Source organism: Lissotriton helveticus, chromosome 2_1 (genome assembly GCF_964261635.1).
Source record: "Lissotriton helveticus chromosome 2_1, aLisHel1.1, whole genome shotgun sequence".
NCBI classification, from domain to species: domain Eukaryota; kingdom Metazoa; phylum Chordata; class Amphibia; order Caudata; family Salamandridae; genus Lissotriton; species Lissotriton helveticus.
This window is the reverse complement of record NC_136059.1, coordinates 529,921,312-530,065,490: the sequence shown is the minus strand read 5'-3', so window position 1 is coordinate 530,065,490 and position 144,179 is coordinate 529,921,312.

Here is a 144,179-nt window from a genome sequence, read left to right as displayed (position 1 = left end):
CTTCCTATCATTCCGACCAGTCTGGATTGACAGTGTCTTGCCTGTTCTCCGCTGCTTATTCTGCGGACAAGAATGCATGTTAGACCTCTGTCTAACACTTCCATCGGTTGCGCCTCTGAACGTGGATGCACTGCTGGACTCGTTAAAGGCCCACCTATTGCAGTGCCCTCCGTGAATTCCCATGTTGATGTTGGCATTCTTAGAGCGACCAGTTGGATTGGACACCGGCTCTACTGCAGGCACACATCCTTTCGATGTTTCAAGTGCTTCCTCAGTATCGGCAGTGGGAACTGGAGAAGATCACCTTTGCTCTATTGATGTGATCAATGTGGTGTCACAAGGAACACCGTCTGTGAAGGCAAGCAGCACTGATTCATACAAAAACAAAGTCCAGATTTGCACCACATGTAAATGAAAGAACAATGTTAGCACATGAATATTTTGCAACTGATAATAATCATTCTCGAATAGTCCAGTGATATTCTTTGTTTATTATTGCTTCATATAGGAGTTCATAAACGACCAGCCAACGCGTTTCGTACAATAAAAAATGTACTTCTTTAGGGCTGTAAATTAAATAAATACATATACCATATAAATAAACTGTGCACATAAAACGGTACAAATAATTACATGTATATACAAATACATATACATTGACATAATAAGCAACTTTACACACAGTTTAGAAAAGAAAATGTTACCAAAACATGAAAAATATGAAAAGTAGTACATAGTCTAGTTAAATATGGACTTAAAAGAAACCAGGAGAAAAAGGAAGAGTTCTGTGACAAATAATGACAAAAATGTGCTGTGCGAAAGAGAAGGGAAATAATGCAAAAAAATGTAATGATAAAGTGAAGAAAACCGAGGAAACACAGCACCACTTTGACATATCGGGTATTTCAGTACGGTTATAAGTGATCTCCCCTTTCTGTTCATGTGAGTTGGGAGCCTACCCGTGCAGTGGATATTCTGTCCAATGGTCCCATCCATTTACCCCATGCATGCTCATGCTTAACTGGTCACCCTCTTGCTTCGTAGACAGTTTTTTCTTGGATGGCCCACCTAACTACACCCTTGCACCATTTAGCTAAGGAAGGCGATGCTGATTCCTTGCAGATAGCTGCTATGTTTCTTTTGGCTAAGAGAAAGGCTATTCCTAGGAATAATTTATCAGCCCGGGAGCCATCTACTCCCTCCATCACCCCCAGGATAAGGGCACAGGGATTGAGAGGGACTTCCCACACCAGTATGTACTAAACTCAGACTCAATGGACGCCCAATATTTAGAGAGGATGGCACAGGACCAAACCATGTGATAGAAGTTGGCTGTTTCTGCTTTACAATGCAGACATTGTGGGGTTGGGAGGAAGCCTGCCTTGTGGAGCCGCACCGGGGTAAGATATGCGCAGTGATGGTAGTAGATCTGAATGAGGCGCAGCCTGGCAGATATAGTGAGTGTCGTAGGGGCCATCAGGGCATCTCTCCAATCAAGCCAATGAACCCAGCGGGCTCTAAGAGGTTCTATTGTCGATTTGGGATATCCCCCCTTTCCTAAGTTCCCCATAAGGAGTTTGGCCTCCAATGGGCTAAATTTGGGTATGACTGTGTGGTCAGGGATGTGGAGGGCCATGGTGTGTCAAAGTTGAAGATATTGAAAGAATTGGGTGGAGTGCAAGGAGAATGTCTGTTGGAGGCCCCAAAAGGAGGACTTTTATATGTCTCCCAGGCAAATTATGCCAATTAAATCCCATTCCTAGAATCCTGGTTGTGACGTGTCCTCCCGCAACCAAGTGCTGTGCCAGAGTGGTCTTTACAGTGAAAGTGTAGTGTCTCAGTGTATGTGCCGCAGCGTGGCCCACCATGTCAGAAGAACTGTGCGGGTAACTGCTGGTAGGATGTGTGGAATTGGGGTTCCATAGAGCATGACCTGGACTTGGGAGAATCCGAGGATCTCCAGCTCCAGTCGGTCGGTTGGATCTGACCATCCGCCATTCAACTAAACATGGATCACTAAAAGGCAGGTGGCTAAGTAGTACAGAAATGGTTTGGTCATCCCCATACCCCCGTCGTACGTGGGTCATTGACAAGTTGTGAGGGCCAGGCGCAATCTCAAGCCACCCCAGAGGAAGGTCGTGCTTACCCCGTCTAGGTCATGGAACCAACTGCAAGGGAGAGGAGCGGAAGGTTTTGAATGGTGTACAAGAGACGGGGGAGAACCATCATCTTAAAAAGTGCAACTCTACCAAGGGACTTAAGCGGTAGGGTCTGCCAATGGTGGAGGTCGTCTATTGAGCACTTGAGGAGTGGGGTGAGGTTAAGGGACCAGGTCAACTCGGGAGGAGCGCCACCTAGATCCCTAGGTATTTGAATGAGAGCCTTCGCAAGGGAATGGTTATTTGCCAATCCACGCACTCACTAGAGGCATGGAGGGGCACCACAGTGGACTTGGCCGGGTGAGACGTAATCCCGATGCTCTTCCGAATGAGTGGAGGATATGAAGAGATCTTGGGCGGGATTGGGTCGGGTCAGCCAAATAGATGAGGACGTCATCGGCATATAAAGTGATCTAGTCCACATGGGACTCCTGCCAGCTCCAACCCTCTATCTGGACATCCCTCGGGATGCGACACGCCAAAGGTTCAATTGCCCTTATATAGGTACAATTCACATTACCCTTATTTAGGCATAAAAAAACAGCCCTTATTTAGGCATTGCTCATGCTAACCAAATACATGCATGGCCACCTACATCCGTTCATCTATGTCACAACGAGTTCTTGGAAAACCAGACTCTTAAGCCTTTAGGACTTCCCCTTGCTTTCTCCAAGAACTCATTTATTATGCATGAACATCTACTTCTATTCATGACGTTCTTATGCCTGACTTTTACGTCAATACCGACATTCCAAAACACCTTCAAGGTATAAATATGCCTACACTTGCCATGGCAAACCACGGTTTGGTCCATGGTTCGACTGCCTACATGCATGACGCGGCTCGCCACAGCAAGTTCGGAAGGAAGTCAAATCCCAACTGACGCGCTGACCAGATGCTGCCATCCTCCTCGCACAGAGAATCCAGCTCCAGTGTTTCTGACTCCCCTTGTGGGGTGTTAGAGATCGAGACCCAGGAAAGAGATTCAAACCTCTCTCATTCTAAGGAATGGAGCAAACTAGAACCTAGAGGGACTCTTGGCAACTAAAGCTAAACTAAACTATAGCTGAACAGCACCTACTTCTTCCCTCGTACTGTACTTAGTTTAGGTACACCGGGGTAGGATTATTTTAGAAGCACCAGATGAGTATTTTAGCATGTGTTATATATGTATGTATTTTTATGAATATATGTCATAGCTACAAACCATGCTATTGCAGTTTTATTTAATCCTACTGCTAATGCTGTACGTATTATACTTCGCATTCTGTCTTACGATTGTAGCAGTTCATATCTCTTTCATGAGAAATAAGACTGTTCAATAAACCCTTTTTATTGAAACACCCGTCTATCTATTTCTGTGCAACTCTGTAGAAACGAAGCATGCACAATCAACTGAGTGAAACAGTTATCTATTGTTTCCACGATTCTGAGATTGTTCCAACTCCAAGGGAAACAAAGTTGTCATGTTTATGCAGTTATCAGAAACTAATTCCTTCTTGTTCATTCGAGAAGTTTCTAGTGACCTCTGAGTTAGCTGCCACACACAGGTAATTAAGTGTAATGTACTCAATAGAGACATACTGACCTCAGTCTTATGTCAAAACTATAGTGTATATTATTCGAATGAGCAGAGCTATAGGAACTACACTACATGGCGCCCAATGGTTTGGTAAGGCACTAATTTAACTCTAGATACTGAAGTAACTCAGTTGTGCTTTTCTCAGAGACCCCTACTCATAAAACTCCATAAGACGTCTGGACTGGGTAGGGAAAATATCTGCCATAGCTGAGTAGGACAGAAATCTTATGTATTAGCTTTTTGGTTTGTTCAACGTTGAAGGATACAGTGTTCCAAAATATTGTGCACCTTATCTTCGTTCCCTTGAAACTTGCTCTGCAACTTTCATTAAACAATGGCCACTGATGCTGTTAACATTGGAGCTGTACCCAATGATGTTGCGATAGCTTTTGACAATACAGGTTTTAATTAAACTGATGGGAATGCTATAATCATTCCTCCAAATTTAAGGAGAGCCATCACTCTAGAAACTAATAAAACATGGCCTAACACCAAGAGGTGGTAGAGCAGTTTTTGTGATAGAGGCACATGAATATCACCAGACAGAGGTAATCTATTCATGGATAGTATTCCCAGAATCAAATCCATTAATAAACGTGTTTCACTTCTACAAAGAAGGTGAACCACCTGAGGAATATATTCAGTTTGAGGATATTGAAATTCCACATATATACCAGGGGCATAATCTCTGGTTTAAAGGCGCCCTAAAACATTTTAATCACATTACCAGGCTTGGTCCTTTAGGTAGACCAGGAGCAGCATGGCCAGTTTTAGCCAGCTATACACCATATCCTGACATTGAAGAAATGACAGATGTAGAACTGTTGGCTCAACTCAAAGAGTTAATCACAATTTATAGACAATTGGTTCAATATGTCATGTGGACCCTCACGGTTCAACCACCATTAGTAATTCCACAACAAACCTCTCACCAGGGGAATACACTAAAAATCACTCCACAGACTTTACACGCAGTCATGGGTAAATTGCCATCAAAACGTGAACAAATTCCATTCTGGATAGCTTAAAAAATTACTCAAATCAAAGTGTTTTTTTATAATACCAGCCCTTATGAGAAACATAGAATTCTAACAATCTGTTTATCAATGGGGATAACACCACATCTGGAAGACTGCACCACTTGGGGCACAGTCTTTGCTGCTATCTACATTCAAACACATGGTGTTCCGTCTATGGTGGTAATACCTGACGTCATGAAACAGATTCAAAACAGAGCCTGCTCTGAATTTAGGTATGAAGTTACTGAAAAATGTCAACAAGGTCTCAAAAATAATAATATCTAACATTAAGGGAGGAGCAGCATCAGTGGCAATCCAGCAGAAATTAAGGGAATTTGATGTAACAGAACAACCACAAGAACTACCCAGAATAATTGAAAAATCCTATGAAGAATTAGGCAGAGACAGTTTGGGTGGGAAACCAGTTAAACCACAACTGTCTGAAAGTCCTGAAAAGGCCTTTACTAAAACCAACCCTACCTCTTCTAAAAAGAAGTGGGAAAATAATAAACAACATCTAAAAGAGAAAGATTCTCAATCCCGATGTAGGTCTCCTCAAAAGGAGCCCTCTGGAAGGAGGTATAACCTCAGGAATAGGGATAATTTGAGAAAACCTGACAGGTTTCAGATATCGTCACAGACATCCAAAAGAAAAGGATGGTCAGATCAAAAAGAAGGACGCGTGAAGTCCAAAGATGATCAAAATGTTCAGAAGAACAAAACAAAACCTCAATTCTCCAAGAAGAAAGTAGCAGGTCTAAAGATCAGACATGCAGAGGATTCTGAGAACACAGCTCAGGAACGGAGAATGGGCTCAGACAATGTTTGACAGTGCAGCAGAAGCATCAATAGCTTGCCAGAACCTGAAGGTACTTCTGGAGACATTCAAGTTGAAACTGCTGACACCAGGGTTAGTTCTACACATAGGTTATATGAAATAACACTCCGGATGGAAGGAGACATACCAAGAAATGTGAAAGCAGGGAGCGACTTTCAGAGGGTTATGATATACTTCTAGCAGAACAGGACTGGCCACCAGAATTTGTCAGGGAGTGCCCAAATGGTGAAGACATCATTATGCCAGCCTTCTCCAACCATGTTCCAGTACATTTAAAATATATTTGTGCCAGGAAATGGGCAGTCGCCCAAGCCCCAGCATTATACAAAAATCATGTAGGATTGGATGAGGACTCACCTCACCACACAATCCAGTTAAAAAATCAACAAACTGCACAAAGTCAGTTGCCAATTAGGCAAGAAGCTAAAAAAACAGGCCAGGGAGTTCTTAGATCAACTTGAATCCAACATGCACCTCATCAATGAACAATCCTTTGTTTCCTGTTTCCAAACCAGACAATACATATTGTCTAGTTTTGGATTACAGACACCTAAACTCTTGCTGTAAAACATTTGCAGTGCAAAATGCACACAGTACAGCATTAATGAATAACATTGTGCGTAAAAAATATATCACCACCTTAAATATTTCTAACGGATTCTTTTGTCAAAACATAGCACCTGAAAGTAGGTATTTGACCGCTTTCTCAATGATGGGGACCCAGCGTCACTTCTGTTGTCTCCCTCAAAGATTCAAGAATAGTCCGGAGTTATTCTCAGCAAGGGTAACAGAGTTACTACAAACTTATGATGACGAGGCATTGTCATATGTCGATGATATCTATCTGACAGACGATGACCGAAATAGGCACTTGAACAGGGTGAACACCATTATAATGGGCTTTGCCTCTGAGGGTTCAATAAAAAAAAATCAAGAAATGCTAATCTCAACGTCCTTTTTCTAGGATATGAACTATCAAGTGAAGGCAAAAGCCTGGCAGCACACTTTTTATAAAAGTGTGCCCTGCTCCAACCTCCAAAAATGCTGAAAAACATACAGTCGATTCTAGGTTTCCTGAGTTTTCGAAGAACTTACATTCTAAACTATGCAGAAAGGGTTAAACCTCTCTACGAATTAATCAAACCTGATTTTAAAATCACAAATTGGACAAAAGAACATACAGAAATGTTGTGTTCGCTTCAAACAGACATGTTAGCAACAAAACATTTACAAACGCGCGTAAACGTTCGCAACTTAGTGATCCAAATTATTCCGGGTCAATGCGGATTCACCTACTTAACTTTTAATGAAGGTGAAAAAGTACCAATTGCATACAAATCACATTTGTACACATAAGCAGAAATAAAATTTACATTGACAGAAACAATTCTGACAACAGTTCAAACCACTGTAGCAAAAGAAAGAGCCATAGCACAGTGGAAACGCATAATGGTCGTAACTCCTGTACCAGCCTTAGAGGCAGTTACAAAAGCTAGCATTGCGAATGCAAAAGCTTTACATCCTCGATGGATACAATTGGTTAATTCTCTTGTTGCAACTGATGTTGAATATATTTTAGACCCTTATTTGAAAACACAAGCATTCCTGCAATACGAACACGAATGTCCTATGCCTACTGAAATTCTACCTCTAGACCAGTATGAATGTATAATTGATACTGACGGATCAGCACAACCTGCTACGGGGGAGGGGTAAGCAAGCATATAGTGCTGCATGCACGATCGTTAAAGGTCATATGCGCGATGGCAAATTCAGACCTATGGTCACAAAAACGCAATCTCTAGGAGATTGTACAGCTCAGCGAGGTGAACTAAAGGCATTCAAAATGGCACTTGAAAATACGGAGCGCGAATTCCCCACACTCATAGTGTGCGATTCCTTTTACTGTGTTCAATCTTACAAATAATATTTAGAGAATTGGCTTCAAAATGGTTTCAAAAATGCAAAAGGTGGTACAATCAAGCACAAAACGCTTTGGGAACAAGTAGTTCAGTTGCAAAACGGATTACAAAGCACTCATGTGATACACACGCTGAGTCATCAACGTGATGGCGTTCACGTTGAAGGGAATTCATTGGCTGATGAAGCCAAGAAAGAGGCTGTGCAAACGGCTTCCGTAGTTGCAATCACTTGTTCAAAAACAAAAATAGACAGTGAAATAGTACTGGCTGTCAATGCTTCAATCAAAGGCAGCGGTGCAGCGTTACCTATAAAGTTTCCACTCAAATACTCATATATAATTGATGCGAACAGCGTTCCATTTGCTCGCATCCCTGGAGTGGGGGATAGGGTAATTCCAAACATGGAATGTAGGACAGCTTTGATTTACGAAGCGCACCTGGGAGAGGGTCTTATCCATCAGGGAATCTCTAAAACAATATTAGCATTAAAAGAGACGTACTGGTGGCGAGGGATGAATGCACATATTCACATCTTCGTCATTAACTGCATAAACTGCAATAGTGATCGCAGAACAGAATGCCACCAGATACCTGACTACAATGTAGCCAACCCAGTACAGACACCATTGTTAGACAGCATTAGACTATCTACGTGTAGGCCTCCTCATGGATGAATGCAGTCCCACAAACACTAAATCAAGGTTCCTTTGGATGTGGCCTCAGCGCTCGGCTGACCCTCAAACTGTTATAAAAGGTTTGCGAGTCTTTATCAGCACATACGCAATAAGCACAGTACACTTTGACCAAGGCCCTGCATTTAGAAAGAAGCCATGGCCCGTTTGGGCATTGAATTGCGGTGCTCTTCTCCATTCCATCTTGAGGGAAATTCTATTGTGGAAAGAAAAAACAGGGACATAAAGCAGTCTATAACAGCTAGGGTATTAGGTTCGGGTGATGGGTGGGTCAAACATCTTTATGGGGTCGAACGAGCTGTAAACAATTTGCCAAGAAGTTCTCTGGGGGTGGCACTCCATATGAGGTCCTATTTGGGACAAGAATGTTGGTTCCGGATCTTGAGTGTCATAGAACAGTGGTGCAAAATAAGAAATTTGATTTCAAAGATCATTTGGCTGTTTTACAGGACTTAAATGAACTAAGATCGAAACAAAGCAACGTGTTCCTGAAGCCAACCACCACTGGGGAAAACCCAACTGTCCCAGCAAGGCCTGTCTGGATCCTAAAGCTTGGTGATTTAGTCAGAGAAAAGATCGTGGACAAGAAGGAATTTGGCCCTTCTTACAGACAACCAGTACCTGTCCTAGCAATCCACGGATCAAGAACAGTATTACTGCCGCCCCTTGCTGGTAAAAAGGAGAAAAGATTTGTGTCCATCAACCTGATCAAACCACACTATGTGGCCGATACTAAGCAGTAGGCCAAGTGGACTCTGACAATGTAGCAGACGCACTCCGCTAGCTACAGTCCAGGAGGTTGAAACTGAGAGACTAATAACCTTTGAAGGTTCTACAGTGAGAAAAGAAGGACTATGCAACAAAGCTATGGAACTCGTACCTCTTGAAACCCAAATACCAGTTCGTCCTGATACACCTGTCTACAATGAAGTAACAAGTGATCAAGTGGTTCCAATGATTTCAACGAATCCGGATGCAATTCCAACCATTGACAGAACTGCCTCTGGCTATTTCATTAACTTTGATACGTTTTCTGAGGATCCCAGCAAACCTGAAACAACGTCAGCACAAAGAACTTTCAAAGAAAAGCAACAGACTTTTTCATCTCCTGAAAAAGGTTTATCTGGTTTCACCATGGATTGAACTATGGATTGTTCTGGGAATATTCTTCTTTCTAGTTTGCTTAGCTCTGGTAATAACTCTGGGTATGCTGCTAAATGGAAGATATATTCAAATGGACACAGCAAGTAGAAAAGTGAACTTACTTCTCCAGCGACACAAATCATCCCATCATGAACAAAGAGACTTGTCAGCAGTGAATATCGCAGCCGTTCCTATGCCAGATGATATAGTTTGGGACAGAACTGAATATGACATTTTTGGCCCGTCAGAGCTTTTGAAGATTCCACACTTATTCAAGATTTCATTAAGTGACTTTCTTACCTCTAGTACCTTTTCTGATGATTGGTACTTCGAGACTGTTAATAATATGATGTCTGATCAAGAAATGTCTGCAGTATTCACAAATCATGAATATTTAGAGGGTTCATCAGACTATGAACAAATGTATTGTTATAACCAATATGGTCATCATTTTTTGCACAAATCTGGAATACCTGGAAATGTATATATGTATAACCAATGGGAACATTGTCCTACACCTCCAAAGGGTTGCTCAAAAACTTTTGCAAGGAATTTTCCATATTTTTCAGGGTTCAATTTATCCAATGCTGAATCATTTTATTTTAGAAAAATGTGCACAAGACAGGAACGGAAAATATGTTAACCAATATAAAACAGATTTACTGCAGCCTTTATTGCCCAACTGTCTAGGCAGGGTTTCGACTTTTGGAAAGACAATATCTGGGGTACAAAAGATTGGCCAGTGTAGGGGTAGAAGCTTTGTTTAGAGCCTGTATCATCCCTGAGCAAATTATGTTTTTGAATAACCCTGTCCAACAACTAGGTTAGCCAAGATCAAAGACATGAACACACCGACCATACCTATACCTGCAAGTAATAGCACAACATGGGGGAGGTCGACATACATAATATTTTGCACCAAAACAGATCAGATCCAGAATGGTAAAAATGGTTGCTCTGGCCCACAGACACAAACAACTGTCACGATCGATTCTTGAACAAAACACAGGGTTTCACTATCGATAGGCCAGCCCCAAGATATGTTCAAAGACAGCATCCTGGGGTAGTAACAACCTACAGTGTAGGGAAACTATACCTTGATTGGCTAAAGAAATCGACACTTGAGGATGTAAAACAACACTTATCTTTACTTAAAGATGGCGCAGACCTTAGGGAGTTCTTGCTAAGACCAAGAAAAACCTCATCAAAAACGTTCCATATATGCCAGTGTATACGCTGATTATAATGAAATATGGAAGATTACCCAAGCAGAGACTGCAGAACAAATACGAGAAATTGATTGCATTAATTCAGAGAAATCTCTCTCTGTAGTAGACAATGGTTTAACAACTCTGTCGTCCAGGTTATATTCATTGGACAGCATTGTGTCTTCTGCCATAGACATCATGGAACAAGACTTGGTCATGTTGCAACATGGTCAGTCTCAATTACGTTCTATCATGCTATTAGGCTGGATGCTACAAAGCGTGCCTCCAGGCTATGTGCCTTGGCGTTTAATCAACACTACGTCACTGTCTTCAGAATTCAATCTCACTGATAAACAGATCAAACTGGCACAAAGGGGAGCAGACTATACAGTGCTGAGCATTGAAAAACTGAAAAATTACCATTCACAGTGGCAGAAAAACCAGCTACTGAGTGGATCATACATGGTAAAATTACTCTTTCTGTTACATTTTTCCATTTTCAGTATTGCCTAAAACATATACCAGCAGGCAAATATGTAAGGTTGGGTAAAGAATACATCAAGACATCAGGGGATTTACCATACACACTCAGATGTTGGAGTGGGGGCTTGAAGTGTTTCTTAGCGGTTCTAACTGTGAAAACGCACTAAGCGGTTCTCTCCTTTGTCACCGTATTAATTTACTCGGGGCCTGCGATGGTTCTACTACAAACTTATCCTGTCACCTGCAAGGCTCACCAGCTGCAGTGATTAATCCAATTTTTGGACTACTTTCTAATGGAAGTTACCTCATGTTGAATGATCACAGCTGCTGTGGCATGTTGCCAGGTATCCCATATCTAGTGACAGTTTCATCCAGGGTCACTTGCTGTATGCAAGTAATGTTTCCACAAACCAAGACAGCCAGGGAGTCGCCTTTATGGCCTTCACTGAACATCTCTTCTATACGAATTGATACTTTAAGCAGAATGAAAGCCCTTCTTTTGCAACAAACTGTGCCACTGACCTTGGCCAAAAAAACCTATGATCTACAAGTCACAAGGACTTCTGCCGAGATACATGCCCTTTTGAGTACAAACTGCCCTATACATTTCTCAGAAATGTTGGAACATATCTTAAACATGTCTGATACGAGCAATATTGTATATGTATTTAAGACCGTGTGTTAAGGACTGTTAGCACCTTTTCAAGCAGTCCTCGGCATACTTCCCAACTTCGTGCACTCTATGTTTGGCGGACTGCCAGTACTTTTTGGACTCGTTGCAGGGATTCTATTTTTGCTCCTACTGCTACGATATGGCAAGCCAAATCACCAACGCCACTCCAAGCACCATAGAGCGCATCGTCCAAATTCTAGGTTTACCTCGTCTACAAGAATTAAATACCATATGGTTTCTGTCATTCAGACCAATCTGGCAAGATTGCATTTTACCTGTTCTATGCTGCCTGCTTTGCGGTGAAGAATGTGTGCTAGACATCTGTCTAACACTCGCATCAGTCATGCCTACAGATATCGATACTCTGCTGGACCCAGTAACGGCCCATGCTCTGTGTTGCACCCAGCGGCTACCAATCCTGATGACGGCATTCATTGAGATTTCACAGACGCAAATTGCTACTGCTGTGGTACAACAAGCGCGCAGGGAACATCCGATAGGAACATTGCAAATGAGACCAATGCTGAAGGCGATGCTTCTCATCTATGTGAGGCTAGTCTTCTAAACTAGGTAATCCAACTCTCACCTACAATGGTAGACAAATTTTTGCCTACAGACATAGAAGATATCATGTTTTCTCCAAGCCCTAACACTGACTTTTGATTTTGGCACGCATTTTTCTGAGAGACTTTGAATTTGACCTTCATTTTTTAAAAACAAGGGACTAACTTTGGAACTTTTTCCTAAGATTATTTTTTTTTCACAATTTGTATTTTTCATTTTTTGGCGCAAGTAATCTGCTTATAGTAGAACTATTCATAGAGAACAAGAATTATTTGACTACTTCCAGAGACAATATATGACCTTGTCCACACCAAAATGATTATGTAATCTGAAATGAAATGGTTTCGGACCTTTTTCTTCTGTATTTACGAGCCATTTCATAAATGTATATATATGTATATTCATTCACTTAGCATTTATTGGCAACTTATGCTTAAGAATGAAACATTGCTTTAATATGTACAGCACCATTGCATTTTATGCATCGCAACAGTTTTAAATGCAATTTTTACAATGTATTTTTAAACATGTTCTTAGCCATCCATATGTAGCTATATTGTAGATATGTTTAACATTTTTAGAAATTAGTAATGTCGTTCATACGAAAGTGGAGTGGGTGTTGTGTGTTGAATTAGATTCCATATAGATTTCCCGATTTATGCCCTTATATAGGCACAATTCACATTGCCCTTATTTAGGCATAGAAACCCAGCCCTTATTTAGGCATTGCTCATGCTAACCAAATACAGGCATGGCCACCTACATCCGTTCATATACGTCACAACGAGTTCTTGGAAAACCAGACTCTTAAGCCTTTAGGACGTCCCCTTGCTTGGATATTGATTTCTTGACATGGCAAACCATGGCTTGGTCCACGAATCGACTGCCTACTTACACGACGCGGCTCGCCCTGGCAAGTTCGGAAGGAAGTCAAGTCCCCAACTGACGCACTGACCAGACACTGCCATCCTCCTTGCAGAGAAACCAGCTCCAGTGTTTATAACTCTCCTTGCGGGGTGTTAGAGATCGAGACCCGGGAAAGAGATTCCAACCTCTTTCCTTCTAAGGTATGGAGCAGACTAGAACCTAGAGGGACTCTTGGCAACTATAGCTAAACTAAACTATTGCTGAACAGTGCCTACTTCTTCCCTCGTACTGCACTTAGTTTAGGTACACTGGGGTAGGATTATATTAGAAGCACCAGATGAGTATTTTAGCCTGTGTTATTTAGGTATGTATTTTTATGAATATATGTCATAACTACAGACCATTGTATTGCAGTATTATTTAATCCTACTGCTAACACTGTACGTATTATTCTTCGCATTCTGTCTTACGATTGTAGCAGTTCCTATCTCTTGCATGAGAAATAAGACTGTTCAATAAACCCTTTTTATTGAACCGCCCATCTATCTATTTCTCTGCAACTCTGTAGAAACGAAGCATGCACGATTGACTGAGTGAAATGGTTATCTATTGTTTCCACGATTCTGAGATTGTTCAGACTCTAAGGGAAACAAAGTTGTCATGTTTATACGGTTGTCAGAAACTAATCCCTTCTTGTTTAATCGAGAAGTTTCTAGTGACCTCTGAGTTAGCTAGCACACATAAGTAATTAAGTTTAATGTCTTCAATAGAGACATACTGACCTCAGTCTTATGTCAAAACTATAGTGTATATTATTCCAATGCGCAGAGCCTATCAGGGATATAGGAACTACACTACAAGAGGGCATGGAGTCTTGGGATCACAATTTCACGGAACGGTGCCTAATATTCCGCAGGAAGCCCATCTGGACCTAGAGTCTTATGGGTGGCGAGTGAGGAAATAGCTGCCCTGATTTCTCTAAGGGAAACAAAGTTTTCATGTTTATACGGTTGTCAGAAACTAATCCCTTCTTGTTTAATCGAGAAGTTTCTAGTGACCTCTGAGTTAGCTAGCACACATAAGCAATTAAGTTTCATGTCCTCAATAGAGACATACTGACCTCAGTCTTATGTCAAAACTATAGTGTATATTATTCCAATGCGCAGAGCCTATCAGGGATATAGGAATTACACTACAAGAGGGCATGGAGTTTGGACCAAGAGTCTTATGGGTGGCGAGTGAGGAAATAGCTGCCCTGATTTCTTCGAGCATGATAGGTTCGTCTAGGATTGTACGTTCTACTTGTGAGAGCCATGGAAGGGGGATGTTCTGTAGGAAGAAAGAGCTGTTTGTGGCCTATGCGAGGGATCTGCTGAGTACAGCCCTTTGTAATAGCCCGCAAAGGCCTGTGTGCTTGCCGCAGGGGTGCAAGAGATTTGTCCCAGTGCATTGCAGATTTCAGGGACAATCCGGTTGGCCATGGGGTGGGTGGCGAGACAGTGGAGTAACTTGCCATTTTTGTCTCCCCATCCATGGATCCTGGCCGCTGAGGATCTCCAGACCAATTTGGCAGATTCAAGGGAGATATTTTTGATCTTGTCGCGAATGAGTTGCAGCTACTGGCATTCTGCTTCTCCTTTTAGCCGCAGCCATCATTTGCTCCAGGCGGAGGGCTTTGGCTTCGAGCTGGGAGAGCTGGGAGAGCTGGCGGTCTTGGACCTGCTGTTTATGTTTGAGGAACCCTTTGGCGTATCCCCGAATTGTGGCTTTGTCTGCCTCCCACAATGTGCCCTGCTGTTGCACTGTGCCCTCATTTGTATGAAAGTAGTTGCTTAGTTCTTCCCCAATTCTCTCTTTATACTCTGGGTCTTGGGGGAACCAGGCATTTAGTCGCCACATGGGTCGCAGAGCTACCATGGGGCTCCACCAGCAGGAGGAGCTGGGAGTGGTCAGACACTCCACTTGCCAGAACTTTTATTTCAGAAACAGCTCGAAGTCCGGGGCAAGCATAAAGATGTGGTCTATGCAAGAGAGGGTGTGTTGTGCAGCCGATGATTGTGTGTATTGCAGCGTCTGGGGATGCAAGGTGTGCCAGATGTCGCAGAGGCCAAGTGCGGAGGCCCAGTTTCTAAGGTGTTTGCCTCCCAGCTTCCTGTGCGAGGATGGGTCACCCGTGGCATCGGTGGTGGGATCAGGGACAGTGTTGAAGTTCCCCCAATTATGGTCAGGTCTTGAGGAAGGGTGGATAGCATCTCCATAGCAACTCGGAGGGTGGGTTCTAAATTCACCAGGGGGTCATATAGTGACATGAGATTAACAGTGAAATATCCAAGAGTACCTGTAAAGGCAATGAATTGGTCTTGTGGGTCAGTAAGCACTTGGGTCGGTGAGATGGGAAAGCAGCGTCACAGAGGGACTGCCATCCCGCGTGCACCTCTGGAGAACCCAGAGTGCCATCCTCTGTCAAATCCCTGACATGCTAAGAAGGGACAGTGGTTTCCTATCTGTTGTGTGTCTTGTAATAGTAGGACATTTGAGTTAAGCCTCCAGGTGTATTTTAAAACCTCAGTTTATTTAATTTTATCTAGATGGCAGTTGACGTTCCATGAAAGGACTCTCAGGGGTTCACCCCCAGTGTAGGGATTGGGCATTATGATGGTGTGGTGGAACAGGGATCCAGGAGGTGGAGTCACTAGGCTGGACTAAGTCCATAGGCCTTGGTGGAGGATGTGAGCGTTCGGGGTCATCACAGGGACCATCTTGGGGAAATTCTCGGATGTAGTGCATGGTGCCGTTATAACATAGAGTAACACAACTAAAGGCTGGGAAAACAGTTGTATACATAGTTTTAATGGCCTCACTGTACTCCCCACATATATCTTGTTACAATCACAGCCAATGACATTGACCAGATACTTTGGTTTGCAGCTTGTGTAGTGTCTAATCACATGGTCTCTCTCTGTATTGTAACTGAATCTTGTCTTCCTTATATCCCCTATTTCTGAACCTACTTTTCACGGCAGTGATGTTATCTCTGAATGTGTACCCTGAGCTACAATTACGTCTCACCCGTACCATTTCTCAAAATGGTATGTTCCTGATCACAGACTTGGGGTGTGCACTAGTCGCATGCTAAGTACTGTTGCCTGCAGTTGACATACGAAACATAGTGCTTTGTATGATGTTATTCTCCACATAAAACAGATCAAGGAACTAAATTTTTGTGTGACTATGCTGAATGGTGGGATTCACATTATATGGATTATCTTTCAGGAAGGAGTGAAATTCCATCAGCTGATCTGAGGGGCCTTTCCATAGTAAAATGATGTCATCTATATACCTCCCCCAAAAGACAATGAAGTCTACCCAGGTGGAGGCATATCTGCCCCAGGCATGCTCCCTCTCCCCCCAGACCATAAAAAGGCTGGCATAAGAAGGAGCAAACCTGGAACCCATGGTGGTGCCCAGTGTTTGATGGCACCAATCCCCATTGTGCAGAAAAAAGTTTTTTGACAGAATGATGTAAATCATCTCCATGAGCATTGCGTTGTGCTCCATGTGATCTGCACTGCGGGTTATTAAAAAAGATTGCACAGCCATCATCCCAAATTGTTTCTGTATATATGTATATAATCCTGTGACATCCATAGTGACAAACATTAAGTCATTTGACCAAGACACTCCTTCCAATCTATGCAGTATGTCCCTGTTATCCTGTATGTAAGCTGGTAAATTGACTACAAATGGCTGTAAAAATCTGTCTCCATACTGTGACATGCGTTCTGTGGGTGAGTCAATTCCAGAAACGATGGGGCTTCCTGGGGGAAAAGCCCCACCTTTATGGATTTTTGGAAGCATATAAATACATGGGTAGCAAGGATCCCTGACTGTTAGGTAAACATATTCCCCATCAGAGAGGAGGCCATTCTCATCCCAATCCCTTAGTCTAGAATGTATGTGAGTGACAAGGGCTATAGTGGGATTAGAGGATACACTCTCATAGCAACTGGTATCCACAAGCTCCCTATTAATTTCCCCAATGTAGTCATTCATATTCATGATGACTATATTTCCACCCTTGTCTAATTTCCAAATCACATTAGAAATGTCCTTGCTAAGATCATTCAAAGCAGACCTCTCACTTCTTGTGAGATTTTGATTGTGGTTGTTCTCTTGTTTGATGTTATCCATAAGGGCATATATATCCTTGGTCACTTTTTCCTTGAACTGATCAATTTTTCTATGTGTCCCTCTGGGTAGTAAATTTAGACTGAGGCTTAAGTCCACTATCTATCTGCAAGTTCTCTGTAATATTGAGTGCTTCCCTAAGTGTATGTATATTGACATGGTCATCCTCTGGAATTGACATAGCCATTTGTATATCATATAAGTCAGAAACTGTCTGTATCACCGATGGAACAGTGTGAACAGTGGAATACACAATTTCACAGGTTTTGCATTGAAAAAGTATTTTAATTTAAGAAAATGCATAAATTCATACAAATCAATCAGAAGGTTTACTGGGTCTCCTGATTGAGTAGGACAGAAACCCAAACCTTTGTGTAATTCATTAAATTTTGATAGAGACATAGATCGGCTTGATAAATTAACAATGGTAAGTAAATTCTGCAATTGGATCTCAGTGGTTTGTATCCCTAGTTCATTTTGGAGCGTATTGTTCTATTTCTCTCTCTTTCTTCCATCTCTTTCCCTCTTCTCAGTTTTTGTTCTCTTTTTGTTACTTTGTTGCCTAAGTGCAGTGGTTCCATTTCAACAAAAAAAGTGGTTGGTCCTGAAGGGATGGTCGAGTCTGAACCTTCCTCATATGAAAGACTGTACTGTCAACTGCTACTAATTGAAATTGAATCAGTTGTCTCTTCTCTAGTTCTTTTTACTTCACCAGTTGGTTTCACGTTATCATATTTTCTGGCAAATATGTAAATCCTTCCCTCTCTATAATCAATCCCATCGGGTTATAGGATATTATCCAATCTCTTCTTTGACCTTAAGTATACAACGGTGTGCGTGCTGTAGCTGTCTTTAGGTCCACTGCTCAGTTATAAGTCATATTTTTGCAAGCAGCAGTGATGTTTCATATCTCACACAGGTCACATAAACATTTGGTTCTCCGTGTGCCTGAGAAAAGTTCGGCCTCTTTTCCAAAACAACCGAAATTGGAATTTTATAAAAAATATTTTTTCCTCGCTCTCACTTAGCACCAGGGCTTTCAGGCATACTCAGTTGCTCAGTAACCATACATGGGCTTTTTTTAAAGGATTTACAAAGCTTTTTAATAACGTTTTTATAGCAGTTTTGGAAGAATTTTTTTACATATGACGTGCTTTTAGATATTTATACACTGACATTTAGCAATGTTTTTATACTTGATTATAAGGACATTCCTTATTTCATTTGGTGGTGTATAAACCTGTTGGATGAGGTGTGGATCTTATGATTCCCAATGTACCGCAATATAGGCCTGGGAAGTCACCTAACCTTTCACCTACATTTACCCTGCCATTGTATTACATAACGGTTCTGGTGCTGACCTTTTATCTAGTGGAGCTGCATAAATGTTGTGTGGTTTTCTCCAAAAACTAGCCTCATTTATTATGCATGAGGATTATCAGAATCACAGGAGGATTACCATCTTCTGCATAATAACTCTGTAGATGCGTCATCACTATTGTCATCCTCGGCTGACATAACACAGCAAGGTAGAACCCCTGAGGGTACCTTTTTGGTATGTAAGCACCACATCTTTGCTCGGCAAATCAGAGGAGAAGTCTTCCATGCTGATACGCTGACACAAGACGCTGAGTTCCCTGCACGCAGATACTCCAGCATGCAGCGGTCTGACATCCCTCGGGGGGGTCCAACCCGAGACCAAGATGGGGTCCTTTATTTTCTTACTTCAGGTAATGGGGTTGGCTCTGTCTTAGGGGTATTCTTGTCTATACACCTACACACATGCTAGATACACTTGGGTACATCTAGTTTAGGTTAGCATCGTAGGAGTACGCATTATTACTGTCACGTATCTATATACCTGCATATATTCATCATTCTATGGTAGAATTCTACCAACCATTTGCTTTGTTGGTGCTTATAACTGTATATATCTGTTTTTGTCTTATGGTTGTTACAGGACATGTTTTTTACACTAGAGTGACGCTGGTTCAATGCTTATTGAAATTGTCCCCTTCGTTTATTCTGTGTATCTCTCTGAGACAAAGGGAGCATGCGTGACTGAGGGAAAAGTATTGCACTGTTTCCATGATCCCTGAGGGGTCAGAGCTAACATGTTAGATAGTTGCCAGGTACTATTCACTCCTTGGTAAGAGGGACACATTGTGGCACTGTGAGCTAGCTGGTATATATGCGAACATATCCGGTGGGTGTGTCCGGAATCAGTCTGGACACCAATCCCATAGTTTATGTTGTCTAAACATGCAGTTCCCAAATAGATTTATAGGAACTACATGACACACTCTGACAGGGATTATGCTGTTGCTTGAACAGGGGTCACCCTCCCCCTTCAACCAGAAACCCAACTTCTCACATTCTCTATGAAGTGATTTGACTAAGGTACCAGCTTAGATTAGCTGATGAAGAAGTTTGGAAGTATGGATGCTCAAGTACTTGAAAGCCTAGCTCTTAGTTTTGAAGTCTGGCTCCCAAAGCATATCACACAGTGGTCAATGCACTGGGATGAGAGTGGAATTGGACCAATTGACACAGCACCCTGAATTGATTAACCCTGTTGAGGTAAGAAAGCATATAGTCAACATTAACCCTGGGCGTAGTGGGCGTAGTGGGGCTTCGTGGAGCTACGTGAAGTGGGCGAGAAACTACGCCCACCTCCGCACTCCGCGTAGCCCCACTACGCACCGCAGGCCTCCCTCCCGCCCTCCCTGAATACTTTAAATTAAAAGTGGAAAAGAATTAAAAGGCACTTACCTTGCCCGCCGCTGCCCGCCGCTGCCCGCCGCGTCCCCGGGGCTCGCTATCTTCATGGCTTCCGTCTTGTGTATCTAATGCGCATGCGCGGGCGACCGCGCATGCGCATTTCTCGTGAGAAATGCGCATGCGCGGCCGCTCGCGCATGCGCATTAGATACACAAGACGGAAGCCATGAAGATAGCGAGCCCCGGGGACGCGGCGGGCAGCGGCGGGCAAGGTAAGTGCCTTTTAATTCTTTTCCGCTTTTAATTTAAAGTATTTAGGGAGGGCGGGAGGGAGGCGGATGGCGGCCAGCTACGCTCCGTCTGCGGAGCGTGCATAGTGCCGGATTCTACGCCTGCTACGCAAAATGCGTAGAAGCCGGCACTACGCACACTCCGTGCACGGAACGTAGCCGCCCGCCCAGGGTTAGTCAACATACAGAAAAAACAGGTCCTCAATTACTTTATGCCACTGAGAAGCCAGAGATCTCATCATCTGATATAAGGACTTGGCTGAGTAGTTCTTTAGCAAGAGTAAAAATCAACAGGGATTTCAGACATCCTTGCCTGGTGCCTCACTCAATGGTAAAGGGACAAGGGAGAATACCTTTAAAGGGAACTCGCACTGTTGGATGACTATTGAGGAACTGGGCATAATTGTAGCTCTTACCCCATCAATTCTAGCATTGCGAATAAGAAACTCCAAAAGCTTTCTCAAAGTCAACTGCAATGAGTAGCAGTGGCTCTTCTAGACTCAAGTATAACGTAATGGCATTTTAAAGGCAACATGTATTATGACAGGTGGTCTGAGTAGGCATGAAATCATTTTGGTCTGAAGAATCAATCACCGTAGGCTGGTGGTTTGCACAGCTTCAACGAATGTATGTAAGTACAACGCGATCAAAATCATCGCGGTACTTGACAATGCAGTTTTTACAACGCAAGTGGTTACAAGGACTTGGGTTGGTGGGCGCGGATTGAGGATTAGTATAATTTTCTATTCCAACTCCAGCCCACGTAACAGTAGGGAAGGTGTTGGAATAAAAAATTACAATATTCCTTAACCAACAGCGCCATCCAACGCAAGTCGTAGTAATGACTTGCGTTGTAATGGCAGTGTGGTAAAGGTCGTGCGGTGTAAACACCGCGTTGTAAATGACGTTTACCGCTTCAACAGAACTATGATTACTGCTTATCTCAAATTGTGGGGTATGATTCAGCCTTTTAATGCAGCAGCAAATCTATCCTATAGATACAGTGCTGCTTTAGATTTAGACCTTTTGATACCCCTGGGATAAGGAATGTTGACTAGGCACCAATCATGAGTTGAGAACACTATGCTGCTCTGTAGTTATTTTGGAGTTTACCAGGTCTGTGTCTTTCGTGATCAGGGAAAGGAACTGCATTTTGTTTAGGAAGTAAGCTAGTATGATACGTTTCAGAGCCTCTTGTCTTGTGTGGAAGGAGGCAAACCTTTATAAAAAGTGCTTTCTCTAAATTATCTGGATCAATGTGCCTTAAAAATGCAGCAGGTTCCACTTGTGATAGTTTCCAAACTTCATTATAGGGAGCATAACTTAATCGTTTAGAAAGTGGAGACCAAGGATCTAATACACAATCTTGCAAATCCATTTCATTCAAAAGGAGAGAAAGATATTCTTTTATTGCAGATAAAGTGGAATGTGGCAACCATTTCTGGCATAACTTTTCCATGGAATATGTAGCAATCACCCCTGAGTATTGAGACTGAATGTATCAAAGGTCCAGTCCACTAGCTTTTAAACCCAGTTAGAGTTTACCAAGTGTTGCCAATTTTCAAAATTGCCAATTGATTGAAAGTTGAGCAAATTAATTTCTTTGATTTTGCCTAGACCCAAGCAAGTACTCTGCTGTACTTTCGTATTTAAGAAACTCATCTGTGTTCGAATCAAGAAGGCTCTAAATAAGGCGTGTGTTTCCTGCACTTGCCAGTTTCTAGTTCCCCAAACTGATTTTAAATCAATAATTTTTTTCCAATAGTCATAGCCTTTTATGGTCAGTTGGGAAATTAATGAATCAGAATAAGTCAATTTTGTGTGGGTCATCATACTTTTCTTTACTTCTGAGGGGGTAAGTTTAAAAGAGAAGAAAAGAGGATCTAAAACATCATACCCTGACAAATATGCAAATTTGTCCATATATGTTTTTGGACCTACCCACTGGAGGATTCTGGCAACGTTCCCATTATGTAAAATTGAAAACTGTATGCGGAACACTAGCTCTGTGTAAATAATGATGTGCATAGTGATGATAACAATTCTTCACTTTTTAACACAGTATAATATTCAAGCTCTGAGAGCATTGAGGTAACAGTTTTTATATTCCACTTGTCAAAAATAAATCCAGGGTAATTCTTTTCACCCATCGCAACTTTAAAAACATAAGGAATCTGCAGCGTCAGTAGGACCCAAAAAATCAAATGGGACGGTATCCCAAATAATTCCATCAAGCACTTGAAAGGCAGAAATGTTCACAGGGGACAGGTAACATCGCTGTTCCCGTGAAGACGAAGGTAACACCTCAACTACCAGTTCTGCAGTAGAACACTCTGGGAGATAATGTCCATTTATTAGCAAGAAAGAACAAAACAGTCACAAATTCAATCCACAGAAAGAGGAACAGTAGTGTCATTTAAATGATGTTTCAGCCAAAAAGGAAAATGTCATACATCATGTAGTGAAGTTTCAGAAGAGTCCGAAGAATATCCACAAAGTAACCAGAAGCAGTCTGTTAAAAATCAGGGGCCGTAGTTGTTAGGAGTAGAATAAGCAAGCTGTATACTCACATCCGATGTGTGGTTTGAATTTATAGCAGTTATTGGAATCAACAATAGTTCATTCTTTGCCCTCCGCAGCCGGGGGGAAACAACATTGGTTTTTCTCAAAACATATAGAGGAATTTCCCTGTAGGGTAGCAAGAGGAGTCAGGAAACTGCCCAGAAGTCCTCACAGCCTACTGTGTGAAATGTGTGAAATGCCAGAAACCGGTCCCCGGTAGCTTGTCTCCTTTCTGGTGAAGAATTGGCTTGGTAGTTTGGTCTGCCCTGTTCCCATGATGCACTGGGCCAGGGACAGACTAATTTGCATATAGCCAGGTTCTGAGCTGGGATGGGGCAGTGAGCTAAATAACGGTGATGGATCAAGCCCTGATCTTTGGACTGGGTAAGAGTGGTCTGCTTAATTCAGACACTCTGTTCATCACCACCCCCTTTTCTGAATCGTTTTTGGCCACTATAGGTGTGGCAGGGTATACTCAGACATGAGTCCCTTGCTCACTGCTCCATCAGGATTCAAGCAAGCCGGGCCGACGAGGCTGAAATGCCAGAAACCGGTCCCCGGTAGCTTGTCTCCTTTCTGGTGAAGAATTGGCTTGGTAGTTTGGTGTGCCCTGTTCCCATGATGCACTGGGCCAGGGACAGACTAATTTGCATATAGCCAGGTTCTGAGCTGGGATGGGGCAGTGAGCTAAATAACGGTGATGGATCAAGCCCTGATCTTTGGACTGGGTAAGAGTGGTCTGCTTAATTCAGACACTCTGTTCATCACCACCCCCTTTTCTGAATCGTACTGTGTAGTACTAGCCACATGATGCAAGTTTACTTGATCAATGGAGATTTGTTGTTTGTCTTTAAAGCCAGCAAGCAGTGGCAAAATCATAATTATTGTACCTTAAATGCTGGGGACTGGCATCGGTGCATGTTAAGATGGGCCAAACTCCTTCTTTACTGCTATGTTCTCTCAAACTAGATCTCCAACTTTTGGAAACCAGCCAGAAGGTGCTGGTTGCTCATTCACTCCATCTGTGACAGAAATTTTGCTCGTCCCGGAAGGCTTGGAGTTATGTCAAAAGGTGCATCTGCCACCACTGTGTCATGTATGTCAAGCTCTAAATGCACATCTGGATGCCAAACAGGACCTTGTATGGGGTTCAGCCACCCAAAGATTGTCTGGGCATGCTATTTAATGTTCTCTGGACTCCATACAAGTGAAGGATCCATATACAACCTGAACCTAATACTCTAGCTGTTAAGGATTGCTTGAAGTCAAGTTTTTTCCTCCGCACTATCGAATTTTTCTCAAGATGATAGGTGAGGTGTAATGCACAGCAACCCCCACTGTCCCCATAGTATCCCTGTAAGCCTTGGAGGCAAAGCAGTGCCCTGATCCGAGTGGAATGTAGCTACTGCATATGTCCTTATAAAGACTTAGAAATCTTTAATAACAGTGCAAGCATCAGCTGGTCATTGCAGCCATACCCACAGGGATCTGGAGCAAGAATCTACAGCAAGTGAAATGTATTTAAATGTACCATTCAAATTTAAGGGACCACAATGATCTAGGCAAATGCATTGGAGAGATTTGATAGAGATTAAGAAGGGTGTCTGTAGTGGGTGTGAGGTGGTGGAGTTTTTAATTTGTTCGCAGATGTCACAACTAAGGACATATTGCTTTGTCTGTTTGTAGAGGCTATGCCACCAATAGCGCTTCTGTAGTAAAGAATCTGTGGCTGCCACAACAGCATGGGCAAATGTTACACCCTCGTGGGCAGCTATGATTAATTCTAGCCTGCAGTCTTGGTTGGGAATCACATGATTTCTCCCCACCCTCCCTCCCCCGGGATGGTAGCAAAATAATTATTTTGGGTACTTAAGTGATAGAAATATTATGCTGGATAATTTTTAGGCAAATGTGTGCTAATGTGTGAAGCATTACATTAGCCATGATATCTTCCTTCACCCTTGAGAACGAATAATCGCAGCTACTGTAGCATTCTTAACTGCAGATTTTCCAGCTTCCTCTGCCAACTAATTCCCTACAAAGGGTATTTAAATATGTTGATGACTCAGTGTGTGTATCACATGAGCCTGTGTCAAGCTGTCTTTAAGATGTACCACCTTTCCCCGAAGCAGTTTGTGCTTTATAGAATTTCCCTTTGAGTCTCAAAAACCATTCAGTCGCCAGTAGTGTACATTTTCATTAAAAGACTGAACACAACAATAGAAAATGCATACTATCAGTGTGCAGAATTCAAGATCCCCATTTTCTTGTGGCATAATCAAGGATTTTAGTTTAGCCAGTTGTGCAGTGCAATTTCCTAGGGACTGCACAAAGGTTTTCCGAGGATGGAATTTCCCATCCAACATGATACCATATACTGTGTAGGATGCAGCTGAGTATCGGTGTTTGGTGCTTTTACCCGTCTGGGCTTAACTATCAGTATATATATAATGCGTTTATACTGTTGAAGAGGCAATATATTTCTGGGCATGGGGTATTCGTGCTCACTGCTCAAATGGGAAAACTTATTTAGCTTGTAAAGTAGGGTCAAAAACATAGTCTACATCAGAAGCCATCAGAGACGCGGCCTATTTGATTCATCTAGAATGTAAGGCTTTTGCTTTAGGAAGGCTGGTCTTTGTAACAGCCTCTAAGGCTGGGATGGGAGTAACTAAAATTATACATTTCCCTTGAGCCAATGGCCTTTCCTTAACGACAGCTATCTGTAATGAAGTCAGAATTTGTTCAGTGACTGCAAAAAGTATTTCAGCATTAGAATATAAATGTGATTTATATGCAATCTGTACTGTGTCATCTTCATTGAATGTGACATACGTGAAGCCAATGGCACCCGCAAATATATGGATGACCAAATTTGTTTTGTTGACACCTATGTAAGTTTCTTGATGCAAGCATATCAGTCTAAAGTGAGCTGAGTATTTGTTTATATTCTGATGTCCTATGTGCACTGGAGAAATCAGCGCAAATTAAATCATATATGTATTGTGCATAATCTGGTATGTATGTTATTCCAAAAATGATGAATCCAAACAAGGACTGCAATTTTTAATGGTGATTGGTGTTTGTAAAAGAGCACATTTCTCTAGGAAATGTGGCACCAGGCTCTTGCCCTCATTCCATAACTAGTATCCTAAAAATAGGACATTGAGAAAGGCAATTATTATTTTTTTTTAAATTGAATGTGTAGCCTTGTGCAGCAAATCCCAATGCAATGCAATCTACTCTGGCTAAGGGAGTGTTTAAGTCATCATTCGTTAGATATATATCATTAACATAGGACTATGCCTCTTGGTCAATATCATGTGAATTGATGCTACTTGGGTAACCATCAACACTGAACTGTTTTTATAACCCTGAGGGAGTCAGCAAAAGTGTTCTTGTGAGCCAAGCACAGAAAACACTGTCAGTTCACTACTTTCAGGTGCTATGTTTTGGCTGTTTATATTTCATACGGACAATTTTGTTCATTAAAACCATACTGTGTGAATTTTGAATTGCAAATGTGTGTGTATGACTGTTTAAATGTCTGTAGACTAAGACTATAGAATAGGAATGATCTGGTGTATCTAGCGGAAGTAATGGATGATTAATCGTGGAAACACAGGGTTTAATAACCCCATGGTACCCAAGTTGTGAGAGAATTTCTCTCAAAGGAACTTTTGCTTCATGTTTAATTGGGTATTGTGATTGCACTTGCAGAATGGATCTCATGGGTATATTATGATAAGGGGCTCCTTATCCCAATCTTAATGTCTGTGGTATAATGCCAGGGATTGTGCAAGAGCCCATTCTGCAGCATACGCATGTTTAACCTCTACGGGGACAAGCACTGAGATAGACGGTAAAATTACCTCTTCTACTTGTGGTGCTGTTCTTACAAACTCTGGTGGTCACTCGACTTCCGCTAAGGGAATCTCAAAACTAAGGGCTTAATTATGATGTTGTCGGATAGGCTCTGAATTGTATTCGGGTCTGCCGAATCAGATTCAGACGTCTTGTTTCCAACAGATTCATAAACCTTTCCGAACGAGGGATTACGATGTTCAGACTTTTCGACTCTGTTCCAAATCCGAACCAGAAGGCATTCGGAAAGGCTGAGTCGTTCGGAGCTGAATTGTGTGTGTCTACGGGCCGCGCATCCAAACGACTTGGAAGCTTTCTGACCGAGTGATTACAAAGTCAGATTCGGACAGCCTTTCCGAATCGGTTGTTCCAACTCGGATCGTCTGTTGGAATCTGAATTTGAAGGACCTTCACCTGCGGCCTTCTGGTTGGGGCCTATGGGGGTACCTATGGGTCCCCTCTTTTAAACTATGCACAGTGTGGAAGGCACCAAGGGGTGCCCGCCACAAGGAGCACGGTTTTCCCCAGCCACCCCTTTCTGCAATGGGAGACTGTGTATTGGGTCGGAACACAGGCTCCCATTGAATTTAATGGGTGTCTGACCGAATCGTATCCAAAGCATCCGTATGCATCGTAATCAGGCGGTCTTTTTTTTTTTTTTTTTTCAAAGCTTTATTCGACATTTGTCATAAAAGCATCCTTCCTAACCCTATTACAATAAATACTATATTTTAAAAATATTTCTAAAACACATATTAAACAATGACAGTCGAATATTATGCATTAAAAGTACAATAAATTTCCAATTACTTCTAAAAATGTTTCTTTTAAAAACAATTCATGCAATAGACTAATTAGATTAAGGCAACACTATTTCATTTACATTTGACTTTAAAGTGCGTGTGCGGATTGTCCATGCCCAGGCAAGAAATTTAGCTACGGCAACAACCAATGGTGTGGAACAATCAGATTCAAGTATTCTAAGGGCTACCGATTGTCTTCGTGTGCCCATGTTTAGACACACTGGCTTCAACCATTTATGTCTAGGGCTAGCATATAAAGGACAACAGAACAACAAATGCGAAATGTGCTCTATTTGGTCTTTACAGTGATAGCAATGATCATCCCACATCGGAGACCAGTGTTTTTTAAATGCATTCACTGGTAAAGTTCCTATGCGAAATTGAAAGTATAGTTTCCTATCATATGGTCGTTCTATTATGTCCCAATATGTTTCACAAGATGGATACATTTTAATATTACAAAAGCGATTTGTCAGTTTTGATTGGGAACCTTTACAGAACATTGTTACATAGACCATCTCCCAGTATAAATCTTTCAATTTCGCTTTCGAAGGGAAACTAGCCACATCATGGTTGCCCCAGAGGTATTCCAGTTTTAGCAGTACAAGGAGCCCCCGTAGTTCTTTCAGCCATTCAATACAATGAAAACGGTCGAACTCAACAACATCTTCTAGAGCTGCAACATAATGGCTCATCTCTGGAGTGACCATCAGACGCCTCCAATAAAGGAGTGGCCGTAGTCTGGCTATATCCTCGATGTTTTTTCTGCCCAGGTCCAATTTTAGCGGAATTACAGGTGTACTTTGGGGAACCCCAACAAGCCCTCTTAGAAATCTGTTTTACGCACGTCCCAACTCACCCAAGTTAGAAAACCCCCATAGTTCGGATCCATATAAGCAGGCACCTAGTACTTTCATATTATATATTTCTAAAGCACAGTTAACCGGCTTTGTTAGCGATTTACGATGTTTTAGAGCTACTACACCAGTAAGCTGGTTAAACTTCAATAATGTCTTGTTAATATGCGATTTCCACTTCATATTTTCCTGGAGGGTGATGCCTAAATAAGTAAAGGCATCCACTTTCTCTAAAGGGGTACCTTTATATTTGATTACGCCTTTGAAAGAGGACTGGTAGTTTAGGCACATGAATTTGGTTTTGGTGGTATTCAATTCAAGGCCCCTACTATCACAAAATTCGCCAAAGGCATCTACCACTTTTTGGAGACCGTTCGGTGTGCGTGAAAGTAAAAGCGTGTCGTCCGCAAACATTAGGACGGGGACGTGGGAACCTGCTATAATTGGAGCATCGCATGGGGATTTCATTAAATGGGCAACGATTCCGTTTATGTAAATTGAAAATAGTGTTGGTGCAAGGACGCACCCTTGCCTTACTCCTCGTTCTACTGGGAAAGAGTCTGTAACTTCTCCTTGCTTGCCCCATCTAATTTTAGCAAAGTTATTGTCATGAAGGCGAACCAGGAGAGTAAGGAGTTCTTGGCTTAAACCTACATCAGCCAGGGTCTGCCAGAGTTTTTCTCTAGGGACTAGGTCGAAAGCTGCTTTTAAGTCTACAAAGACTGCATACAACGTGCCCTTTTTAAGTGTGACATTTCTCCAATAAATGGTCATGAAATAGAGGACTTGGTCAACACTACTGATCAATGGCCGAAACCCTGCCTGATAAGGGGACAATATGTTCTTCTCATCAATCCATTGCTGCAGTTTATTCTGGACTAGGCGCCCCATCAGTTTTTGCGCTGTATCTATTAGACTGATGGGTCTATAGTTTTGGGCTAGTGTTTTATCTCCTTTTTTATATACGGGGATTATTTCTGCTCCCTTCCATGAAGGGGGGACTTCCCCTCCCATCGCCACAGCATTTGCCAACATTTTAAAATAGGAACACCAGGCAATCCGGTCCGATAAAAATACATCGGCTGGAATGCCGTCCATGCCTGGTGCTTTTCCCCCCGCTATGCAATCCAACGCTATACTCACATCCTTCTCGTTAAATATTTGAGATTGGAAAAAAGTGAATGAGGGGGGTTGCTCAAAAATGTGAGCAGGGTTACGAGCATACTGTGGTTTAAAAAACTCTATCCATTGGTTTATGGGGACATTATTATTTGGCTGAGCAGCTATTCCTCCCCTCTCCCATTTTACTATAGCCCAAAAACGCCTAGAGTCTTTGGCTGCACAGGCCTCCTTCAGATCTTGCCAACCTTCTTCATCCCAGCGTTTCCTGGCCAATTTTTGGGTTTGTCTATATACATCTCTCGCCCTCCTTACTGCTATTGCATTGCCTGTTTTCAATTCCAGGCTCAGATTGTGTCGTGCCACCCTGCAACTCTTATCATACCAGCCTTGCATTGGGCGATTATTTCCCGCTTTACAAGGAACTGCTCTTTTAATGAAAAAACTTTGTATTTTGGAGAAAAGATTTTCATGAGCCTCCATCACGTAATCTTGAAAGTTGGGCGTCCCTTGGTGCGACTCGATGATATTTACTTCATCGACTACCAGTTTTTTTAGTACCTCTAATTTTGCTACATCCTCTATGAGCTTTCTCCATTTAAGGTGGCGTAAATTATTCGAACATACTACATCCTGCGTCATCATTCCAATGTTATTAGTTCGCACTATAGACTCATAGTGGGAAAAGAATGTAAATCGCAGGGGATTATGATCGCTTTCTAGTCTGTCTTCTACAACCATATCTAGCATTTTACTCCAGATCCTTACGTCTAGAAGTATGTAATCAATTCTGCTAGTTGATCGGCCATTGTCAAACGTATTGTGTCCTTTTTGATCGGAAGGCGAGCGGCCATTTGTCGCTCTCAATCCTCTAGCTAGACAGAGACTTTTTAGCTGGATTGCCACACTACTCCATTTTTTAATTGTTGGCAATTCCAGCTGTGGTATTCCCCACTTATCATCCTCTTCCTCAGACAAAGCCCCGTCCTCTTCTCCCAGAGGCTCGAACGTGACATTGAAATCACCTCCCACTATTATTTGACTTTGTGCCGATAACATTTCGATATTCTGCTCTAAAATTGTTACAGTATTAGAAGAATTGCCGCTAGACACTCCTCTGGCGTAGACATTATACAAGATAAGCTCTTGGCCATTATCCCATCTGACGATAAGTGCCATAATATCATTAGTTGGTATGGAAAGTTGTTTTATGGTGCAATTCAGGGACTGCCTTATCCAAATTACCAAACCTCCAGAGGGGCGTCCCAGCCGATTTCTAGTTGCTGGGATATGAAAATTAAGAAACCCCTCTCTAAAGGTTGGAGTAAGTGACCATGTTTCTTGCAACATGATTATATCATGTTGGTCAATATAATCGACCCATTCCAATGTAGATATCTTACTTGCTATTCCTGCTATATTCCAAGATACAAGGGAAAGCAAGGTAGAATCTTGTTGGAGGAATAGCTGCCCATTTTCAGATTTCCGTGTTATTATTTGACTTTCTGATATTGCTATTTTGCCCTCCATTAATGTAACCTTGGGCTCTACCACCTCTGCAGTGCAAGCGGTACCCTCTGTGACTATTTTTTGTACTTCAGAGGCGAGGTTTTCGTGTACCATATGAAATGGTCTCTCTTTGTCACTATTCTGGTTTACCGGATCGGTGCATATCATGTTTCCTCTACTTGCATGCTTTTGCAACATCGGCCTATCATGGCTTGTGAGTCAATCACATTCATTTAAGTCAGATAAAGCCGAGTAGTGGTTTTCCAAATTTATCCCCCAATTACAATTTTGTTCACCCCTAGCCCTTCTAGTTCCCACTACTGACCACTTTGTCCTTAGGATGCTTGGCTTTGCCACTAGGCCTCTTCTGCTATAAAAAAAGTCCAACGTTAATGGAATTATCTCTGCCATTCTACGTTGTGGTGGAAAGATGTTAAGCAGAATATCTGGTAATACATCAGGGCCCTTAAGATTCAGTACCACACAATCCCCAGCAAATTTCTTTGGTTTTGTCCCTATCCACTTTACTCTTCTTGCTGTTAGGAGATCTTCAGACAACTTTTCCCTACCCCATGGGGATGTATGCATGTTGTTACCTAACCACTGCAAGGATTTATTTAAGAGGGAATCAGGGGTCTCAATCTGATCTTTTTCCAGTGGTGGGACATTAGCCAGTACTAAAACCAGTGGAGAGGCTTCCACAATCAGTTCCACAGGGTTTGATTCTAAATGGGGGTTGGGTGTTAAAGCATCCCTTTGGATTGTCAGGGGTACTGCAACTGTGGGATTACCAACATCACCTGTCAGAGTAGGGAGGGGTGTTGGCTGTGGGATAAAAGTCATATTCACCTGTTTTTCATCTATCTTGTTCATAATTAAATTTGGAATTTCGCCCATGTTATCATTTGCAGTTTTTAAGAGGGACTCCAATTTATGAACTTTATCAGACAAATGATCTATTTTGGATATGAGCGACTTGATTATACAAGATATCTTAGCTTCTAACATGGCCATAAACTTGTTTGATAACAGCTCTTCAAAATTTATTGTATTGCTCCTTTCCTCCCTTGTTTCATCAATAGCATTTTTGTGTTTAATTTTGGGAGGGGTTGCAGGTTTTTTGCTATTGGACCGTAGACCTAGCCTTTTCGGGGGGACCTTAGTGGATCTTTTGACCGCTCTTGGGGCCGGGACTGGCGTTGGCGGAGAAATACTCTCTTCAACTACCTCTAGGTCAATACAGGACCTATGTAGCTCCTCCCCCGTTAATAGATCAACATTTATATCGTGATGTAAAACATTTATAGGAGAATTTAATACAGAACAATCGTTATTTCCAGCAATTTGGGTTACTGTTGAATTCACTGCTTCTAGATCCAGTTCAATTAGATCTAAAGCTTCACTTTGAGAACAAGGAGAAGAGTCACTAAGCCCCAAAGAGGACCTCCGGTCACTATTTATTTTTGCCACCCTGTGCACTAGATAATTGTCCATGGTGTTGGCAGGGGTGATAGGTGTTTTTTGCTTTGACATGTTTCAGCACAATTATACGCGCTGTGAGTTTAACGGGCAAATGTTAACAGTTCAATGACCAAGAGAACAGGCGGAGGACTCACGGTACTGGAGATGTTAATATCCTGGACCAGTCCAGTCGTGGCCAGTCTTGGACTGTCTTAGACTGTCCCGCCCTTGTCCCGGGCTTCTCCCGGGCGCTTCCCGCGCGCGTCCCGCGATGCGCGGGTCCAGTGGTGATTTAAATCACCTGGTGATCAATGGTGGGCGTGGCGGGTGGTTGTCCCTGCTCCGCTATTCCTCCTGGGACCCGTAGTCCTTCCCACACGTTCTGGCCCTGATGTTTGCTCCTGCGAGCGTTTCCCGCGAAGCGGGAAACGCGAGAAGTAAGGCACAGTCACAGTGTGCAGACTCCTTAGGTCGGGTAACGATTTAGTCCCAGTCCTTTTCCTCCGTCTATGCCACAAACAGAGTCCGCGCTGCTACAAGGCGGTCAAATTCCCTGGATCTGATTAGGTGGAAACCATTCCGAGACCGATTTGATCCGAATTCTTTCCGATCGGTATCGTAATCGACCCCTATGTGTGACATTTTCCCAGAAAATGAGCCTAATGGCCAGCATTCTGTCACCCTCAATCTGTATGTTTAGTTTATAAAATCTGCCTACAGGGCAGACATGCAGAACTGGGGTTGGAACTTCGCATCCAGAAACTCTTGAAGATTCTGGCAAACTAAATGCGACCTCGGTTGAGCTGTCTAGCTTAGTCATTGCCCACGTCTTATTCTGAAGGAGAGCTCTCAATATATGTGGCTTATTTAGCCGATATTTCAGCAATTTTCTTCTTTTTGCATTGGGGTTTTTGTTGTGGTTGTTTCTTTTCCTTTTCATGCCCATGTCGGACAAGCATTGTTTTTGATTTTTCATGCTTTTCTTTTCTGTGCTCTGATTGCCCCCTCTCACAGATCATTTATCCGATGGGTCCTGAAAGGAACAAGAAAGATATGTATCAGTATCCAAATACATATCAGGTTGTTTTATTGTATCACTGGTACGTAAATTATAACTTCTATTGTAGGTCTCCAATGGTGGAAGTCCACCCTGTGATTTAGTTTTTTTCTTTATTTTGTCTCAGCATTTTTTAGAAGACTCTGATGATTGTATGGTATTGTGCTTTCGGAACTACCCTTAAGCTGTGCTTTATTTGGTTTAGACCCCAAATTATCTCAAACGATAGATGTGTAGGTGTCCACAATAATTTTTGGTAATTCGCGCTCAAGGTCTACTACCACAAGTTGTGATAAGCGTTGGCATGTTGCCATTGCTGCTGTGTCTCTTTTAATATTGCTTAATATGATTGAAGATACTGTAGAAAAATGTCATACAAATGTCATCTCCAAATCCAGGCCAGGGACAGCTAATTGTGGCTGTACAGCTTGAACACCCCTTGCTGTTGCAGTTGTTCTTGTGGGCATAACAAATTGTGTAAAACGTCTCTATAGCCTAACTAGACCAGTATAGAGAGTGCGCGATTCACCCACATTAAGTGGTGCTAAATTTGGGTATGGTGTACAGCTGGCTAATGCTGAACATGTAGTCCCATCATTGCTGATGGGGTCCAGCCCAATGTTGTGTAATACATGTGTTAGGGAGCCTCGGAACCAATTTGTGTGTTCCTGAAATGTTAATGGTATTTCTAAGTCTTTATAAGCTCTCTTTTTTTGGCCTTGTGAGGCAGCTTCAGTGTATGTATGAAATAATTACGTGGTAGCATCTATTGCTGGAAAAGTGACCTATGTTTAAAATACTTCAGTTCTATGAGCTTCATGAGCCTCAACCACCAAGGTAAAGTCTCCCCATGTAATGTTAAATGTGCTGTAACAGTGGGTCTGCAATTAACAGGAATATGAATTCCTTTCGCCATTGTAGTTGCTGGAATTCAGAGAGGGAATAACTCTAGTGGATATCCTTTTAATGGTTCAAACATGAACAACCTAATGGCAAAAATAGGTGCTTCCTATAATGCTGAGGAGGATTTTTCCCTAATACCATGGACACCTCCCTTTAAAGGTGAATAGGGTAGCTTGGGGGCACAAAAGAACTACTCAGAAAACCTATCAAATAGGTACCTGACAATAATAACGTTGGTGGTGCCATGTTTTACGGTTCCTTCTAGAAAAGGTAGGACTGTGTATTAGGACAACAGAACTTCAGAATGCAGGGACTGAGGCCATCAACGCCATCAGAGACTGTCGGTTCAATTCCTAGCTACCTCACAGTGCCTCACCTGAACCCCTAACCTTCATGGGGTGACAGGTGATTTTAGCTGCCTCGAACATGACACTCTGATCCCCAAAGGAATCATGGAAACTGATCATTTGACTTTTGTTGTTCATTGTTGCCCATGGTAAGCACAAGGAAAGATACAAATTCAATACATTTATTGAAACAATTGTATTCTTGCATAAAATGTATGAGCTGTGATTATTAGGCAGATAAAACAAAGCAAGATAACCAGTATGATGAACATAGTGAAAAAAATGAACAGTCATCTATGGCAGTCTGATTTCTATATATATCTACCTATCACTACCCCTACTCTGAGAGCATAAAGGGCATACCCTCTGCTCGATCTCTTAGGTTATGCTTAAAAAACCCATACCTGAATAATTGGACCAGGGAATCAGCCTGCAGTAGCTTGGCAATCCCTCTCTGCAGGATGGAAGAGCTGCATGTCTAACACAACGTTCATTTGAGGACAGTCATGACCAGAGTGCTCTTCTCTGACTTCTGATGGCCAGTATATGATTTCTATAATAAAAGCCACTGTGTTAGAGGTACAGCTCTGTTGCAATGATATGGCTAGATGTTTGAAGCTGTCTCCAAACAGGAAAAGCAAGCACTAGAATATATTTTTCTGTGTTCCTACCCTTGAACGGAGTGTATGGATTATGTAGCCGGAAAGGTTCCCTAAAAACAAGCAGCATGTACAGCATCTTCTCAGAATAATATTGTGCAAGCAAAACATGTAACAGCTAAAAAGTGTAAAATGAAAAAATAAAATGGAGAGCCAAAGTGGGCCTAAGAAGTCCTCAGTACAATATATGCAACTCAGAGATGCCATCTACCTTTTTTTGTCTACATCTGCTAGACATTGTTTCATAGAGGTCCTGTGCTCCTTCAATAGCATTTCCTGGTCCACTTACAAGCGAGCTCAAATTCAAGGAGGTTGAATCATTTGCTTCTCTCTTTTAATTTTTTAAGGGCGGAAATGAAGGCAGCTTCCCTGCCACCGATGACTGTGATAATGGCCAGTCATAGCAGGACTTGGTCTCAACCAAGCCTGCATTGTCTTGAAAATACAGGTCAGATTCCGAGAGGTAAACTCTCAGTAGCTCCTGATAGAGTCACTCTGGTGTTCCAACTACCAAGTGACAGCGCAACCTTGAATTGATCAAAGATTTCCCAGAGGAGGAAATCTACCTGAGTCATGAAGTTAGGAACCAGAGTAGAGCATGAGAACATATACTAATCTAGAGAATGATTTGTGTGTGTCTGAGAAGGTATATGTCCTGATTGGCACAAAGAGTTGGGAGTAAATTTGATGAGGTCCCAGTTCTTAACCCCATTAAAACTGCATGCCACTATTGCAGTTCCAGATGTTACCTCAAGCAACACTTGACTTGGTTGCTAGGACTGAGTTAGGGAGTAGGATATAATCATTACAGCATGTGATGTGATGTCCTTCAATGGAGCATCAAAACACAAGGTAAAGGAACTAAAATATTACACAAATGGACTATACTCACCAATAGCCCATATACCTTATTTATGTATAATAAGTCAGTCGGCAATGGAGAAGGTTCAATCGTTTATTCTGCAGCAAATACAAGCCCTGACAGGGGAGCCTCAGTCTACACGACCCTCGGAGGTGCTCAGAGGAGACTGACAACATGCAAAAGGTACAAAGCATATATACGTTACACACACACCACGATGTCACTTTACTAGGAAAGATACAACTTGTCAGTAGGAAGGCCCATATAAGGCACAATTGATTGCTAGTAGCTAGGCCTAAGCTATTCCGGGGGCAGGTCAGTAAGGTGCCTCCCTTTCTATCTGTAGCTGGAGGAGTGCAGGAACGGGATCTGCTAGAATGTGCGCATCCCACAAGAAGGGCAGGTGTGACCTTGGGTTTCCCTGAGCTACAAGCTAGCGAGTGGGGCAGACAGCTAAGTCGGTCATCATGGTTTCGTGCGGAAAACTTAATCACGTGATTTCAGGGAAACAGTACTTGAAACAGAGAAACGAAACAAAATGGCTCTGGTCACACCAATAGGTTTGAGCAGACAGAAAGTGAATCGCTCCCAACTACAATAATACAATGTGAATGATGCAATGCTAACGTGCGGTTATAAGGTTATATTGTATATATTAGGCCAATAACATGTATTTATCAAATTTATATCCCATCAGACGGCCCTTTTGGCCTACTATAGCCAATATAACTAGATTTATTCTACAAACACTCCCTCATCGATCTGCATAAGATCTGAAACCTCCTTCTGAATCATTTGTTGTTCGATTTTGGCCTGACGGGAGATGTTCAAGGCAGACGTTATTCTAGCCGCACAGAAAGAACAGCAAGCCGGGCCACAATGGAGACATAGACAGCAAGTAAATATGACTCCAAAGGCTCCAGCAAGAATCATAAATATTTTCCAACCCGTTAGATAAAAGACCAGAACCATCCACTAAGGGACCAAGTACCATTGTCGACATGTGCTTCACTAGCTAACCGGTGTAACTTCTGAATTGCAAGGTGTATGGTTGGGACCGAATCAGGGATGAAAACACAACAAGAGCTGCCAATCACGCGGCAGGCTCCACCCCTATCTGCGAGGATGACGTCAAGAACCACTCGGTTCTGAAGCGCAACACGCCTCGTAGCCTGAAGCTCAACAGTAATATTGGTCAGAATCCCAGTAGTGGTCTGAACCACATTTTCCACTTATTTATTTATTTATTTTAGACATTTGTAGAGCGCCTGGTTACGCGCACCGGCGTGTCCCCGCGCTATGGTAAGTGGAAATTACAGCCCCAACCGCCCTCAAAGACGTCTACCTGCTGTATAAGTAAGTTTTTAGCCTTTTTCTGAACGAGGTCTCGGACGGTTCCAGCCGTAGATCCAGAGGCAAGGCATTCCAATGCTTAGGCGCAAGGTACCTAAAGGACCTCCCTCCCATATGAGCTTTCCTTATTCTCGGAACCTTCAATAGCCCAGTGCGGGAGGAGCGAAGTCTGCGCGTAGGCTCATACCAGGCCACCAGAGTCTGCAGCGGAACAGGGGCTTTACCGCTCAGAATGCGGTGACAAGTAGAGAGAGCTTTGAACTCTACCCTTTTCCCAAACGGGAGCCAGTGTAATGCCTGAAGCGCCGCTTTAGAGGAAGATCTCTTGGGGAGCCTCAAAACTAAGCGTGCAGCTGCATTTTGCAGCACCTGGAGGCGGTTTATGACCTTTCCCGTCGCCCCCAGATACAGCAAATTACCGTAATCCAGGCGCGACGTGACAAGGGCATGCACCAGCGTCCTGCGAGCCGCCATAGGGAGGAGATCTAATACCTTCCTTAGAGTTCTCAGAACGCCGAAGCACACCCCTGCCACACGGCCAATCTGAGGGCCAAGGGCCAAATCCGCATCCAGCCACAAACCAAGATTCCTTGCCTCCTGACAGGGAACTGGCATTTCTCCCAGGCAGGGTGGCCACCACGCCGACGACCAGGCCGTCGGTCCTCCCCCCACCACGAGCACCTCGGTCTTGCTACCATTCAGTTTCAAACTGTTGGCGGACATCCAGGTAGCCAGTTCTTGCATGCAATCCCTGAAGATGTCCGCCGCAAGACCGGGCACGCGTGAGAGGGAGATGACCAACTGCGTGTCGTCGGCATAGGACACCAAGCGCAGCCCGAATTTTTCAACAATTGTCGCTAGAGGGGAGACATAGAGATTGAACAGGGTCGGGCTCAGGGATGAGCCCTGAGGCACGCCCTGTCCAAGCCCCATCTCCCTCGAGTAGCAGTCGCCCAGGCGGACCCGAAAGCACCTGTCTGACAGGAACGATCGAATCCAACCAAGCGCTGCACCTGTTACCCCTCCTTTAATCAGACACTGTAGCAAGATGGAATGTGCTACAGTGTCGAATGCAGCGCTCAGGTCCAGTAGGATCAGGGCCATAGTTTGGCCTTCATCCACCCCCTGTCGCAGGGCTTCTACCGCCATGAGGAGGGCTGACTCTGTCGAGTGGCGGGGGCGGAAGCCAAACTGAGAGTCGTGGAGCAGGGAGGCCTCCTCCACAAACTTCATAAGTTGGAGATTTACAATTTTTTCCGCAACCTTCGCCATGTAAGGCAGGAGAGAGATGGGGCGGAGATTTTCTAGTTTTTTAAAGCTTACATTGGCTTTTTTTGCAGAGGAAGTACAATTGCTTGTTTCCAAGCAATGGGAACAGTCTGCGTCTCAAAGGAAGCATCTAGTAGATGGCGAATATAAGGTTCCAATACCTTCAAACTACCCATCAGCCGTTTAGGTGTAGTGGGGTCCTTCGGAGAACCAGATTTTATGGACCCACAAATGCGGATCAGTTCCTCAGTTGACGGGGTAGAAAAGGTGGTCAGCCGCTGATCTCCTTTTACCTTAGTCGTATCCACAAGCTTAGGGCTGTCAGCAACCTGCTGAGGGAAGGTAGCGTATATCGTCGCCACCTTGTTTGCAAAAAACTCTGCTATGCGGTCACAGCCCTCCGCCGAGCAGAGCTCCTTGGGCACCACTGCAGGCTTTCCTACCGAAAGTGACTTGTAGATTGAGAATAATTCTTTTGTGGAGTGTTCTGCTCCTTCAATCCTCTTGCCAAAGTATGTGGTCTTGGCCTTCCTAATCAATTTGTGGTAGATGCGCCTGTTCGCTATATACCCTACACTATTCTTGACAGGCGTCTTATACTCCGGCTATTGAAAATCGGTCCCCAAAAAGGGGTGAGGCCTTTAGCAAAGTCTTCAAACTGTTGCAAGGAGGTGTCAGTCTGATCAGTACTATCAGTATCAAAACTCCTAATACTCCGGTTAGATTCTATCTCTCTTCTAACTAGTTGATGTGTCTTATGATAATCAGATGGGGCAATATAAACTGGGGGGTAGTGGAATGAAAGGTAACACCACCAAGCCCATCCCCGGGGAAGCCACGTATATGCGTTTTCACCGTACACGAAATATACATTCGGGGGAGTAATCACGGGAGGGGTGCTGTATGTCTGCAAGGTGTAAGTGTAATCACATCTACTACTTCCTACCTTAATGTGACCTCGTCCCTGTATACAAAAGGGAGAAGTACCATTTATAATGGGAATTGGCAAAGCTTTGTCATTAGTTACATTTCGTTCTTTAAAGTGCTGAAAATTCATGGTGGAATTGAAAAGTTCAAAATCCTGCATTTACTCTTGTAACCAGGTAGCATTTCTATATTCAGTGTATGGGATCCCTCTCCTCCATTTCCTTCGGCATCAAATCCTTGGTGCTACTCTATATACTTCAGAATGGCCTCATAGTCTTTTTCAGTATATATCTTAGGTTCAGCTACATAGTGAGAATACATCAGTGACAATAATTGGAACCAGGCTTCACAGCTAGCTAAGTGGGACATGGGTAGGGAAATTAATAGTTTATGCTGATGCATTACTGACGGGAGTAACCCACAGACCCAACAATTCGTCTTGTTGGATGTGCTATGGGTCTGATGTAACATTCCGATTAAAACATTTTTCGCATAAGTTTCTCTGTGTCTAGCCTTATATGAAGGTAAGGAATAAAAGAGGTGTTCCTCCGGGGCAGGGGTAGTTCCTAGCAGTTTCTGTACAGGGTGCTGGAATTCTAAATACACAAATACACAAATACACACATCAAAATTACTGTGATTATAACAATTAAAGCAACGAATGCCACCTTCACTCTGGTGGGCCATCCGGAAAATGATTGCATATTATCAATGTACCGTCGAGGGGCAAGTGGTCGTTCATCCTCCATAGCAAATCGGGCAAAAGGAAACATACTCTCTATAAGTCCAGAGTCTAACTCGGTTCCTCTCTAAAAGTCCAAATCTAATCTTTGTATCCACAAAGCACGCACACCACCAGAGGGTCTTTCTTTCCACTGAGGGATCTTCTCCCTGTGTCCGTTAGAGTCTCACAGGCAGACTCCTATCGCTCATCAAAAGAACCAATTTTTATATCTCAGTAGTACGACCGCGGCCCTTAACTCAGTCTTTCTTTCTGAACAGAGCTATTTAACACAATGTTCCAAGCTCTCAACGAGTTCAGTCCAGTGTCTCGCTCAGTACCCCAATAGTTCTATCCGATGTTTCTCAACTCAAGTCTTTGTCTAACTCCTACCATTGGAAGCTGGAGTACCGCGCTGTTTTTGGGGCCGCAGGTCGTATTTACAATGGCCAGGTTGCTCCTGGTCAGAAAACAGTTCTGCTGCATGGGCATCTGATGCATTCAAGAACTGTGGTGCCCTGGGAAAAACAGCTTCCGCTGATTAAGCTGTCGTACTTTCAACTGCGGGCAACACCTCACTCAGTTGCCCTATCTCCCGGACGTCTGAAAAGGCACAAAACTTTTAATCAACTCTCCTTCCTGGCTCGAAACTCCTTCTCGGTTCCGTAGATCAAATGGCAGAGGCAACGGCAGGCGTTTTAGATGAGTGACATGGATCCAGTGCTTTCTTCTATGCACTTTCACCGCCGTCTTCGTTGCCAAGAGGATCTGGTAGGGATCTGACCACCTCGGCTCCAAACTCGATTTCCGTTGATAATTCTTCACCAGTACCCACTGACCAGGTTCCAATCAATGTCCAGGACCCTCCGGTAGTGGCTGCAATGTGTCCGATACCTGTTGATGAATAGAACGCAAATCTTTAGTCAAAGCGTACAGGTAGTCTGCCATCAAAGGGTAATCAATATCCCTAAAGGATCGGGGTCTGGGGACTCCCCACACATTGGCGGGGCGGCCAAAGATCACTTCATATGGGGACAATCCAGTTCTAGTGTTAGGGGTTGTCCTTAGGGACAGCAGTGCCAATGGGAGTCCGTCGGGCCATTTTAGTCCAGTACTCTCACAGATTTTAGCCATTTTTAATTTCAAAGTGCTGTTATACTTTTCAACCAGACCAGCCGACTGGGGATGTCTAGCGGCATGGAACTTTTGTTTTATCTGCAGCCCTTCACAATCACTTTGTACTAGCTGGGCATTAAAATGAGGCCCGTTGTCGGACCAGATGACCCGGGGCAAGCAAAATCGGGGTAAGTACTCTTTAACCAGGGCTTTGGCAGTTGCAACTGCAGTGGCTTCTTTAGAGGGGTAGGCTTCAACCCATTTACTAAAAGTGCATACCACCACTAATACATACTTCAGATTATTCACTCTTTCCATCTGGATATAATCAATTTGTATTACCTCAAAAGGCAAAGACGGTGGGACAAAATTTCCACTCAAAACAGATTCTCTACCTCCAGGATTATGACGTAAACACACCGGGCAATATTTCACTATATGTGCTGCAGTTTTGGGAATGTTTGGGTTGTTCCATACTGGGTCTAACACAGCACAAATACCTTTCACGCCTATGTGGGCCGGACCATGGGCCATGGTCACTACAGCATATACTAATGCATTAGGTAGTAACCATCTCCGATTCTCAGATAGATCTACCCAACAATCATTCTTATCTAGTTTTCCTACTTCCTGTTCCCATCTCTGTACTTCATCTATTGTTGCTTCCTTCTGTAGTTCTCTCACACTTTCGATGGTGTTGTCAAAAAGGGATGTTTCTGCTACCCACCGGGCCCATGTGCTAGGGAACATGGTGTTCATTCTGGTATGGGCTGTCTCTTTCGCTACTGAATCAGCAAAAGCGTTTCCCTTTCCAGTAGAATCAATGACTTTCTTGTGGGCGCTACACTTGATAATGGCCACTTTCTCCGGTAATGTCAAAGCAAATAACAATCGGTCAATTAAAGGGCCGTGTTGAATTTTCTGGCCATGTGTGGTAAAGAAACCCCTCTCCCTCCACAGCCTCCCAAAGCTATGGGCCACGCCAAAGGCGTACTGGCTGTCCGTAAAAATGTTCACCCTCAGCCCTTCACTCAATTGCATTGCTCTTAACAGGGCTATTAGTTCAGCTGCCTGGCCTGAGTGATGAGAAATCCTTGCGGTCTCCACAACAGTCTTTAATGTCGTAACAGCATATGCAGCTGTCGCAGTACCATCTGGTAACTTAAAACAAGAGCCATCTACATACAACTCCCCTTGGGGTTCAGGAAGAGGAGCGTCAGTAAGATCTACACACCCCTTCGTTTCCTCTTCTGTTCTAAATATACAGTCATGGACATCGTCCTTTTCATCATCTGAAGGGAGGGGCAGTAATGTGGCTCAGTTCAGAGTGGCACATCTTTTAATTGTGATATGGGGTGCAAACAAAGTTAGCTCATACCCTGTCAATCGAGCACTCGTAAGGTGCTGGGTCTTGGTTCTATTCAAAAGGATATCCACAGCATGCGGTACCATGACTGTGAGATCTGTATTCAGAACTATTCCTTCTGATTTCCGGATGGCCACCGCTACTGCAGCAGTGGCCCTCAGGCAACTCGGGAGGGCTTGTGCAACAGTATCCAGGACTGATGAAAAGAATGCACATGGTCTTTGCTTTCCGCCAAAACCCTGTGTTAACACTGAAAGCGAACAACCATCCACCTCGTGCACATAAAGTGAAAAAGGCTTTCGGTGATCTGGAGTACCCAAGACAGGTGCAGAACAAAGAGCAGACTTTAAAGAATCAAACGCTTCTTGACACTCATCCGTCCAGGGTAGGGGTTCATGCACATCTTTGGTTGTCAAATACTACAAGGGTTTAGAGAGGAGTGAATAGTTAGGAATCCACTGGCAACAGTAAGAGGTTATGCCAAGAAAAGCACGAACATCACGTTGAGTACGAGATACAGACATGTTAGTTATCACAGAAATTCGCTCTGGAGTCAATCGTCTCCCCGCTTTCGACAATAAGTGGCCAAGATAGGTCACTTCCTGTCAACAATATTGGAATTTAGAAAGGGACACTTTATTACCCTTTTTCAGCCATATGTTTTAGCAATTTAACCGTGGCCTCCTTACAGCCTTACTCCATATCGGAGGCCACCAAGATGTCATCCACATACTGGATGATCGTATTCCCAGCGGGCAAAATCAATTCATCGAGGGCTGCTTTCAAGGCTTGGCTGTAAATGCTAGGACTCTCTGTACAGCCTTGAGGTGCACGTGTAAATCTAAAGCTTCGGCCAGCTAATGAAAATCCGAAGATATGTCTGCTATCAGGGTGAATTGGGATGCTAAAGAAAGCATTTTTTAGGTCGATTACTGAAAAATACTGAGCTCTAGGGGGAATAATTGTCAGAATTGCAGTAATATCGGGTATCACTGGGTATTGTGGGACCACAATTTTGTTGACCTCTCGGAGGTCAATTACAAAACGATATATATTTTTATAATCCGGGACACCATCAATTGGTGTTTTCCTCAAAATCGGTAAAATCGGGCTGTTACAAACATTAGCAGCTGTCTCCTCTACTACTCCCTTCCGAATGAGGTCACGAATAATGTGCAACAAGGCCTGTTCACCTTCTGGTGAAATTTTATACTGGGGAATGCGGGGCAGCTGCACATTAGGTTTCAAAGTTATTGGCACGGGGGCTATTCTTAACAAACCTACATCAGTGTCTCCTATAGCCCACAGTGTCCGAGGAACCGTAGAAAACTCAAGGGGAAGGCTTTCGTTCTTAGCAAAATATTGAGATGCATTCGAGGGTGGTTTCTGCATTGTTAAGTAGACACCATCGGGGGAACAATAAATCCGTGCATTTAACTTTTTCAAAATATCCAGACCCAAAAGATTTTCTCCACAATTCGAAGTTAAAAGAAAAGGCGAATGTATAGAAATGGGGCCTATAGTGAGAGGCTGAGGTTTAGAAACGGGGCTAACCACAGGTATTCCAGAGAATCCCACAGATACGTTATTTTGGCCAGACAGAGCAGCCCCTGGGACCAGTGTATGGGCAACTGAGCTATTCATTGCCCCAGTATCCACAACATTTTTTCCCGATGTTCCCAACAGTTCCCCTTGTACATAAGGTCCCTCCTGGTCAACTGGTACTATAAAGTGGCCCCCGCTCTGTCCTTGGCTGTCTCATGCATAATCCTGTCTGTCATACCCATCGTCCCTATAATTCTCGTTGTAGTACTGTCTTGTTTGGGGATTGTCAAAGTAATTTTTTCAGGAATCCTCATGTTGCATCTCTTCTCATCTCATGCTATTTCGGTCTATATTCCCTTGACCCCTTCCTCTTCCTCTATTTGGACCATTCCTTGCCAGCAACAGAGGGCAATCTGCCCTCCAGTGCCCTTCCTGTTTGCAATAGGAACATTTATTTATACCAATGTTCGGGGGACCCCCTCTACCTCTTCCCACCATCGCACCCCTCTCAAATGAGCACGCCCTCCCCGTCCTGTGTTCTGTCCTCTACTAACTTGCTGCAACAGAACTCTAGTCTTCAAGTCCTTTGTCTTCTTTTCTGACTTCTCTTTACTTTCATTCTCTTGATGTTCATAATATTGAGCCATACTGAGAATTACTGACGGGGCAGCCGTAGTCCACGTGCTCTCGGCTGCTTGGAGATGGGACATAACTTCAGGGAGCAAATTGGTAACAAACCTATTCACGAACAACCGTACCCCACCTTCAGTGGAGAGGTCCTGCCCACTAAAATCTATAAAGACTTTCTCAAGCTTAGTAAAGAAATCCGACACGCTTTCATCCTTCTTCTGTCTACAGGCTGTTAATTTGTCCCAATCAACTTTTCTAGGAGGGAGGAGAGTCTGCATATAAGTGATAATCTTAGCTGGTACTGCTAGTACTTCGTCTCTAGGTTTCTCTCCAGGCTTTGTTCCTTGTCCCATGTTTTTAGTTGCTCCCACGTCCCTCCTAATTCGAGAACATGGTCAGTGTCATGTATTTGTCTCCAAATGTCTACTGGGATCAAGAGACCAAAGAATAGCTCAATATCGGGTATTGTCATGATAGCAGAACTGGCGGCCTCAGTTAACTCCTTATAATAGGCAGTGGGATTTTTACTGTGGTCGTGAAGCTGAGCTTTTAGAGTGAGGACCTCGCTTCGTTTCCAAGGGGTATAAACCCATTGTTTCTGGAGCCTAGCATCCACACGAGCCCTAGTTATTTGTTTATAGGCATCCCTTAATTCAGGTAGTTCTGGATAAAAGAGGGGGTACACCTCTCTCATGGGGTGCTGTGCTCCCCAATCGGCACACTTTCGATGCATTCGTTCACGGTAATGTACAAGAGTAGCTACATTCTGATATACTTCATCAGCCTGTAATTGAAATTTAAAAGCTCGATCTCTTATATCACGCAGTATTTGAGGAGGTATTCCCTCTTCGAAACACTGCTCCCACAGTGAAATTATTCGGATCGGCATATTTTCTAAAGCCAGTTGCTGCGCAACTGGTTCAAAATCTTTCATAGTGCTCCAAATGTCTTCCAAGGTGTTTATGGCGTTCCGCATCCACTGGGGTGCCTGAACTACTATGGCCTTCCTTTCTTCCATACCCAACAGCGACCTAGTATAAACTCGCTGATCAGTCAGGTCTAAGGCGTTTGGGTGTGGTATCTAGGCAAGCCGTATATCAGGGATCTATGGCGGTCTGAGTTGGAGGTGAGAGAAATACAGGGTGCGAAGGGGAAGGGGCAGCCGCGTCCGACTGTAAGGATATCAAGGGTGAGGTAGTCGGTCGGAGAGTGGGAGGGGGGAGTAACGCACTCCGTACTGATCCGTCAGTAGGGGCCGTGGCAACCGTTCCTACTGGTGCTCCAGCGGCCGATGCTGCTCCAATGTGGTCAGCTCGTACCAAAGGCACGGCTGGGTATAACCCCTGCGGAGCATAAGGAGGGGGTGGTCCGGCTTCTAATAACTCCTCTATTTCATCTCCAGCATCGGGTCGAGCCAGATAACTTTTGTCCGTCGCTAAACGGAACTGCCTATCCATTTGCGCAATATTCTCTTCAACCTTCCCTTTATCATAAGCTATAGCTTTCTGGGTGACTGTCTGTCCTGATTTAAGCTTTCCCAATTTCTCTTCCCTTATCCGTCGTCGTTTTGCCTCCTTCAACCATAGGTTCAAGGAGTCAAACATCGACTGGCGGCTTTTCTTCATAAACAATTTATTTTGGATGTAATTAATCTTTTTCTCGTCAAACGGCCCCGTTAGAGGCCATTGCAAATCGGAATTATCTTTAGTGTATTTGTTCCAAATTGTATTAAACAAAATCGGTGTAAGACCGTGTTTCACATACATATCAAAACTGGGGCTGCCCTTGGGAGGAGCAGGCTGTCTTTCTTCCAGCCGTTTACTTTGCCGACAGCAGCACCCAAAACACATTTTACTAAGACAAGGCATTATTATAATATAGTCTCTACTCATATATGCCCGAAACCATTCACATTCGGACGCGTCCTTCTCACCACTCACACCCTCATATTCTTCTATTTTCTCACAATAAAGTGCTGTAAAGCGTCGTAAGGCAATAACTTTTCAGTACTGGTTACTTATTCTATGCAAAGGACGTCTTCAAAAAAGAACAGAGCCCGTCGACTCCTGTTTGGGAAATTGATTCAACAGAATTCCGGACTAACAAAATTCAACAACAAAAGAAACAGTCGCTAGACTGTTCTGAGATCACCTGGTAGGTGAACCACGAACCCTCTTACAGGCCATCCCATGGTCCTGTTCTGGTTGGGCCGGGCGTCTGGGCACGCAGCTCCAGAACCCTAGCTTACCCAGTTGCTCCCAGGGCTTTCCCGAACAGGATTCGGCTGAGCGAGTAACTCCGTACACCGCTAAGGCACCGGGTGTTGTCCCAAGTTTTCACCAAACAAGTCCGTGAGGTATCCGCCCGCACAGCCACTTCGCCGTAACGGCAGACCCCAGATTTCCTCGTGGTCCGGATTTCCCGGCCACCACCAAAAGCAGTTAACCGCTACCAAAGAGACACTTCTTCCAAGTGTTTCTCATCCAAATGCAATCAAAATTCACTCACCTGGTGCACTCAGGTCGATTGCGAATTCTCCCCTGCCGACTCCTAGACAGACCGGCACAGTCTGTTTTTCTCTCGGGTTAAGCCCGTAGGACTCCGGTGTAGGGTCTTCAGCAGCTGGGAGGGATACTGGGCTCGAGAGTGGAATTTCTTGTTTTTCGTACCACAAGCGGGTGTTTCAAATCAGGATTCATTTTCTGTCGACCCATTCGGCCAGAACTCCTCCCTGTCCCTTCTACTCCTGTTTACAGGAGGGGATGACCCTATCGCGGAGTCCCGGCAGAGTCGCCAACTGAAGCAACCAAAATATTACACTAATGGCTATACTCACCAATAGCCCATATACCTTATTTATGTATAATAAGTCAGTCGGCAATGGAGAAGGTTCAATCGTTTATTCTGCAAATACAAGCCCTGACAGGGGAGCCTCAGTCTACACGACCCTCGGAGGTGCGCAGAGGAGACTGACAACATGCAAAAGGTGCAAAGCATATATACGTTACACACACACCACAATGTCACCTTACTAGGAAAGATACAACTTGTCAGTGTGCCAGCAGGAAGCCCATATAAGGCACAATTGATTGCTAGTAGCTAGGCCTAAGCTATTCCGGGGGCAGGTCAGTAAGGTGCCTCCCTTTCTATCTGTAGCTGGAGGAATGCAGGAACGGGATCTGCTAGAATGTGCGCATCCCACAAGAAGGGCAGGTGTGACCTTGGGTTTCCCTGAGCTACAAGCTAGCGAGTGGGGCAGACAGCTTAGTCGGTCATCATGGTTTCGTGCGGAAAACTTAATCACGTGATTTCAGGGAAACAGTACTTGAAAAGAGAAACGAAACAAAATGGCTCTGGTCACACCAATAGGTTTGAGCAGACAGAAAGTAAATCGCTCCCAACTACAATAATACAATGTGAATGATGCAATGCTAACGTGCGGTTATAAGGTTATATCGTATATATTAGGCCAATAACATGTATTTATCGAATTTATATCCCATCAAAGGTGTCTTTCTTGCTTAGTATACAGAATATTATAAGAAGGAATGCTTTGCTCCGAACACCTCCTTGTGAAGTTTTAATGCACAACATTTGTGAAAACTATCTTTACAGAAGGGGGACCTTGGTAGCAGCCACATTTGCTTCTTGGAAAAACAGTATGTTAGGGGAATGGTGTTTTACATCTTCAAGAGCTACACTTCTTTTAATTTTATCATTCAGGCTGTTTCTGTTCCAAGAAAGGATAAAGAGGCCAGGCGCTCCCTCTGCACTAATTGTGTGAGCCATTTATGTGTTGGTATGTCATTAGACCTGGAGACAGCCAGTATCCATATTTGGGCCATTCCAGAAAACGTATTTGCCTGACAAAATGAAGAACTAAACTATTCATAGCATCCTCCATGACTGTCCCCTGGCCACAGTCATGGACTTTAAATCAGAAGCCTCTGCCGCCCTCCTTCAACTATTGCCACATATCTCCTATGAGAGGAATACAGCGTAAGTAAACTCAAGAACATCTATGTTTGGCTGTATTGCAGCGGGCTGCCACGCTAGTGCCCTGCTGCAAGGCCCCCAAACCCTTAGTCAGACTGCCCGCCTGATAACAAGTAAATCCTGTGCGTGCGGTCCTGCTTCAGCGGTCCCACGGCGGTGCCTTTCTAAGGCTTAAAGGAGAGCCAAAGAAAGGCAGCGCTGTGGGAGCGCCACAGCACATTCCTGCACAGGGAGAAATGCACCATGTTGTGCATTTATTTCTGTGCAGGAACTGAGGGTGCAAACATGCTGACATACACCGCCCTGCACAGAGGCAACAGGGAGCCCCCTGAGTTGCCTAACTACCACCATTTATATGGCAGGCTCACTGCATTGGCACTCCCAACATATTGTAGTCTCTGACCACTGCTCCACCACTGTGGGACAGCCGCGGGATCCAGGATCTCCGGCAGTTGCTATGGTCCTGAGGTTGTCTGACTGACAAACTCAAAATATGTGGTCAGACCGCCAGTGCTGTGGCGGCTGCACCACCACCATGGTTCGGCGCTCCAATGGACTTCTCAACTCGTAAGTTGGCCCAAAGTTTGGTGAACATGCTCGGCTCAAAAGTGCGCACTCTATTGGGAAGCTGAAGGACTGCTTTTGGGAGTGCATTCAACAGTTTGGGAACCAACAATCTAAATGTCTGGAGCCTTAAAACAGCAGACAAGAGCAAAATGAGGATAAGAGAGTCTTCTTCTTGCCCCAGCCAGATGACGAGCAGTTTGCCAACTGCCGACTGAGGCTCTGGGTAGGAATTCAGAGCTCAGAGACCCTTTATGCTGAGAAGGAGCCTTGGTGGCGGTAGACTCCAGTGCATATATTACATTTTATTTTGCCACGGCATAGGACAGACCCAGGCTGCGCCTAGGCCGAGAATGTGCCTGTCTGCATCCCTCTGCTTCCTTCAAAGCCCGAAGGACAGGCTACCCCTCTTTGTCTTGTAGTCCACAAATTCGTATTGACCAGTGTTAACGTTTCTGCTCAGCGGTCTAAGGGAAATCTACGAACCTTACTGGTAAGGAGCAGCCTTTATCTAATACTAGTGCTAATTGTTAACTGGTGCAATGGGAGCATTTATTCAAGAAATTGTCTCTGTGGAAAAAAGGATGGGTGTCTCCAGAAGAGCATCATTTGAGGCTTCTGGCAATAGTGTTAACTCGATAAGCACTTCCACATTATATCCTATTGTTGATGGATTGACAGCCAACAGGAGAAGGGCAATTACCTGTGTCGTAGAGGAACCTCTCTCCATTGCTTTAGTGGATAAAGCTGGGACCAAACTGAGTACTGATTGTCTTTGCCACCAGCAAAAAAGAAAAAGGATTTTGCACATGTACCCTGGGGTAAGGGGCAATCTGGACCCATGCCATCAAGAACCCTGCTAACTCAGGGGTGGGTAGGGACAAGTATCATACATCACCCTGATTTATGAGAAACTGGACAATATGGAGGGTCTAATATCAAATGTTATGGATTCTGTTGTCAGTAAACCTGGCCTATTGCCCCTAATGGTTTAACCTCCTATTATACCGCTGCAATTCCCATTAATTCAGACGGAGCCAAGCGAGGGTAGCTTACCCTAGTTTGGCTCTGCTTCCCAGGTAGTATTGTTTGGTCCTTTTTAGCCTCACCATATTTTCAACTACTCTGGCTCGAATGTAGGTCAAGGAAATGTTATGTTAATTCATTTTTATAATAATAATATTGATATTATTAACTCCTTGAGTACAGTATTACTCATAGTTGGAATGGCCCATTATCAACAGTTTGGATGGGTGATTTTAATATTCGTTATTGTCATCACTCGAGTAGTTAATCATGTAATGCCACAAGCAATAGGAATAGCGATTTCTGCCAATCGCATTCAGGTAATCGCTAATCCTAATGTATGAAACTTCAAGAGTTACATTTAGCATTTTCCAGGGAGTCACAAATCAACCTACCTCATTACTATTAATGAGGTAGGTCACAATTTGTGACCCCGTAGGAATCGCCAAAGTCACTGGGTTGGTGGCCTGCTAGGGTCAGCAGACCACAATGTCCGTGATTGCCTTTCAATAAACATTCTTTTTTTTTTTTAAATGCAGCCTATTTTCCTCAAAGGGAAACAGGTTGTGTTTAAAAGGATTTTTTTTTCTTTTAATTTTTTAAGAGCAGGCAGTGGTCTCTGGGACCACTACCTGCTCTTAAAAAACATTATCACCATCATTCCCAAAGGGAAAGTGGTCCCTTGGGGACACTTTCCAATTTGCGAACAGGTCGCGACCAACTCGAAGTTGGTGGTAAAATGCAAATGTTTTGCAACCGCATTCACGGTCACAAAACATTCATACAACGCTCTGCGATTCGGTATTTGGAAGAGACCCCCTAAATACTACACTTCCAAATACCGAATTGCACACCCATTTTGTGATTCGGTAACAGGTTGCCGAATTGCAAAGTAAGATTTCAAAAATAAAAAAAACTCTTTCGTGTTTGCAAATGGGCTGATTTTGCACATCATGTATGTGGCCCATAGTTAATAAGATACTTCAGGGGAGCACATTACCCATTTGCAGCACACTGCCTATGGTGAAGCCCTAAATGTGTTATTGACTACATATCTTTCGCAGTTTGCCTTGGACTCCTTTTTAAACCCTCTAGCTTTCAAGCTAACTTTTAACTGTAGAGGCAATTTTAGTAATATTGATTTTATATTATTTTCATGCAAAATGTATGGGTGCTTTTCTGATTACGTAATACTTGATAATGTGTTGAATGATCACAACTTATACATTTTTTTTTTTGTGGAGACACTTTGATCACCAGCTGGTTCACCCCGAACTACCAGCCTTCAAATGCCAAGGACTGAAGAGACGTTAGCACTCCAGCAGAAACCCATCAGACCTCACCACCTTCAAAGCAGCTCTCAGCAGATATCACCACTGTCTCAAGGAAGCCCTAGTTATCCTCATTTAGGCAAGCACCAATCACACAAAATAACTCTTCAGCATCGTCAGAGAATTCTCATGCCCGTCTGCCACAGAGACCATGTTGCGCCCTTCCCAAGCTCTCTGCGACTCCTTTGCAGACCACTTACAGACAAGATAGCAGACATCTATGGCAACTTCGACCTGCAGCTTACCAGCCCCACCCACCTCCTGACACATGGACAACTCTCACAGCTGCCTCGTCGATTGGACTCCACTCTCCACACAGCACACTCACCATCATCCTCAACGTATCCATCACCACTAAAAAACAGGACAGACCAACGGCAGACTTGGGGATTCGCACTTCACTGCTATGTTCCTTCTGTCACAGTTTGTTAGAGAGTCTATTAGCGTGTTCACATACAACTCCTGCACCTGCCGTTGGGAGCAAACTGAAAGGGAGATCAGGAAGTGGGTGATAATGGAGAGGTGCACCACTAGATTGTCTTTTCCTAATGATACAGACGGACAAAATTCCTTTGTGTTTGATTTCCTTTATTCCAAAGTCATAATATAGGCTCCAGCCATTGCGTTTCGTTCAATATAGATTGAACATCTTCAGAGCTGAAATTGACAATATAAAACACATAAATACATTTACGCAGAAGTAAACATGACATGGTAATACACATGACATAAGAGACATGTTGTATTACAAAAAACACAGCACAATTTAGAATGGAGGACATCAATTCCACGAGATGCAACGTCCAGAATGCCATACCCAATTTCGCCGACTGGATGAGATCCAAGTGCCTAAAACTAAACATATGTAAGCAAAAACAATAATTCTGTCGGGTGAAAGCAACTATTTCTTATCCTTTTAATTTAATTATTTAAACCATTTAATATAGTTCTCATATTTCGATATTAGGACAATTCAAGTGCGGTGCAGTGCCTTGACAGGACTCACGCCTGCGAGAGCACTCGGCTGTGGAAGCATCAAACTCGCCCCAATTCAAAATCTACATTAGAATTAACCTCGTTCCAGCACGCCACTGCGCTATTCGACAATTGATGAAAGCGGTTCCAATACATCATCCCAATATCACTTTGAGACATTTTGAAGTTATCCAACGTCCAGCATACGTCTGTGCGATTTGGAAAGCGGTTTCAGTTAATTATTCCGCCACTGCTTTGAAATAACCTGACTGAACATGATGGGGCTGTAATATGTGTACAGACCAGCACCCTACTTGCCAACACTGACTAGCTAGCCAGGATTCACTCTGGTTGCCCTTAGGCTGTCAACTCCTTCCCTCATTGTCCTGATGAAGACCCGCATTGACCACTTAATAACGCATATATTGGGTTGAAAAGTCGACTGCGCCTCCTGGTCCAGATCAAGACTCTGCATGGAAATGATTAATTGGGATATAGCAGCAGAGCCATTGTTTTTCGTTAGACATTCTGGCCTCCCATGTACATATTGCTATCACTTTGTATATAATACTCACCATATTCTTTTCACTGAGCACAATATGTCACTCAATCACGCAGCACTTTAAATGTCACGCACAGTGTGTTGACAGCATCTTATTAATTTATGGATATATATAAATGATGGAATTTATATAAAAGAACATAGTACCCATTATGCAGTATTGTTCTTGTGTTATTTATGTGTTTCCTTATCACTTGAATTGTCCTAATATCGAAATATGAGAACTATATTGAATGGTTTAAATATTTAAATTAACAGGATAAGACATTGTTGCTTTCACCTGACAGAACCATTGTTTTTGCTTACATATTATACCCAGTTTCTCAGGGACACAATGTCACCCTATTGTTTACTGAATAAAACTAAACATAGACAAGACTGACGTTCTCATCTTCAGAATGAACACATCTCTATGGTGCGACGCATGGTGGCCCACTGCACTCAGATCATCACCCACCCCCATCAATTACGCCCACAACCTCAGCATCATCTCTCTAGGAATTACTGGGTCAACACAGTAGCCTTATCCTGCTTCCACTGCTTCCACACCTTCCACATGCTTAGCAAGATCTTCAGGAGGAACCCCATCATCCTAGGAAAACCGTGACTCATGCCATCATGACCAGATGACTGGATTATGGGAATACACAATATTCCGGAACCACCACCCATCTCCACAAACAACTGCAGAAAATACAGAATACTGCCGCCAGACTCATCCTCGACCTCCCGAAATGGATCATCATCACCCCCCACCTCGAAAGCCTCCACTTGCTATTCCAAAGAGATGCCACTTGAAACTGCTGACCTTTGCATACGAGGCCCTCCTTACTGCTGCAACTGCCTACATCAACCACCACCTGAGCTTCCACCAACCAAACAGACAACTCAGATCCGACTCCCTGGCCCTTGCTCACGTCCCCTGCATCCGGCAAAGCCACAGTGGACGTCGTACTTTTTACCTACTTCGCTGCCAAGTTCTGGAGGGCCCTTCAAATCCACCTCCAAACCTCCCTTTCACCCACCAACTTCAGGAAGGGACTCACGACTTGGCTCTTCTACTGTGGCTCACCGTGCCCCAGCTCCTGGGTGCTATGAGGCATGATAAACTGCACTTTATAAATACTGATTGATTGATAAGTAAATGAATAAAGATGAACTGGCAAAGTCACTTCCAATCCAACTCTCTTCATGTATAAAAGTGAGTGAATGCCGGGAGAACCTCCCTCATCTCACAAGTTCTCAATTTCTACCAAAATTAACATCTATCATGCCACTCAAACGTTGTGTGGAAGAGAACAGAATGGGTATATAGAGATGCCTAACCTGTCAATGGAAGTCCAAGCTTGCTCATATGGCACAAGTCACTTATATATGGTATCCATGCCATAAAAAATGGCTGCTTAAATGGTATTTGCATTTATAATTGACCCAGGTTTCAATGTCAACGACTTTACAACTTCTATTGCGTCTGTACATGGTAGATTCTGAGTGCCATGAAGGAGGGTTTTTACATTTTTCACAACCCATAGTTAAAATGGGGGCAAAAATCTATGACTACCATTCTCGATCCTTCTTAAAGATTTAATTTGAGAGATTATCAGACCCAGGTGTTTGGCATTATACACAAATATTATCAGCATAATTTCTTTGTGGGTCTTTTTGATGTCCACAACTCATCAACTGAACCATGCAACATTATGGTGGACTGATGATGCAGCTTATTTCAACTGATCACTCCTTAATACTTCCTTCTTCAAAATAATTTGAACCATATAACAGGATATTTTGGAAAATGGTTTACAGGGACTAATAATGGTGAATCATATTTATTTTGAAAGTTGGAGGAACAAGTGCAGGCGGTGATGCTCACTACTACTTACAAATGCTACTGTTAAATATGTCTATGAACCTTATGATGTCATGGAAGTTAAAGGGAGATGTTGCAACGCTAATGGTTTCTTGGACAACCTTCATCATAAACTGGCATAATATTTTAACGCATTTCTCAAGAATTATACATAATTGAGAAAACCTAATATGAAACTCAGGATTATGTAGATAATCCATTTTTGTTGAAGCTGAAATTTATTTTAGAGACAAAAGCTCAGGCGAGAAACAATATTGTGCCACCAAAGGGTATAATATTTTGAGGTGGCCTCGGGAAACCAAATTTAAGCATCACATTTGTTAAAAGTGGTTGTTATGGTGTAGCACCGAGGAAAGTGCAAATACTAAGACCAGCGATTAGCAGAAGGTGTTCTTAATTCAAATGAGTTATTGAAAAATGATTGTCCACTTCTGTAGGAAAAAAAAGCAGCTCAGATTTTATTTAATTTGAAGAATATTGCACTCAATATGCAAAATGTGGAGACCATGGAAAGTTTATGTTGGGCCTGGATGGCTGAGCTAGTTGATGAGACTGATTGGTGGCTCCAATTATGGTATATATATTTCCTACAGGAAGGCACCAGTAGTTAGTTATAGTTAAGACCTAGTTTCCATAGATGAAGTGTTTTTTGTTTTGCTAATAACTTTGGCACCGTTTAACAAATCTTCAAGAAATGTTCAAAACTAATTTGCCACTCACTCCAGTTGCTGTCTGGAAAGTTGGGTTGATTCGTCAAGCGGGCCAGATAAAAAAGGGGGCATCCCAAAACACGTTTTCCCCATGCAATTTCCACTATGGATTTTAGACATGACTACAGCCCCAATCGCTGAATGGATTAATTACACCATATTTGGCAGAAAGCTAGATCTTGGTCCAGAAAGATCTCTTTTTGTAATTTGGTGTAAATCTGTTCTGTAGTTTGGAGTTATAAAAGAAAATACATTTATAGATATCTATGGATGGAAATCCTCAGTGGATCCGACAGATATCATGGTGAGATGTAATTGGCTGCCATAACTTCAACCAGGAAGTGTTGGCTGCCATCTTGCAACTCGGACTCGACTATGTCCAAAGTCCCAAGAAAACACATAAAAAAGACAAGGGGGCAGGGTAGGAACACCATAACCCCTTAGGCCTGGTGAAGGGGTCCAACTGGAACGTTATCAGAGGTCAAATCTCACAAATGCACTGAGGATTTAAGAATCTGCGTGAAAATGTAAAAAAACAAAAGCAAGGGCTCTGACCAGCGCATGCTTTTTTATTTCCCTCTGGGGGGTCAGCTCCTGGGGAGAATGTATTTATATATATATGGAGAGGGGAAGTCTTTGGTCCCCTCCTAGGCCTATTTTGGTCTTGGGGACCACCAACACCCCCCCCCCCCCCGGGCCTGGCAGTGTCCAAAACAGGGAGAGGTGAGTCGTGCAGCCCCCCAACCAGAGCCAATAATGGCTCTGGGGACCCCGTCCCCCAGAGTTGGCCCCAGCTATGTCCCAGGGTGCCCACCCACAGGTTATATCGGTTTCCCCGCCCGCACCGGGGTGGGCAGGAAAACCTGTGTTGGCTCTCTCTTCGCTCACTCTTGGCGGTGGCAATTGTAAAGCTCCTCCCAAGTGAGAAAACCCACTAATTCCTCTGCCAGTGGGTGGGAGCATGAAAAATTCTCCTACCCACTTAAAGCAGACTTTTATTCTGTTTTCCTGCCTGGCATGAAGCCAGGCAGAGAAACAGATGAAAAAATTGCTCCCGACCACAGGGAGCAGCATTGTTTGCCGCTCCCTGTTGTAGAGATCACTGCTGGCTCCCGCTGAGGCCATGGTGGCATTGAAGTTCCCCTGCAGCCCCCCAAAAAGATGAAGTGGGTGTTCTGCATCCTTTACTTGCTGGGCCCTGAGGGTTGGAGCCCCTGGGGACAATATTAACCCATGGAGGGGCCTACATGCTCCCCTCCCATTCATAATGTGGACAGGCCCCAGGAGATGGGGTCCCTGGGGCTTGCAATCAGCCTGAGGAGGGGGGCGGCATGCTCCCTCTCCCATAACTTATGCAGTGGGCACCGGGGGATGGACTCCTTGCACCAGTAATAAGCAATTATAACTTGCCATGCACTGCTAATTACCCCACATATTATATTACTCATGAAATCATCTATAACATTATTGAAAATATGCAAAAACAAAGAACACTAGCTACTGGAACAAAATACGTGTAGTATGTGCCTGCATGGGAAACCCAATTGGTTTTTATGAAGGCCCTCACCCACCAACCTAGTTGGTGGCATGCTTTATCATCGGGCCCCACCCGTGGTACCCACAAGATCTTCCTGGAAACACTCTACCCGAGAGAATTTATTCTTGAATGTGAAAAGTTGGCACTCAAAGACAATTATTTGGAATTTGAGGGTACCTACTATTTACAAACGAGTGGTACCGTAATAGACAGTGTTTTCGCCCCGAGCGTGACCGGACTCTACGTTTATCACTTTGAATTGACACATATCCCGTCAACCAACAACCCCCACAAAGACTCGATATGTTTCTGGCGATGTTACATCAACGATATCCTCATGATATGGACGGGCACTGAGGAAACTCTAAACTGCTTTCTCACCTGGCTGAATACAAGAGACCCGTTTTTACGATTTACCAGCACAGCCAGCCACAACAAACTACCGTTCCTCGGCCTCATGATTGAGGCTAATGGTGGAAGACTCGCAACAACCACAGATTACAAACCAACGTCAAGAAATTCTCTGCTCCAATTTGAGAGCTTTCAACCACGACCCTTGAGGGAGAACCTCCCACTCGGGCAGTTTTTGCGCATCAGACGCAACTGCAGTTCCAGCGAAGACTAAAATAAACAAGCAACTGACCTGGCCTCAAAACTACAAGAACATGGATACCCCAAAAGAATAATTGACAACACCAATAGAAGGCACCAGGAACCAGAACCGAGACGCTCTGCTTGTGGAACCAGTACGACCAGAGAGCACAACGCCTCTAACGTGTGTCACAACATACAATGGCATTTCAAACCATGTGGCCAGAATAATCCGCAAAAATTGGAGGATCCTGAACACTGGCAACAGAAATTGTGCGCAACCCCTATTCGCCTACAAAAAATCCAGCAGCCTGAAAGACCAACTAGTGTCCACACGCCCCAGGGTCATCACACCCCCAGCGAAAACCATGCTACACACAGATGGGGCCTACCCAAAGTAACTGGGAATTACCCCTGAGGTGACTGCAGCGTCTGTCACTTGACAGAACACAGTAAAACCTTGATCTGCAACACGGGAAAACATGGCACCAACTAAAACACACCAACTGCAACTCCACGAACTTGATATACCTTGTAGAGTGCCCCTGCAAACTCAGATACGTGGGCATGACCACTAGAAAAGTATGGACAAGGATCACCGAACACAGTAGTACGATCCGATGTAAGAAGACCAACAGCAGGCTAATGGACCATTATGTACAAGTAGGGCACACACCCAACGACATGCGGTGGACTGTCATCGAACAAATACCAGTCCACCCCACTGACAATGAAAAGACACTCCTTACCAAAGAACAATGCTGGATTTACAGGCTGTCAACCTATACCCGGGGACTAAATGATAATATACCATGGAATAGCCTCAGCAGTTGACCACCCCCTGTCCGCCTGACAAACAATGTATCGCTTCTTGATGGGTTCACCATGTCGCCCTATCATAGTAACAACCACTTACCCTATACACGGCAGTAAGCACTACTAGTGCTACTTGCCATTGTGACACACCACTGCACCATATCAAACACCTTTAGCCATGAATTAACCGCCCCGCCAACACTTATGACAGCAGTCTTATCAATCCCACCTTGACTAGTGAGAACACCCCCACTGATTTGTCTGCGTAACAACACACTGACCATGCAGTGTAGTTTCCCTACCCGCACTTAGTTAACAGGCTGATCTCTTAGAACCATCCATTTCTCCTTTGACACATTGCCAGCCATGTCACTTGCTGTAATACCGGCCAGCCGTCAGTGCATTCCCAAATACTTTTAGACTAAACATTCCCAGCCTCCTCCCACTGTAGATATTCCAGGGAACATGACTATGCTTTTTGTGTCCCCCTGTCCTTTTTACTGAGGCATATGTAATAACGCTACTCACATAAGAGCCCCGCCCGTCCAGGCTAGCGTTATAGATAGAGCATGCAGGGAACACGAGTATGTCTTCTGTGTTTACTTTTCTCCCACAGACGCTACTCGATGACACTACTCGCGTAGGAGCCCCGCCTGCCTAAATGAGCAACAGGTGCGGCTCCAAGCATGTATTTATATCGCACCGGCTCAAGGCACCCACACCCAACGGAGCTCCGGACTGGACCATAGGTATTTCAGTGGAGCAGAAGACTACGTCAAGTAAGTGTGGAGACCGGGTCTCACTCGGCGTACCGCCACCAGGTTGTTGCCTCTCTCTACACCAGAGTGCGCATACCTTACCGCTTGCAGCGACGATCAGTCTCCCCAACTGCTCACATGTGTTTTTCTCCTTTTAACTCCAGAGTGCATAAGAGTGTCGGACCACCAGCAGAGACCCTTGGAGTTTGTCCTTTTTAGTTAGGAAGTAAGCCTTCACATTGTAACTGTTTTTCTCCTCAACTACCACAGCATTTTGTTCTTTCCGCCCATAGGTTCTTGCACCTCTAATGTATAATTACCTATATCGGCAAATGCCACGAACCGACAACACCGCATAATCACTGCCGGTTTATCCGCTCACATATTAGGCACCAGGCTCCGTCTCACATACGATGTGCCTAAACTAACATGTTTTTAAACAATATGTGTCCATGTGTTTGTCCTGTCTTGTCCCCTTTTGTTTTCCACAGGTACAAACTGAGAGTAAACTCCGCTCACATTTCTAGCACCTTAGTGTGTGCTACACATACAGGGTACTGACAACATATAAGTCCCCTGTATCACCCCCACACATAAAAGTCCTGACGAAAGCCAGTTTAAGAAAAAAGGCCTGGCTGAAACTAGAAGACCACACTGGGCGTGAGAGACCATAAGTCCCTCCCTACATGTCCTAAAGCCTTTGTTTTTAACCCTACCTAGGGCCCATTAATAAAGTAACCTTTCGGGACCTCTAGGACAGTATTTTAAAATCTCACTCAACACACTAGCACCACACACTTATGTTAAATAACCCGCTCTGCTGTAATCAGACGTCGAGGCACACCTGAGGCACACTGGGTGCCTCGGGTGGGGCCCGATGATGAAGCATGCCACCAACTAGGTTGGTGGGTGAGGGCCTTCATAAAAAAACAATCGGTTTTCCCATGAAGACACATACTACACATATATTGTTCCAGTATCTAGTTTCTTTTGTTTTTGCATAATCCCTTGGGGAAACGAACTAGCTACTCTAGTTCCCCACTCTCTCCTTTGATTACAAGAATTATTGAGAATATCACTGCAACATTTGCTGTAAAATTGTTGATGAGAAAACTGTATATGGCTTGGTTGTGAGTTATAGTTCCCTTATGGCACAAGGTATAGTTACTTGAGATAACACTAACTATAGCTGCTGACATTTTTTGGGGAGTGTAAAGTCAGACAAAAAGGGTTGTCCCAAACCTCTTTTTCCCCATGTTATTTCTATGGGGATTTTTCATTTTGTGAACACATCTACAGCCAGAACCGCTGAACGGAATTACACCAAATTTGGCAAAAAGCTAGATGTTGGTCCAGAAAATGTGCTTTTTGTAGTTTGGTGTAAATCCGTTTAGAAGTTTCAGATATATTTAAGTAAAAAAAAATAGATACCTGGGATAACAAAATCCACCTCAAACCCTACCGAAATTCGATTGGCTGCGGGCACTTCAACCGGGAAGTGTTGTCAGCCATCTTGGGGCTCGGTTAAACTGAGTTCCACGAAAAATGTAAAGTACGGGGCAGGCCACAAAGAAAAGCGGGCAGGGTAGGGACACTATGGCCCCTAAGCCTCTTAGGGGGTCCTACTGGAACCCTGCAGGGCAAAATAAAAGAATACAAAAAAATTTGCAAAATTCACGGATCGGGCCGAACAGTTTAAAAAAACGAATCTCGGGCTCCCGCGCTTCGTTCATTATCTGCGCTTGCTGTATTTTACAAACAAGAAGGGGACGCACGGTTCCCCCTTATGGGGCTTATTATTCTACGGGGCCCAACATCTCCCTGGGGCTTCTTTAATTATTAAATTGAGAGGACCGCATGGCCTCCCACGCTGCCCCGGGGACCACCACCCCCCTGGGGTTTATATGTTTTTAAATGGGCGGTCTTCTCAGTCCACCCCTAGCCTCAGGTACCACCACTTCCCTGGGGCTTTAATGTAAATAAATGCAGGGGGCTCCTTAAACTCCCCCACAGCCCTTCTGATCACCACTTCCCAGAGGCTGTAATTTAAAAAAATGCAGGGGCGCATAGATTGTCTACAGCTCAGGGCATAAGTTTAACTGAATGTGGGGGGCATGCAGCCATCCACAGTCCTGGGGACCACCACCTCTCTGGGGCAAATTAGAAGACTGTAGGGGGACACTCGGCCCCCCTCCTGGAGCCTTAGATGGCCCTGTGAACCGCTACCCCACAGGGAGGGCTCCGACAATAACTCGGGGGCCCACCCCCAGCACATTGCAGTTTGCTATGGTTTCTCCCGCAAATCCCTAGTAAACAGTGCTCTACTTTGAGTCAGCAAAAGCAGAAAATGCCCTTGCTTACTCGAAGAATTGCTTTTACACACAGGGAGCTGCATGTCAGCAGCTCCCTTAGTATAAAAGTAATGCCGGCTACTGCAGGAACTGGAGAACCGGCAGGGACCGTGGTGCCTTCAGGCTCCCCCTGTGGTCCCCTGCCTTTACAAAGTCGGTGCTCCGGTTGGCACCAGGGCGCCCACACTACGGCTGTGCCCCGGGGGATTGGGTCTGCAGGGCCATAAATGGCCTGGGAGGAGGGCAGCTCGGCCCCCCATTCAAATAAAAAAAAAGAAAAAGAAAAGGCCTTGTCCCGGGATGGGGTCTCCGGGGTCAAAATTGTCTCCGGAGGGGGCCGCCAAGTCCCAACTTTCCCATCAAAAAAAGGCCTGGCCCCAGGGGATGGGTTCCCCGGGGCAGAAAATGGCCCAGAGCATAGTGTCACACAGCCCCGCCCCCTTCACCACCACTCTGCAAACGCTCCTCCTGGCACACTGCCTGTTGGGGGATGAAGTCTCCTTGGTTCCAGAGTGTCTTTGTGGGCCAACAAACCCTCCTATTACCTACAGTAAGTCCCAAACAGCAGGATTGCTGAGAGGTCTTTGTAGGCCATGCCCCCTTTCTCCCCCACTGTCAAGATGTACCTGCTGGTGCACTGCTGGTTGGGGGATGAGGTCCTCTTGCCTCCTGAGGGCCTCAGGACTAAGGTGGACTTTTTCCCCCAACCAGTAGTGTGCCAGGAGGCATGTTTGCAGAATGATGGAGAAAGAGGGCGTGGACTCCAAGAACCTCAAAGCAATCCAGCTGTGTGAGACTTCCTGGCGGTAACAGGAGGGGTAGTTGGCCCCCAAGGACCCTCAGCAGTAAAATGGACTTCAATTCCCAACAAGTAGTGCACCAGGAGGCGCGTTTGCACAGTGGTGGGAAAAAAGGGCATGACCTGCGAAGTCCTCTCAGCAATCCCACAGTGTGCGACTTACTGTAGAAAACAAGAGGGGTAGTTGGCCCCCAAGGACCCTCCAGAGCAAAGGGGACTTCATCCCACAGCCAGCCAGCAGTACAGCAGTAGGCATGTTTGCAGAGTGGTGAAAGGAGGCGTGGCCTCCAAAGGCCTTTCAGTAATCCAGCAGTGTGGACTTTACTTGAGTTAACAGGAGGGCTTGTTGACCTCCAAGAACCCTCTGGAACCACAGGGACTTTATCCCCACCCATCAGTGCCCCCCCAGGAGGCATCTTTGCAGAATGGTGGAGAAAGGGGGCATGGCCTCTGAAGACCTCTAAGCAATCATGCTGTGTGGGACTTACTGGAGTTAACAGGAAGAGTTATTGGCCCCCAAGGAAGTCCTTGTAGGCCAACTACCCCATCTGTTACCTTTAGTAAGACCCACACTGCAGGATTTCTGAGAGGTCTTTGTGGCCAGCCCCGTTTCTCTACCACTCGGCAAATTTGTGAGTGCTTTCATTGGCTGCCTTTGAGGCCAAAGTAAAAACATTTTTAAATGTTGGAATCACTTGGGAGACCCATGGGACTTCTGTAAGATGTGCCATTTAAAAAAAAAAATTAAAACACTGATCTACAATTTCTATTTAATAAATTAGACCCCTGGAGTACCCCAGAGAATTGGGGTCATTAATATTAAATATTTGGCCCTTCCCAGAGCCACTATTAGGCTCCAGGGACCACATCTCCTGGGGCCAAATACTAAATTAAGGCGAGTGGATCATGCCCCTTCTACCCAAGTCATTAATAGGCACCAGTGACACCATCCCCTGAAGTCGAATGTTAAAAACAGCGGGGGCATTTGGTACCCTTCCCTGAGCCACTTGGGGACCCCATCCCACAAGAACAATTTGAAAACAAAAGGGAAGAGGGGCATGTGGACCCCCTCCCGAGACTATAAAGGCCCTGGGGACCCCATCAGCAGGGGTCTGCTTACTAACTGTGTCCCACAGAGACCGCCCCCGAGACACAGCAATTTCCATCCCCTCAGGAGTGCAGGTAGCATTGGCATGTCTGCTCCCACTCAGTGGGAGCTTTGAAAACCATCCCACCAGTTGAGAGCAGACATGTGTTTCCATGTCCACGCTTCTGTTGGCAAGGAAACTCAAACTGCTCACACCAGGAGGGAGCAAAGAAAAACAGCTACTCCCTTTGAGTGGGAATAAATATGGCTGCTCCACTCACAGCTCCCTTCCCCTTAATTTAAAAAAAGGCTCCCTGGAGTGGGGTCCTTGGAGCTCGCTGTGGTTCGAGGAGGGAGCCATGTGCCTCCCTACCTTTAAATAAACAAGCATTGGCATAGCTAATAGGTCTCGCCTTTGGGGCCTTATAAGTGTTTAACCATGCAAAATGTAGTATTTATTTATTTATTTGAACGTTTTATAGAGTGCGAACAAGATCCTGGCGGATTTCAGAGCGATATATAGTCAGTAAAGTTACTTATACAACAAATCAATGCAAATCAAAGCACATATACAAAACCTTTTGTAAAAAGCAAAATAGTAAGGTGCAATGCACAATCTATCTCGTTGAGTGAGACAGAAGGAAGATATAATGTCTAGGTTGCTTAGATGGTCCTTTATCAAAGTCAGGTTGGGAGGACATGTGCGGTTGGTCTCGAGATTTACTCAGATGAATTAGGCCATGATAATCGATTTTACTTCCTTTTTTAAAGAAGCAGTGGAGGGGTTAAGTCTGGTTTCTGGGGGTAAGGCATTCCATATTCTGGGTGCCATCCCAGAGAAGGTTTGGTTATATGTTTTCTTCTTATTGAATTTTTGTGGTTTGAGTAGTAGGTTTTCCGCACTTCTTGAGGATCTGATCCCACCAGAGATCGTCAGTTTCTTTGCCAGATAGCTAGGTGCATTGTGATGCATGGCTTGCGTCATACATGCTATTTTCAGTTGAATTATGGCTTCCAGAGGTAGCCAGTTCAAGGATTGTAGGTCCGGGGAGATGTGGGAACTTCTTTTAGAACCAGCAATGAGTCTCGCGGCTGCATTGATTGAAGCTCTTAATGGTGCCGTTGATGCTTTGGGTAAGAGACACATCTGTATTCACTCTCGGTATAACTAGAGCTTGTACTGCCTGCTTGAAGTTATTGAGTGGTAGGAAGGGTTTTCAGTTTCCTCAGTGTGTTTATCTGGAAGTTTGCTCCCTTTGTAGCATTGCTGATGTGTTTTTGCATATTGAGGTTACTGTCAAGAGTTATTCCTAGTGATTTCGCTGAGTCCACAATGGTAGTTTGAACGTTGAATGCCGTAAGATGTTTAATCCATTCTTACATTTTGGGGGCTTGGGTGAGTGGAGCTAATAGAAGGAATTCGGTTTTTAGGGAATTCAGTTTGAGATGATTTTCTGCCAGCCAAGTTTGGGTATTCCTAAGCGTTGTATTAAGCAATTTGATGTCGTCCAAGGTGTGGATCTTGAGGTATAGTTGTGCGTCGTCGGTGTACATGTGATATTGCACATTAGATGCGTGTAAAATTTCGGTGAGTGGTTCCATGAAAAGATTAAACAATGTTGGGGATAGTGAGGATCCTTGCGGGACTCCCAAGGTTACTGGGACGGGCTTGGACAAGGAGTTATTGACTTTGAATTGTTGTGTCCGATTTTGAAGAAATGAGGTAAACCAGTTCAGCACTGCCCCTGATAAACCCATTCTATGTTCCAGGAGGTCTATCAAGTTCTCATGTTTAACCATATCAAAGGCTGAGGAGAGGTCTAGCAGGATGAGTAAGCAAGATCCATTTTCTGATTTGCAGCGCGTCGTCAATTATATGTGTCATGGCTGATTCAGTGCTATGACCTGCACGGAAGCCTGATTGGTGTTTGTTAAAGAGGTCAAAGTGATCAATATGCCTCATTAGTTGTAGGTGAACACATTTTTCCAGAAGATTAGCCAAGGTAGAAATATTGGAAATAGAGCGATAGTTGTTTAGGTCCGAAGGGTCGCCGTGGCTTCTTTAGAATGGGTGATACCTGACCAACTTTGAGGGTGTCTGGGATACAACCTTGTTGAAGTGAGCTGTTTATGATCTTGGACCAGAGAGGCAGAAGCAGTGGAGTTAGGTCTTTGACAGCATGTGTGGGGAGAGGATCAGTGAAGTGATTGGCAGGGTTCAATGCACTGAGTATTTTGCCTATAGTTTCTTCAGAATAGGTGGTAAAGGATAACCAGGCTGCGTCATTTTTTAGGTTAGGCTTTGATGGGATTTGGCATGGCGCAATTGGAAGGTGAGGTTTTCGCCTGGTGGATGATAGATGGTGTGTAAAGGGCATAATGGTTTTCCGTTGCTGGTGATGTCGAGGGATATGTATTCGCAAGAAGGGAAAACTGGGGATATGGCTCTGTTTACTGAGATATTGCTACGATGTATACAGGCGATACCTCCCCCAGTCTTATCAGTTCTGTCCAATCTGATCATGTTGTAGTTAGGTGGTACTAATATGTCAATGATTGGTGTGGAGGATTCCTTTAACCAGGTCTCAGTTGACATTATCAGGTCAGGTTCTTGTGTGAGAATGAGGTCAGCTATGTCAGCTGCTTGTCTAGAGGTCGATCTACAGTTTAGGAGTATGCATTTAAGTCGGGCGAGATGAGGGATGAAGTAGGTTCCTGAGTGAGGGGAACTCTTCTAAGGTTGTTGTCAATGACGACTCTAGTGTTTAGTTTAGTGGTCCTATGAGGGTTGGGGGGGATAGTAGGGATCGTCAATGAGGCGGGAGTGGGCACCTTCATGGGGCAGATCATATGAGTGCAACAGAGAGAGTAAATTGCTCTCCGAGAGCGGATTGGTGCTTCTGATTGGTCGGGATGATTTATTACAGGAAGGGACTAAAATCCAGCTGGGAGGATTGAGTTTGAGTTTCGAGTTGACTGTTAGTTGGTTCGGAGGCCAACTAGATTTGGACTGTCTTGTAGCTCTGGTTACCCACGGTTGTCTTGATATCCGATCATTGAGTGCTTGGAGTTCTTCTTTGATTTCATTTAATGAGATTATGATCTCATCAAGTCTGGGGTTTTGTGCGAATATGAGTAGGGTATGGGGATGTGTTATGGGTATAGATGCCTGCAGTGTGGTCTGGTCAGGTTTGTGGTCTGAGGCAGGTGTGAATGGGGTTGGGAGGGATGCTACAGGTGTGGGTGGGTGTGTTGTAGTTGAGGATGGGTGGGCTGTGGGGGTGGATGGCCGGGATGTGGGTGTAAGAAGTGTTGTGGATGTGGGTGGGTGGGCTGTGGGGGTGGATGGCTGGGATGTGGGTATAGGAGGTGTACTTGGATACAAAGTGTAGTCGGAGGTTAGCATGTCTTCTATGTGGTAAGCTGGGATAGTAGTGTTCCCTAAAACAAGAGAAACGTCCGCACATTCAAAAAACCACCTCGTATACGTGTAATGTCAATAATAGCTTCATAAAGTCTAGATTCGGGTGCTCAATTTACCCTCAATACACCAAATACCCAGTGGCGTAAGTTGCACACAAAAGTGTGCATCAAATAAACACAAAATATGGGGTTTGGAACAGCACACCTCTTGTTATGTTATTAGTATTAAAAAAATAGTTACATTCGACCCGAACTTAAAACCAGTCACAAAAGGAAAAGCAATTTTTATATTTCTATATAAAGGGATCCAAAACGTGCGATGGTATTGATATTCTTTTGTTCAAAACTTCATTAATAGTTCCCAGCATACGGCTTGCCGACACGTGTTTCGTCTTACATAGACTTTTTCAAGGCAGCGAAACTATGAGTCATATGTATCCAAGTATCCGAATGGTTAGAATTGATCTCCAAGTGTCACAAAGGCGGCGTATAGGGTTGTCATGCAGTCACAATTTGTAGGGCAGTTAATATAGAGTCATATAATGTGTGCTCCAATCCACAGTCCCGAAATGCAAGTAGGCGAAATGCAGCAAGTATATGCGAAGTCACCTGTAATAAACTCTTGGTACGCTCGCCAAATATGAGTAGCCACCAAATGGAAAATAGATATAGTATCCCGCAATTCAATAGATCATGACCATGAAGCGTCTCAACCTTCTGTCGATAGATGTCAGTGCAATAATCAGCCCCTCCGTATCCAACAGAGATATGGAATACACAATGATGCCCCAGTTGAGAATGTGTGGGGAGATCCTAATACGATCACCATATGTCAAAGCCCACCAGAGGTAGGTACTATGTCCCACAGTTCAATAGGTCATGCCCGTAGTATATCACAACCTAATCCATAGCAAAGCTCCGAGAAGCGTGATAACCCTCGTGTCCAACCTCAAACGCCGAAACTGTGGATTTCGCTGCCTTGAAAAAGTCTTTGTAAGACGAAACATGTGTCGGCAAGCCGTGTGCTGGGAACTTTTAATGAAGTTTTGAATAAAAGAATATCAAGACCATCGCACATTTTGGATCCCTTTATATAGAAATATAAAAATTGCTTTCCCTTTTGTGACTGTTTTTAAGTTCGGGTCGAATGTAACTATTTTTTGAATACTAATAACATAACGAGAGGTGTGCTGTTCCAACCCCCATATTTTGTGTTTGCTTGCTAGGAGTGTCGGTGTTCAACAAGGTTCAGGTAGCGTAGGTTGAATGTTGTTGAACCAAGGATATTGTGCTGCATAACTAAATACTTATAAGGTCCCAAAGACGAGACCTCTTGGCTATGCCAATGCTTGTTTCGGAATTAGCAGAGAGGAGAAAAGGCCTCCTTTGGAAGGGAGTCTGAAAATGCTTGTTTTCTGTACAATGGCACAAAGTTAAGAAAGCACATAGTGAACAAATTAAAAATGCTTGACCGCAGAGGAACCTACAAGGCACAGAGTCAAACGATCTCAGGATTATTTAGCACAATTAAATAAGTGTCATAAAACACAGCTAGGTATGGAGCTCAAGGTCCATTTTGGTACAACTCATCTCTAGGCTTTAAGCTGCAAATAGTACCAAAGGGCTGTTGCCAGTGGTAAATGCTGCACTATATCCAGACACATCAATATGAGATAACGTAAGGGAAAGGTTCTTTTGTGAGAGTTCTGCACATTGGATGTATATAACTTTTGTTAAGCACACGATGCGAGACAGAATTTAATGTCCAGTAAAGTTTCAGGTCTTGGTCTGACATCATAAGAAAAGAGCAGTTTGGTAAATGCTGTGTTTCAACTGATTGATGCTTGGGCTTTGCTCGTCCCTGGGGCTGACTTGTTGGTACCTGGTGGTCAAGAGCAGATGTTTTCACAGTGAAATGCTAGAAAGGCATTTGCCATGTACCATAATGCCAGTAGAGAAAGCAATGGCCTGGTTAGGATCCCAGCAAGAATCATTACTGTCCTTGGTTAAAGAACAGGAGGATCAAATACAGCAAATATTGTTAGCAAGTGGTAACGCAGATCTGAGGATCTAAGATGAACATGGCTAAAATGTTGTGCATACAGTCAGATTCACAGCAGACTACTCTACTTACAATGAACAAAATCTGTCTTCTAAGTTCTGAATTTCCATTTTCCTAATAATCAGACAGGATGTGGCCCATGCACATGTTTTCTTTGATAGGCAGCACCTTGAAATTACTAAAATATTCCTCTCCAAACATCTATCGGGCACAGTTCCTGTGGACCAGCACTACGTTTCGGCTCCTTTGGCGTTGAGCAGCTGTGCAGTTACAAAGAGATCTGGGCGAGAAAACTGCAGTACACGCTCCACAGTGCTCTGTCAGCATGTGGGAGCTGCTTCGCAAGCTTCGTCCAAATCCAACACAAACATATGTTGTGGTCATCCGCACCACCTAACATGAAGGGAACACGTAAATGAGTGCTAGACGATGCAAGGAAATGAACTTTGCTAAGAAAATAGTATTAAAAAAAGTAGGAGAAACATTTCTGAATTTACTTCCTGGAACCAGCATTTATAAATTCAGAAACTATCCCAAACCAACATTCTTGAGCTGTTTTTTTTCTTCAGCTTTTTCTTTTCTTAAGATCCATCCTTCATTTTGCAACTTGGCACTTTCAGTTCAATTCAATAAAACACTGCAAGTCATCCCCTAAAACTATGCTAACTGAGGCAAAGTAAAGATGTTAGAGTTTGAATGTTGCATCTCTAATATAAAGCTGATTATCGACGCAAAGGAAAAGACTTGACCCCAAACCTTCCCTTCCCCCACCTCCTCAAAGTTGGCTCTCTAATTCTGATCTGAAAAGAGAAAGCTTTAACTGTTTGCCACAACTCTTGTACTTACAAAACCAGACGTGCGAACGGGAGTACGCGCGCGTGAAAGTGGAACGGGTGTGTGCGCGCGCGCGAAAGTGGAACGCGAAAGTGAAACTGATCGCGGTCCAGATGGCACCTCGGACCGTGAAAGCAGGCTGGTGTGCGTGCATGCACACGCGCGTGAACGCATGCGCTATGCCTTCAAAAGTTTGGGGTACCACTTTCAAAACCCCGCATCCTAAATGTCTCGCCAGACAGCGCATGCGCTGGCTCAGGCGAGACCTAAAAACACAACCATGGAGACTGGGGTCCTTGGGGCCCGTTGTGGCTCAGGGAGGGGGGCTTCTGTGCACACCCCTCTCATTAATAAACAATTACAGCCCGGGGATGGGGTTTATCATGGCAAAGTACAAACATGTGCCTAGAAATATCATTTCAAAGCCAAATGTTTACAATTGCTGCATAAACAGCTACATTGGCATGAAAAATACTGTTCTATGGAATACAGCTCCTAGGTTAGGTCATAATGCCAGTATGCAATATAGGCTAGATGTGAAATATTGTTTTATGAAATGTGTGACTGTATTGGCACCTATTCACAAACTGTATTTTGTAGAACTTTAGTAGTACCATAATAGTACTACTAAAGTTACTACAAATGCTATTCACAAGCCAATGAGTGCAAATCCTCACCTCCTCCTCTCCTATCTTTTCTATGGGGAGACCTTCACACGTACATTTACCACCAAGGAGTATATAGAGGAAGGACCGGGGTAGTGACTGGAAAAAGGGACATACTTGCTACTGAATCGGAGGGGTTTAGGGGGTGTAAGGAGTGATTTAGGGAGGGTAGTGGGGATATAGGAAGGCCCATGCACCCACCCACAAAACAGTAAGCTCATTGCTATTCGCAAACTGCACACCTAAAGCTCCTGCAGCCAAATAAGGAGGCCCAACCAATAGTAAATTACTTTAGGTTGTAAACCTACTCTAAGTATTATTGTACGCTTTGAGTGGATATTTGTCTTGCTTGAGATTCATACAAAAGTCCCATTGCACGCACACATAAATATGAAATTCATAACTTTGCATTCCTAATTTCAATGACGTGCCTTTCACAGATGTATACATCGAAGTGAAATCTAGTTTCACAAACATATTTATGAAACAGATTCACTATTGGGAACTTCTGTTATTAATTAAAGTGGTTCCCTCTGTGTTAATGGTATATCACCATGCAAGTAATCTAGGTCAGTTACAAAATACTATTACTCAGAATTGGAAGTCGTTGGTGCCCTGTACATTAGGTGCTAGTCACTGTATCTAGCCGCGGTGAAAAACAAGAAGGTATGAACTGGACTGTGATGTTACTTAAGAGCCTGATGCAAGTCACCGATTTCAAATCGGAATAATGTCAGTGAATAAAAGTGGCAAAAACTCAAACAAGCTAAACATACAATTTGAAAAGTATTGTTGGGTGAACTTTTCAAATAGTGTGTTTATATTTCATAGCATGCCAAAGAGATATCCGCAGTGCTGGAAGTAAAGAAGCCATTAAATTAATATGAAAAGCAACACCTGGATACATTGCTGCCAAATTCTTGCTAATTATGCAGTTCAGTTCATCTCAGTGTTATTTTTTATTGTGCAATACAGTCATTCCTGAATGGCAAGCAAGTCCTTGCAAGCACTAGACCAAATAAGAAAGTGTATTTTTTTCAAGTGATTGATAATATTAAATCTTTCCACTGACAAAATCATAGAGTTCGTATATACCAAAGCAATATTAACTATATGTTCATTCATTTCCCCTTGCATTGTCAGGTTATACTTTAACATTACATGTATTGATACATACATGCAATAATGCAGCACGTACGCAGATCCATTATCAAAAATAAATGTCAAATAACATGTTTGCTAATGTAGGAAAGAAATGCACCTCGCACTAATTTTAAAAAAAGCCAAACCAGTAGATCTTTAAAGATTACTTTTCCAGTAAACAACTGGTAACATGAGGAACTCGGCTACAGGAGATATGACAGTATACAACTACCCAGCATCTATATTAATGCACAAACAACTACTGAGATAGCACAATGATCTAAAATGTGAGCACTCACTGACCTGCTAATGCCATTGGAAGTGCATAAGAGCTCTTACATAGGGCCAGATGTAGGTAATTCTATTTTACCGACTCATGAATACCGAATTTTACCGATTCGGTATTTATGAATCGGTAAAATAGAAGTACCGAGATGTAGGTAAATCCAGATGTGGATTTACCGAATCTTTAAAAGTCGGTATTTACCGATTCGGTAAATACCGACCGGTAATGCTCCATTCATTCCTATGGGCTTTGAAGCCCATAGGAATGAATGGGGCATTACCGGTCGGTATTTACCGAATCGGTAAATACCGATTTTGACAAGGGTGCAGGGGGTGTCACTTTGACACCCTCTAGCACCCCCAAAAAAGGTACGGGGGCCATGTGGCAGGCATACCTGCCCTAAGGGCAGGTCTGCCTGTCATATGGCACAGGTGTGCATGCACACATGTGCATGCACACCTCAATCGGTATTTCACCATCAAATTGAATTTGATGGTAAAATACCGATTTCTTAGGCCTTGTGGGACTCATAAGAGTCCCACCTACATATCAATTTTTCCGATTCTGTAAAAATACCGGTCGGTAAATTTACCGACCGGTATATTTACAGAATCGGTAAAATTACCGATTTGCCCCGTTTCTGTCTTCCTACATCTCGGTTGCCAAATACCGGTCGGTAACGGCCGAATTCGGCCGTTACCGACCGGTATTTGGCTACCTACATCTGGCCCTATGGTCTCCTAATGCAGTCCTATCATTTGCTCAGCTCTTAAAAATACCAAATATAGCAAATAGACCCTTGAGTGACATAAGCAATGTAATACATATCAAGCTTACAAGATCATATCAGGTTGTCTGCTTTCAGCCAAGCACTTCCTAAAATTCAACCAAGAATACAATATATGTTAATTTTCAACAAGTTCTAAACAATTGTGCAGGTCATAGATGAATGATGTGCTGTTATTACTGCGCCCTCTACACTTTAACCTAGGTAAATTACAAGAGGTCAAACATGTTTGAATTTATCAGGAAGAAAGTGCTGATACATACTGAACACTGAATGTAGCTTTTTATGTACCATTTTCCAAGCAACAACTCCGTATAGGAGATATGTTTAGGAAGCCGTTCATGTTAAATTGCAGCTCTACAATTTTACACCCCCTGAAATACATAGCAAACAGTAAAATCAATATAACACACACCAGAATTATTATGACATATTAAAAAAAATTAGGATTCACTGCAGAATCAATACTCCTTTTAGCACTATAAATACAATACCCAGCAGAATAAATACATTACTTAGAGAATGATCTGAATAAGACATATTACAAATCGAATAAAACATACACTAAAATATTTGTCAACCACACTGAACAGAATATGGCCCTCCTTGAAAGGAATATAGTACGCACTGAAACAGTTTATTTTATTCATGCTCAGCTAATAAAAGCCATTGCATGGTTGTAATGAAAACCGTTACAAAAATGAATAAAACATTTAAAACTGGGAAAAGAGACGACCAACTTAGGTTTAGTGGCCAGGTAAATATAAAATATTCGGTTGAATGATAAAATACACGTTTCTAATGCATCTTGCAAAGCAGTAATTAATAGATAAACAAAATAATAAACGATGCCGAGACATAATTATAAAACCTCTATAATAACAAATTCATCGTTATTAAAAATAGTTCAGACAGACTTCGACCAATATGTTACCCTAAACACTTTTAGACGCTGATACATTGAGCTGGTGGTAATGTTCTGCATTTGGAGCTCAATCAGCCATTTCTTCCATTATTGAGAAAGTTAAAGTACCAGTGCGTTGACAGATGAGGTCGTTTTGACCCAAAACAATTTTACCATGGTCTTTCCTATGTTTCTAGCGTGGAGCCCTGAGGACAGATTTAGAGCCTTCAGATGATGAATTGCACTTTAAGTGGGCGCACGTCGTTACTTGTAAAGCAGTGCTTTGTGCATTTATACATTATAATGCAGAGAGATCTATTAAATGGAATTTTAAGTTCCAGAAAGGACCGGTGGAGCGACGACTCTTAGCATTTTGTCGGCTTTACACAGAAATGTAACCAGGCCGCAGATGGCTTGAGGATGAGGGTCGTTTAGCAAAAAATCTACGGTTGTCTGAATTGTACGGGTCCCTAGGCAGATGCACAGTAGATGAGTCAAATTTTCTCGTGATTGATCACATAGCCGACACTCATTTGATGCTGGGCGCGGTCACCAAGACAGTAATTGGTCCAGGGATGATTAAATTCCTATCCTGATGTGGCAATACTTGATTTTAAAATGCAAGTGTCAGTGAGATATTTTTGCATCTTGTTTTTGTTATATATTCTCTATATGAGACAGGCATGCTTTCTAGCCATCTGGGACTGGCGGTCTTGCAGAAACGAAGTGTAGGATCCTGCATTTGTAATGAAATGTATTTTACACCTCCTGCTAAGCCAGTAATGCCAAATTATGGTGTGAAAGATTTTGGATCCAAAGTGCGGTGGCTGTTTTCAGTTTTAGTGCTTCGTGCAAGGCAATGGACCAAGGGTTTTGATAGACTGGAAAAATTGTTTCAGATATCTCTTGCCAAATTAGATTTTTTAAGGTTCCTTCTTTAGCAGCGCACACAGCATGTAAATATTAAGAATAAAGGCCTTTTGTGCCAGGACTTGACCATGTAACCTGAAATCTGAGCAGCTGCGGAATAATTTGGAAGCTTAAACTCGGAATAATTTGGAAGCTTAAACTCTGTCCTAAAGACTTGGCTCTGGGATTTGTTCATAAAGGAGGCCAGCTTGCCATGGAAGGCTTCCGAGCCATAAGCCAATGTGGGGATTAGTTTGGTTTTACTATCTTCACCAATGGCTCTAGAGTGGAAGTCTTCGTATGATTATGGATGGTTTGAAAACCCACTTAGAGCGCTGCGACCTTTCGTTTAAGTGCATTTTCACTGGTTAAATGCCCTCCCTTGTTCTCGAGCCAACATCCAAGGTACTTGTAGCTGGGAACTCTGGGCAGTCTGTGATTGTTAAGATAGCATGTTCCAGGTTTTTTCCTTTTCTGTCCAAATATCACAACATTGGTCTTCTCGAGATTCACTGTCAAGCCGTTCGTAGTGCTGTGTGCAGATAAAGCATTGAGCAGCCTTTGCAGCCCCCTCGCTGTTTGGCTCAGAAGAACAACCTCATCCAGGTAGAGTAGGGAAGTCATGTGTTGATGCCCCAGCTTTGGTGGATTGCTGACAATCACGCCAAGAGCAGGGACTAATTAGCTCAAAAATAGGTTAAAGAGGGCTGGTGCCAAAACTCATCCTTGTTTGACTCCTTGTTCCATCCTGATCTTGTTAGAGCCTGCTGAGTTATTATCTAATTTGACTCTAGCCCATGTTTCAGAATAGAGCAATTGAATGCCTTGTAGTAAAGACTCTGGGATACCCCAGTGTTTTAATTTTTGCCAGAGAAGTTCACGTCAGACGTGATCAAAGTTTTGCTGAACTCTACAAAACAACTTTAAAGGGGTTGATTTTCTGTATCTGTTTTGAGACTAGCATCGTGATTGCCACTAGATTGTCAGCAGTGCCCAGCAAGGGCCTAAAACCTGTTTGATTTAGTGAGAGCAGATAAATTGAGCTTGTCCATGCTTTTAGGTACTCCAGTAGTAAGGGAGCAAAGAATTTAGCCTCAACATCTAAAAGGGCGATGAGGTGGTAAGTTTCTCGGTTCACCACTGAGTCTTTTTTATAAATGGGTTGCAAGATGAACCTTGCCATGAAGGCGGGACGGTATTTGGGGTAAGGCAGGTTCTAAAAATCCTTTCTAATTATTGTGACCAAAATTTGATATTGTGTTTATAAATCGAGGCCGGGATCCCATTTGGACTAGGGTGCAGTCTTCTCTACTTTTTAAAATTAAAACAGCACTCCTTTTAGCCGTGATGGTTCTTGCAGAGTGTGGAACTTGACAATTTAGGTAATTAGAATTTGATTGGTACAGCATGTCAATATATTGAGACCAGCAGTTTGCAGTAACATTGTTTCCGTTTTGTCAAGAAGAAGCCTTTTCATTGTTTAGTCAATTTATAATGGTCCATAAAGCTTTAGAGTTTTTTGTTCAACAAACCAGAAATAACTCGAGTTGTTTTGCCGCTTCATGACTCTTTTTTTGCGTGCCAAATGGTTCATTGATATGTTCCACGCAAGGTGTTAATGGTGTTAAAGTAAACAGGAGAGCCAATATTTGATCCAGTTTGTATCTGCCTGATCTTCTTTTATAAAATACTCTTCTAGGTTTCAAGATCTTTCGTGAACCATGGCTTCGTTGCAATAGATCTTGCAGTACCAGGAGCCCAGTCTGGGCCTCTGACTATAAATAAGAGTTAAGAGAAGTTGGTGCAAGAATGATTCCCAGGCATCGGTTGTTTGGACTCGAAGGAGAATCTGAGTGTGGAGTGTAGTTTTCCAGAGTGAATATTTCGTAAAAATATCCTTGGACCATTTGAGGGATTGGCATCTGTAAAGCAGGATGAATTTCTATTTCAATGTCTCGTGTGAAGATTCAATGTCTCACCAATTGTTTGGAGGATTGGGCTTTGGGGTAAAGGGTGAATTTCTACTTCTAAGTCTTTCGTGTTGTTCTCGGGCCTTCTTGATTTAGGATGCAGCGTGGGTGTTGGTGTTTGCCTCGATGGCGCAAGGCATGTTTGTAGTTGTCAATCAGTTTGACATCCTGGAGTAGGTCGCTTACTATCACTGGCAAGTAAACCAGTTCATCTAGCAAAATTGCACAGACACAGTGTCTTTGTGTGGTAGAGTTTGGTGGTGTCGGATTACTGCGGTTTTGAGGGTTGGATATCAAGCTGCTAATGATCATGTTCAGATGCTCAAAACCTGAGACAATAGATGATGTATGTTGAGCTAGTGCCTCTAACAGGGAGATTTGAATATCAGATTTATTTGATTGAAAGTCCAGTGCTCTGACTGTGCTTCTAAGGTACTTAACAGTTTTTGCCAAGTTCTTATATCAAAAGGTAAGTCTAAACTGCCATTTTGAGTTGGCGATTCAACACGTAAGCCGCTAATAAATGATATTTCATGGAAAAGAGAGGCTAGAGAAGCAGATATAGAAACGTTCTCAGGTAGAGATGATGGCTTTAAAACAGACTGTGTTGAATTAGGGATGGACACTGCAAATTGTTGAGGACAGGCTCTTTGCGATTGTGTGCGTAAAGAATCAGGTGATTGGACGCCCTCAGATGTAACAGACTCAGATGTTGTAATTTCAATGCAGGTTCTGGAGACTTTGTTGTGAGATTGGACGCCCTCAGATGTAACAGACTCAGATTTGGTAATTTCAATGCAGCTTCTGGAGACCTCTTTGTTTTTGGTGGCATCGAGTTGACACCTGAATTTAAAGGGGGCTGTAATGCCTGAGCGGGTTGAAAAATATAATTCTGGGTGGCTGGAGCTCTGTAGGTTCACTTGAAGATGCCTGAAGAGGATGAAAAGAAGGTTTGGAACATGTTGCATTTAAGCTATTTGCAGTGTGAGCCAACTGAGTCTGTGGCGTTGGTTGAGGAGAAGTGTGAATAGGTTGATTTGGAGTTATTTCTGGAGTGCCTAGATGTAGGATGATGGGTTCAACCCAGATCTATTCTCCCTCAGTTGGCAGGGTATGCCCAGACGTGGGTCCCTTGCTCACTTTGCCACTGGATTCAAGCTAGCCTGGCTGATGAAGGGTGTTACCCAGGAACCCGTCCCAGGATGCTTGTTTCCCTTTTCAGGGAAGGTCTGGCTTGGCAGTTCAGGCTGGACTGTTCCCATGAGGCACAGAGTCAAGACTGATTTGCATATAGCTGGGTCTGAACTGAGGTGCGAAGTGAGCTTAAATATGATGATGGATTCAACCCAGATCTGTGACTGGGGGTGTGTGTCTGAAAAGTTTCAGTGCTCAGTCCATCATCTCCTGGTGTTTGTTTTAGTTGTAGGATCATCAGAGATTAAAGAGACTGGAGTATTTCTCTGTACTCTTCAGATGATGGGTAAAGTATAGCGCTTTCATATTTCATGAAGGTATATTTTGATGGATCATTTTTCCTGAAGTTTAGGCAATTGCACTATATTGGTATTTTCAATGTTTTTTTTATTTAGTGGTATATGTAAAATGGCTGTGCGTGGATTATCTGCCAGGGTGAGAGTCTGAGGGTGGATTGAAGAGCTTTGGTGCTTCTTTTTGAGCTGCGGAAGATGGTGGTTCCTCTCGTTCTCCCCGACCTCTTTGTTTGTTAAGAAATATTTCAGTAAAGAAATATCCGAGTCCTTAATACGTAGTCAGGTGCTCTTATTGACTTCCAGCACACATTCTATTCCTGTGATTAGCAGCGCTTTTGCACTTATTTACCTTCCCACGCTTGGTTACGAAGCCTTAAAGGAAGGATGGTGCTTGTAGCGATCGCGCATGCAGGCGCAATGATGAGAAAGAGAATCCTTGTAGGACGTCCCTCACGGAAGCACTACATATACCAGAAGGCCGTGCGGCGCCAGAGATCAGGGAAGTGGGCGGAATCTATATAGCCCCCTCCCATATCCCAGAACGGTGCTTGTCAATGTTGATTCTGAGCACTTCACTTGTTTCCAGTTCTTTGCCCTCTGAGTGTTTCCAGCCGTCGACGAAGAGCCTGCGTGGTCAGAGACTGCGTTTCCAGCCCGTCGACGAAGAGCCTGCGCGGTCAGAGACTGTGTGTCCAGCCCGTCGACGAAGAGCCTGCACGGTCAGAGAGTGTTCCCAGCCGTCGACGAAGAGCCTGCGAGGTCAGAGACTGTGTGTCCAGCCCGTCGACGAAGAGCCTGCGTGGTCAGTGTTGGCGTGGATCTGCCGGTACAAGCCGTGTCCTGTAACTGCAAGTATTTTAGAGGAGTGCGGGCTCGCCTCCTAAACTTGTCTCTTGTTCTTTCTTGCTTGGTCGTTTTGCATTCCGACCGTTCTGTACTGTATTTACTTTGTGGCTTGCTCGGGGTCTCGCAGGTCTTTCCTTCCGCCTTATAAGTGGCGTTTACGTTCAGGATTAATAACCTTGAAATTCTTATTTACCGCAAGGAGTATTGCGGTTACTACTAGACATGACGTTTTAACGTCTCGTAGTCGGATAAACCGCTACTGCATCATTATTCAGAAAGAGGTGGATGTTGCTATTGAGAAGTGGAGTCAACTTCTCATACCTTTAGACTATCCTCTCCTACCTAGACTTCCAGAGTCCTTCACGGCATTAGAAGAAGGGGAAAACGGTGAGTGCAGCGACAGGGGGGATTGGAGAACAAGTGACAACGACTGGTGGTACTAATAGCCTGTCCTCTGTCTTCTCCTCCCCTTGCAGTGCTGCAGTACCAGCGACTTCCTGTGTAGCCTTTTACCAGAGATTCTCGAGAAACCTCAGAAGTCCTTTTGCCCATCCACCTCGCGACCTCTTTCCTCACACACGCAGACCGTGGTGGAATCCCCATTGTTTGGTGTTTGTGGGGAGAAGTTGTGAGGACTGTCATCTTATCGTCTCTGCTGGCCCTCCGAGTAAGGTTAGTGGCGCGTGCGTGTTCTTGCGCTGCTTTCAATCGCGACAGATTGACAAGCGTAAGAATACTGTCCAGCCTAGACGATGGACACAAACACAGTCCTAGCCTCCTTATTGGAGAGTTTATCAGAATTGCAGCAGGAAGTTCAGATCTCTCGAGCAGAGAACCAAGCTCTTTATAGAGAAGTGTCTGACTTGCGTAGAGAGATGTCTGATCTTGCCCATAAAGAACCTGTTGTTAAACCATTGTTAAGACCAGCAACATTGCCCCCACCTCCTTCCTTCCAACCAGGGGGTTCTTATACGGCTCCTTCTACTTCAACTGAGACCAATCCCACCATACACGTCATCCAGAATCAGGGTATACCCCTAGCTCCGCCAGAGAGATACTATGGAGACCCTAAAAAATTTGAGACTTTCTTAAACCAATGTCGTCTCCATTTCTTATGTAAACCTATGGTGTTTCAGGATGAGGCTTCTAAAACAGCGTTTATGGTGTCATATATGGGAGGGAATGCTTCCAGTTGGACGATTCCTTTGCTTGAATGGGATGATCCAGTGTTACGGAATTTCTCTGAGTTCTGTCTTGAATTAAGGAAATTATTTGACAGGAAGTCTCACATGATGTCCTTGGACCGTGAATTGATGACTTTACGTCAAGGATCACAAGACCTGTAGTCCTATATCACCACTTTCAATCGCCTCATAGTAGAAACGGATTGGCCAGCACAGAAAAGAATCTCATTATTTTATCAGGGCCTGAGGGGTGAACTGAAGGACGTGCTAGCTCAGGTGGTGCAATTGCCTTCTACCTGTGAGGAACTCATCGATTTAACGGTCCAGCTGGATCATAGATTGTTGGAAAGAAAAGGTGACAGAAACAGGGGAGACTATAGGTTGTCGTATTCCGTGGTCCGGCCCCGACAGGGGGGTGAGGAAAAACCCAAGACTACTGAAGGACCCGAACCAATGCAGATAGGGGGAATACGTGGTCCTCTCACTAGAGAAGAGAAGGATAGAAGAAGAAGACTCAAACTGTGTCTGTATTGTGGCAAAGGGGGTCATTTCGTTAACGATTGCAGAGCCAGGAGTTATGTTCCAGGACGGAATCCCCCTCCCAGAGTACAGGCCACCATGAAGATGAATGAACCGGCGGAAAACTAGTAGTCTCAGATCAGGTTGAGACCTCTGATTTGAGACCCCCGTTATCCATGGTCTCCTCTGTTTTGGCGAATACCCTTCACCCTGCAGTCGCCCATATGAACGTCCGCGTGTCTTTATGGGTGACTACCCAGAACCCTTTAAGTGTCGATGTCCTGTTGGATTCAGGAGCTACAGGAAATTATATTGACCGAGACTACACTTTTCGAATGGGCATCCCTTACGAAAAGAAACATACGCCCGAAACCGTCAATGCTGTGGACGGAACGGTCCTTTCTTCTGGTCCTGTAGTGTATCACACCCTTTCCTTATTGATGGAGTTCGGGAAAGACCATCGTGAACACATTCAGTTCGATCTCATTGACGCTCCGCAATTCCGTCTGATCTTGGGTATGCCCTGGCTCACCTTACACGATCCTGTGGTGAGTTGGTCATCAAGAACTGTCAGTATGACTTCCGATTATTGTAGGGAGCATTGTCGGGATAAGGCGATTTGTAGCTCTCCACCTGACCCATCACCTGCCACATACCTTGCTGGTGCATGTACCGTCGACTTGTTTTGTTTTGTTGTGCCACGGTTTTGCCGGTGGAGTACTGTGCCTTCACCTCCCTGTTTGACAAACAGAAAGCCACCCAACTGCCTCCGCATCGTGCATATGATTGCCGTGTAGATCTTGTCCCGGGAGCAGACATTCCATGCAGTAGGGTGTATGCCTTAACGGAGAAAGAGACACTGTATCTAAAGACATACATTGAAGAGAACCTGGCTACGGGATTCATAAGACATTCCACCTCTCCTGCCTCTTCGCCCATGTTTTTTATTCCAAAGAAGGATTGCGAGGAATTGAGACCCTGTATCGACTACAGAGCGATAAACAGGGTGACAGTTAAGAACCGATACCCTCTTCCCCTGATTCCTGTCTTGATGGACCAGTTAAAAGGGGCCCGGTTTTTCACCAAACTTGATCTCCGTGGGGCTTACCATCTTGTACGTGTAAAGAAGGGGGATGAGTGGAAAACCGCCTTCAGAACCAAGTTCGGTCTCTATGAGTACAGGGTGATGCCTTTTGGCCTTTGTAACGCCCCTGCCGCCTTCCAGTATTTCATGGATGAGGTGTTACGGGGGTGTTTGGAATCCTTTTGCATAGTGTATATTGATGATATCCTGGTTTATTCAGCGTCTTACTCGGAGCACATCACACATGTAAAGACCGTGTTGGAAAGGTTGCAACAGAACTCCCTGTATGCCAAGTTAGAAAAATGTCTTTTTCACGTACAAGAGGTGGCCTTTTTGGGGTATGTTATCGACGCCCAAGGGTTCAGGATGGACATGAGTAAAGTGGAGGCCATTTTGTCGTGGAAGACGCCAAGAAACGTCAAGTCAGTGCAGAGCTTTCTTGGCTTTGCCAATTACTATCGACGATTCGTTCAGGGTTTCTCCAAAACTGTTCATCCTATTACGGCCCTTCTGTGGAAGAACGCTCCATTCATTTGGGGGGAAAAAGCCGAAGAAGCATTTCAACTTCTTAAGGAGAAGTTCACACAAGCTCCCGTTCTTAGACATCCTGATCCTCAGCTGCCGTTCATTTTGGAAACTGACGCATCCCAGTTTGCCCTCCGTGGAGTTTTGTCACAACGACACCCTTCCACTGGCCAGCTACATCCGGTGGCATACTATTCCAAGAAACTCTCACCCTGTGAAGTCAATTACACTATCTCAGATAAAGAACTCCTTGCCATCAAAAGAGCATGCGAGGAGTGGAGACATTATCTTCTAGGGGCCTTACATACAGTGGAAATATTTACGGACCATCGTAACCTGCTGTTTTTGAAAACAGCTAAAGCCTTGACTCCCCGTCAGTTGAGGTGGACTCTTTTCTTTTCCGACTTTGATTTTGTGATCAAGTACAGACCCGGAACACGCAACGGAAAGGCGGATGCGCTTTCTAGGTTGGGGAATGAAGAGACAACAACCTCCCCAGAGCCTCCTTCTACCCTCAAAGAAACAGAGCATTCGAAAATGTTGGTTGCCTTGATCACTTCCGAGGATTTCCTAGAGGACGTCAAAGTTGCCTTATCAGATCTGGATATTCCCACCTGGATCCAAGAAGACCCAGCACATCGATGCGAGAAAGATCAGCTCGCATACCATTACCATGCATTGTATATACCTCGGATTGAGTTACAGCTACAGGTGTTACGCTGGGCCCATGATTCTGTATTAGGTGGACACATGGGCATTTATAAAACCACCGCCTCTGTAGAACGGTCTTTTTGGTGGCCTGGTATCCGAGCAGACGTGAAGGAATATGTAAAGAATTGCTCTGTTTGTGCACAGAGTAAGTCCAGTCATACTAAACCATCGGGTCTGCTACACCCATTACCGATTCCACCCAAACCTTGGCATACCTTGTCAATGGATTTCATTGTGGAGATGCCCCCCTGTCAAGGCCACACTGTTGTTTTAGTGGTGGTTGACCATCTCACGAAAATGGGACATTTTGTGTCCTTGCCCGGTCTACCGTCCTCCTGGGAACTGGCAAGAGTCTTTTTGCAACACATTGTACGAGCGCATGGGCTCCCGAGTGTGTTGATTACGGATCGTGGCACGCAATTCACATCCCGTTTCTGGAAGGCTCTCTGTACCATCCTCCAAATCGACGCACGCCTGTCCTCTAGCTACCACCCTCAAACCGATGGAAAAACGGAACGTTTGAATCAAACGCTTGAACAATACCTCCGTTGTTTTACGTTGCAAAACACCGCTGATTGGACCACCCTTTTGTGGCTGGCAGAATTTGCCTACAATAACGCTGTGCATGCCACCTTGGGGTGTTCTCCTTTCTTTTGTCTTTACGGATTTCATCCCAACATGCTTCCCTTTGAGTGGCCTGTTACCTCCTTGGTTCCTACCATTTATGAACATCATGCTCATCTCAGAGCGATCCTTCTTGACGCTCGACAATGTCTGGAAAAAGCCCAAACAGCCCAAAAGCAGTTTGCTGATCGGAGACGGTCCTTGGAGCCTGAGTATAAGGTTGGGGACAAAGTCTGGCTCTCCACCCGAAACCTGCATTTGAAGGGGGTCAATAAATTGAGGCCTAAGTTTATTGGTCCTTATGGTATTTGTGAGGTGATCAATCCTGTGGCCATGAAACTCTCTCTACCTGTGTCATGGTCAATACATCCTGTATTCCACGTGTCGCTCCTTCGTCCATGCCTTCCGGGTGTTCGCCTGCCGGACCGCCCTCTGCCTCTGGAGATCGAGAGCCATGATGAGTATGAGGTCTTGTCCATCCTGGATTCGCGCAGGGGGCGTGGTAGACTCCAATATTTGGTCGATTGGAAAGGATTCGGCCCTGAGGACCACTCCTGGGAACCCGTGGGCAACCTCCATTGCCCTGACTTGGTGGCACGGTTCCATGACACTAACCCTGGCAAACCGGGTCGACCGCCGGGACGGCTGTCCTCGAGAGGGGGTACTGTAGCGATCGCGCATTCAGGCGCAATGATGAGAAAGAGAATCCTTGTAGGGCGTCCCTCACGGAAGCACTACATATACCAGAAGGCCGTGCGGCGCCAGAGATCAGGGAAGTGGGCGGAATCTATATAGCCCCCTCCCATATCCCAGAATGGTGCTTGTCAATGTTGATTCTGAGCACTTCACTTGTTTCCAGTTCTTTGCCCTCTGAGTGTTTCCAGCCGTCGATGAAGAGCCTGCGTGGTCAGAGACTGCGTTTCCAGCCCGTCGACGAAGAGCCTGCGCGGTCAGAGACTGTGTGTACAGCCCGTCGACGAAGAGCCTGCGCGGTCAGAGAGTGTTCCAAGCCGTCGACGAAGAGCCTGCGCGGTCAGAGACTGTGTGTCCAGCCCGTCGACGAAGAGCCTGCGTGGTCAGTGTTGGCGTGGATCTGCCGGTACAAGCCGTGTCCTGTAACTGCAAGTATTTTAGAGGAGTGCGGGCTCGCCTCCTAAACTTGTCTCTTGTTCTTTCTTGCTTGGTCATTTTGCATTCCGACCGTTCTGTACTGTATTTACTTTGTGGCTTGCTCGGGGTCTCGCAGGTCTTTCTTTCCGCCTTATAAGTGGCGTTTACGTTCAGGATTAATAACCTTGAAATTCTTATTTACCGCAAGGAGTATTGCGGTTACTACTAGACGTGACGTTTTAACGTCTCGTAGTCGGATAAACCGCTACTGCATCATTATTCAGAAAGAGGTGGATGTTGCTATTGAGAAGTGGAGTCAACTTCTCATACCTTTAGACTATCCTCTCCTACCTAGACTTCCAGAGTCCTTCACGGCATTAGAAGAAGGGGAAAACGGTGAGTGCAGCGACAGGGGGGATTGGAGAACAAGTGACAACGACTGGTGGTACTAATAGCCTGTCCTCTGTCTTCTCCTCCCCTTGCAGTGCTGCAGTACCAGTGACTTCCTGTGTAGCCTTTTACCAGAGATTCTCGAGAAACCTCAGAAGTCCTTTTGCCCATCCACCTCGCGACCTCTTTCCTCACACACGCAGACCGTGGTGGAATCCCCATTGTTTGGTGTTTGTGGGGAGAAGTTGTGAGGACTGTCATCTTATCGTCTCTGCTGGCCCTCCGAGTAAGGTTAGTGGCGCGTGCGTGTTCTTGCGCTGCTTTCAATCGCGACAGTGCTTCAGCGAGGGTTGTTGCTGATGCTGTACTGTTGTTGTAAGCCTTTTAACTTGGCTGGGTGGTCGAGTAGAAGAATAAACTGGGAGGCTAGCTCTCTGAACCAAGGGATATGCTGGCGTAGCCGGCAAAAGGCTGTAGGCGTGAGCAGGCCCCCTGGAGATGCCCTTTGAAGCTGCACCCAGACCTAGCTGGATCACTTATAACAGTGTCTCAGACTCACACTGTGTGGTGCTTGGCCTTCTAATACCCGTGTTTTCTCTTTAGCTGAGGGGAGGTCAACTATCTTATGTGACATTTTTAATATTAGACCCGACATGTTTGTTTCGTGCTTTTCCTAGGTGACTTAAATTGAGGTACGCTGATGTTAAGCCTGCGGCGGATAGTCACTGGTTTAGGCAGTAGGCTTTTTCCTGGGGACAAGCTGCTCCGGCCTAACGCTGGCTGCAGGCCTGGCCTTACTTTCACACCAGCACATGGGAGCATTCTGGAGTCTGTGCATCACTCCTCTTTTCTTCTTTTCCTCCTCGGAGTGTTACTCCCCCAGGGGAGTGTTGGTGGACTGCTACCAGCTGCCTCAAACAGCAGAGGGACATGACGGATGAGAGCAGAGGCAGGGGAGGAGGGGAGTGGGGAGAGCGGTGGCAGGAGAAACAGACACAGGCTCTCGCATCTCCATTGCTCCGCTTCTCCACTTCCCTCCGGAGCACCTGCAAAATTCCCTCGAGTCTTATGGGCCCCTCGGTGAGCTCCACCTTTGGATCAGCAGTCCTCCAAAACCTCCGGCACTTCCAACCCTCCCACGACTCTGTGACTCTGCTGCTCTGCCATCTTCAGGCTTCCCGCAGCACTGTCTCACTTTCCTGTGTCACCAGTGCAATTACTGGTTTAAATGTACGATTTTCGAAATGCACTAATGTTTCAAGTGGTATATCTAGAAATAAATATGACTTGCAGTCATGGTTACAGGAACTCCATCCTCTGAACCTTACAATAGTCCCAAGGAAACTGGAGATTGGAGATTTGTTCCCATATTAAGGGGTTCATGTCGACAAAAAAACAGTCATGGGTACCTATGGTGAATAACAGGGCGATAGTAATGGAGCGGGGTGTGACAGCAATCCAAACCTTTGGAAAAAGATTAGGATCTAAACCGCTATTTACAATAAGGGAAATGTACCAAACGAAGATAGTAACAGCAGCAATTTATGGAGCTGGGGTATGGGGAACGACTAAGACAACCCAACTCCAAATCTTGGAGGACAGATTTTATAAGAAGCTATATGCCATCCCTATTTCATGTTAAAATTATAACTACCATCATGAATTAGAAATCCCGTACCTGATCGATAACATTAAGATCGCCCGGTGCTCCTGTGGCACTCGATCTGGTGCAGGGACACAGTGAACCTGACTCAAGTCTTAATTAAAAATTGTTTAAACCTAGATCATACTTGTAAAATTCCCTGGCTCTGGTATGTGAGATCATTACACTAGGACTGGAAAACCTTTTGTTAACCCAAACTTGTACGATAAGAAAGGGAAAATTGAGGTCTATACTCTTAGAAAAATTGATATGTGAGCTCCAAAGTGTAAAGTATTCTAAGGTCACTGTGATGTTGTATTATACCTCTCCTGGAATATCACCTGGGGGTTTCTCATATATAGACCTTGTAAGAAACTCGCAGTACAGATTTATTTTGCTTAGATCCTGGTTGAACCTAATCCCTCTCATGCGGACTTGGTACCTTGCCCCTGTGACCGTGGTTCAGAGCAGTCGGACCTTCATATACTTTTTTTCTGTGGGTTTTATAAAAATGAACTTTCCAGATTTTTATGTCCAATTTTTAAGAAAAGGAATTTTAACCAATGTCGTCCAGCATTTAAAGAAACTCTCAGATCCATTTGTATGATTTTCTGTAGCTACTTTCTTATTGGCATGTCTAAGGAAAGGAAAGCTGTTTTGTATATGCCTTGTGAATACTGATGAATTGGTTATCTTGTTTTTTTAATCCAATCGTAATACAGATATTTGTAATTCGTTTTTATGAAATGAACTTTTAGACTTAGTCGTTTTTTTAACGTTTGGCGCTAAGAATTAAATTAGAAATTGTGCAGCAAACTTTCGATTATATATGTTTCTTACTGCTCTGTACTTTTATGATCTGTATTTTTAAATGTATTGAATAAAGTTTCTTTGAATTGAATTGAATTGACTTGCAGTAAAAATAATACAATATTCGCTGAAGTGATTGACTTTTGTTAAGTAAAATATGACACATTTTGAAATAAATATGATGTGCTTGAATGAATATAACACCTGATGATAGGGCCAAGCCCACTATTGTTGATCTTCACGAGGCATGTTTCGTGGCCATTAAAGAACTGCTTACTAGGCCATACAGAAAACAGAAAGTGAAGCAACCCAAAGGTTGGTACAATAAAAATTGTAGAGAAGCACACAGTATCCTAATCGCTGCTGTTAAATCCAGAAACACCTTAAAAATTAGGACAGCGCGACAGGCTTATAAACATATTATTTGGGAAGCCAAAAGGGAATGGGACGATTCATATTGGCTGGAACTCCTTAAAGCCTGTGAATCGTCTAACCAGATTAAGTTTTGGGAGTTGGTTAGGTGGGGTCGGGGTTCTGACTCACTTACTCCGGAAAATTATGTTTCTTCTGCTGATTGGGTGGAATTTTTTTCCTCTCAATTTAAGGACCCTAATATTGTTCATTTAGGTGCTGAGTCTGTAGTGGGGACTTCACCAGTAGTTTACGGGGATGGCCTTAATTTCTGCACCTCAGATACTGAACATGCTTTACTCTTAGTCCAGTCCGGAAAAGCCCCAGGCATAGATGCTGTTCCTGCAGATCTTTTTAAATCAAACTTAGATCTTTGGGTCCCCTATATAACAATTTTAGCAAATTCTATTGCAGCGGGAGCTAGGGTGCCACAATCCTGGAAGGGGGCCGAAATACTTCCTGTACACAAGAAAGGGGATCGATCTTCTCCGAAAAACTATCGCCCCATTAGTTTGATCGATACTATTCAGAAAGTGGTTTCAAGAATGGCCCTAGCTAGAATTCAGGGGTGGATGGAGCAGAATAACATACTCTCCCCTATGCAAGCAGGGTTTAGATCTGGTACTAGCACCCTAGATCAGGTGTTTCGCCTTACAATGTTATATTGGAAGGTGGTCCTTTTGGGCGGAGGTGTCATGTACGCTGCCTTTGTTGATCTCAGGTCGGCTTTCGACTTGGTTCCGAGGGCCAAGTTATGGGATGCCCTTAGACTTATGGGCTTTCCACCTGAACTTTTAGAGCTGGTTAGGCGTCTACACGAGGATAATTTTGCCCGTGTAAGATGGGGGAAGCAGGGCCAGGTAACCGCTAACTTCCCTGTCGAACGTGGGGTTCGGCAGGGTTGTGTGTTGGCACCCACGCTGTTCCTCCTGTTTATTAATCGGGTGGTTGCTTTCTTTAATGAAACACAAACTGATGCACCCACCCTGGGGGGGGCCAAGTACCCCATGCTAATATTTGCCGATGATACCTTGCTCCTTTCTAGGACTCGAAGTGGCCTTCAGGCAGCTTTAAATAGATTTGCAGTATTTTGCACCGAAAACGACCTTCAGATCAACGCTGATAAAACCAAATTTATGGTATTTAACAAAAACAAACAAATTACAAGTTCATTTTTATTAGGAGGTGTCCCCATTGAACAGGTCAAAGTCATGACCTATCTAGGCGTGACTTTGGACCATCAACTTAACTGGAATCCACAGTTGGAGGTTTTAATTCTGAAATTTGTCCGCCTTACTGGCTGCTTGCTAAGGGAACAAAAAAAAACCTTGACAAAACGCATTACATCAGCGTTAAAAATCTATGAGGCCAAGGTCAATGCAGCCACCTTGTACGGTGCGGACATTTGGGGCTACAAAAGCTTGACAACATTGAGCATAGCACAGAATAGGTTCCTTCGGAGTCTAGTTGGGCTTCCGCAATCAACACCCATAAAACCACTGCTTTTGGATTTAGGCTGTAGACCCCTGGATGAGATGGCACAGTATCGGCTCGTCGCTTTTTGGCGGCGACTCTGGACGACTCAAGAGCTTAGCCTCTTTGCCCACGAATTGTGCGAAATTAGATCATTGTGGGGTGCCATGAAAATCCCTTGGTTGCGGGAGGCAAACAGATTCTGCACTCCATGGGCCTTTCTGAATTATGGTCACATCCGGAACGTGCTAGGTTCCCTTCCAAAGTGGAATTTAAAGAGCTATTTTGGGCTGCAAAGAAATCTGCACTGGTTCTACTCTCATCAGAAAATAGCCTAACGGGATTATTCCTAACAAATAAGATTACACCATCCCTTGAGCCTTTTTGGGATTTGATATGCAAAGCCCTCGACCGTAAGCTGTACTTTCAGTTTCGGGTGGGAACGTTGCCGATCAATTCATTTACTGCAAAATGGACAAAGCCTTCTACCTCCAAGTGTCCTTTTTGCTCTGATCAGGTTGAGAGTATTGGCCATATATTTTTTGCTTGCCCAGCATATCGATTGCCTCGACTAAAATGGCTGCAACCAATTTGTAAAACTTTAAATTGTGTGGAGAATCGCACTGCCCTGTTGAAATTACGCGACATGCGCAATGAAAAAACTGTGATTTGTGTTGCTAAATTTCTGGGGTGGATGTGGCTGATTCGTGCAAAGAATGTGTAACCCCGCTTTGATTAACTTGCTTTTTAAACTGTTTTTTAAATTTTGTATGTTGCCCACGGGCTATCTATCTTTTTATACTTGGGGTTCCTTGGATTACGTAACAAATGTTGATACTTTGTAAATGTTTTTACTCTGTGGTCTTTTATGAATTTTATTCGAAATAAAGACTTTTGAACTTGAACTTGAATATAACATTCAGTGAACTGAATGCACACATATTAAAAAATATTTTTGGATTTTGTGAATATAATGCAGTTGAGAAGAACATGTTATACCTTGAAATAAATACTAACATATTGTAGTGAATGGCTGGTATTTAAATGGATATAGGCAACATTGAAATGAGTATGACTCACATTGAAATGAGTATACCACTTTAAAACGGCTGTAATATGTGTGAGCTTTAATATGAGCTATGTTGAAATGTACAATAGCCACATTGAAAAAAGAACATGTTCAAACAAATATGAAAATTGCTGTAATGATTATGACAAAGGTTCAAATGATTGCGACTTATGATATACTTTGGCATGCACTGAAATCAGAATGGAATGCAGTAAGAGGAAAATGGTACACATTGAAATTACTATGCCATATGTTCAAAATGAATATTTGATGCATTGCAATTGTATCAAATACTTTAAAATAAATATGACCATTACAGTATGATCCATGCTTAAATGAAAATGACATGTATGAAATTAATGGTACCGATGGTGAAATAAATATGACATACTTCGAATTGATTATGATATATATGTTGAAATGAGTATGACCCCTCTTTGCAGGAATATAATACGCATTAAAATAAATATGGCTTATGCTGTTATGGCATGGCGAACTAAATATGGCATGCACTGAAGGTAATACAACCTCTGTTGGAAAGAATTTGGAATGCCAAAAACATTAATATGACTTATACTGAAATAAATATATTTTCTGAAACAAATAAGGAATGCATCAAAAATAATATGACACATTTTGATTTGAAGTGAATTTAACATGCATTGAAATGAATCTGACAAGGGTTGAAATGAATATGACAGATGTTTATTTGTCACTAGTTGAAATGAAAATGGCCCATGTCAAAATGAATATGATGCACATTTGAATTAATAAGGTATTCCTTGAAGATAATATGAAACTCTGTGAGATAAATGTGGCATGAAATGAAAAGAATAAGGCACAAGATGAAATAAAGATGACTAATGTTTAAATGAATATGGCATGCACCGAAATGATAATAACATGCTTTGAAATGAATGTGACAAGTGAAATTTATTTTACATGTGCTAAAATGTATATGTCATGCCCTAGAATGAATAAATAATATGTACTGCAAGGAGAATAAATCATTTTAAAACATATGGACATTCTGCATGAGGAAGTTGTGGTACAAGGATATGTATTATGAGAAGTTTGAGGGACAAGACAGAGAGACTATGGGCCATATGTAGGTAATTGCCAAATACCGAATTCTTAATACCGAATTTTACCGATTCGGTATTAAGAATTCGGTATTTGTGATGTAGGTAAATATTCGGTAAAAAATACCGAATCGTTAATATTCCTTATTACTGATTCGGTAATACCGATTCGGTAATAAGGAATACCTACCCATTCATTCCTATGGGCTTGGAGGCCCATAGGAATGAATGTGAAGACATTCGGTATTACCGATTCGGTATTACCGAATCAGTAATACCGGTAGGTATTTCAAGGGTTCCAGGGTGTCCAAAGGAAACCCTGTTGCACCCCTGAAATGTGCATGTGTGCACATGTGGCACACATGCATGCCCTAAGGGCATGCATGTGTGCCACATGACACTTTAAAAAAGCAAACTTGTGCTTTTTTAAAGGAATTTGGTAATTACCACCAACTTGAAGTTAGTGGTAATTAACAAATTCCTAAGGCCCAAAAGCACTCTTAAAAGTGCTTCCTACATTGCATTTAAGGAATCGGTATTATCGATTCCTTAAATGCAAGGCCAATTAGCAATCTGTATTAAGGAATCGGTATTTACCGATACCTTAATACCGAATCCTTCCCTACATCACGAATGCCTAAATACCGGTGGGTAATGGTGACATTTACCGAATTTCACCCTTACCGACCGGCATTTGGGCCACCTATATCGGGTCCTAAGATTCTTATTACAAACTGCATGGAACAGCACTACTGTATGATTTTGTGTGGTGATACCTCTCAGCCCATTTACAAGTAATACTGAATTCGATTTAAAAGTCTAATTTCAAGTTGCCAATGAAGCTGCCTGATGAGTGGAAATACCATGGAAATGTTTCATTTGCCGAAGAATGGTGGTTTATCATGTCAAATGACAAGAATGTGCCTGGAAATAACATTTCCAATTCAAATGTTCACAAATTGGTGCATACTCAGCTACAATTACATTAAAAAACACTACACTATAAAATATCGCTCCTAGGTGAGGACATCATAAATCTAGACATCATGTGATATAGTCTAGATGTGAAGTATTGTTATACGAAATCTATGAACATAGCGGGACCTATTCACAAACTGCTTTTTGTAGTACTTTAGTAGTACTATAATAGCACTACTAAGGTACTACAAGATGCTATTCACAAATCTATGGATGTTAATCCTCTGCTCCTCCTCTCCCAGCTTTTCTGTGGGGAGATCCCCACACATGTGCATTTACCACTTAGGGACTGATTCCGATCTCGCTCATAAGTGCACCGAGCGCAATCTGGCCTGAAAAAATACGAGCCGTATGCCTGTTTTCCGCCCAGGTCTTACAGCTAGTACAATGCGAGCAACTCGAAAATTACCGACCGAATCGTTGCCGGGTCCGAACTGCTCCGTACATCTCGTCCGTAAGCAAACTGTGCCGTGCAATGGATGTGATTTACGACCGAGCCAGCACGGTGTACGCGTCGGACAGCCAGTACGAGTTTCCGGCTCGCAAAACCGAGGATGTTGCCTTTGGGGGTCCACGTCAGACACCCTATCACCCGCAGCCTTACGACTCGGACACAGGGGGAGTCTTAAGGGTCTCCCCAAAACAGGCATGTACGGTGGGGATGGTACCGACGCATACCCACTGTAAGGGGCACCTCTGAGCGAGCCGTACCCATTCAGTCAATGGGAGCCCATGTACGCGCCGTACGACCGGCTCCCCTTGACTTCTATTAGAGTCCGACCGAACCGAGTCTGGCAGTATGCGGCCGCATTGTACTCGCGCGGTCGGACTGCAGGAGTCCGGCTCAGTCGGAAAACACTCCTGCTTCAGCTCGGTCAGAGAGCTTTCTGACCCAGATCGGAATTGGGCCCTCAGTAGTAAAAGGGGAAAGGCAGGGGAGTGGCTACAGAATGAATCATACTTACTACTAAAGGGGAAGGGTTTAGGGGCAGCAGGGAGTGATTTAGTGAGGGTAGAGAGGGGTATAGGAAGGGATATGTACCCGCCCGCCAAAGAGTATGCTGATTGCTAGTCACAAACTGCACTTCTAAAATTCCCGCAACCAAAAAGGGAGGTCCAAACAGTAGTAAATTATTCCAAGGTCAGAGCTGGGGTAAGATATTTTATAAATATATTTGTTTCAATATTAAATTATATGTATTTATGTGTTTAACTATTTTATAGTATTTAACTAAATTTACATTATTTTCTGTGGGGTTTTATTTTAAGTCACTATCTCCATTATATTCTATGAGAGGGTGTTTCAGTACAAGAGATTGGCCATGTGTTCAGGGCTGGACTTACTACTGTTTCTTTTTTTGCAGGAGTAAATTACACTCAAATGTTTGGCTCCACCCTGTTTTTCAGTAGGTGAAGACATGTAGGTCTGCACTTTTGAGTAATGTTACAATTAGATTTTTTGAATAGCACAAAGTAGTAAAAGTAGTACAGTAAAAGTGTAAGAGTAAATTATATGTGAAAATTACTCAGAAGTGTAAGTTACCTTTGTGAATAGCCCCAATAGTTTTTCTTTTAAAAATCACTTCCAACAACCCAAGAAACAAATCTAATAACTACAGAATCTATGCCCTGGGCAGACTCAAGCAACCTCCCACGCAGCCCCAAACATCATGTTTCAAGACAGCACCATTCTACCACGACCTGCACCCCAACAAAATCAAGGAAATAAACTTATAAGCACACCATCTATACCCCAAGATAGCTCATTTCGAATTGTCACCTAACACAAGCATTCAAATTTGCACTTATTTAAAAAGATACTGCATGAACAGTATGTATCCAAACTGCACAGGCTAATCCTGATATGTGGGCCTGAGACCTCATTGGCTACGCATTCATTTCATTTTCATTTCAAAATACTTTATTCAGCTTTATGAATAAAACCATAAAAGTTACACAACACCATAAAACAATTTATAAAATACAGTTCATATCTTTAAAAGTAATAATAAATCCGATTCCAGTATGATAGGGTTAAAATATATGCATCTGGCACACGATTGTGGAGGATAATCAGGGCCAAGCAAACATTGTACAAGATACAGACACAGAAGGTAAAAAGTGATAAAGCATAAAGTGACTATCAATTCTCCATACATATTCTAGATTGCAAAGCAGACTTTAAAAAACCTACTACTAATGGAATATAGTCTGGTTTTAGCAATTGTAGGTAAAATAGAGCAGGGCGGACCTGAATAAAGTTCAGCTTCTTTAAAAGAGGAATTAAAAAATATTTACGAGGAACAGTTTAAAAGGTACAAAAAAACACAAAGTGCAGCAAATCCTGTGGAGACACTCCGTCACAGCCACAGGGTGCTAGCACCTGTCCGCTGCAGCTCCCCTTTGGAACCGCTAAAAGCAAATGAAAATAATCCGAACGAAACCTGATCAATAAAAAACGCTTATGAGTTGATAGAGGCCACAGAAGCTACGGTTTCATGGAGGGAGTGGTTTTGAGCATCACATATTTGCGATCACTGTGTTTTCCCAGTTCAATGTAATCTCTCTCAAGCTTTTTAATTGTCATAAAAGTCTTCTTGACATAGCCCACATCCTCCAAGGTAATATCAGGTTTAAAAAATAAATCAGGCTGCCCTAGCTCTTCAAAACAGCTCTTAATATATTTTAACCACGGGATACGTAGCATGAAATCCAGACTTAAAATATCCCTTAGAATCTGATGTTTAAGAGCTAACTCATCATTCAGCCAACAATTGAGCCAGAGCAACAAGGGGTGCATAGCCAGGTTGTCACTAATATAAGGCAGCCCCACTTCTTCGTGGAACACCAAATTAGATGTACCCCTTGGCACTCCAAGGAGGCGTTTTAAAAAGTTGCTCTCCACCACCTGTATAGCATCAGTTGTAGCATAGCACCATAGTCCACTTCCCTAGCTTGAAATAGCAACACTTTTCGCCTGGTTAACTTCAACATTGCCGCCACATGGCGCTTACCCATTTTGGCGGCAAAGTTGAAGATTACTATGTTGGACTGTGTAACCTCCCCCTTAGTCTTCTGAATGAGGGGCCCCCAGTCACTTGGCACATAGTCTTCTGGCCATACTCCACAATGAGATCAGCTGCAGGTTTTAGAATGACAGAAGGCAACGTGATGGTGACAATGACAGCATTTCCGAGCCCCCGTAGTAGTAGATGCATTTTAGGACACTGATGTGGGGGTCAATCCCAGGACAAAAGTCTTCAACTACTGTTAATCTGATGTATGTTGGTGCAGTGCTTCCATGCAGGGAGGCAGGCAGTGGTTTGGTGGTAGTTGCCGGGAGCTGCACGTAGTGTGGCAGGTGATACAGAGCTGAGTGGTAGTGATGATTTAATGACATGTCACTAGAAACTTAGGACATGCAATGACTATGACATTATCTGCTACATCGGAGCAAAGTTTATTTTGTTGCTACCTTGAGATACAATTTCCCACACTTCAATGGATTCTCACCTACAGGCCCTTCCTCCTGTATTTGTCATGGATGATATCTTCCATAGCAGTACACTGTTGGCATATGCTCCCATCCCCTATACCTAAACAGAGCATTGCATATGGTGCCTCCCCAGCGTCACACTTTGGTATAACTTTTATCTCTCATGTGGTTATCATATTTTTGATATACCTGCTAGAAGCAACTACACATCTAGCACTCGAGGATCATGCATTACTAATCCATCAGAAGTGGGTATGCGTCAAATGATATTAATGTTCCCTGATGCATAGGTAATATTTACTTAGAGTGTTGGCACAAGTACGGGCATAATACCATTATGTCAGACACTCACATAGTTCCACATTTTCTTTTGCTTCAGTCCACCCTGCATGCCCTTAATAGATAAAAAACCTTAAGGCTTATTAAGTTTTGAATTCTCTTCTCCGAGGGAGTAAAGTTTATCACTCCTGCATCTTCTCGCTCATTAGCAAGACTTCAGGTCTGCATTTTAAGAGGATACGAGAAATATGTGTAGCTTGCCTCTGGTGTCTTCAGCTTATCCCACCCACCCACCCAACAAACCATGGTTGCTCATAAGCTGCTACCTTGCCCCAAATACCCTTGGTTTCTTGCCCTCATTGCTCCCAAGTGTTGTTGAACCCTGGGTGCAATCTAAATGGATATTCAAACCTCCATATAATATGAGCGGCGTAGACCATGAGGTGAGCTCAACATGGTAGCATTTCAGAATTGTTCGGTCATCTAGATTAGAGTAATAGATAGAGCTGCTCGAGTAGATTCTCATTATTAACCGATGGAAGGAGATTCAGTATATGTTAAATTTTGGTGGAGAAGAAATCTGCTAGCTCCTCACAACGGAGGTCTGAAGAATCAGGGGCCAGAGGGGGTTCTGGGACTTTCATACTTTTTTTTATGATCCGGAATATTTCTTTAGGTGAGTTGGAGAAGGTGAGTTCGTTGTAGGCCACCTGGGTTGCTTTGTGTGCTGCTTTATAGGAGATGATAGATGCCCTATAATCAGATTTTTTCTCAATTGCAAAATCTTTCCTCCATATTCTTTCTAATCTTTTGCACCGCTGTTTTAGTTTGCGGCTTGATGGCTCTTTAGAAGCATCTGGTAGGCTGCAAGGTCATGGGCAAGGTCATTGGCTGCTGTGTCCTGAGGGTCATCGAAATGGAGGTTAAAGTCTCCCAAAAGATTAAAATTGGATGATGTGCTGGCTAGATTTGCAACAGATACAAGTAACGAGCTGCAGAATTGTCCCTGTGCTCCTGGGGGGTGATATAGAAGAATGCCGACAAGGGGGGTGAGCTCGATGGAGAAATGGGCATTTTCACAATCTGAGAAAGGACTGTCCAGAAAGCCGCAGACTAAATGGCCCTTATAGATAATAGCAATCCATTCCCTCTTGCTGCCTGCTCTATCTACACGCCGGATCAAGTAGCCAGGGGGAAGCGCTTGGACAAAATCTGGATCTGAGCTTGGTACCAACCAAGTTTCAGTGAGGAATTGCACATCAAGTGCTGTGTCTTGCAGTAACATGGAGATTTCTATGGCGTGTTTTGACTTGGTTCTGCAATTAGGCAGAGCCATGTTGAGCTTCTCCCCAGCCATCGAGTACACTCTTGCCATTAAAGGCAGTTCATATGGGCAGTGAGAACACTTCTGTTGCATTTTCTTCAAAGAGATGGAATGTTTACAAGGTGGAGTTAGAGCTTTCCTGATTAGAAGAATTTTGTCCCGTCTTGAAGAGATCCTCCAAATTTGTATTAATTGTCTCATTCAGTGACCCCCATTACCTTAGCCAGCACCTTATTTATAAGTCCTTCCAGTCTATCCTCCATAGTATTCTCTGAAGGTTCAAGGGACATGGCAGAAGGTAAATATTATTTAAGATTACCGGGCTCTGTGTAAGGAAACAGCTGCTCTGGCAGTTCATTGGACTACAGTTGCCAGAATTCAAACAGTGTGCCCAAGGAGTTAAAATGGCCACTGTAGTGTCTTTACTAGGGTATCCCGATCTCATAAAATGGCCCCTGGCACGTACAGAGCGTGCTTGATCATCTCTTAAGGGTCTTTCCTCTAATTGTGAGGTCCTTTCCCTATTGTTGTGGCCCAGTCTGTTTTTCTCTCTTTTTTTATTAACTGTACAATGGTTGTGCATCGCACCGTTGCCTTATTTACATCGGCCGGTAACCACTGAGGGGAGAGGAGGACTTCTGGTGCCTCTGTAATGCAGATGGACTCCCTTCAGAGGCAGCGCCCGCAAGATGACTCCACCAGACTGCTTCCGATGGATAAGTCACCACGCACAGCTCAACAGCCTCAGCGGGAGTTGACCTTCGTGAGCCGGTCTATGTGTAGAGTCGGCTCTCAGGGTTTTTTTTCCCAAGAAGCTCCAGCCCCTATGGCAGTAGGGCATGGGCTCAGGCTTTTCAAAGAAAGCCGGCCTACAGCAACAAATGGCACAGGTCAGTCTTTGAAAGAAAAAAACCTGTCCACGGCAAAGGTGAATTCTCAACCTTAAGGAGCCGAGGGAGAACGCCCAAAAGTTGTGTCTGGCATGGCCTTCGATCTGATGCTGTAAGAGAGGAGTAGTTAGATACAAAAACAACCATCCTCCTTCCCAGGGTTAGGAAAAGACAATGGAAGACATTGGGAAGTTACACAATAATCTGGTTGAATATGTTAGTACCAGTTGTAAGAGGGGATAGTATTCTTATTTTCTTTAGGAGAGGGTGAAATATCTCAAGGTAAAATAACACACAGTAAGTATTAGTATTATAAAAGCTGTACTTATCCTGTGAGCAGCAGCAACAAAGATCGGAGAACACTGCGTGTGGGGGGACTTTACAACCTAAAACTAAAATTGCTCTAGGTTTTGAAGTGGCTGAGGCATTTCCCTAATTGATACATTTCATCATAAAGGGGAACCTGCGGGCTCTCTGGATTTTCTGGTTCCTGTTCTGTTCCACCATTCCAACTCAGGGAACTTACTCCGGAATAGTATAATCACAAATGCTCTAGCTTTGCTAACTTGTGTGCCCTGTTATACCGGTAAGATTCTTAAATTGTTGTGGAGTTGCTGTTTTTCAAAATCCTCTGAATTCCATTGTGTGTCCACTAGTTGTGCCTCATGTGCTGTTGATTGATCTTTTATTGTTGTGAGCACAGTTTCCAAAGCTGCTGCCTAACTCTAAACTACTGATATCCATTCTGAAATCTTCGAACAGGTTTTCGAGATTCTCCTTACAGCTCTCCGGTACTTTCTAGTTGAAGGACATGCTTTTCTGTTATCTGGACATGTCTCTTCCTTGTGTGACATAATGCCATGAAAGATGGCTTCAAGGGTAGGTGATTCACTCACTCTAGACTGCGGTGGCTCAATACCAGTCCCCCTTCAAAGATATGTTGAGTAATAGCATAGTCCCATTTCAAACCCCTGGTACCTGGCTGTCTACTCACATTGCCCAAACCAGGGTGCTTATGAACAATAGACCATGTGCCCACCCCTTCCTGAGCCACATCGCTAGGTGAGCAGTTCGGAGCAGCCGCGGCCCATGCAGGTAAGATCGGTGGGGCTGGAGGCAGATGGGGGGGATTTCGATGGACGATGACGATGGGAAAATGAAATCATTAATTTTCTCTCGTCATCGTCTGACGAGATCCCCCCCACCCTACCCAGCCCCACCGCTCTTACCTGCACAGGCCGCGGCTGGTTCGGAGAACATTCATCTTATGTATCCGATTAATTGCTTGAGTCCCCCAACTCTCTGGTAAGGAAAACAAGCACTCTGCAGTCTCAACGTCCCCTATGTCAGTACCTTCATTGTATATACTTTCACCATCCTTCCGATAGTTCCCTCTGCCGATTTCAAGTCGTCCGTGTCACGACCGCGTATCCTCAGGATCAGGGCGATGCTATATAGGGGTCCACCTCCAGACTGCCCTAAGCTTTGAATATCAATTACCACAGAGCCTAAGGAAATCAGGCGAGGGAAAGGTCAGGAAGGGACTGGAACGGGAAGGGAGGCTGAAACGAGAAAAGCAAAAGACAAACAATGGGTGAAGTGTACACAATACTGACTACTCTTAGTAATTCTCGCTAGAACACCACCTACCACGGTCACTAACTGAAATCTCTTCTTCTCCCTCTTGGTAGGTAGTGAAAGGAACTACTTCCACCTACAAACACAAATCTGTAATACAGAAAACAAGATCAGCTTTCAAGAAGGCGATTCCACACCCCAAACACTCATCTGCAATTTCTCTCCCCTCATGCATACCTTCCAGCCTTCCTGGGTTTTGCACCAAACGAAAATATCCCCTGAGTATTTCCTCTTGAACCACGAGAGGATAAAAAGCCAAAAAAAACTGTGAATGTTATTTGAAGCTCCAGTAAAGTCCACAATAAGAACACAGTCTCGCAAACAAAATAGCCGGCTTTCCAATGAATCCAAAAATAACCAGTGTTCTCACAAAGTCCAATGCACTCCACAAATGTACAAGAACGCGCCTCCTCGAAGACGCTGTTACTCACAAGGTCCCAAATGAACATACACCAGCTGGTGCTTGAACTGCGTTCAGCAGTCGCTGAACGCCTGAACGGGAAACCGCCGCTCCCCGCTTGTCTTTCCTCTCAGCCGAGAGAACGAAAAGCCTTCCAGAGCGGCCGCCTAAGATACGCCCGCTTCACCCCTCTGACAGCCAAAATTTAACCACTGCTTCCAGCCCCAGCCCGGGACGGAGAGAAGGGGCAATCCAAAAAGAACCACACCGTCACACGGCAGCCGCCGCACGCCGTATTTCCTCGGAAGAGGACTCCGCTTGGCCGGCTACCAGCCAAACGCGGGAAACCACTGGTTCAGAGCACAGAATTCAAAATCCAAAATCACGTACACAGCGCCCCAGCAGGCAGGGAACTAAATAGATGATGACACCTCCTACCTGCTAAGCCTTCTGGTAGTTGTAGTATATGTCTCCTTCAGGACAAAACCATGTCAATAGGCGCTCAGAAACCAAATCATGACAGTATATCCCTCCTTACCAGCGCCTTCTTGCCCCAGGCTTACCCAGATGACAGGCAAAAAAGCGACGAATTGCAAGAGGAGCATGAACCTCCGAACTCGGTTCCCATGAATCATCCTCGGCAGCATACCCTTTCCAGGACACTAGAAACCACAATTTCTTCTGCCGGAATCGGGAATCCACAATTCTGCGCACCTCATATTCCAGAGTCCCATCACGTAAAACAGGAGGGATAGCCCTTCTGCAAGCCGCAAAAGCTGGTTTCAATAAACTGCAGTGAAAGACAGGATGAATCCTTAATGAAGCTGGAAGCTTGAGTTTGTATGCCACAGGATTCACCCGTCTAACCACAGTATAAGGCCCAATATAACGGAGATGAAAAACGCTCCGGAAGCGGAAACGGATGTTTTTTGTAGAGAGCCACACTCTATCCCCCACCTTATACCCTGGCCCTTCCCTCCGATGCTTATCTTCCCATTTCTTGTATGACACTTTTGCCTCATCCAAAGAGGCCTGCACCTTCCTATGGATTTTCAAAAGCGCCTTCACTTGGCCGGCCACTGTCGGATGATTGACCACATCACAGGGAATGGTCACAGGTAGGATGTTTGCATTGAACCCGGAATTTGCTCGAAAAGGTGTCTCCCCAGTGGAACAGTGTCTCCCCAGTGGAACAGTGCCAAGCATTATTGTACGACAGTTCCGCAAGCCATAGCAGAGAGACCCAAGAATCCGCCGCCTCATCCTCATAGCAGCGAAGATATTTCTTCAAGGTCTGATTTAGTCTCTCTGTCTGACCGTCAGATTGTGGATGGAAACTGGTCGACAAGGCTGCAGAGATATTCAATGCTTTACACCAGGTACGCCAGAACCTGGCTACAAACTGCGGACCCCCGTCCGAAATGATGACTTGCGGAACCCCATGAAGCCGAACCACCTGAGATAATAGCAACTGGGCTGTCTGGGAAGCTGAGGGAAGGTTTCTGCAAGGGATGAAATGTCCGATCTTGGTGAAACTATCCACCACGACCAAGATGGCATCGTTCCCTTTATCCATGGGTAAAGCCCAACACAAAGTCCAAACTGATCACCTGCCATGGCCTCGAGGGGGTGGGCAACGGCATAAGCAACCCTGCTGGCTTAGTATGTACATTTGTAGCTCTTGCACAGGTTTCACACTGGGTTACCCACAGCCGTACATTCCTCACCAAGCCTTCCCACCAGAAATGACGTTGCACTTCATGCACGGTCTTTTGATGTCCCTGATGTCCAGCCATTAAAGCATTGTGACACCAATTAAATGCCATTAAACGAAGGGCATGGGTCGGAAGGAACAACCTGTTCTGCACCATAGGTAAGCCATGTTTCAGTGACCGGTGAACCGTCACGTCCGCCCACTCTCTCCATTGCTGTGGTGAACGTTGCTTAGCCACTACCTCCAGAAATTGTTCCACCTGAACTGAACACAACACCACCTCAGGCGAGAGTATAGATGTAGGAGCCATCCTCTCGTTACTTTCAGGACTCAAACACCTGGATAGAGAATCAGCTTTTCTATTCTCCGCTCCCGGTCGGAAAGTAATGGTGAAGTCATACTCAGCAAAAAACAGCATCCAACGCATCTGGCGTTGGGACAGATGTAGAGCCGTCTTCAGGTACACCAGATTGCGGTGATCAGAATACACCGTCAGCGGATGATGACCTCCCCACAGGTAGAGCCTCCACTCCTGAAACGCTTTCTTTACTGCCAGCAGCTCTTTTTCGGCGATAGTATAATTCACCTCTGCCGGATTAAGTTTCTTTGAAAGAAAAGCTACAGGGTGCAACTGGCTTGTCACTGGATCTCGCTGTGATAACACTGCCCCAATCGCCACATCAGAGGCATCCGCTTCCACCACAAACGGTACATCCATCTGGGGGTGCCTTAGAATGGGTGCAGTACTGAATGCAGTTTTAAGTTTTTCAAAAGCTGCCTCAGCCTCCTGAGTCCACGAAAAAGGAACTCCCTTTTGCAACAAACGAGTTATAGGAGAGACCAGCTGGGAAAAATGGAATATAAACCTCCTATAATAATTAGAAAACCCCAGGAAGCACTGGATATTTCGCACATTCGAAGGGACCGGCCACTCCAGAACCGCCGTCACCTTTCTCTCTGCCATGCTGAACCCACGGGGAGTAAGAATCACCCCCAGGAATTCCACCTCATCCACTCCAAACTCACACTTACTCAATTTACAGAATAAGTGATGTTCCTGTAACCTTTGCAATATCAGGAATACATGGCTCACATGCTGGGCAGACGTCACAGAATAGATCAGTAAATCATCAATGTAGATGATCACAAACCTGTCCAGGTACTCCTTCATAATATCATTTATGAAGAACTGGAATGCCGCCGGGGCATTACAAAGCCCAAACGGCATTACCAGGTATTCATAAAGACCAAAACAGGTCTTAAAAGCCGTCTTCCACTCATCACCCGCCCTTATCCTGACTAGATGATAAGCCCCTCTCAAGTCCAGGCGTGTATAAATACCTGCCTCCCGGACCTGATCCAAAAGAACGGTGATGAGAGGAAGCGGATACCTGTTTCGCACAGTCACCTTATTCAGTTGTCGATAATCAATGCATGCTCTCAATTCCTTATTAGCCTTTGATATGAAAAAAACTGGCGAGGCAGCAGGGGAGCGTGAGGGGCGAATAAAACCAAGGGAACAAAAATGATCTAAATATTTCCTCAAATGCTCCGTTTCCGAAACAGATAAGGCATATACCCTACTGGAAGGTACCGTCGCCCCTTCCACCAAATCAATTTGGCAGTCATATTCCCTATGCGGGGGCAACGCCTCCGCCTTCACCTCACTAAACACATCCCGAAAGCAAGCATAAGCCGAAGGCAACTCAACCTCCTTTTCTACAGCTGTGGCTATAGCATACCCTTGAGCCAAAGAGGTCGCATGGGATACTGGAGACATTAAACAACGGCCCCTACACTCCTCAGACTCAAATCCTACCGTTCTCGCTCTCCAATCAATAGAAGGATTGTGTTGCCATAACCAGGGCATTCCAAGGATAACCTCATATTGAGGCGCCTCGATGATGTTCAACACAATCCTTTCTCGATGGCTACATCCCTCCCCCGGCATAACCAGTTCCACGTCCTCAGTATGAGCAGTAATAGGACCAGACTTCAACTGCGTGCCATCCACAGCCAACACCAACTCTGGTCTACCAAGAGGCACTTTCTCCAACCCCAGTCTGTCGACCAACCCTTGATCGATAAAGTTGCCTGTCGCTCCAGAATCAATCATGGAAACTACAGAATGGCTTCCATGATCAGTGTTCAAAAACATGGACAATACAATATGGGTCTCAGACTTCTTACATGCGGACACCTCTAATGACGGTATTTTCCACTCAGGAGATGGTCTATGTTCCAAAGAGGTGCCCTCAGCCCCAGGAAGACCAGCAGGACTAGCCACTGCCTTAGTACCCGCTAGCTGTTTAGCTGGAGAGAAGTAATTCGACTTTTTTGGCCTCATGGAGCATTCCCTGACAAAATGCCCCTTTTTTCCACAATACATGCAGAGACCCAAAGATCTTCTATTCTCCCTCTCTGCCTTAGTTAAAGGTGGTCGAATCGCCCCTATCTCCATGGGTTCAGGTCCCGTATCCTTTACACTAGAACGTCCCCCCATAGGCAGCCCCCCCACAGATCTGTCACCCCTCTTACGTTCTCCACCTCTGTCTGTCATACGGTGATCTAATCTTAGAGTGAGGTTAATCAAGTCGATACATGTTTTAGGCTGGGGGTCAATCTGAGCTAACACATCTTTGAGATCCTCATTCAGACCCTGATAATACAAAGCCATCCGTTTCTCCTCAGGCCAGGATGTCTCCACCACCAACCTATTGAAGGCAGTCATATAGGTTACGAGTTCCTTCCTCCCCTGACGCAACCCTAACAACTCCCTATCCGCACTCAGCGTTGTGGCACGTCTGTCAAAGACCCTTTCAAACTCCGTACGGAACTCATCCCAATCAGACAAAAGAGCATCATCTGTTCTTACTAGAGGCACAGCCCAGTAAGCCGCATCCCCTGTCAAATAGGAAATAGCAAACGCTACCCGTGACAAATGGGAAGGGAACGAGGCGGGTCTACATGAGAAGTGCAAGGTGACCTGGGTCAGGAAGGTCTGTATTTTAGCCGGGTCCCCAGAATACCTTTCCGGACTGGCCAATGGTATAGGGGGAGACACAGTAACCTGTATAGGTGACCCACTAGTAGTGGCATCAAATGGATTGCGTGCTTGTCTATCAAAACGTTCTTTCAATGCTGCGGTTTCAGCCCTAGAAGCCTCAAGTTCATGTTGAACCACACTCAGCGCATGCAGCACATCATCCAGAGTGGCCATCCCTATAGCACCCCCTGACCAGGAGGAAAGCAATACTTAGGTACGTGATTCTGTCACGACCGCGTATCCTCAGGATCAGGGCGATGCTATATAGGGGTCCACCTCCAGACTGCCCTAAGCTCTGAATATCAATTACCACAGAGCCTAAGGAAATCAGGCGAGGGAAAGGTCAGGAAGGGACTGGAACGGGAAGGGAGGCTGAAACGAGAAAAGCAAAAGACAAACAATGGGTGAAGTGTACACAATACTGACTACTCTTGGTAATTCTCGCTAGAACACCACCTACCACGGTCACTAACTGAAATCTCTTCTTCTCCCTCTTGGTAGGTAGTGAAAGGAACTACTTCCACCTACAAACACAAATCTGTAATACAGAAAACAAGATCAGCTTTCAAGAAGGCGATTCCACACCCCAAACACTCATCTGCAATTTCTCTCCCCTCATGCATACCTTCCAGCCTTCCTGGGTTTTGTACCAAACGAAAATATCCCCTGAGTATTTCCTCTTGAACCACGAGAGGATAAAAAGCCAAAAAAAACTGTGAATGTTATTTGAAGCTCCAGTAAAGTCCACAATAAGAACACAGTCTCGCAAACTAAATAGCCGGCTTTCCAATGAATCCAAAAATAACCAGTGTTCTCAGAAAGTCCGATGCACTCCACAAATGTACAAGAACGCGCCTCCTCGAAGACGCTGTTACTCACAAGGTCCCAAATGAACATACACCAGCCGGTGCTTGAACCGCGTTCAGCAGCCGCTGAATGACTGAACGGGAAACTGCCGCTCCCCGCTTGTCTTTCCTCTCAGCCGAGAGAACGAAAAGCCTTCCAGAGCGGCCACCTAAGATACGGCCGCTTCACCCCTCTGACAGCCAAAATGTAACCGCTCCTTCCAGCCCCAGCCGGGACGGATAGAAGGGGAAATCCAAAAAGAACCACACCGTCACACGGCAGCCGCCGCACGCCGTATTTCCTCGGAAGAGGACTCGCTTGGCTGGCTACCAGCCAAACGTGGGAAACCACTGGTTCAGAGCACAGCATTCAAAATCTAAAATCACGTACACAGCGCCCCAGCAGGCAGGGAACTAAATAGATGATGACACCTCCTACCTGCTAAGTCTTCTGGTAGTTGTAGTATATGTCTCCTTCAGGACAAAACCATATCAATAGGCGCTCAGAAACCAAATCATGACAGTCCGGTGTGTCATGCTGCCGCTACACCCCATCCTGAGGGGGCCTCTTTCTCCTGCTCAATGGCTAGAAGTGCCTTCAAGTCGTCCTGGGCCTCAGTTTTTCCCCCACCTTTTAAACCTCTGGGGTGTGATTGAGTGGCCTCCTCCTGGGATGGCAGAGGCACTGATAAATTCTTTGCAGTCTGAGGCAGGGCAAATACATTTTCCACAGTGTCCATAGTGGAAATCACCATATTGGTAACAGTTTTGCTACCTCCCACTAAAGCGTCCATATTTTTCCTCCTTAAATTGTTCCCAACTGACACCATATGTGTTGTAAGGGCATTGACACTGCCACTAGTAAGACCAGAAGTATCGCTGTAGACTGTATGAGGTCTTCAGCCTGCTTCTTTCCTGCCTCTGCTATCACAGAGGATGTATGACGGTACAACGCGTACCGTTACAACGCGTACCTTTACGACGCAGGTTTAACAACGCAAGTCGTTACAACGACTTGCGTTGGGGGGCGCTGGATAGTGAATAGTTTAATTTACTATTCCAACTCCAGTCCCCGTGGATAGTAGGGAAGGTGTTGGATAGTAAATTAAACTATCCCCTATCCTAGAGCGCCCTCCAGCGAAAGTCGTTGTAACGACTTTCGTTGTAAATCCTGCGTTGTAACGGTACCGTGTTGTAACGCTTCCGTTGTAAAGGATGTTTCCCACCACAGATCCCCCAGTTAAGGAACACGCTAATGTGGAGTGCCCTATCGAGCAGCCATTCTCTGGGGGTACGGAATCTTCCAGTTGATTACTATTAGGGCATTGTATCTCCATGTTTCCCCCTAGTTTGTCTGCAAGCACAGTCTCTCATGACATGTGCCCTTTATCCCTCCGCATAACTTTCAAAATATCAGTGAGTCTATCACCGCAGGGCTGGATACTCAGCTCACTGTCCCTGGCTTGCTGCCTACCTTGGCCACAGCCGCCCTCATCAGCATTGATCCTCTATATGCGGACAGATTCTGCTTCAATCTCCCTTCGTCCTCACTGCAGGAGCTCCCCGACAAGCTTCCCTGCTCCTTACTGTTGCTGGAATCAGTGCCCAATATTCCACCAGTGTGGCTTTTCAGAGCCCCAGGACCTTTATGGGCAATTATCCCAAAAAGGCTGCAGCTGCCTGTTTTTTTCTGAATATCCACGAACTCACATCTACCACCTCCCGAGATTGCCAGTGTTGGCTAGATGGCCGCGACTGACAGACAAAGAGAGGAGCCTGCCTGCTCCCTGCAGCCGTAATAGTTGACCCCAGATGCCGTGCTCACAGTTGCACCCTCTACCCATGCCCGGGCACTCAAAAAGTCTCACTGGAGCTGTGCTGGTCAGCAAGCAGGCTCAGGGAGGGAGAGGGCCTTACATTCGGCCACTCACATTGCCGCCATCTTGGCTTGCTTGGTTCTTTCTTTTTACGTCTCTGCTTTATTTGAAGTATTGCACTTGGGCAAATGAACTCATTGTTAGCAATGCAGTGAATGGGAATATGCTTAAATTTTATGAAATGAATTTAAATGATATAGATGCAATTATGTATGTACTTGATAAAGTTTGTTGCTGCTCTAATAATTGTTTTTTTTAAAGTCTCTGGTATGTCAGTCTGAAACCCCTGAAAGGTCAGAAAGCCTTGAAAAGGCACGTCATACTCACGTCTGAAAGACTTCTAGAAGCGCTGAAGAGTCATCATATGCCAGGTACAAAATCTCAGTGGTTGCCCAAGACTTTACAAACTATAAGTTCTGAATAAATAGTCATGGTCATGAGTGAATTCTATTACACTATAGGGCATCTGTGCAAATGCTCGTCCTTTCAGTATCTAGCAGTTCTCTGGAACTCTCAAAAACCTACAAGACTTGGGGCCTGATTTACTGTTTAACGGACCGTTGTGGGTCCGTCCAGGAGGACATTACCTCCAACATATTGACAGGCTACTGTCTGTCAAATTTAAAGATGGCCACCAGCCTAGCGGTCATCTTTGGTCATTGAAAGCAAATGCTGACACGGTGGTCGCTTTCAATGTAGAAAATGTTGAATGACCACTAACGGTGCTGACTACTGTTCACCAAACTCTTTTTTTTTCTTTTTCCAAAACATACTCCCAAAGTAGCAGTTTGTTACTGAAAAATAAAAATATTGTGATATCAGTGCCCCAGGAGCTTTCTCCCAGACTTTGGGGAACATTTTGAGTCCCTTACTGGTAGTTTTTTTCTCGTGGTGACAGACAGAAAAAAAAGACATCACACCATAAACCCTAAATAGGGTGGGCAGTGCAATCTGAGGAAGTTTTCCATTGAGGAAGCTAATGGTGTCTTAGTCAAAGAAAAATGTAAAGTACTTCCTTCTCTAACTCAGGTGAGCACATAGAGAGTTTAGAGCTCATGATTGAGTTCCATTTCTGCCAAACTCTAAATTATATTTCTCTTAAAATACTATTTGCATTTTACTCTCCTTCCAAATGTTCCCAGCCTATTTGTATTGCTTCTATTTATTCTGTTATTCTATTTGCACTTTATTATATTTACTATCATTGCACTTTTAATGTGCTATTATCACTGTGCAGTTTTGTTAGTGTGGGATTGCCATCGTTATCACATCATGTAATGTTTGTTGCACTTGTTTGTTTTGTAGTCCTGTGTTTAACAGGTTGTCTATTTTTAAAGCTTTTTAAATGTCTTTTCTGTTTGATTGCTAGTGCGTTATAATTATTTAATTTGCCATGTAGTGCTCTACAAACTAATACATTTAAACAGGGTGCTGGAGGAGAGGGGACACACTTACTCTTAGAAATCACATTATTTCTTGAGCACTCTTTCATTTAGATGGACATAAAAGAAATGGATTTTAATTAATTCTTTATATAAATTTAAAATAAATCTTGCAGTACAAAGCCCCAGGTATTTCCAGGAGGAGAAGGGTTCATGCTAGTTCACTGTATTCAGGTGTTTCAGATGCTGATTCAAGGAAGAGTTTTCTTTGCAGGTGTTTCCCCTGAAGCTCGATTTTTTTTCATCTGGAGCTAGGCCTATGTGTAATTTTATTTTGCTCGCATAAATTGCTTGATTCATGCATGCATTACTATCTGTAATTTTCAGTCCTGTTAATACCAGGAGTATGCTGGCAGCACAACGGCTGGGAAAATGAAGATCGTAGGACTGGGATGTGGAAGATTTGGATTGAGAGTAATAAGAGAAGACAAGATTGTTTTGGAAAAACGTCCAGGACCATTGGTCGAAATGTCTAAACAATAACGTTAAATAAATGTATGCAGAGATACCCACATGGCAGCTCTACAGATCCCTGACAAATAAACCACCCTGGCTTCCGTCTAAGATGTAGCCTTTGCGTTTGACATTCTTCTTGGCCTGAAGCTTTACAAATGACATAAATAAATAAATCATTATCAGTTGTGGAAGCACCAGCCTTAACACACCTACTGATATCTGAGAAAGATGGATTAACACCCCTTTTTAGGTCTCGCAGAACCAACGCACATGCGTTGTTCAGCGAGAGTATAGTAAGGGACTTTCAAAAATGCTCCCAGTCTGCAGGCGGATCGGGCACAGTGCATGTGCGCAGGGCGCGCGCACCATTTGTCAGCCTCATTAAGCGCCCAAGATCACTTTCACTGGCAATCACTTTAGCAGCGCCCCTTTGATGCTCTCCTTAAAGGAATATCAAACATCAAAGAACATGTGTCACTTTCGCCCACGCCCATTTGATGTTCTCGTTCAAAGAACATAAAAACATCAAATGACGTTGTTGTGTTAATCCTTTGCCGTGCCGTTTGACTTACAATGTGCTTTCTCTTTCCACAAACTCAATGTTTGTGTTCCTTTATTTTGAGATACTTTTAGTATTAATGTCACACAATCATCCCCCCCACACACACAACCCCCCCACACACACACACACAACCACACACACACAACCACACAACCCCTCACACACACAACCCCACACCGCACAACCCACCCACACAGACACAACCACAACCCCCCCACACAATCACAACCCCACACACACACATCCCCCCACACACAACCCCACACACAACCACCCCCCCACACATACACAACCACACACACACACAACCACACACAACCCCCCGCACACACAACCCCCCCACACACACAACCCCACACACAACCACCCCCCACACACACAACCCCACACACAAACAACCCCCCACACAGAACCCCCCACACACAACCCCCCCACACAACCCCACACACACACACACCACCCCCCCACACACACACCCACACACACACAACCCCACACACACAACCCCACCCACAACCCCCCCACACACACCCCCCACATACACACAACCCCCACACACACCCCAAGCCCCCCACACACACACAACCCCACACACACAACCTCACACATACAAACAACCCCCCACACACACAAACCCACAACTACACAACCCCACACACACAGCCCCACCCCACACACACACACCCCACATACACACAACCCCACACACACAACCCCACACACACAACCCCACAAACACAACCCCCACACACACAACCCCACAAACACACACAACCCTCCACACACACACAACCCACACACACAACCCCACACACACAACCACACACACACACAACCCCCCACACACACAACCCTACACACACACAACTCCACACACAAACCCACACACACAACCCCCACACACACAACCACAACCCCCACAAACAACCCCACACCATACAACCCCCCACACATGCACAACCACAACCCCCCCCACACACACAACCCAATACACACACATATCCCCCCCACACACACACAACCACTTGCAACCCCACACACACAACCCACCAGACACACACAACCCCACACACACAACAACACAACCCCACACAAAACCCCCACACACAACCCCACTCACATAACCCCCCACACACAACCACAACCCACTCACACAACCCCACACCACACAGCCCCGACACACAACCCCCCCACACAACCCCCCCCACACACACAACCACAACCCCACACACACAACCCCACACGAATACAACCCCCCACGCACACAACCCCACACACACACCCCACACACACAACCCCCACACACAAAAACACACAACCAAACACACGCAAACCCCCACACACACAACCCCACACACACACACACACACAACCCCCACACACACAACCACACACAGATACCCCCACACACACACACCCACACACACACACAACCAAACACACACACACACACAACCCCACACACACACACAAACCCACTCACACAATCCCAACCCCACACACACAACCACACACCAGGATAGCAAAACATAGCATAGCATACCAAAACACAACAAAACATAGCATAACAAAACACAACAAAACATAGCATAGCATAACAAAATATAGCATAACAAAACAAAGCACAGCATAGCATAACAAAACACAACACAACATAGCATAGCATCACAAAACATAGCATAGCATAACAAAACAAAGCAAAGCATTACAAAACATAGCATAGCATAACAAAACACAACAAAATATAGCATAGCATAACATAACATAGCATAGCATAACAAAACACAACAAAACATACCATAGCATAACAAAACTTAGCATAACAAAACATAGCATAACATAGCATAGCATAACAAAACAAAGCATAGCATAACAAAACATAGCAGAACAAAACTAAACTTAGCATAACAAAGCATAGCTTAACAAAACACAGCAAAACATAGCATAGAATAACAAACCACAGCATAGCAAAACACAACAAAACAGGGCATAGCATAAAAACACAACAAAACATAGCACAACAAAAAATAGCATAGCATAACATAGCCTAGCAAACCAAAGCATAGCATAGCATAGCAAAGCATAGCATAACAAAACATAGCATAGCATAACAAAACATAGCATAACAAAACAAAACATAGCATAGCGTAACAAAACAAAGCACAGCATGGCATATCATAACAAAACACAAAAAAACATAGCATAACAAAACATAGAAAAGCATAACACAGTATAGCTTAGCATATCGCAACAAAACAGAGTGTAGCATAGCATAATACAACAAAACATAGCACAATAAAACATGGCACAGCATAACATAGCATAACAAAACACAACAAAACAAGGCATAACAAAACAGAAACCTAGCATAACAAAACAAACCATAGCAAGGCATATCATAACAAAACACAACAAACATAGCATAGCATAACAAAATAAAGCAAAGCATAGCTTAACACAACAAAACATAGCATAGCATAACACACAACCCCCTCACACACATAAACACACAACCAAACACACGCAAACCCCCCACACACAACCCCACACGCACACACACACACACACACAACCCCCACACTTACACAACCCCCACACACACACAACCACACACACACTGTAGTGTGTTTATCTAGGTACCTATATTGATACTCCTATTTCTGACCCTTGTCCGGTTATTAATTCACTAATGTCCATACACCGGCACAGAAACCCGTCTTCAGATTAGGTCATAGCGCATGCTGTCACATTAAGCAAGCACTATCCCTTCAGCCCCCTAGAGAAGCACACCGAGTTCTCAAAACAAATCAAACCTCCAACAGACCTGGGAAATCCCCTCAGCTATTGTTTTGATTTCGCTCGAGAACTCCTGCAAAGAATGTAAGAACGACCAGTCCTTATGACATTCTTGCTGACGTCTTATGTCCATCCTTACGTCAAACATGGCACCTTTCAGGTATAAATATACCGACGCTGCCCTAAGCTAAGACACGGTGGTGACGAGCTTGGAGCAGCGCTACTTGCCGGAGAGCCCAGCTGATGCAGAAAAGCCCACGGACGCTGCCCCTCCCTTTTGACGCGCTGAGAGAGACGCTGCCTTTTCTCCTGCCGAGAAATCCAGCCTCCGGCGTTTTCAGCCGCCCTTGCGGGTAACTGGGATATCGAGTCCTGAGACAGAGATACCAACCCTCCAGCCTTCTAAATCCCAGGTACTGAACTGACTAACCCCTTACAGAGAATTCTTGAGTCAGATTCTTGGCAAAACAAACTTAACTTAAACTGCTACTTACTTACTCCCTCCCAAGTATTAGGCTTAGGTCAGGTACACCGGGGTAGGCGTAGTTAGAAGCACCAGTTGAGTACGATTAGTCAATGTATATATGTATGTATATCTTTTATCCATTTTAAGTATCATATGGCTTAGAAACTATATAAATGCTTTTACAGTATTATTTTATAATTCTGTTTTTACTGTATGCACTTTACTTAAATATAAGTATTGCAATAATAGCGATTCACTTCTCTTGTATGAGAAAAGAGACTGATCAATAAATAACATCTTTTTATTGAAGCACGCCCATCTCTTATTTCTCTACAAACTGGTGAAACTAAGAATGCACGTACTGACTGAGTAAAATAGTTGTCTTTTGTTTTCACACGACTCTAGAGATATACTCTTGATTAGGGGAGAGCAAAGTTGTCATGTTCTATGGTTGTCAGAAACTAAATCCCTTCTTGTCTATCCAGGGAGGTTAAACTCCTCCTTGCCTATTCGAGAAAGTTTCTAGTGAACTCTGAGCTAGCTGGCACACATAACTTTAAGTCTAATATCGTCAGTAGAAGACCTAGTTAACCACAGTCCTACGTCTATACTATTGAAGATATTATTCCAATGCGCAGAGCCTATTGGGATAATAGGAACTACACTACATGGCGCCCAACGGTTTGGATAGGCGATAAATCTAACGCAAGACATTAGAGTAACTCAGTCGTGCTTTTTCACACAGACCCTTTTTTCCATAAAACTCCAAAGACGTCTGGAGTGGGTGAAAGGTTAAATCCGCCAAACTTAGTAGGAGGAGTATGTATGGTTTTTGGTTTATTCAACGTTGAAGGATACAGTGTTCCAAAATATTGTGCATCTAATCTTTGTTTCCTTGAAAACCTGATCTGCAACAAAAAACCTTCTTGTCAGTAAAATGTCAGACAATGAAGAAGAAAGGGAGGCAGCTAGAATAGCAGCTCAACTCCTAGAGGAAGGCACAAGTCTCCTACAGCAAGACCTGGGTGCAATACTCATCTCGGGCAGCATAAGAAAAACTATAACTTTAAAACTTATAGAAAATGGACTAACACCGAGAGGTGGTACAGTCATATTCGTAATTGAGGCACACGAATATCGGCAGACAGAGGTATTCTATTCATGGATAAATTTTCCAGCAGCAAACGCTGTAACAAAGGAGTTCCATTATTACAAGATAGAGGAACCTCCGGATGAGTACACCCCTTTCGAGGAGGTGGAAATACCACTCAAATACCAAGAGCACCTGCTCTGGTTTAAAGGCGCCCTAAAACATAATGATCACATCACCAGGCTCGGTCCACTAGGTAGACCAGGAGCAACGTGGCCGGTTCTAGCCGGATACACACCACATCCAGACATTGGAAAAATGTCAATACCAGATCTTTTAACAAAGTTAAAACAACTGATTAAAATACACAGACAACTAGTCCAATATGTAATGCGAACTTCAACAGTCCAATCAGCTATTAAAATTCCACAGCTGACCCCTCATCAGGGGAACACAAATAAAATCACACCACAGAACATACAGTCCTGTCTAGGTAAAGTACCCATTAAAAGGGAACAAATTCCATTCTGGTTAGCACAAAAAATCACTTAAATAGAGGCGGTATTTCCAGATACCACCCCTGTGGAGAAACACAGAATTCTGACTATCTGTCTCCCAATGGGGATCGCACCACATGTGGAGGACTGTGACACTTGGGGTACAGTCTTTGCTTCCATTTACACTAAAACACATGGTGTTCCGTCCATGGCGGTAATACCAGAGGTGCTAAAACAGATTCAAAATGAATACGGTCCAGAACCTGCTTTAACTCTGGGTATGAAATTACTGAAAGACTTCAAGCAGGTCTCGGCAATATTACTAGCAAACATAAAAGCGGAAGCAGCAAATGTGGCGATCCGCCAAAGATTGAAGGAAACAGATATAGCAGACCAACCATTTGAACTTGCCAGAATCATAGAAAAATCCTATGAAGAACTAGGAAGAGATAGTTTGGGTGGGAAACCAGTGAAACCCCAACTAATAGAAAATCCTGAAAAGGTATTTATTAAAAATAATCTAAACACTGCAAAAAAGAACTGGGATGGAAATAAACAATCCAAAAAAGAAAGAAAAAAGATTCCAGTCCAGAGGAAGGTCTCCTCGGCGGAGAGAAAGATCTCCGGACCAAGGACACAAGTCTCCCCAGAGGGAGCCCTCTGAGAAAAAATACAACCTTAGAAATAGGGATAATTTGAAGAAACCTGATAGATATCAAGATATTGATACACGTCCCTCTCGATCTTTTCAGACTTCCTCGCAGAAATCGGAAAGAAGAGGACGGTCAGAACACAGGGAAGAGCACGTCAAGTCCAAAGACAAAGAACCTGCTCATCAAAGTAAAAAGTTACAATTTCCAAAGAAGAAGGTAGCCAGCATTAAAATAATCAAACATGCCGAGGATCCTGAGGACTCAGCTGAAAAACGGAGAGTGGGCTCAGACAATGCTAGACAGCGCAGCAGAAGTGAGCATAGCTCGCAAGATCCTGATGAATCATCTGGAGACAGTGGACACGAATGAGTACATTCAGGTGGAAACTGCAGATACCAGAGTTAGCAAACCTCATAAAATATATGAAATAACGTTACGTATAGAGGGAGATAAGACTAGGAAAATAAGGGGTCTATTTTGGAATAATCTCTCCAAGGGCTATCACATCCTTCTAGCTGAAAAAGACTGGCCACCGGAGTTTGTAAGGGAGTGCCCTCATGGTGAAGAAAGGATTATGCCTGCCTTCTCAAATCATATTCCAATTCATAAAAAATATACACTTGCAAGAAAGTGGGCAGTAGCCCAGGCTCCTGCACTATATAAAAATCATGTGGGATGGGATGAGGACTCTCCTCCTCACAAGTTCCAGTTAAAATATCAACCAACTGCACAGAGGCAGTACCCAATTAAGCAAGAAGCTAAAAAACAGGTCAGGGAGATCTTAGGTCAACTTGAATGCCAGGGGGTGATTGAAACATGCACCTCACAAATGAACAATCCTTTGTTTCCTGTCTCCAAACCAGATGATTCATATCGTCTAGTTTTGGACTATAGACACCTTAACTCATGCTGCAAAACGTTTGCAGTACAAAACTCACACAGTGCAGCACTAATGAATAGCATAGTGCGCAAAAAATACAAAACAACATTAGACATCTCTAATGGATTCTTTTGTCAAAATATAGCACCAGAAAGCAGATATTTGACCGCTTTCTCAATAAATGGCTCGCAGAAAAATTTCTGTGGTTTGCCCCAAGGGTTCAAGAATAGCCCAGGATTATTCTCAGCAAGAGTAACAGAGTTACTACAAATGTATGATGATGAGGCATTATCTTATGTCGACGGGTGATGCACACTTACAACGCAACTTTTACGTCGTAATGCTGTTACAACGCAGCTATTACAACGCAGGAACCATTACATCGGATGCCATTACAACGCATGGCATTACATCGCATATGCTATTACAACGCATACCATTACATCGTAAGTATTGGTAAGTATATACAATTTTTTTATTTTATTTAATATTATATAATTGATTTAATTATTATTAATTATAAATAAAAATAAATAAAAATATTTATTTATGTTTTTAAATATTATAAATTAAATTTATTAATTTAAGTAATTTTTTAAATAAGTATGAGTATAGGAGTATATGTTTTGGTGTACTGAGGTATATGTTTTGGGGTGTTTGGGTATTTTTTGGTTTTAGGGCAGGGTTTGGGTTTTGGGGTACAGGGGTGTTTTTAGGTTTCAGGGCTAGGTTTGGTTTTTGGGGTACAGGGGTGTTTTTAGGTTTCAGGGTAGGGTTTGGGTTTTGGGGTACAGGGGTGTTTTTAGGTTTCAGGGTAGGGTTTGGGTTTTGGGGTACAGGGGTGTTTTTAGGTTTCAGGGTAGGGTTTGGGTTTTGGGATACAGGGGTGTTTTTAGGTTTCAGGGTAGGGTTTGGGTTTTGGGGTACAGGGGTGTTTTTAGGTTTCAGGGTAGGGTTTGGGTTTTGAGATACAGGGGTGTTTTTAGGTTTCAGGGTAGGGTTTGGGTTTTGGGGTACAGGGGTGTTTTTAGGTTTCAGGGTAGGGTTTGGGTTTTGGGGTACAGGGGTGTTTTTAGGTTTCAGGGTAGGGTTTGGGTTTTGAGATACAGGGGTGTTTTTAGGTTTCAGGGTAGGGTTTGGGTTTTGGGGTACAGGGGTGTTTTTAGGTTTCAGGGTAGGGTTTGGGTTTTGGGGTACAGGGGTGTTTTTAGGGTTAAGGGTTGGGTTTGTGATTAGGGCTAAATAAATTATAGTTACCATTTATAAATTAATTAAAATATATTTATTAAATTAAATTAATTATATTATATTAATTACATTTTTAATTAAATTAATTAAATAAAAAAAATTATTTTAATTAATTTAATTTCATTACAATTTTAAACATATTTAAATTAAAATAATTTCATTATATTAATTAATTAAAATTAATTACAATTTTTATTAAAATTAAATTAAATAAATAGATTTAAATTTATTAAATTAAATTAACTACTATTTTAAAATGTATTTTAATTAAATTAAATAAATTAAATTAACTAAATTAAATTAATTACATTTTTTTTAAAAAGTATACTTACATATACTTACGATGTAATGCCATGCGTTGTAATAGCATCTGCGATGTAATGCCATGCGTTGTAATGGCATCCGATGTAATAGATCCTGCGTTGTAAAAATTCCGATGTAACGGAATGCGTTGTAATAATCTGCGATATAGTGACACCAATCCATGTCGACGACATCTATCTAACAGACGATGACTTGGATACTCACTTGAAAAGAGTGAACACCATAATACTTGGGTTCGCAGCAGAGGGTTATAAATTCAACTTCAAAAAGTCAAGAATTGCCCATCTGACTGTCCTATTTTTAGGATATGAATTATCAAGTGAAGGCAAAAGCCTGGCTAAAGATTTCCTAGAGAAATGTGCTGTAATCCAAGCACCTAGAACACTAAAAAACTTACAATCAATTCTAGGTTTCCTAAATTTCGGAAGAACTTACATTATAAATTATGCAGAGAGGGTTAAACCCCTCTATGATCTAATAAAACCAGATTTTAAAAGAATCAACTGGACTCAAAAACATACAGAAATTTTGAGATCTTTACAAACAGACATGTTAGTTAAAACAAAACTGCAAACACGCGATAACACACGCAACCTTGTTATTCGAGTCATCCCAGGAAGATGCGGATTCACATACCTAACCTCTAATGAGGGAGAAAAGGTACCAATAGCATACAAAACACATTTGTACACAGAAGCTGAAAAAACATTCAGCATTAAGGAAAACATTGTTCACGCGGTTCAAACAGCTGTAGCAAGAGAAAGATACCAAGCTGACGGCAGACAGATTACAGTCAGAACAGCAGAATCAGCCTTTGAGGCATTAACAACCCCATGTAATTTACCTACTATGGCACTAAATCCAAGATGGATACAATGGGAAGATTCTCTTGCTACAGACAGAGTGAAATACTATTTTGATCCAGAGTTGACAAAATTAAAAAATCTAGAATCTGAAAGAGAATATCCTCTGCCAATCGACATTCTGCCCGTACGACAGTACGCCTGTGTGATACATACAGACGGACATGCTCAGCCCTCAGTTTGGGGAGAACAAGCTTATAACGCCACATGCGAGATTACGAAAGACGTGTGGCGCGGAGGTAAATTAAAACCTCTGTTTTCAAAAACACACTCAGTGGAAAATAATTCAGAACAACAAACTGACATAATAGCATTAAAAATGGCGCTAGATAATGCGGATCGCGAATTCCCGACACTTATAGTGTGCGATTCATATTACTGCGTCAAATCGTACAATAACGACTTGCAGAAATGGGTTGAAAACGGGTACAAAGATGACACAGGTGCAACAATAAAGCAAAAATCGCTTTGGGAACAAATAGTTCTTTTAAAGAAAGAACTACCAAAGACTCATGTGATACACTCACTGAGTCATCAGCGTGATGGCGTTCACGCTGCAGGGAATTCATTGGCTGAGACAGCCAAAGGGGAAGCAACTAAATCGGCTCCCGTAGCTACAAAAAAGCGTTCAGTAAAATACATTGACGGGGAAACAATGCTGGCGGTAACAACGTCATCCACAGGTGACTGCTCAGCGCTACCCCTCATGTATCCACTCAATTATACATACATAATCAATGCAAACTCCGTTCCTTTTGCTCGAATCCCTGGAGTGGGGGATAGAGTGATTCCAAACATGGACAGGAGAGGCTTGTTAATAGCAGACACACATATGGGTGAGGGTCTTAGACACCTTAAACTTAAGGATTCTCTAGAAGAATTACAATCAACATATTGGTGGCCAGGAATGAGCCTGCAACATCACATATTTGCAAAAAATTGTCAAGACTGCAACAGAGATCGCAGTGGTGAACGAAACGGTGTATTCCCATGGCTTTTCGCTCAATAAAAGATTAGGCTATCGACATAAAATACCCAGTATGAATAATGCGTCATATTAACATGTAGAGACTATTTTCACTTAAAATATAGACCCCAGCTCTCGGCTGACGTCTGAACTGTTATACGAAGATTTGCGAGTCTATAATGGCATATACACAATTTGCATGCTACATTCTGACCAGGGTCCTGCTTTTAGCTCTCAAGCTTATAAGGAGGACATGACCAGCATGGGCATAGCATTGCGGTACTCTTGTCACCTCCTTCCTGAGGGAAATGGTATGGTGTAAAGAAAAAACCAGGGCATAGAGCAATCTATAACAGCAAAGGTATTAGGTTCAGGAGCTGGGTGGGTCAAACATTTAATAAGTGTCCAACATAGTCTTAATAATCTACCAAGAAATTCTCTGAGAGGTCTCAGTCCGTACGATCTATTGTTTGGGACTAGAATGTTAATCCAGTACCTTGATAGTCAAACTTCAGTGGTTAAAGAAAAATGCTTTGATATCAAAGATCGTTTGGCTATTTTACAGGACTTAAACGAAACAAGAAAAGACCTGAGCAACATAAAGTTGAAACAGCAGCCAATAACCACTGAAGAGAAACCACCTGTCCCAGCAAGGCCTGTCTGGATTCCAAAAATCGGGGATCTGGTCAGAGAAAAGATCGCGGTGAAGAAGGAATTTGGGCCTTCTTACAGAAAAGCAGTTCCTGTCTTGTCTGTCAACGGGACAAGATCAGTAGTACTACCGCCCCTTGCTGGTAAAAAGGAGAACCGAGTTGTATCCATCGACCTGGTTAAACCACAATCATGTGGCCGATAACAAGTAGTAGGCCAAGTGGACTCCCAAGAAGTAGCAGAACACCAAAGTTTGCTACAAACACAGAGGTTCAAACTGAAAGACTAATCACAATTGATAAACCTACAGTAAAACAACAAGGACTATGCAACAAAGCCATGGAACGTAAACCTCTTGAAACCCAAATTAAAATATTAAATCAAGAAACACCAGTCTATAATGATGTAACCACAGACTATGCTAATGAAACAAAGAAAATTCCAAAAACGAAAAGGAATCCAGAAGCAATTGAAACAATTGACAGAACAGCATCAGGCTACTTCATCAACTTCGATGATTTTTCTGAAGATCTGAGTGAACCAGAGGAACAGCGGACAACAAAAACTTTTAAAGATAAAGCAAAGGAACTCTTTCATCAACTAAAAGAAACCTATCTGATTTCTCCATGGATTGAACTTTGGGTGGCACTAGGAGTATTCATCCTCATACTTTGGCTCATCATGGTACTATGCTTGGGACATTTCATTGAGGGAAAATATGTTACAATGGACACAGCAAGTCAGAACATCAACTTGGTCTTGAAACCGCACAAGTCTTCACACATCGAGAAAAGAGATCTTTCTTCAGTAAACTTCACAGCCAATCCTATACCCGGTGGGGTAGCATGGGACAAAACTGATTACGAAATATATGGTCCGGTTGAGCTCCTGAAGTATCCTCATCAATTCAAGATTTCATTAAGTGACTTTGTAAAACCAAGCACATTTGCTGATGATTGGGACTTTGAAAGTATTAATGATATGATGTCTGATCTAGTAATGTCAGCTAAATTTACAGAACATGATTATTTGCAAGGTTCATCTAATTACGATCAAATGTTTTGTTACAACCATTATGGTAAACATTATCTGCATAAATCTACTCAACCTAGAAATGTTTTAAATGTTAACCAATGGGAACATTGTGCAACTCCACCAAAAGGCAGTTCAAAAACATATTTTGATAAATATTCATACTTTTCAGGGTTCAACACAAGTAATGCAGAATCATTTTATTTCAAATTGTTAAATAAGACAGGAGTGAAAACCATGCTTACAAACACAAAATTGATATATTCAGACTCATTTTTTGAAAAAATGAATACATTCGGTTTTGATTTCTGGAACAATAACATTGAAACGAAAACGATCTGGGGCACAAAAGATTGGCAAGTGCAAGGTATAGAATCATTATTTAGAGCCTGCATGATCCCAGAACAAATTATATTTTTGAATGATACAATTCAACAGACATCCTGTCTTGGCCTAGCCAAGATTAAAGACTTAAACAAACCGTCTATTCCAAAACCAACACCCGACAGTAATAGCACTACAGATGTTGAGATAGACGTATCACATATTTTAAACCAAAACAGAACACATCCTGATTGGAAGAAATGGTTGATCTGGCCCACAGACACAAATAACTGTCAAGACAGATTCCTGAACAAAATACAGGGGTTCACATTGACCAGGCCAGACCCAAGATACTCCCAGAGACAACATCCAGGGATTGTAACTACTTACAGTGTAGGGAAACTCTGCCTTCAATGGCTACAAACATCCACACTGTCAGAAATTAAGCAACACATAACTTTACTTAAAGAAGGTGCTGACTTGCGTGATCTCATCATGGGACCACGCAAACAGCGTCTAAAACGCTTCATAGCGGCCTCTATATATGCAGCTTACAACGAAGCTTGGAAAGTAACTCAAATTGAGACAGCAGAAAAAATACGGGAAATTGCTGTTAATTTGGAAAAATCACTTTCTGTTGTGGACAATGGGTTAATGACTCTGTCTTCCAGAATATATTCACTGGACAGTATTGTATCTTCTGCAATCGATATAATAGAACAAGACTTACTGATGTTGCAACACGGTCAGTCTCAATTGCGTTCTATTGTACAGCTTGGCTGGACGTTACAAAATCTGCGTTCAGGCTATGTGCCTTGGCGTTTAATCAACACAACGTCACTATTTAATATCTTTAACCTTACTGATAAACAAATCAGTTTGGCACAAAAGGGTGCTGACTATACATTTCTGAGCATTGAAAAACTTGAGAGATTACCATTGACAATGTCAGAACGACCTGTCATTGAATGGATAATACATGGGATAATAAATATTCCGATAACAACTTTCCAGTTTCAATACTGCCAAAAATATATACAGGCAGGCCAGTATGAAAGGTTGGGTAAAGAATACATTAAGTCCACATGGAACTTGCCCTATACACACACATGTGTCAGTAACAACGGACAGAGTGTATTTCTTAGTGGTAATAATTGTGAAAAATCACTAAGTGGCATACTTCTGTGTCAGGGTATTAGTTTGCATGGGGCCTGTGAAGGGACTTCAAATAACCTTTCATGTCACCAGTTAGGCACACCTGCAACACAAATAGAACCATTCTTTAGAAGACTTTTTGAACGGGAGTTACATTCTAATTGTAGATCACAGATGTTGTGGCTTGCTGCCAGGAAAACCTTATCTCGTAAGCGTGACTTCCAGGGTCATGTGCTGTGAAAGAGTATTGTTCCCGAATGATGCTCCAGACAGGGAGGGAAGGTTATGGCCCAGTTTAAAAATCTCTTCTATTCGAATTGATACTTTAAGCAGAATGAAGACTGTGCTCCTACAGACGCCAACCCAGTTGACGTCATCAAAAGAAACGTATGATCTCCAAGTTGCAAGGACAACGGCAGAGATTCATTCAATGTTATCAACAAATTGCCCCATACACTTCGCAGAAATGCTGAACGAAATCTTAAATATTTCTGATACAAGTGGTATCGCAAGTATATTTAAGACAGTTTTTTCAGGCGCTTTAACCCCATTCAAAGCGATCCTGGGTATTTTTCCAACTTTCGTCCATTCCATCTTTGGCGGACTTCCACTCCTGTTGGGACTCGTAGCAGGCATTTTATTCTTGCTACTCTTGCTTCGTTATGGCAAGCCATGTCACAGACAAGACTCCAGCTACAATGGAAGAAACGATCCTAGCTATCCGCTACCGGGACCGCATAACTAAAGTCCTTGGCTTAGCCCGGCTACGAGATCTGAATATGACCTGGTTTCTTTCATTCAGACCCATCTGGCAGAATTGTGTTATGCCTGTATTAAGGTGCATGCTATGCGGCGAAGAATGCGTGTTGGACACCTGTCTTACACTACAATCAGAAGTACCATTGGATGCAGATACTTTGTTGGGTCCAGTAAAGGCTCATGCATTGTGCTGTCCCCAGCGGCTACCTATCCTGATGACGACAATCGTGGAAACTTCACCACTACGATTGAAGGGTAGTGAAGTACAAGATGAAGGCAGCATCGACTAGGTATGACCTTCTGTAAGCAGTTCTGATCAAACCATCAGTGAAAGCAATCATGCGCGTGACTGCATGGTAGCGACATTTTCTAACCTAGTCGAACTTTCACCAGAAGCTGTAGACTGTTTTTTCGAGAATCTGTCTGAAATGATGTTTTCACCGGAACAGAGAGAATGATTTTAAACAAACTTGCACACGGCGTTCCCTGAACTCTGAATTTGGCCTTCAGTCTTTTGAAAACAAAGTGACTGTGAACTATTTTTTCTCTTCTCCCCTGAATAGCGAAAACTTTTTTCCAATTCCAAAATATTTACCTTTTTGGCACTTATCTTCTGCTTAAAGTAAAACTATTCTTAGAGAACAGAACTTCTATTCTTAGGAATACTAGAGACATTACATTACCTCAACCTCTAGTTTATATGCAATTAATTGGGTTTATATGTGATGAGATGGTCTCGCAATTTTCTTTTCTGTATCAAGAGCCATTTCATGTGTAATTTCGCAAATCATTCATGCTGATATAAAATGTGCATCTCCTTATTGAATGATTATACTGCTTGAATGCATACAGTACCTATACTCATTTCGTGCATTTCGCATACACCATTTTTCAAATACGAAAATGTTTTTGGGGTGGTTCGGTATACACATGCACTGTTAGTTATGTTTACTATTGCTTAGGTTAGTAAATATGTACATAAATTCGTGGAGTGGGTGTAGTGTGTTTATCTAGGTACCTATATTGATACTCCTATTTCTGACCCTTGTCCTGTTATTAATTCACTAATGTCCATACACCGGCACAGAAACCCGTCTTCAGATTAGGTCATAGCGCATGCTGTCACATTAAGCAAGCACTATCCCTTCAGCCCCCTAGAGAAGCACACCGAGTTCTCAAAAGAAATCAAACCTCCAACAGACCTGGGAAATCCCCCGCAGCTATTGTTTTGATTTCGCTCGAGAACTCCTGCAAAGAATGTAAGAACCACCAGTCCTTATGACATTCTTGCTGACGTCTTATGTCCATCCTTACGTCAAACACGGCACCTTTCAGGTATAAATATACCGACGCTGCCCTAAGCTAAGACACGGTGGTGACGAGCTTGGAGCAGCGCTACTTGCCGGAGAGCCCAGCTGATGCAGAAAAGCCCACGGACGCTGCCCCTCCCTTTTGACGCGCTGAGAGAGACGCTGCATTTTCTCCTGCCGAGAAATCCAGCCTCCGGCGTTTCCAGCCGCCCTCGCGGGTGACTGGGATATCGAGTCCTGAGACAGAGATACCAACCCTCCAGACTTCTAAATCCCAGGTACTGAACTGACTAACCCCTTACAGAGAATTCTTGAGTCAGATTCTTGGCAAAACAAACTTAACTTAAACTGCTACTTACTTACTCCCTCCCAAGTATTAGGCTTAGGTCAGGTACACCGGGGTAGGCGTAGTTAGAAGCACCAGTTGAGTACGATTAGTCAATGTATATATGTATGTATATCTTTTATCCATTTTAAGTATCATATGGCTAAGAAACAATATAAATGCTTTTACAGTATTATTTTATAATTCTGTTTTTACTGTATGCACTTTACTTAACTATAAGTATTGCAATAATAGCGATTCATTTCTCTTGTATGAGAAAAGAGACTGATCAATAAATAACATCTTTTTATTGAAGCACGCCCATCTCTTATTTCTCTACAAACTGGTGAAACTAAGAATGCACGTACTGACTGAGTAAAATAGTTGTCTTTTGTTTTCACACGACTCTAGAGATATACTCTTGATTAGGGGAGAGCAAAGTTGTCATGTTCTATGGTTGTCAGAAACTAAATCCCTTCTTGTCTATCCAGGGAGGTTAAACTCCTCCTTGACTATTCGAGAAAGTTTCTAGTGAACTCTGAGCTAGCTGGCACACATAACTTTAAGTCTAATATCGTCAGTAGAAGACCTAGTTAACCACAGTCCTACGTCTATACTATTGAAGATATTATTCCAATGCGCAGAGCCTGTTGGGATAATAGGAACTACACTACAACACAACCACACACACATACGCACATACACACACCCACACACACACACACCACACACACACAACCCCACACACACAACCCCACACACACACAACCCCCCACACACACAACCACACACAAACAACCCCACACACACAACCACACACCAGGATAGCCACACCCACATACCCACACACACACACCCACACACACACACACCCACACACACACAACCACACACACAACCACACACACAACACCATACACACACACACAACCCCACACACACAACCCCCCACACACACCCCCACACACACAACCACACACAAACAACCACACACCAGGATAGCAAAACATATCATAGCATAACAAAACATAGTATAGCATAACAAAACACAACAAAACATAGCATAACAAAACACAACAAAACATAGCATAGCATAACAAAACAAAGCATAACAAAACAAAGCATAACATAGCATAACAAAACACAACAAAACATAGCATAGCATAGCATCATAAAATATAGCATAGCATAACAAAGCAAAGCATAACAATACATAGCATAGCATAACAAAACATAGCATAACAAAACAAAACATAGAATAGCATAACAAAACAAAGCACAGCATGGCATATCATAACAAAACACAAAAAACATAGCATAACAAAACATAGCAAAGCATAACACAGTATAGCTTAGCATATCGCAACAAAACAGAGTGTAGCATAGCATAACAAAATACAACAAAACATAGCACAATAAAACATGGCACAGCATAACATAGCATAACGAAACACAACAAAACAAGGCATAACAAAACATAGCATAACAAAATAAAGCAAAGCATAGTTTAACACAACAAAACATAGCATAGCATAACAAAACACAACAAAACTTAACATAACAAAACATAGCAAAACACAAAACATAGCATAGCATAACACACAACCCCCCACACACACATAAACACACAACCAAACACATGCAACCCCCCCACACACAACCCCACACACACACACACAACCCCCCCACTTACACAACCCCCACACACACACGACCACACATACACACAACCACACCCACATACGCACATACATATACACACCCACACACACACACACATCACACACACAACCCCCCACACACAACCACACACAAACAACCCCACACACATAACCACACACCAGGATAGCCACACCCACATACCCACGCACACACACCCACACACACACACACACCCACACACACACAACCACACACACAACCACACACACACAACCACACACACGACCCCACACACACAACCCCCCACACACAACCCCACACAGACAACCACACACAAACAACCACACACCAGGAAAGCAAAACATATCATAGCATAACAAAACATAGTATAGCATAACAAAACACAACAAAACATAGCATAACAAAACACAACAAAACATAGCATAGCATAACAAAACAAAGCATAACAAAACATAGCATAGCATAGCTTAACAAAACACAACAAAACATAGCATAGCATCACAAAATATAGCATAGTATAACAAAGCAAAGCATAACAAAACAGCATAGCATAACAAAACACAACAAAACATAGCATAGCAAAACATAACATAGCATAGCATAACAAAACACAACAAAAACATACCATAGCATAACAAAACATAACATAGCATAACAAAACATAGCATAACATAGCATAGCATAACAAAACAAAGCATAGCATAACAAAACATAGCATAACACAGCATAACAAAACAAAACTTAGCATAACAAAGCATAGCTTAACAAAACACAACAACATAGCATAACAAAACATAGCATAGAATAACAAAGCATAGCATAGCAAAACACAACAAAACAGAGCATAGCATAAACAACACAACAAAACATAGCACAACAAAACATAGCATAGCATAACATAGCCTAGCAAAACAAAGCATAGCATAGCAAAACAAAGCATAGCATAACAAAACATAGCATAGCATAACAAAACATAGCATAACAAAACAAAATATAGCATAGCATAACAAAACAAACACAGCATGGCATATCATAACAAAACACAACAAAACATAGAATAACAAAACATAGCAAAGCTTAACAAAATACAACACAACATAGCACAACAAAACATGGCACAGCATAACATAGCATAGCAAAACAAAGCATAGCATAGCAAAACATAGCATAGCATAACAAAACACAACAAAACAAAACCTAGCATAACAAAGCATAGCAAGGCATATCATAACAAAACACAACAAACATAGCATAGCATACCAAAACATAACATAGCACAACAAAATAAAGCAAAGCATAGCATAACACAACAAAACATAGCATAGCATAACAAAACACAATAAAACATAGCATAACAAAACACAAAACATAGCATAGCATAACAAAGCACAGCATAACAAAACATAGCATAACATAAAACATAGCATAGCATAACAAAACACAACATAGCATAGCATAACAAAGTGCAGCATAACAAAACAAAACATAGCATAACAAAACACAACAAAACATAGCATAACAAAACAAAGCATAGCATGACATATCACAACAAAACACAACAAAACATAGCATAACAAAACATAGCATAGCATAACAAAGAATAGCATATCGCAACACAACAGTGAGTAGCATAGCACAACAAAACATAGCATAGCATAACATAGCATAGCAAAACAAAGCATAGCATAACAAAATATAGCATAGCATAACAAAACACAACAAAACAAAGCATAACAAAAAAAAATAGCATAACAAAACAAAGCATAGCATGGCATATCATAACAAAACACAACAAAACATAGCATAGCATAACAAAACCTGGCATAGCATAACAAAACATAGCAAAACATAACAAAATAAAGCATAGCATAGCATAACACTACAAAACATTGCATAGCATAACAAAACACAACGAAACATAGCATAACAAAACACAACGAAACATAGCATAAAAACATAGCATAGCAAAACAAAACACAGCACAGCTTAGCATAACAGAGCACAGCATAACAAAACAAAACACTGCATAACATAATACATAGTATAGCATAACAAAACATAGCATAGCATAACATAACAAAATACAACAAAACATAGCATAGGAGAACAAAACATAGCATAGCAAAGCATAGTATAACAAAACAAAATATATCATAGCATAGCAAAACATAGCATAGCATAGTATAACAAAACACAACAAAACAGCATAGCATAACTAAACGTAGCATAACAAAGCATAGCATAGCATAACAAAACATAGCATAGCAAAACAAAGCATTGCATAATAAAACACAACAAAACAGCATAGCATAACAAAACAGAGCACAGCAAAACATAAAAAACAGCATAAAAAACATAGCATAGCAAAACAAAGCATAGTATAATAAAACACAACAAAACAGCATAGCATAACAAAACATAGCATAGCAAAACACAACAAAAAATATCATTGCATAATAAAACATAGCATAGCATAACCAAACACAACAAAACATAGCATAGCATAACAAAACAAACCATAGGATGGCAAAACAAAACATAGCATAGCATAACAAATCAAAGCATAGAATAGCAAAACATAGCATAACAAAACAAAGCACAGCATGGCATATCATAAAAAAACACAACAAAACATAGCATAACAAAACATAGCAACGCTTAACAAAGCATAGCATATCGCAACATAACAGAACATAGCATAGCATAACAAAGTACAACAAAACATAGCACAACAAAACATGGCAAAGCATAACATAGCATAGCAAAACAAAGCATAGCATAACAAAACATAGCATAGCATAACAAAACACAACAAAACAAGGCATAACAAAACAAAACCTAGCATAACAAAACAAATCATAGCAAGGCATATTATAACAAAACACAACAAACATAGCATAGCACAACAGACCATAACATAGCACAACAAAATAAAGCAAAGCATAGCATAACACAACAAAACATAGCATAGCATAACAAAACACAATAAAACAGCATAACAACACATAGCAAAACACAAAACATAGCATTGCATAACAATGCACAGCATAACAAAACATAGCATAACGTAAAACATAGCATAGCATAACAAAATACAACATAGCATAGCATAACAAAGTACAGCATAACAAAACAAAACATAGCATAACAAAACATAGCATAACAAAACATAGCATAGCATAACAAAACAAAGCATAGCATGACATATCATAACAAAACATAGCATAACAAAACATAGCATAGCATAACATAGAATAGAATAGCATATCGCAACACAACAGAGAATAGCATAGCACAACAAAACATAGCATAGCATAACATAGCATAGCAAAACAAAGCATAGCATAACAAAACATAGCATAGCATAACAAAACACAACAAAACATAGCATAACAAAAAAACTAGCATAACAAAACAAAGCATAGCATGGCATATCATAACAAAAAACAACAAAACATAGCATAGCATAACACTACAAAGCGTTGCATAGCATAACAAAACACAACGAAACATAGCATAACAAAACACATCAAAACATAGCATAAAAACACAGCATAGCAAAACAAAACACAGCATAGCTTAGCATAACAAAGCAAAGCATAACAAAACAAAACATTGCATAACATAATACATAGTATAGCATCACAAAACATAGCATAGCATAACATAACAAAACACAACAAAACATAGCATAGCAGAACAAAACATAGCATAGCATAACATAACAAAACACAACAAAACATAGCATAGCAGAACAAAACATAGCATAGCATAGTATAACAAAACACAACAAAACAGCATAGCATAACTAAACATAGCATAACAAAGCATAGCATAGCATAACAAAACATAGCATAGCAAAACAAAGGAACGCATATTAAAACACAAGAAAACAGCATAGCATAACAAAACAGAGCAAAGCAAAACATAACAAAACATAGCATAACAAAATATAGCATAGCAAAACAAAGCATAGCATAATAAAACACAACAAAACAGCATAGCATAACAAAACATAGCATAGCAAAACACAACAAAACATATCATCGCATAATAAAACATAGCATAGCATAACCAAACACAACAAAACATAGCATAGCATAACAAAACAAAGCATAGGATAGCAAAACAAAACATAGCATAGCATAACAAAACAAAGTATAGAATAGCAAAACATAGCATAACAAAACAAAGCATAGCATAACTAACACAACAAATAGCATAACAAAACATAGCAAAACACAACAAAACATAGCATAGCATAACAAAACACAACAAAACATAGCATGACAAAAGAAAACATAGCATAGCAAAGCATAGCATAACAAACCAAAACATATCATAGCATAACATAACAAAACACAACAAAACATAGCATAGCAGAACAAAACATAGCATAGCATAGTATAACAAAACACAACAAAACATAGCATAACAAAAAAACTAGCATAACAAAACAAAGCATAGCATGGCATATCATAACAAAAAACAACAAAACATAGCATAGCATAACACTACAAAGCGTTGCATAGCATAACAAAACACAACGAAACATAGCATAACAAAACACATCGAAACATAGCATAAAAACACAGCATAGCAAAACAAAACACAGCATAGCATAGCATAACAAAGCAAAGCATAACAAAACAAAACATTGCATAACATAATACATAGTATAGCATCACAAAACATAGCATAGCATAACATAACAAAACACAACAAAACATAGCATAGCAGAACAAAACATAGCATAGCATAACATAACAAAACACAACAAAACATAGCATAGCAGAACAAAACATAGCATAGCATAGTATAACAAAACACAACAAAACAGCATAGCATAACTAAACATAGCATAACAAAGCATAGCATAGCATAACAAAACATAGCATAGCAAAACAAAGGAACGCATATTAAAACACAACAAAACAGCATAGCATAACAAAACAGAGCAAAGCAAAACATAACAAAACATAGCATAACAAAATATAGCATAGCAAAACAAAGCATAGCATAATAAAACACAACAAAACAGCATAGCATAACAAAACATAGCATAGCAAAACACAACAAAACATATCATCGCATAATAAAACATAGCATAGCATAACCAAACACAACAAAACATAGCATAGCATAACAAAACAAAGCATAGGATAGCAAAACAAAACATAGCATAGCATAACAAAACAAAGTATAGAATAGCAAAACATAGCATAACAAAACAAAGCCTAGCATAACTAACACAACAAATAGCATAACACAACATAGCAAAACACAACAAAACATAGCATAGCATAACAAAACACAACAAAACATAGCATGACAAAAGAAAACATAGCATAGCAAAGCATAGCATAACAAACCAAAACATATCATAGCATAGCAAAACATGGCATAGCATACCAAACACAACAAAACATAGCATAGCATAACAAAATACAACAAAACATAGCATAACTAAACAAAACATAGCATAGCAAAGCAAAACATATAGCATAGCAAAACATAGCATAGCATACCAATCACAACAAAACATAGCATAGCATAGCATAACAAAACATAGCATAAGAAAGCATAGCATAGCATAATAAAACATAGCATAGCATAATGAAACACAACAAAACATAGAATAGCATAATACAACATAGCAAAACAAAGCATAGCATAGCAAAACACAGCACAACATAGCATAGCATAACAAAACATAGCACAGCATAACAAAGCATAGCAAATCACTACAAAACATAGCATTGCATAACAAAGCATAGCATAGCATAAGAAAACACAACAAAACATAGCATAGCATAACAAAACAAAGCATAGGATAGAAAAACAAAACATAGCATAGCATAACAAAACAAAAGCATAGGATAGCACAACAAAACATAGCATAACATAGCCTAACAAAACATAGCGTAACATAACAAAACTTATCATAGCATAACAAAACACAACACAAAGCATAACAAAACAAAACATAGCATAGCTAAGCATAGCATAACAAAACAAAACATATCATAGCATAGCAAAACATAGCATAGCATACCAAACACAACAAAACATAGCTTAGCAAAGCATAACAAAACAAAACATTGCATAACATAATACATAGTATAGCATCACAAAACATAGCATAGCATAACATAACAAAACACAACAAAACATAGCATAGCAGAACAAAACATAGCATAGCATAGTATAACAAAACACAACAAAACAGCATAGCATAACTAAACATAGCATAACAAAGCATAGCATAGCATAACAAAACATAGCATAGCAAAACAAAGGAACGCATATTAAAACACAACAAAACAGCATAGCATAACAAAACAGAGCAAAGCAAAACATAACAAAACATAGCATAACAAAATATAGCATAGCAAAACAAAGCATAGCATAATAAAACACAACAAAACAGCATAGCATAACAAAACATAGCATAGCAAAACACAACAAAACATATCATCGCATAATAAAACATAGCATAGCATAACCAAACACAACAAAACATAGCATAGCATAACAAAACAAAGCATAGGATAGCAAAACAAAACATAGCATAGCATAACAAAACAAAGTATAGAATAGCAAAACATAGCATAACAAAACAAAGCATAGCATAACTAACACAACAAATAGCATAACAAAACATAGCAAAACACAACAAAACATAGCATAGCATAACAAAACACAACAAAACATAGCATGACAAAAGAAAACATAGCATAGCAAAGCATAGCATAACAAACCAAAACATATCATAGCATAACATAACAAAACACAACAAAACATAGCATAGCAGAACAAAACATAGCATAGCATAGTATAACAAAACACAACAAAATATAGCATAACAAAAGAAAACATAGCATAGCAAAGCATAGCATAACAAACCAAAACATATCATAGCATAGCAAAACATGGCATAGCATACCAAACACAACAAAACATAGCATAGCATAACAAAATACAACAAAACATAGCATAACTAAACAAAACATAGCATAGCAAAGCAAAACATATAGCATAGCAAAACATAGCATAGCATACCAATCACAACAAAACATAGCATAGCATAGCATAACAAAACATAGCATAAGAAAGCATAGCATAGCATAATAAAACATAGCATAGCATAATGAAACACAACAAAACATAGAATAGCATAATACAACATAGCAAAACAAAGCATAGCATAGCAAAACACAGCACAACATAGCATAGCATAACAAAACATAGCACAGCATAACAAAGCATAGCAAATCACTACAAAACATAGCATTGCATAACAAAGCATAGCATAGCATAAGAAAACACAACAAAACATAGCATAGCATAACAAAACAAAGCATAGGATAGAAAAACAAAACATAGCATAGCATAACAAAACAAAAGCATAGGATAGCACAACAAAACATAGCATAACATAGCCTAACAAAACATAGCGTAACATAACAAAACTTATCATAGCATAACAAAACACAACACAAAGCATAACAAAACAAAACATAGCATAGCTAAGCATAGCATAACAAAACAAAACATATCATAGCATAGCAAAACATAGCATAGCATACCAAACACAACAAAACATAGCTTAGCAAAGCATAACAAAACAAAACATTGCATAACATAATACATAGTATAGCATCACAAAACATAGCATAGCATAACATAACAAAACACAACAAAACATAGCATAGCAGAACAAAACATAGCATAGCATAGTATAACAAAACACAACAAAACAGCATAGCATAACTAAACATAGCATAACAAAGCATAGCATAGCATAACAAAACATAGCATAGCAAAACAAAGGAACGCATATTAAAACACAACAAAACAGCATAGCATAACAAAACAGAGCAAAGCAAAACATAACAAAACATAGCATAACAAAATATAGCATAGCAAAACAAAGCATAGCATAATAAAACACAACAAAACAGCATAGCATAACAAAACATAGCATAGCAAAACACAACAAAACATATCATCGCATAATAAAACATAGCATAGCATAACCAAACACAACAAAACATAGCATAGCATAACAAAACAAAGCATAGGATAGCAAAACAAAACATAGCATAGCATAACAAAACAAAGTATAGAATAGCAAAACATAGCATAACAAAACAAAGCATAGCATAACTAACACAACAAATAGCATAACAAAACATAGCAAAACACAACAAAACATAGCATAGCATAACAAAACACAACAAAACATAGCATGACAAAAGAAAACATAGCATAGCAAAGCATAGCATAACAAACCAAAACATATCATAGCATAACATAACAAAACACAACAAAACATAGCATAGCAGAACAAAACATAGCATAGCATAGTATAACAAAACACAACAAAATATAGCATAACAAAAAAACTAGCATAACAAAACAAAGCATAGCATGGCATATCATAACAAAAAACAACAAAACATAGCATAGCATAACACTACAAAGCGTTGCATAGCATAACAAAACACAACGAAACATAGCATAACAAAACACATCGAAACATAGCACAAAAACACAGCATAGCAAAACAAAACACAGCATAGCTTAGCATAACAAAGCAAAGCATAACAAAACAAAACATTGCATAACATAATACATAGTATAGCATCACAAAACATAGCATAGCATAACATAACAAAACACAACAAAACATAGCATAGCAGAACAAAACATAGCATAGCATAACATAACAAAACACAACAAAACATAGCATAGCAGAACAAAACATAGCATAGCATAGTATAACAAAACACAACAAAACAGCATAGCATAACTAAACATAGCATAACAAAGCATAGCATAGCATAACAAAACATAGCATAGCAAAACAAAGGAACGCATATTAAAACACAACAAACCAGCATAGCATAACAAAACAGAGCAAAGCAAAACATAACAAAACATAGCATAACAAAATATAGCATAGCAAAACAAAGCATAGCATAATAAAACACTACAAAACAGCATAGCATAACAAAACATAGCATAGCAAAACACAACAAAACATATCATCGCATAATAAAACATAGCATAGCATAACCAAACACAACAAAACATAGCATAGCATAACAAAACAAAGCATAGGATAGCAAAACAAAACATAGCATAGCATAACAAAACAAAGTATAGAATAGCAAAACATAGCATAACAAAACAAAGCATAGCATAACTAACACAACAAATAGCATAACAAAACATAGCAAAACACAACAAAACATAGCATAGCATAACAAAACACAACAAAACATAGCATGACAAAAGAAAACATAGCATAGCAAAGCATAGCATAACAAACCAAAACATATCATAGCATAGCAAAACATGGCATAGCATACCAAACACAACAAAACATAGCATAGCATAACAAAATACAACAAAACATAGCATAACTAAACAAAACATAGCATAGCAAAGCAAAACATATAGCATAGCAAAACATAGCATAGCATACCAATCACAACAAAACATAGCATAGCATAGCATAACAAAACATAGCATAAGAAAGCATAGCATAGCATAATAAAACATAGCATAGCATAATGAAACACAACAAAACATAGAATAGCATAATACAACATAGCAAAACAAAGCATAGCATAGCAAAACACAGCACAACATAGCATAGCATAACAAAACATAGCACAGCATAACAAAGCATAGCAAATCACTACAAAACATAGCATTGCATAACAAAGCATAGCATAGCATAAGAAAACACAACAAAACATAGCATAGCATAACAAAACAAAGCATAGGATAGAAAAACAAAACATAGCATAGCATAACAAAACAAAAGCATAGGATAGCACAACAAAACATAGCATAACATAGCCTAACAAAACATAGCGTAACATAACAAAACTTATCATAGCATAACAAAACACAACACAAAGCATAACAAAACAAAACATAGCATAGCTAAGCATAGCATAACAAAACAAAACATATCATAGCATAGCAAAACAGAGCATAGCATACCAAACACAACAAAACATAGCTTAGCAAAGCATAACAAAACAAAACATTGCATAACATAATACATAGTATAGCATCACAAAACATAGCATAGCATAACATAACAAAACACAACAAAACATAGCATAGCAGAACAAAACATAGCATAGCATAGTATAACAAAACACAACAAAACATAGCATAGCAGAACAAAACATAGCATAGCATAACATAACAAAACACAACAAAACATAGCATAGCAGAACAAAACATAGCATAGCATAGTATAACAAAACACAACAAAACAGCATAGCATAACTAAACATAGCATAACAAAGCATAGCATAGCATAACAAAACATAGCATAGCAAAACAAAGGAACGCATATTAAAACACAAGAAAACAGCATAGCATAACAAAACAGAGCAAAGCAAAACATAACAAAACATAGCATAACAAAATATAGCACAGCAAAACAAAGCATAGCATAATAAAACACAACAAAACAGCATAGCATAACAAAACATAGCATAGCAAAACACAACAAAACATATCATCGCATAATAAAACATAGCATAGCATAACCAAACACAACAAAACATAGCATAGCATAACAAAACAAAGCATAGGATAGCAAAACAAAACATAGCATAGCATAACAAAACAAAGTATAGAATAGCAAAACATAGCATAACAAAACAAAGCATAGCATAACTAACACAACAAATAGCATAACAAAACATAGCAAAACACAACAAAACATAGCATAGCATAACAAAACACAACAAAACATAGCATGACAAAAGAAAACATAGCATAGCAAAGCATAGCATAACAAACCAAAACATATCATAGCATAACATAACAAAACACAACAAAACATAGCATAGCAGAACAAAACATAGCATAGCATAGTATAACAAAACACAACAAAACATAGCATAACAAAAAAACTAGCATAACAAAACAAAGCATAGCATGGCATATCATAACAAAAAACAACAAAACATAGCATAGCATAACACTACAAAGCGTTGCATAGCATAACAAAACACAACGAAACATAGCATAACAAAACACATCGAAACATAGCATAAAAACACAGCATAGCAAAACAAAACACAGCATAGCTTAGCATAACAAAGCAAAGCATAACAAAACAAAACATTGCATAACATAATACATAGTATAGCATCACAAAACATAGCATAGCATAACATAACAAAACACAACAAAACATAGCATAGCAGAACAAAACATAGCATAGCATAACATAACAAAACACAACAAAACATAGCATAGCAGAACAAAACATAGCATAGCATAGTATAACAAAACACAACAAAACAGCATAGCATAACTAAACATAGCATAACAAAGCATAGCATAGCATAACAAAACATAGCATAGCAAAACAAAGGAACGCATATTAAAACACAACAAACCAGCATAGCATAACAAAACAGAGCAAAGCAAAACATAACAAAACATAGCATAACAAAATATAGCATAGCAAAACAAAGCATAGCATAATAAAACACTACAAAACAGCATAGCATAACAAAACATAGCATAGCAAAACACAACAAAACATATCATCGCATAATAAAACATAGCATAGCATAACCAAACACAACAAAACATAGCATAGCATAACAAAACAAAGCATAGGATAGCAAAACAAAACATAGCATAGCATAACAAAACAAAGTATAGAATAGCAAAACATAGCATAACAAAACAAAGCATAGCATAACTAACACAACAAATAGCATAACAAAACATAGCAAAACACAACAAAACATAGCATAGCATAACAAAACACAACAAAACATAGCATGACAAAAGAAAACATAGCATAGCAAAGCATAGCATAACAAACCAAAACATATCATAGCATAGCAAAACATGGCATAGCATACCAAACACAACAAAACATAGCATAGCATAACAAAATACAACAAAACATAGCATAACTAAACAAAACATAGCATAGCAAAGCAAAACATATAGCATAGCAAAACATAGCATAGCATACCAATCACAACAAAACATAGCATAGCATAGCATAACAAAACATAGCATAAGAAAGCATAGCATAGCATAATAAAACATAGCATAGCATAATGAAACACAACAAAACATAGAATAGCATAATACAACATAGCAAAACAAAGCATAGCATAGCAAAACACAGCACAACATAGCATAGCATAACAAAACATAGCACAGCATAACAAAGCATAGCAAATCACTACAAAACATAGCATTGCATAACAAAGCATAGCATAGCATAAGAAAACACAACAAAACATAGCATAGCATAACAAAACAAAGCATAGGATAGAAAAACAAAACATAGCATAGCATAACAAAACAAAAGCATAGGATAGCACAACAAAACATAGCATAACATAGCCTAACAAAACATAGCGTAACATAACAAAACTTATCATAGCATAACAAAACACAACACAAAGCATAACAAAACAAAACATAGCATAGCTAAGCATAGCATAACAAAACAAAACATATCATAGCATAGCAAAACATAGCATAGCATACCAAACACAACAAAACATAGCTTAGCAAAGCATAACAAAACAAAACATTGCATAACATAATACATAGTATAGCATCACAAAACATAGCATAGCATAACATAACAAAACACAACAAAACATAGCATAGCAGAACAAAACATAGCATAGCATAACATAACAAAACACAACAAAACATAGCATAGCAGAACAAAACATAGCATAGCATAGTATAACAAAACACAACAAAACAGCATAGCATAACTAAACATAGCTTTTTTAAACATTTTTTTTTATTCATCATCATCAAGATTACAATTACATTTTCATTATATATTTCAACGAGATAAGAAAATCAAATAACATTCATTATTAACTTAATCCTTTAACAAGTTTATAAATTCGTGCTTACATTTAATAGATTCTATCCATAATAGATCTTACAAATTCAATTTAATACCTAAAACAAATTATTAGTTATCTTACTGTATGCTTATAACTCCCCCAGCTTTTGCTTCCATGTTATTATTGGAGCCCATATTCGCCTCGCAACTTCCCTTCTTACCCTTCCCTTTTTTTCGTATAAAGCCTGTTCCAAGGTAAAGATTGCCAGCAACCTAGAAACCCATTGATGTACAGTCGGTGGGCTAGGATCTTTCCAAAGCGATGCTATACATAGTCTGCTTAATACCATGGCTATATACAAAAACTCATAATGTGGAACAACCACGCCATCCTTAGCAACTCCTAAGATCATAACTTCGTTTGACAATGTTATATTCATTCCCAGTGTTTTCTGAAAAAATTGTTCCATATCCTGTTTATAGCTATCTAACCTGGGACATGAAGCAAACATGTGAATCGTATCGGCTTGGGTAGAGTGACATCTTGGACATATTATCCCACTTGTTCCACCCCACTGTGCCACCCTGTGGGGGGTATAATACAATTCATACAATGTTTTATATTGCTGTGTTTGCAGATTTGTTGAACTCAGCACCTTATTTGACATTATTAACGACTTCTCGGCCTCGTTCCCAGTCAGCCCTAATTTAGTTCCCCATTTCTCAAACATTTTTTTAGAGTCATCCTTCTTAAATTTACATATTTCGACATACAGCTGCGAAATAGAGCAGCCTGACTCCTTTCTCAAGTCTTCCATCAAATCTACTTTTTGCATGTCAGCCTCTCCACCCCTCTTTCTTGATAGGACTGACCTAATTTGTAAAGATTTATAAAAGTCTCTTCGCCTTAAATTATAAAGCCTTTGCGCGTTTTCGTAGGTGATAATTACCCCTGTGGGACCTACAAGGTCTCCTAAAGTTTTTACCCCTTGCCTGTCCCAATCTTTCATTATGGAATCCTGAAATATTCCTGGAAACGATGGATTCCCATATAGTGGTGTATAATAGTTCATTCTACCCAATTTTAGCTTCTTTTTAAGGGTAGACCATATTGTTATGGCAGCCCCCAGGGTCTTAAACCGTACCTTCTTGTAGTAACTTTTCTCATCATATTTGAGCAGCCAGCTATCCGAATCCTTGACCAGAAGCTCATATACATCCGGGGTCATATCCCTCCCTCTCCATTTGTCCATTATATCTCCCCCCAGCATCCCTCTTATAAATTGTAAAACTGATGCCCAATAATAGGTTTTGAAGTCTGGGAGTGTCAACCCACCACGTTCTCGGGGCAACGACAAGAATTTTTGGCTACGTCGCGTTCTTCCTCCTGCCCATATAAACCTATTTGTTACCCCTTCTAGCTCTCTGAACCATTTATTGTCAAATAGTAGGGGAATAGACCTAAAAAGATATAGCACTTTAGGCAGAAAGGACATTTTTATCAGGTTGCATCGGCCAATTGTAGTCAAATGCAGGTTATTTAATCGGTTAAAGTCAGTTTTAGCCTTGCGTATTATAGGTTCTAAATTCTTCTCTACTATAGTTGTGATATCGGAGGAGATTGAAACCCCTAAATATATCGCAGTCTCAGTGACTCTTTGATCTGCCAATGTTACTTTGTTATTTATTACGACTTGCGTTTTATCTACATTTAGCTTATATCCTGATAATCTTCCATATATAGCTGCCTCTGTTTCAATTGCCCGTAATGCAGTTTCAGGATCGCAAGAGGTAACCGCCAGATCGTCCGCATACCCCAGAATTTTTGTTTCATGTCCATTTAAGACTATTGGCCGTATGTCTGTATTCTGTTCTATTTTCCTAATAAATGCATCAATATATAGGGCGAAGAGAAGTGGAGAACAAGGACATCCCTGTCTAGTTCCCCGTCCAATCTTTATCTCTTTACTCCATTCGCCCATAATTCTAAGTTTAATTCTTGGATTGACATATAAAGCCCTGATAGCCTTTATAAAACCACTCCCAAGATTTACCTTCTCTAATACTGCCCATAGGAACCCCCACGAGACCCTATCAAATGCCTTTTCTGCATCTAATAATATTAATGACATAGGATCTCGTGAGGCTGTCGTTCCATCAAACAGGGTTACAACTCTCCTGATATGTTCTGTGGTGCCTCTCCCAGGGATGAACCCATGCTGTCTAGGGGATACTATCTTACCTATTACTTTCCCTAATCTATTTGCCATGATTTTCGAGTAAACTTTCGCATCGCTGTTCATTAAGCTTATTGGTCTGTATGACCCTGGATTAGTTGGTGATTTATTTTTTTTAATGAACACTATCATAGTTGCTTCGCTCCATGACTCTGGGGGAGGGATATCTTTTTGTATATTAATTATTAAATTATAAAAATCCTCTTTGATTTCAGGAAAAAAGATTTTATAAAATTCTAATGGTATGGAGTCAGGACCAACAGCTTTCCCTGCTGGGAGATCCAAAATAGCTTTATGCATTTCCCCTTGGCTAACCATCATTTCCAGAGCCCTTTTGTCGGCATCTCCTAGTTGTTCTAAATTAGCTCCTTCCAGAAATTCCTCTGTCTCATACTTCTCAGCCCCTTGATCAGGATTATATAGTGATTGATAGAATTCTTGAAATCTGGCACATATGTCCCTTGGTGCAGTAACCATGCTGCCATCCTGAAGCATTACCTCTGCAATATCACCCTTTGTGGCCTCCTGTCTAGTTCGCACGGCCAGTATGCGGCCAATCTGTTCGCTGTACATAACTAAACATAGCATAACAAAGCATAGCATAGCATAACAAAACATAGCATAGCAAAACAAAGGAACGCATATTAAAACACAACAAAACAGCATAGCATAACAAAACAGAGCAAAGCAAAACATAACAAAACATAGCATAACAAAATATAGCATAGCAAAACAAAGCATAGCATAATAAAACACAACAAAACAGCATAGCATAACAAAACATAGCATAGCAAAACACAACAAAACATATCATCGCATAATAAAACATAGCATAGCATAACCAAACACAACAAAACATAGCATAGCATAACAAAACAAAGCATAGGA